This window comes from Scyliorhinus canicula, chromosome 9 (assembly GCF_902713615.1).
Source record: "Scyliorhinus canicula chromosome 9, sScyCan1.1, whole genome shotgun sequence".
NCBI lineage: Eukaryota > Metazoa > Chordata > Chondrichthyes > Carcharhiniformes > Scyliorhinidae > Scyliorhinus > Scyliorhinus canicula.
The window spans coordinates 48,532,039-48,676,217 of NC_052154.1; the positions used below are offsets into that span (position 1 = coordinate 48,532,039).

At 45.8% G+C, this 144,179-nt stretch overlaps 1 protein-coding gene across 1 annotated transcript; it reads right to left on the minus strand.

The window, feature by feature from the left end:
* Positions 1 to 18,236: 18,236 nt before the first annotated feature.
* Positions 18,237 to 61,547, minus strand: LOC119971300 (NEDD4-binding protein 1-like). Its single transcript, XM_038806663.1, has 7 exons — positions 60,970 to 61,547; positions 57,939 to 59,491; positions 42,240 to 42,370; positions 41,299 to 41,395; positions 37,583 to 37,690; positions 34,564 to 34,671; positions 18,237 to 19,243 (listed from the first exon to the last, which is right to left on the minus strand). The coding sequence occupies exons 1-7, from the start codon at positions 61,291 to 61,293 to the stop codon at positions 18,973 to 18,975; spliced, it is 2,592 nt and encodes an 863-aa protein (XP_038662591.1). The 5' UTR covers positions 61,294 to 61,547; the 3' UTR covers positions 18,237 to 18,972.
* Between the last annotated feature and the right edge of the window lie 82,632 nt (positions 61,548 to 144,179).

The following is a 144,179-nucleotide window of genomic DNA, read 5'->3' on the forward strand; positions in this document are numbered from 1 at the left end:
AAACATTTTAACAGTTGATAATAATATAAAGCAAAAAAAGCACAGGACCAAAAATGCATTTCATTTTCGGTATTGTTTGGACTGTGACAGCTTACTTTTAAATTTGATCTCAGTGGTGATTTTTGACTTCAATCCTGAAATGAGTTGAAGGAATGTGTTTAGGTGGGCAGTCCAAAATATTATCAATCAATGACATTTGCTCTGTTACTTTCACTATTATAATATAAAGGCGAGAGGGAAAATGCATTTTGTTATTATTGCAGCAATCGAGGCACAACCTCACTATAGACCAAACACTAACAAAGGACAAGTGAACATTTTGAAAGAATAATGTTGGGCATGCACATACCAAGTTCAGCAGACCTAGACTAAACAAGTGTAACCCAAAACGCATTGACAAACACTTTCAAATGATGAAATAAAGAGGGCACTAACTCAATCAGAGAGAAAGAGTTCACTGAAATGGAGGTATTAAGAGGCAAGACAGACCTAGAAGATTGTATAGCCACTGAGTCAACACATAACAGTTTTAAAAATCTTTCAATACAACAATAGCAGGCAAACCTAAGTAATAGGATCATCAACAGTGTTTTCAAGTGGTACTTGCTCAGCAATAACCTGCTCACTGTTGCTCAGTTTGGATTCCACCAGGGTCACTCAGCTCCTGACCTCACTGCAGCCTTGGTTCAAACATGGGCAAAAGAGCTGAATTCCAGAGGTGAGGTGAGAATGAATGTCTTGGGCATCAAGGTAGCATTTGACCGAGTATGGCATCAAGGAGCCCAAGCAAAACTGAAGTTAATGAGAATCATAGAGTCAGTCATCTCAGTTCCAGGACACCACTGCAGGAGTTCCTCAGGGTAGTGTCCCAGGCCCAACCATCTTCAGCTGCTTCATCAATGACCTTCCTCCCATCATAAGATCAGATATTCACTGATGACTTCACAATGTTCAGCACTATTCAGAACTCCTCAGATACTGAAGCAGTCCACGCCCAAATGCAACAAGACCTGGACAATATCCAGTTTGGGCTGACAAATGGCAGGTTACATTCACACTGCATAAGTGCTAGGCAATTACCATCTCCAACAAGAAAGAATCTTGACAGTCAATGGCATTGCCATTGCTGAAACCCCACTATCAACATCATGGGAGTTACCATTGACCAGAAATTGAACTGGACTAGCCATTTAAATATGGTGGTTACAAGAGCAGATCAGAGGCTAGGAATCTTGTGGTGAGTAACTCACCTCCTGATTCCCCAAAGCCTGTCCACCATCTCCAAGGCACAAGTTAGGAGTGTGATGAAATACTCTCCACTTGCCTGGAGCAGTGCAGCTCCAACAACACTAAAGAAGCTTGAGACCATCTAGTTCAAAGCAGTAGGCTTGATTGGTACCCATCACAAACATTCAATTCCTCCACCAGTACCATCTAGAAGGACAAATGCAGCAGATACCTGGGAACACCACCACCTGAAGGTTCCTCTCCAAGTCACCTACCATCCTGACTTGGAAATATATCGCCGTTCTTTCACTGTCGCTGGGTCAAGGTCCTGGCACTTCCTCCCTAACTGCACCGTGGGTGTACCTACACCTCAGGAACTGCAAGGTTTCAAGAAGGCGGCTCACCACCACCTTCACAAGGGCAACTAGGATGGGCAATAAATGCTGGCCTAACCAGCAGCGGCGTTCACATCCCACAGCTGAATTAAAAAGAAATTAGCTGTGACTCAGTTGGAAGCACATTCACATCTGCGTCAGAAGGTTATGGATTCAAATTCCATTTCCAGGACTTGAGCACACAAATCTAGCCTGATGCTCCTATGCAGTACTGAGGGAGTGCTGCACACTTATGGGTTCTATCTTTTGGATGAGATTTTAAACCGAGGCCCTGTCCCTCAAGTGGATGTAAAAGATTCCATGATGCTGGTCCAGATTTTGGTCCCTGGTTGGGTGTGCAGAGATGGGAGAATTTACAGATCTGACAACACGACCTTTAAAAATGGCTGCCCACAGGTCGGATTTTCAACTTGGAGAGGATGGGCCTCCCCTTGCCACCCCACCAGGACGCCTGCGGAGGCTGCCTGGTGCGGAGATGAGCTGGGCACAAGGCCTGTCTCTGTGTTCCAGCACTGAGTTGAAATAAATTTTCAAAAGAATAAAATAAAAAGCAGCTCTCACTCCCTCACTGACACTCAATGCCCCATACATACAAACCCATACCCCCCCCCCCCCCATATTTCCATGCCGATCATGCCAACCCATCCCCACACTTAATGATTTGCCCTTATAGGGCAGCACGGTGGCCTAGTGGTTAGCATAACCGCCTCACGGCGCTGAGGTCCCAGGTTCGATCCCGGCTCTGGGTCACTGTCCGTGTGGAGTTTGCACATTCTCCCCGTGTCTGCGTGGGTTTCGCCCCCACAACCCAAAAATGTGCAGAGTAGGTGGATTGGCCACGCTAAATTGCCCCTTAATAGAAAAAATAATTGGGTAATCTAAATTTATAAAAAAAAAAAAAAAATGATTTGCCCTTATGCCTTCCATGCCAACTAACCTAGTATCCTTTAATGGTTCCTTGACAACTTAGACAGTTCCTTGACAGCATTAACAGTTGGATAGTTCCTTAGCAGCTCTGACAGTTTTTGACAGTTCCTTAACAGATTTGACAATTATTTGTCAGCTGGACAGTTCTTTTACAGTTTTCTACCAACCAAACACCTCTTTTGATAACTGGGTGGTTCTTTCACAGTTTGGAAGTTCCAATGAGTTTGTGCACAGAGTGCATCATCATGTACACTTTTAACAATCCCAAACGGCGGTTTACCTTGTTCATAGGTGTCTCTGGACCTTTTCAAAAGCATACCCTAGCCATTCAAATGAATCCGCCAAGTTCAGACCTCGTCTTACCTATTCTAATCTGCACATGGCGGGTTTCACACACCTGGCCGACCAAAGTCCTACTTCAGTGGAGGCAGCTGCTGATTTAAATGGCCAGCTTTCTCTGTGAATTGCAGTTGCGCAAACCCTGACCTGAAACCACTCCTGACCCCGCAATGATGGGAAGTGCTGGGTTCACTGGGGAGACTTAAAAATTTCAACCATTTCTGGGATTTTTGCCATGACAAAGCGCTTCTCCATTGTTCGGAAAATCCAGGCCACTATGAAGAGCAGAGGAGTTATCCCAGGTGTCCTGGCTAATATCTGTCCCTCAGTAAACAGAGTAGACAGAAAACAGATTTTCAGGTCATTATCAATTTGCAGTTTGTGGGAACTTGATGTATACAAACTGGCTAACAAGCTTCCCACATTAGACAGTGCTTACATTTCAAAAGTACTTCATTGGTTATAACTGATTAAGCCTTGCAGTTTTTTTGAGACAATTGCTTATATAAATGCAAGTCTTTTTTTCTTTTTGCCTATATGCACTGTAAATTCTATGATTCTCCTGTATTATTTTTACCAAGGAACAATGTTGGAGTCAACACTGCTTCATAAAGGAGGCTATTACCGAGCAGCGTCATCTACTGCAGTCACAATTTGAGCTTCGAACCAAGGCATGGAGAGTTCCACCAAATCCAATCAAGGCTACCATGCTCCTCAGCTTCTATGTTCTCTCCAAGCTACAATAGGTGTCATCAGCTGCATCTCACAACAGATTTTGTTTTGCCAGCATGGCCGGCTTCCCTAGGATACCAGGTGACAGAAGCAGCACGCGCATCGCACTCTGCGCCCAGCATCACTAGCCTGCCATATTTGTCAATCAGTACCGCAACACACTGCTGGTTTCGAACTGATTGCGCATCATGTGGCTGCTATTCCACCAGCACTCATGACTAATTCAGCCTATGATGACCAGTGCCACGCCTTACAGAGCCTTGAGACCATCTCATCAAGGATCTTTTCATTTAAATCCACTCTCCCATCCCAATTACATCAACCATCCTAAACCCTTTTCTTCCATCCAGAGTATCCTTCCTTGAGCAAGATGAATGGATCATGCTCCCACTTCACTACCAAAATAAACACAGACTCCAGAACTAGGAAAACCAACTCAGTTGCATCATTATGTGATAGATCAGGGAATAACTCTTGTTTAAGTCTTCAGTGCCTATCTTACATGTTCCTTTCTTCATTCTCGTGCCCTAAAGAGGATTATCCCAGTCATTACAGTCTGGGAGGTGAAAGGCTGCTGATTTTCTATCGAGGATGTGTCATCTGGTGATAGTGGACAACCTTGAGAATCTGGCTGCACATTGCAGCATCTTGGTGTGGCCTGGAGCAGTCTAGCTGTGTGGCATTAGCAAGGCAGAGAGGCTAGAGGGAATATGCAACCCGAGGTTGGCAAGTGCCTTTTCCGTTCCGCCAGAGAGAGAGAGAGACAGGGTCAGAGAGAGAGTGAGAGAGAGAGACAGAGAGAGAGTGAGAGAGGGAGAGAGACAGAGAGGGAGAGAGAGAGAGAGAGGGAGTTAGAGAGAGACAGAGACAGCCAGAGAGACACAGAGAGAGAGAGAGAGACATGGAGAGAGAGAGAGACAGACAGAGAGACAGAGAGAGAGACAGAAAGAAAGACAGAGAGAGGGACAGAGAGAGAGAGAGAGAGAGACAGAGAGATAGTGACAGGGAGAGAGAGGGAGACAGAGAGAGGAAGACAGAGAGAGAGACAGTGAGAAAGCGAGACGAGAAATACAATAACCATAATTCTCTTTCTGGGATTGCAGCATGATGTGCGACAATAATATTCACATGCTTTATTTCTTCCCACTGATGAAGTAAAATTTCTAAATTGCTTCAATGGATGAAAGGGTTCCTAGCCAAGGTAAAATGTACCCAAAGATTGACAGGAAACATAGTAACAAAACAAAACAGTGGATGATCTTTCAGGAAATAATGTTTCAGGTAAAGCGAAGTACATTCTAATAAGGATAAAAGGTAAGGGGACAAGTGGCTCCTTGTATTATGAGGGAGATATAAAATATGATGAAACAAAAAAAAATAAAGGTGTATTTCAGGTGAATTCTTCAAGTGGGAACCAGAGGCACCTAGGAGGCACGCCAGGAGGCTGTGAGAAAAATCTTTTATTTTAATGACCTGGAACACACTGCCCACGAGGGTGGTGGACGTGGAGATGATGAATGGCTTAAAAAGGAAATTGGATGGGTACTTGAGTTTATTTGTAATAAACGTCCAGGAGCTGCAGGAATAGAGCAGGGGAAATGAGACTGTTTGGATTGCTCTATAGAGAGCCAGCATTGACTTTATCGGTCGAATAAACTCCCTTCATACTCTAATGACTCGAGGCGCCTGGAGGGCTCCCTGCCACTGGGGGTGGGGGTGGCTGTAACAGCATAAACCACCTGCTGTCACTGTCTGCACCAAGGTCTTCAAGACAGCAGGTATATTAACCTCTCAACCCCGTGTCTGCGTGGGTTTCGCCCCCACAACCCAAAAATGTGCAGAGTAGGTGGATTGGCCAAGCTAAATTGCCCCCTTAATTGGAAAAAATAATTGGATAATCTAAAATTTAAAAAAAAACCTCTCAAGTTGACCAATACCTTGTCTGCCCCACCATTTAATTTTATGCATTAAATGGCATAAATGTCTGTTTCTGTATAGTAGAGAGGAACTAAGCTCACCACAGAAAGTTCATCTAAACTACAACAGACCTTCCCTTCAGTTCTTTCCTTGGTTCCCTCTTTCCCTGGCTCTTTATTCACTTGCAATCTGTTACATCTCCTAACTTCTTCACTCCTGATGAGGTCACTGAATTGAAGCATTGACTTAGTTATTTTCCGCCACAGATATGGACATTCTTGCTGAGTATTCCCAGTATTCTTTGCTTTCAATTACAAAAATTCAAGTCTAGTCTATTTCAGATTCAATATCCTTTGAAAGACACTGAAAATTACTCTCTATAAACCTCTCTTGCACTGAAAATGTACTATTATGAAAGGTACAGTTTTATTCTTTTAAGTTTTAATTGTTGCTTTCAATCCAATATTTCTTTCTCTCCATTTCTTTCCGCACTTGGTTTAACTTTAAATTCAGCCACTCTAATTTGCATTTCCTGCTCAGTCTTGTTAATTGTTAATTTCACAATCATTCAATCTAATTGGTTAAAGAGACAGTTGTTTGCCCCACGTACCCAGGTCCTTTTCCCGTCTCTACAAAGTTTGTACTTTGTGACTTATGCTACCAACAATTTAAGGAACTTCAACGTGGAAAACAAAAGTTCAAAGGTTTTTTTAAAATATATAAATTTAGAGTAAAACCCAATTCATTTTTTCCCAATTAAGGGGCAATTTAGCGTGGTCAATCCACCTAGCTTGCACATCTTTGGGTTGTGGGGGTGAGACCCACGCAAACACGGAGAGAATGTACAAACTCCAGACGGAGAGTGACCCAGGGCCGGGATCGAACCTGTGACCTCGGAGCCATGAGGTAGCAGTGCTACCTACTGCGCCACCGTGCTGCCCAACAAAAGTTCAAAGGTGAACAGGTTAGGTGGATTGACCTTTCTGAATCGTCCTGTAAGTGTCCAAAGGCTGTGAGACGTAAGCACTGTTGTAGAGAAATGCCAATTTACACACAAGATAAATGACAAAGCAATCTGCTTTTTTAAAGTGATCTTGGTCAAGAAATAAATGTTGATTTTGCCTACTCAAAATTGTGCCATCGACCTTTACGGTTACTTGGAAGAGGAGGCAGGGCCTGAGTCCAGAAGATTCAATTGAAGGGATGACACCTCTGATCGTGCAGTGTATGAAATATCGGTTAGATCACATGCTCAGATAATTTTACATATGCAAAGAGAAATGCTGTGTTGTCTCAGTGCTTATTTTTGTTTCATATTAGTAAATCAGGTTGTTGCCTTGAAGCACACACCAGCCTGCATTACTATGTCATATGGAAATAATTAAAACAGGTAATCTGATCATTTATGTTGCATACAAATAGCTACTCATTTCTCATCAAGGGGGATTTAATTATTGCTGAAGTGCATTAGTTGCTTTTGCAAATTATGGGCCAAAACATGAATATTTAATTTGGCATCAAGTGACAAAGCAATCCAGTTTAAATGAGCAATACGGTGCAAATTTGCACTATAGTATCAGACTATTTTTTCAAAATATACACTTCCAGTACAAAGCCTTGCGATCTGGAAGAAATCATAATACAATCTCCAGTTTTCAAAGGATCAAATCCAGATTGAGCAATTGGTAATTTAAAGGGATTTCTTTCCTTCTCTTCATATGAAATACTTTTTTGCAATGCCAATGGCCCAAGTCCTATGGTAGAGAATAATTTTCGGTACTGTAAAAGTTCTCTTGATAAGCATCGCACCATCTCCACGATTGAGCATCCATTTTATCCATGACTACCTTCAGGCTGAACCCACATACTACTGTAGCCAGTTAAATATAACTTGGATTTTTCTTGAAGTTTGTGAAAAACAAATAATAGGATATGATGATTTGAAGTTTATCCAGCTTACTTGACTTGACTTTTCTTTGAAATGAACAAGAAATTGAAAATGCCAGTGTTTAATTAAAACAGAGATGGAGAAAGTGCTGTAGGGATTCTTGGTTGGACAGCTAAAATTTAAGGATATGTTTGTGTAGTTTTGTTTGGAATTCTGAACATTGAAGACGGAACACTTCAAGCATGGACCAATGCTTTAGCAGTGATAAATTAACGTGTTAAAAAAATAAAAGGAGTTGGTGTCATATAATTTGAAATATCTGTAATGGTCAAAATCAAATGGGCTTGCATAAGCTTAGCAACTCAGGAAAGAAAAATGCAAGAACCTCTTAATTAGTTGATTGCAAGTGAACGAGGGACATGTTCCATAGTCTAAACCAGGCTCGTCCAACCTTTTCGTGCAAGAGGCTATATTTCAATTTTTAGCTAACTCCAGGGGCCAATGAGCAAATTTCAAAAACGGTAATGTTTGGCACAACATGAGTTTCAATAAAATGTGGAGGTATAAAGAAAAGGACCAACTTGCTCAACAAAATTAAAGCAATGTCAGATAAATCAATTGATCATTTAAAATATTAAGCAATTAATAAAGATGACCGTTAAAGTGTGAAAGGGTCAAATTTCCAGGGTACTTATTCCCTTTCCTGTACCCACTGTGAGTTAGCGCAAATGCAAAGAGGGGAAGGGGAGGGGGGGGGTTGAATTACATGGAAATTTAAAAAATCAACGTGTAAGGAGAAGGTAGGAGTACAGGTTAATGATGAGGCTGATTGTTACCAGATGATGAAAGGAAGGGACAGAGTGTAATAATAGTCTTTATTGTCACAAGTAGGCTTACATTAACACTGCAATGAAGTTATTTTCAGAAGCCCCTAGTCGCCACATTCCGGCGCCTGTTCAGGTACACAGACGGAGAATTCAGAATGTCCAAATTACCTAACAGCGCGTCTTTTGATACTTGTGGGAGGAAACCGGAGCAAACCCATGCAGACACAGGGAGAACATGCAGACTCTGCACAGACAGTGACTCAAGTCGGGAACGTCATATTACACCAGTGGTGTGTACAAGAGTAGGAAAAATTAATAATAGGACAAGCTTAAATTAACGATTGGATTGGCAACTTTTAAAGACCAACAAAAAATAAAGAGAGTAACGGTAAATTAAGATATCTTTTGCTATTGCTTTTATAAGTATATGTAAGAGAGTAGTTAAAGTCAACCTTGGTCCCTTAAAGGACAAGACTAGAGGGTTAATAATGGGGAACACAGAAATGGCAGAGACACTAAATCAATATTTTGCCTCAATTTTCAGTGGACAGGAGAACATCGCAATAGTAACAGGTAAGGCAGAGATGGGGCAGCACGGTGGTGCAGTGGTTAGCACTGCTGCATTTTGGAAGGTCTAATGCAGGTAGGGAATATACAGTGAATGGTAGAACCCTCAAGAGTATTGAAAGTCAGAGAGATCTAGGTGTACAGGTCCACAGGTCACTGAAAGGGGCAACACAGGTGGAGAAGGTAGTTAAGAAGGCGTATGGCATGCTTGCCTTCATTGGCCGGGGCATTGAGTATAGAAATTGGCAAGTCATGTTGCAGCTGTATTGAACCTTAGTTAGGTCACACTTGGTGTTCAATTCTGGTCACCATACTACCAGAAGGATGTGAAGGCTTTAGAGAGGGTGCACAAGAGATTAACCAGGATGTTGCCTGGTATGGAGGGCATTAGCTATGAGGAGCGGTTGAATAAACTTGGTTTGTTCTCACTGGAACGACGGAGGTTGAGGGGCGACCTGATAAAGGTCTACAAAATTATGAGGGGCATAGACAGAGTGGGTAGTCAGAGACTTTATTCCAGGGTAGAGGGGTCAATTACTAGGGGGCATAGGTTTAAGGTGCGAGGGGCAAGGTTTAGAGGAGATGTACGAGGCAAGTTTTTTTACACAAAGGGTAGTGGGTGCCTGGAACTCGCTGCCGGAGAAGGTGGTGGAAGCAGGGACGATAGTGACATTTAAGGGGCATCTTGACAAATACATGAATAGGATGGGAAGAGAGGGATACGGACCCAGGAACTGTAGAAGATTTTAGTTTAGACGTGCAGCATGGTCGGCACAGGCATGGAGGGCCGAAGGGCATGGTCCTGTGCTGTACTTTTCTTTGTTCTTACGACGCCGAGGACCTGGGTTCGATCCCAGCCCTGTTCGTGTGGAGTTTGCACATTCTCCAGTGTCTGTGGGTCTCACCCCCACAACCCAAAGATGTGCAGGGTAGGTGGATGGCCACGCTAAATCACCCCTTAATTGGAAAAAAAATGAATTGGGTACTCTAAATTTGTAAAAGAGGTTGTTGAAAAGCATATTACTAGCGAAAAAGTACTGAACTATTGGAATTAAAGTCAGACAAGTTCACAGGGCCTGATTGCCTACATCCTAGGGTGTTAAAGGAAGTGGCAGCAGAGATAGTGGAGGCATTGGTTATAATATCCCAAAATTCCCTGGATTCTGGAAAGGTTCCAGTGGATTGGAAAATGTCTAATGTAAGGCACCTGTTCACAAAGGGAGAAAGGCAGAAAGTAGAAAACTATAGACAGTTTAACGGCGATCGTTGGGAAATTGCTGGAATCCATTATTAAGGAAGAAGTAACGGGACATTTGGATAGTCAAAACACGATCCATTGGTCAGCGTGGTTTATGTAGGATAAATCCTGTTTGTAAGAGTTCTTCAAAGATGTTACAAGCAAAGTGGATAATGGGGATCCTGTAGATGCAGTGTATCTGGATTTCTACAAGCCATTTAATCAGGTGCACCACAAAAGGTTCATACACAAGGCAAGATCACATGAAGTTGGGGGTAATTTATTTGCTTGGATAGAAGACTGGCTAACCAACAGAAAGCAGAGAGTCAGGGTAAATGGGTCTTTTCTGGTTGGCAAACTGTAACTAGTTGTGTCCCAGTGTTTAGTCATCAGGCCCCAAGTGTTTACAATCTATATTAATGACTTGGATGCAGGATATAATGTACTGTAATCAAATTTGCAGTGACACTAAAATAGGTGGGAAAGCAAAGAGGAAATTAAAAAATTACAAATGGATATAGATAGGTTAGGTGGGTGGGCCAAAATTTTGCAGATAGAATTTAATGTGGATACAGGTGAGGTTATCCATTTCTGTCAGATGAATAAAAAGGCAACTTATCTAAATGGAGAGAAACTTCAAAATGTGCGTGTCCTTGTGCATGAATCACAGAAGGTTAGTCTGCAGGTAACCATAGAATTCCTGCAGTGGACTTCTGGTGGCGGCTATGAAGAAGTAAGTCGCACATTTGGTGGCTCCTGCTCCGGTCGGACTTTTGGACCTTTTCCCCCGATTTTCTACCAGGCTTGAATTGTAAAACTGATGACAGAGGCAATTGTGTACTGAATTCTCACATCGATGCATGGAGAGAAGGACTAGAAGTAAAGGCAGAAACAGAAAGAACAAAATGCTTGGGCTGAAGCTGCAGCGGGAGACAGCATGGCGGAGGACCGGACCTCTGGTTTGTCAACCCAGCAGTCAACGGAGCAGCTGATGCAAGTTATGCAGGTAGGCTTTGCTAAGCAGAAACAGGACTGATTGGACCTGATAAGAGTCAATTGAGCGGCTGGAGCTTAGATTGGACGCCCAAGATCGGGTGATCCAGAAGGTAGAGAAGGCGCTGGCTGAGCAGGAGGAACATCAAACTGAGGTGGAGTTGGAGGTGGAGATGCTGAGAGAATAGGTCCCGCCGGCAGAACTTGAGAATCGTTGGGCTCCTGGAGGGGTCCGAAGGAACGGACGCTGGGGATTACATCGCAGACATGTTTGAGAAGCTGCTGGGGGATGGGGCATTCTCCCAGCCCTTGGAGGTGGACAGGGCTCACGGAGAACTCGCGAGGACCCCCCCCCCCCCCCCCCCCCCCCCCAAGGGCATTGGTGGTGAGATTCCACAGGTTCTTGGATAAGGAGCACATTCTACAGTGGGCCAAGCAGACACGGAGCTGTAAGTGGGACAACAGTATCGTGCAGGTCTACCAAGACCTGAGTGTGGAGGTGGCCAGGAGAAGAGCAGGCTTCAACCAGATTAGGTCGATCCTTTTTCAGAAAAAGGTGAAGTTCGGACTGTTGTATGCAGCCCGTCTCTGAGTCATGTACGAGGAACAGCACTTTATATTGAGTTACCTGAGGACGCACTGGAGTTTGTGAAAAGGAAAGAACTTTTGAACTTTGCTGCAATATTCATGGGTTTTTTTTTCTGTTCTTTGCTTTGGGACCAATGGCAGAGCTGAGTGAGTCAAGGTTTTCATTTGCACTGTTGGGGGATGGAGGTGTGCTTGTTTAGATTTTGGTGTTTTTCTGTCGGGCAGTTGTGTGGGGATTGTTTGATGTTGGAGTATGTTTGCATGAGGGTGGGGGGAAAGAGGGTGATGAGGGAACAATAGGTGGGAGACTATCTGGCACCAGGGATGGGGGCCACCAAGCTAGCTGGATGGGCTAGCTCACTGAAGCGCAGTGGGGTTGTGCATATGTTTGGTTTATTAAAGGGGTTGGGTTACAGAGTGTTGTTACTTGGGGGGGGGGAATGTTCTGCTGACGAGGGAGGGACTTGAGCTAAGCGACAGAGGGGAGGTTGGGGGCGGAGGCTGCCTGGGGGTGGGCCCAAAAAAGGGGATTGATGATAGGTGAAGGGGGGGGGGGGCAATGAGTCCCCCAGCTAGGGGGGGGGTTGAGGCACTTCTTTGGGGGGGGGGGGGGGGGGGGGGGGGTTTGAATTTCCCAAAGGTGAACAGGGAGCTGGTAGAAGGGCTGGGGGCCCTGATTGGGTTGGAAGAGATAGTGGAGGGTCTGAAAGCTATGCAGTCAGGTAAAGCCCCGGGTCCGGACGGGTACCCAGTGGAGTTTTATAAAACGTTCTCTGGGATATAGGGGCCGATATCCCTGTTGAATGTGGACGCCAAACTGCTGGCCAAAACTTTGTCCTCCAGGATTGAGGATTGTGTTCCGGACGTTATTGCGGAGGACCAGATGGGTTTGTTAAGGGTTGGCAGTTGGTGGCCAATGTAAGAAGTTGTTGAATGTGATCATGATGCCCCCGGAAGGTAGGGAGGTGGAGGTAGCAATCACAATGGATGCAGAAAAGGCTTTTGATCAGGTAGAATGGGATTATCTGTGGGAGGTACTGGGACAGTTCAGATTTGGGCGGGGCTTTATTGACTGGATCAGGTTGCTGTATCAGGTCCTGTGGCAAGCGTACGAATGAATAGGACAACATCAGACTATTTTAGACTGCACCGGGTGACAAGACAGGGATGCCGCCTCTCCCCATGGTTGTTTGCGATCGCTATAGAGCCGTTGGCAATTGTTCGGAGAGCAATGGGGCTGGTCCGGGGGTTTGGGGGGGGGGGGGGGGGAAGAGGGGGGTGGAGCATAGAGTCTCGCTCCATGCAGACAACCTGCTTCTGTATATATCAGACCCAATAGAGGGGATGGAAGAAATCATGAGGATTCTAGGGGAATTTGGTTGGCTTTCGGGGTATAAGCTAAATATGGGGAAAAGTGAGATGTTTGCGGCCCAGGCGAGGGGACAGGAGAAGTGATTGGGGGAGCTGCCGTTTAGATTAGTAGGGGGAGCTTTAGGTACCTCGGCATTCAAGTGGCGCGGGAATGGGACCGCCGGCATAAATTAAATCTGGCCCGATTAGTAGACCAAATGAAGGACGATTTTCAGAGTTGGGACACACTCCTGTTGTCATTAGCTAGGAGGGTGCAGACGGCCCTTTTGTAAACGGGTCAAAGTGATCACTGGCTTTGTTTGGGCGGGCAAGACCCCGCGAGTAAGGAAGGTTATGCTTGAACGGAGTTGGGGAGAGGGCGGGCTGGCGCTGCCAAATTTTAGTAACTATTACTGGGTGGGGAATATAGCCATGATCAGGAAGTGGGTGGTGGGGGAGGGGTCAGCATGGGAGTGTATGGAGGTGGCTTCACGCAAGGGCATCAGTCTGGGAGCGTTGGTAACTGCGCCTGTCGTTCCCACCGGCACGCTACTCCACCAGCCCCGTGGTGGTGGTGGCCCTGAGAGTCTGGGGACAATGGAGGAGACATGTGGGAGCAGACGGAGCATCGGTCTGGTCCCCAATCTGTAATAATCACCGGTTTGCCCCGGAAGTATGGATGGGGGGGGGGGTTCCAGATACGGCGGAGAGCAGGGATTGAGAGGATGGGGAATATATTTATAGAGGGGAGCTTTCAGAGTATGAGGGTGCTGGAGGAGAAGTTTGGGCTGGCGAGAAACACACTCATATCTGCAGATTCAGGACGTCCTACGTAAACAGGTGTCAACCTACCCACTCCTACCGTGCAGGGGGATTCAGGACAGGGTAGTTTCCAGAGAGTGGGAGGAGAAGGGAGCGTCCTGACATTTACAAGGAACATATTGGGTCACAGGAGACACAGACCAAGGAGCTGAAGCACAAGTGGGAGGAGGAGCTGGGAGGAGAGATAGAGGATGGTCGTTGAGTAGAGTCAAGGCATCCGCAACATGTGCCAGGCTCAGCCTGGTGCAATTCAAGGCCGTTCACCGGGCTCATATGACAGTGGCCCGCATGAGCAGATTCTTTGGGGTGGAAGACAGGTGTGCAAAATGTGCTGACCAGCGAATCATGTCCACATGTTCTGAGCATGTCCAAAGCTTAGGGGATTTTGGCAGGGGTTTGCAGATGTCATGTCCACAGTGTTAAAAGCAAGGGTGGCACTGAGTCCAGAGATGGCGATTTTCAGGGTGTCGTAAGACCCGTGAATTCAGGAGGAGAAAGAGGCAGACGTTCTGGCCTTTGCTTCCCTGGTAGCCCGGAGACAGATACTATTAGCTTGGAAGGACTCAAACCACCCGAAGTCGGAGACCGGACTTCGGACATGGCAAGCTTTCTCTGTTTGGAGAAAATCAAGTTCGCCTTGAGAGGGTCACTGTTAGGGTTCACCTGGAGGTTAGACTTCATCGTGGAAAATTAATCATCAGCAGAAGGGGGAGTGGTAGCTTAGTTTAGAGTAGGGGGTTAATAAAGATGGGACCTGTAAGGGAGACGGCTTTTGCACTATGGTTATAGTTTCATGTACAATGTTTATTTTGTTGTTGTTATAATACCAAAAATACCTCAATAAAATGTTTATTTAGAAAAAATAATTCCTGCAGTGCAGAAGGCCATTCAGCCCATCGAGTCTGCATCGATCCTCCGAAAGAGCACTCTACCTAGGCCCACTCCCCCGCTCTAACCCCATAACTCCACCTAACCGTTGGACACTAAGGGGCAATTTTAACATGGCCAATCCACCTAACCTGCACATCGTTGGACTGAGGGGAAACCAGAGCACCCAGAGGAAACCCATGCAGATACTGAGAGAACATGCAAACTACACACAGGGTTCATCCAAGGCTGGAATTGAACCCTGCTCCCTGGCGTTGTGAGGCAGCAGTGCTAACTACCATGCCACCTGCGTTTGAAGGCAAATTGAATTTTGGTGTTCATTGCTGATGGAAGCAACTATGTAGGGCATTGGTGAGAGGGCACTGGAGTACTGAGCACAGCTTGGGTCCCCCTGTTTAAGGACGTAAATACATAAGAGGCGGTTCAGAGAAGGTTCACTAGATTGATTCCAGGGATGAAGGACTTGTCTTGTGAGGAAATTGAGCCTATACACATTGGAATTTAGAAGAATGAGAAGAGATCAAATTAAGGTATTTAAGATGTTAAAGAGGATTGAAAGCATAGACGTAGAGCAGATGTTTCCCTTGTCCAACATTCTGGAACGGGACGTCACAGTTTTAGAATAAGGGCACCAAATTTAAAACAGAGATGAGGATAAATTATTTCAAAGGGCCATAAATCTGTGGAATTCTCTACCCAAGATTGCTGTGGACGCCGGAACACTAAACAAATTTGAGGTGATAGGTTTTTATTATTAGCAGGATGAAGAGTTATGTGGTGCAGGCAGGAAGGTGAGATTAGATCAGCCATGATTGTATGAATGGTGGAGCAGGCTGCAGGGGTTGACTTGTCTACTCCGGCTCCTAATTCTTATGTTCTGACAAATGTGGGGGTGAGGGTGAGTGGGAACCCTGAGACTGGGAGTGAGCCAGACTCTCTCCCTCTCACATAGACACACACACTCTTGCTCTCATACGCCCTCTCTCACTTGCACACACCAGCAGCCAATTTCATTCACCCCCCAACAGGCACCCGCTCACTTGTTCCTGCCCAGCAGCCACCTTCCCTTCCTATCCCAAAAACCTCTCTCCAGCACTCGCCACTGTCTTGGGGTCATATTTCCAGGCCTCAGTGAAGAAAACTGCTCCTCCAATCAGAGACTGGTTCTCTCCCAAATTTACTGATTTACTTACTAGTTATCCTGACAAGCAAAAATACAGGAGAGAAATTGCGTGACTGGAGGAGCAGTTCTCCGGAACATCTTCAAACTCACTTACTGACATTTTAAACATGGGTATGTGGACCAGAGAGAGGGGCCTGGCATGCCAGATAGTGGCCAAGGGCCAAGTGTTGGACAAATCAGCTCAAAACTCTTTCTATGCACCAGTTAGTCAAAATATGATTGGAGTTTGCATATCAGATTCATCCAGGTTAGAAGTCAATGGTGAACTGCATGCTTTCAACAAATTACATTGAAATTTGTAAACGTACTGTAATCTTAATGTCCTGTTCCATATTGGGTATTCAAATTGAGCCCCATTAGAAATGGTGTTCTTGTAATAATTTTAATAATCCCATAATTTTTGACTGCCAATTATCTTTGGATATGTTTTAAAAAGCGGTGTATAAAATATTGTACTGCAAATCCTTGAAATAATCAACTGGATTTACAAAATGTGACTCATTACATCCTCGTTGTGACAACCTCTCAATTATTATTTGAGGATGAGAGTAGCAACAATAGAAAAATCTTTAAAGTAGCAACAAAGTTGGTTTCTTAGTCCTACGGAGCACAAGATCAGGCATTCTCAAATAAAATTAAAGACGGCACAGTGACAGTGGTTAGCACTGCTGCATCACAGTGCCAGGGACCTGGGCTCAATTCCGACCTTGGGTGACTGTGTGGAGTTTGCGCGTTCTCCCAATATCTGCGCGGGTTTCTTCCGCATGATCCAGTTTCCTCCCACAGTCCAAAGATGTGAAGGTTGGCTGGATTGACCAGGCTAAACTGGCCTTTGGTGTCCAAAGGTTGGGTGGGGTTACAGGGATGGGGCAGTAAGTGGGCAGAGGTAAGGTGTTCTTTCAGAGGACTTGATGGGCTGAATAGCCTCCTTCTGCACTGTTGGGATTCTATGTCTATGTCATTCCATGTAAACAATATTAAAAGATTTGGGCTGGGTTGGGTCACAGAAATGGACACTTAATACTTTAAGAGTCAAAGATGATCTGGAATTTTGTTTGGTTGATTCAGTAAATTCCTGATAAAAGTGTTGGAGGGACAACTGCCCATAAAGGAGCATCTAGCAGCCCAACTATAAAACAGAGAAGGAAGCACTGGATCTTACTCAAATACGTTAAATTTACTTTACCCATGGAGGATACAAGTTAAACTTGCTGAATTGTAAAGTATGGCATTTGTACAAGACTGCAAAATTAGCAGTGATATTTTAACTTTTAAGATAAAAATGTTATCGAATGCTTCAGTTTCAGATCAAATATACAAAAATTCAATGAATAGCCAGAGCATAGGCTGTCATTTGAAGCAACAGCATTGTTTTCATAGAAGTTACTGAAAAAAGGCTTGAATGTTTCTAATTTTAGCACCTGTTAGTTAATAGGGAAAGCAGTGCTTACAAATTATTTACAAACTTTAAGTAACAATTTTACAATTGATGAAAGGCATTATATAAAATGCTGCTTCCAGAAACCATTCAGACCAGCATCCTATTGGATGCAAAGTATATTAAATCCATATAACATCTCAATAATCCAGTCTGCTCAGAAAAGTAAAATCATAATCCAATACACATTACTCATCTTCTGAAATACAATAATTTGTAATCATAGAATGTACAGTGCAGAAGGAGGCCATTCGGCCCATCGAGTCTGCACCGACTCCTGGAAAGAGCACCCTACCCAAGGTCAACACCTCTACCCTATCCCCATAACGCAGTAACCCCACCCAACACCAAGGGCAATTTTGGACACTAAGGGCAATTTATCATGGCCAATCCACCTAACCTGCACATCTTTGGACTGTGGGAGGAAACCGGAGCACCCGGAGGAAACCCACGTACACACGGGGAGGATGTGCAGACTCCACACAGACAGTGACCCAAGCCGGAATCGAACCTGGGACCCTGGAGCTGTGAAGCAATTGTGCTATCCACAATGCTACCGTGCTGCCCCAATGGTAATGGTAGGTCATTCTCAAGAGCTCTCAAGATGTTCCCAGTTTTCTACCTTTTCCCCATAATTTCGAAGAAGCTTCCTTCTCAAGCTACAATTCACAAACTTACCCACTCTCTGTTACCACAAAGTGGCTCTTATTTACATGAGCCCACAGATGTGATCAGTTAATGCAGCAATGATCAGGGAATCATAATCTGTGCGGCTCTCATTACTGGTTCAATGTGCAGAATGATCAAGGAATCCCTTGATTAGATTACCAGTTTCCTCCTGTCTACTGACAACAAGAATACTGGGAAATGCTATATTTTAGAAACCGGTTGAGAAATAAGGAGTAGCATACTAGAAAACAAAGTATTAAAGTATAAATTTAATCTGATTTCAGGCATTTCAGTAGTGATCAATTCGTTTTCAGCACTTCTTCAACGTCTACAGCTACAGTATTACCAGCCAGCTTCTGTTTAACAAAATACCTTCTCAAAAAGTGTAGTTAACCAATCCAAGAATTTTGTTTTGAAATTTACACTTGAATATGGGAACAAAAATATATATTTTTCGTACTATTTACATGTTCTTGTAGCCAGTAATTAAATAAAATGTTACCTAGTTTATACACTGGCTCGCCTTTAAATGAACTTCAAAACAAATATTCTGTATTTGCAAATCTATTGCTAAAAACCTATTTTCTAAATATTTCTTCAGATCCAAGGTAAATCGAAGAACAAAATCACATTTTCCCACCCTGTACAAGTTATTTCCATCATCACGCGCCTGTGATGGAGAAGAGGCAAATGAAATAAAAACACATGTTTGACTCAGCTGTCGAAGTAGGACATGTGAGCTGAAAGTATTCCCAGAGACAAGACTGGTGGCAGTTTTTTTTGTCACTTGGTAATACCCCAATCATTGACTGGGCCAAAACCTCAATATTTTTGGTTAAAAGGTCAACTTCTGCCCAAACTCAGAGACAAGGAATCATGGATGGTGCTTTGAAGAAGAGCCGTACCCCTCTACAATCGGTCAACTGTGCAGTTAGATTTAGTACCCAAAGACGACAAATTGTAAATATGAACATTTCAAGATCTATTACAGGGCGATTTCTTCTTGATCCAGCACCATTGCAGACAGTGCATTAGGGTCTCTCATATGTGGGTGTGCTGCTAGAATTCGATCAATTTTCTGCCTTTGTCTGAATTCAGGAAATATCTTCAACAACTCTTGTTTAAGCTGTTCAGTCTCCTCTTTCGATCGGAAAGGTGGGATCATAGGTTGTCTCATGATAAACGGCAAAATGGCAGGTGCTGCTGTAAATGGCATATTTTGACCAGGCATTACATTTGCCCTCTCTGGTAAATTCCTAAAAATCAAGAAAAGAAATGCGAAAAGGGCATTAATTTTAGTTCAAAGAATTGCTGGAAGTGCAATTTGCTCTATTATGGATTATATCACCATATATTCAGCTGTTTTTATATGAGCATGATTTCAAACTCTTTAGGTTGGAGACCCCTTTTCAACTGCATTTGTTATCACAGAGTCACCATCTAAATTGTAATACTATGAACTGCTTTCACATATCTGAATGTAAAGTCCAATATCCTGTTAAATAGACTTGCATGAAATTCTGTCAAGGCTGCGCAATTTTGAAAACAGTGACATGATTGGTGAAGTGAAAACATTCAGCTTCAAGTTAGCCAACATATCTGTTCAATGATTCACCACGTGACACCACCCTGCTCTTTCTGGAGTGGCATTAGGCTCTATAGCTCCAGCAAGACATTCTGGAACCATTTTTAATGCAACCCGCCACTGTGTCTACTCACTACCCAGCTGCTGAAAGTGTTTAAGAGATTTCCCCCATCACCTCCACTCGCTGTGCTGGAATACCACTGACACACTACCTAGTGTGTGGCAGTTCTGCCACTGGAACACCACCAATAAAGACAGTCAGCATGCTTCCTAGAATATGAAAACAAAAATACAAGCTGAATTTGGAAAACAAGACTGTTGCCAGGCACACTTTCAAAAGATATTTAATTTTCCAGTAATTTGGAATATCTGGACATATAACTTTAGCTTCCATGGCAAACATTTCCAAGGTGTTGCCTCCTTTCTTTTCTCTTGCTAGAAACTATATTTTCATTTATTCACAGATGTGGACATTGCTAACAAGGCCAACATTAAATTCCCATCCCTAATTGTCCATGAGAAGGTAGTGATAAACTGCCTCTTTTAACCAGTGCAGTTCATGTGAAGTGCAGTTGCAGGGGGGGTTTTGGATTTTGACCCAGCAACAATGAAGAAATGGTGGTATGTTACCAATTCAGAATGGAGTGAAAGCTGGAGAGGAAATTGGAAATGGTGGCACTCCCATGCTACCCTTGTACTTCTAGGCAGCTGTTGTCACAAATTTGGGAGCTGCTTTCAAAGAAACCTTGGTGCGTTGCTACAGAACATCTTGTATATACTACACACAACAGTCGGTTGCGCTGATGATAGAGAGAAGTGGAATCAAGCAGGCTTTGTCCAGGATGATGTTCAGCTTGAATGTTGTTGTAGCTGCACTCATTCAGATAAATGTCGAATATTCCATCACACTCCTGACTTATTATGCTTTGTAGTTAGTGGAAAGGTTAATGAGCTGGGAGGTGAATCACTTGCTGCAGAACATCTAAGCTCTGACCTGTTCTTGTAGCCACAGTATTTATATGGCTGGTCCGGTTAAGTTTTTGTTGATGGTGAGGAATCTAACATTGGTAAGGCCATTGAATATTAAGAGGAGCCAATGTTCATAGGATTGGTTGAGACTTTCCAAATTAATTTCAAGCAGGGTTTGCATTTATCGAAGGTAACTACAGGCTGGATTCAGACTGAGATCCTCAAAGTGTTCTAACTCCCTGTAACATTGTTTCACAAAGCAAGTTTTGAATACTGAAAATGAAATTAAAGCTAATGACGATGATTCATGTAAAGGTAGCCATGAGAAACACCTTCTCATCACTGACATCTGGCTATCTTTATTCAACAAACACATTACTATCCTTTTGGCAGTTTTCCAATCAACAGGAAGAACATTAACAGGCAGAAACCTATTACAAGCACAATAGCCTGACCAATCTGCAATAAGATCCCACCCATATTCCCATTCTTCACTATGTATTTCCTCTTTCAGCTGTTCCAGTCATTTCTCCAGACAACGGGCAGTGTGCTACCCAAAATGCAAGACCTACTGATTTTTCGAAGGAGCTGTTTTTTAAGGTAACATCTGCTCTCTTCAGAGTGCATTTTATGTGGTATACTGTAAAATCGCTTTATTCAAGGTTACCACTCTGATAGAAATTTAGTTTTAATATATAAGTTTATAAGGAAGAAATGCTTCAAAATCAAAATGGCTTTTTAAAGTGATTGAGGCTCAAAATGGCTTCACTAAAGGTCACACAGTTCAAGGCAGTGAAACTGCTGAATACCATGAGAATGATCAGATTAAAACTCCAGACACCCATTCGTTACACATTTGTTACTATATGCATCTGGGCAAAGTTCCTAGTTCAGTGGTCATGAGAATTGATAAAGAGTGGTGGGAATAAAATGATGCAGTCACCCCATACTAAAAATTTGATGGACAGTCATTTCTATCGAATAAAACAAACTATAATTGTTATGACCCAATCACGGACAGAAAGGGACATAACATTAGCAATAGCAATCACCTTAAAAATAGGTGCAGATTATGAGCAAATTATTCCCGAATCATCTTTACTTTAACTATTTCCTGCGCTTTGCTCTGAAGATGCCATTTTATTTATTTTCAACTTCTCTGTATCGTGTATTTTAATTTGAAGAAATCATCAAGAGCTGTAATTTGTATTGAATTTAACTCAGTCATCTGTATTTGCTTGGACAAAACAAACTTTAAAAACTCTGTACTTGCAAGCAAACTGACTTGATAAGCGATAATTGCGAAACTGACTGAATAAAGATTGGATTTACTGCACGCATGAAGCTCAGTTTTAAATTTCTGTCGCATAATATATAGTGTGGTGGCACACAAGATATATTAACCAAAGCACAGATATATCACACTCGCACCATGAAAACTTCAAAAAGTAGAAATGCAAAAGCTATAAATCAAATATATCTCAGCAAAGATAAATGTGAATGAGCTGAAGACTGAAGTTTTACAGGTGAATAAGTAGATTAGATATTAAACCAAATAAAAAGCACACTTACACAGTAGATAAATTAATTATAACTGAATATAAGAAATTTACAAAAAAAATTTTGTTTTAAGAAAGGCCAGAAAAAAATTACAAGAGAGATTTAGCCAAAACAATATAGAAGAGACAATTATGGTGACTTCCGGTGACACGATGTGAGGGGAAGATATGCACAGGTGGTGTCCGTTGGAAACTCGGCCTTTTTACCCTTTTCCCTTGTGCCACGGGTCTTTAGCGTCTCACAAAAATTCTGAAATTTGGCTCTATAGAGTTCTCTCATCTCTACGAAAAAAAAATTAGTGCGTATCCCGTCTACTGACTCTGAAGCCTCAGAGATCAACTGGAAGTAAATGGCGGAGGCAACTTTTTCTCCAATCACTCCACTAGGCCGAAGCTCTTACCAAAGTCTTGGCGGTCGAGTGTGATAAACATGGACAAAACTTGTTGGTGGATCTTAAAAGATCAATTGAAGAGACCATGCACCCCATTCGATTAGTTTCCCCCCCTCTCCCCAAGATGTAGACCGGGCCCATTGCCCACTTTGACCGAAGCCTCATTCTGGAGATCCTTCTCATGCTGTGATCGCAAGTTTTCATAGTTTCAAAGAGGAGTTGGTTCTTCTTTGGACAAGGGAGCACCAGGATTTTACGTGGGAAGGTCACTGAGTGCAGACCGAGCTAAGAAAAGAGCAGCTTTTAATACAGTGAAATTCATCCTGAACAAGAGTGGATTCAAGATCGGGATGATTTATCCAGCTTGCATTTGATTAGCGCTCCGAGAAAAAGGGCACTTGTTTGACTCACTGTGAGATGTTGAGTCCTTTTCCTAGAAGCACAAGTTGCTCTCTGTTTAATCTGTTATATGTCTTGGTGTACAGGCACTTTCTAATTTGTTTATTTTCATGTTCGTTGTTTAGGTGTATCCTCGATGCCCTTAGTTATAGTTGGGAGTTTTCTGCCGTTTGTTCCTTACATTAACCTATTTTTCCATTTCTCTTTTCATTATCATTTGTCCTGACTTCAGTCGACAGTGTAGCATTAAGTTAAATAAGTTTTTACTCTCCAGTTGGGAGTCTCTCTGCTAACAAGGTGTGTTAGTTAATGGGAGTGGTATTAGAGGGTTTTCTGCGGCGCATAATAGTTTTGAAAAGAAGCTTAGAATTTGTGTTTAGTTATGTTTTGTCAATTGTAGGCTTTAGATTGTTTGTCACCGTTCCATTTACATTTGGGTGTGTTTGTACTCAATTGCCGTTTTTGGGGTGGGTTTTAGTTTGCTGACGGTATCTGCTGGTCCCTCTTTATTGAGTCATCTGACTTGGCTTGGTGACCATCTTGGGTGGAACTTCTTGCTTCGTCTTAGCTGTGTCCCTGGTTTTATATCTTTCCTTCGGAATGTCTAACGCTGGGTTGAACGGTGGTGGGAGACAAATCCGAATGATTACTTGTAAAACGGTTGAGAGCCTAAAAAATGAAACCCATTTACACATTCAGGATAAGACCAGGCTACTCAAAGGTTGGGTTGGGAAAGATTTTTAATCCAGTTTCAATAGCAGTTGCATGGCGATTTTAGTTGATAAGAGTACAATTCTTTTTTCTTCAGACTGCGGCTGACTCCAATCATGTAATGGTTTGCAGCTACCTGCCAAACCCAAATCCTTTGTCCCATCTGGGATGGCCAGGACTTTTTCTTCATTTATGGCTCAGATGTTCTGGTCGGGGGGGGGTTAGATCCCTTGTGCTGTTTGCTCCCGGATGACAGGGATTTCTCCTTTTTCTCTTCTCATGTCCACCATGAGTATTCCCGCATTGATTTTTTTCATTTTATATTAGGCTCTCCTTCCTTCGGTAGTAGTGGCTGAGTACTCAGCAATTGTAATTTCTGACTTTTCTGTAATTTCTGCCCCACACTTTGTTCATCTGTTGCTGGAGTCACTCAACAGCCACGCCGGAGACTGAATACTGCTTTGCTGGCCGCTAAAAAATTTTTCGCGAGCGCCTATCCACCGCACGACCACATCAATTTAAATAGGTCCAACTCAATCTCCCCTTCCTTAAGGCCGTCCTTGGGTGGGGGTGGGGGATCCGGCCGAGTGTGGTCCATACTGACACAACTTGCTTTTAAACGGGGACACTAAGCTGCTCGCTAAGGTTCTGCTGCTTTGGTTGGAGTCTTGCCTTCCAGGTACACTTTTGGAGGATCAAACAAGTTTTGTAAAGGGCCGTCAATTATCAGCCAGTATACGTCGCTTTTTAAATGTTATTCTTTCCCCCTCCCCTGTAACCCAGCCAGAGGTAATCGTATCTCTAGACACTGAGAAAGGATTTGAGAGGGTGGAATGGGACTATTTACTTGAGATTCTTGGAAGATTTGGATTCAGCCGTAAATTTGGCTCTTGGATCCGCTTGTTATGCCCCTACGGCCAGCGTTCACTTGAGCACTTCATATTCAGACTACTCCGCCTTAAATAGGGGCACGAGGCATGGCTGCCCACTTTTCTCCACCCTGGCAATAGAGCCGCTCTGTATAGCCTTGAGAACGTCTATTTAATGGAGGGGCATTAATCGAGATGGGATGGAACACCGGGTATCTCTTTATGTAGATTACCTACTTTTATATATTATAGATTCAACTCCTTCCATCAATGGCATAATGAAAACACTTCTGTGCTGAGTCTGCACGTTCTCCCCGTGTCTGCGTGGGTTTCCTCCGGGTTCTCAGATTTCCTCCCTGTGGTAGTCGGTATAAGGGGTATTACGGTACCCTGGATAATGCTGTAAGACCATTGGTGTGGGAGGTACCCGAGACTGTAATATCATTGGTGAAGCCTGCCGGCTGGTTCTGCCCAGTAAGGTGAAGTATAAGAGCCTGTGTCTCCCCAGCAGCTGCATTCTGTACCTGCGCTGCTGGGGGAAACATCTAGTACAATAAAGCCTTCAATTGTCATTGAATCTCGCTTCTGGAGTCATTGATCGAGCATCAATTTATTGTACTAGATTTTAAAGAATGGAGTTCCGAATCAAGCCAGAGTGTCTGCAACTCAGCCCCCACGCGGCAAACGCAGCGGCGACCTTCAAACACTGGCTGGCGACCTTCAACGGGTACCTCAGGACGGCCACAGCTGCACCCACGGAGGACCAGAAGATGCAAGTTCTTCACTCGAGGGTGAGCCCGGATATCTACACCCTCATCCGAGGATGCGGACAATTTCGAGGCCGCGATGGCCCTGTTGAAAGGACACTATATTCGCCCAGTAAACCAGGTCTACGCCCAATATCTGCTTGTGACAAGGCAGCAAATCCCCGGGGAATCACTGGAGGAATTCTACCGTGTGCTCCTGGTGTTAGGTAATAACTGTGACTGCCCACAAGTTTCAGCCAGTGACCACACAGAGGTTTTGATCCCGGACGCATTTGTTGCAGGTATGCTGTCCTCCCAAATCCGCCAGCGGCTGCTAGAAAAAGAGACACTAAGCCTCAAGGTGGCATGGGCCCTTGCTAGCTCCATGGATGTGGCCTCCCGAAACACCCGCGCGTATGTCCCCGACCGCGCGGCATCCCCTTGGGTAGCGTGGAACCCCCCACCCCCCCGCCGCAGCCGATTCCGATGCATCACCCACCCCTCCGCAAGCTTGTGCTGCACGACTACCAGGCAACCCCGGGGGGCCCCACTACTATTTTTGCGGACAAGCCAAGCACCCCCGCCGGCTCTGCCCGGCCCGCTCCTCCACTTGCAAAGGGTGCGGCAAAAAGGACCATTTTGTGGCGGTATGTCAGGCCCGGGCGGTCGCCGCGGTCTCTGGAGGGCGAACTGGGACCACCACCCCAACCTTCTCCACAAGCCATGTGTGGCCAGCGGGCGCCGCCATCTTCCTTTCCCAGAGCCACGTGCGGGCCCCAGGCGCCACCATCTTACTCCCCAGGGACTACATGCGACGGATGGGCGGCGCCATCTTGCACATCCTCAGCCATGTGCGACCAGTGGGCGCCGCCATCTTGGCTGGAGTCTCAGGACCCCGATTCGGATGACCACACCTTGCCTGAAGAAAACTTCCAGCTTTTGCCACGACTTGCCTCGGTGACCCTGGAGCAGTCTCGGCCTCGACCGCGACCGTGCTCATCAATGGGCATATATCATCCTGCCTGATCGACTCCAGGAGCACAGAGAGCTTCATACACCCCGACACGGTAAGACACTGTTCTCTTCCCATCAAAACTCTGGGTCTCACTCTGTAGAGATCAAAGGGTTCTGCGTAGCGAACTCACGGTCCAGGGAAGGGAATTTTAAAAATTCCGCCTCTATGTCCTCCCTCACCTCTGCGCTGCCACGCTCCTAGGGTTAGATTTCCAATGTAACCTCCAAAGATTAACTTTTAAATTCAGCGACCCTATACCCCCCTCACTGTCTGCAGCCTTGCGACCCTAAAGGTCGAGCCACCTTCCCTTTTTGCGAACCTCACCCCGGATTGCAAACCTGTCGCCACCAGGAGCAGATGGTACAGTGCTCAGGACTAGACCTTCATTAGGTCAGAAGTCCAGCGGTTACTGAAGGAAGGCATTACCGAGGCTAGCAACAGTCCCTGGAGAGCTCAAGTAGTGGATGTAAAGACCGGGGAGAAGCATAGGATGGTCATCGATTATAGTCAGACCATCAACAGGTATAGCAGCTCGACGCGTACCTTCTCCCCCGCATATCTGATTTGGTCAATCAGATTGCACAATACAAGGTCTTTTCCACGGTGGATCTGAGATCTGCCTACCATCAGCTCCCCATCCGCCCTAGTGACCGCAAATACACTGCATTCGAAGCAGATGGACGACTCTACCACTTCCTAAGGGTTCCCTTTGGTGTCACAAATGTAGTCTCGGTCTTCCAACGGGAGATGAACCGAATGGTTGACCGGTACGGCTTGTGGGCCACGTTTCCGTATCTCGATAACGTCACCATCTGCGACCACGACCAGCAGGACCATGAAACCAACCTCCGAAAATTCCTCCATACCGCAAAAATCCTTAATCTAATGTACAAGGGCAAATGCGTGTTCAGCACCAACCGTCTAGCCATCCTCGGCTACGTACTGCATGATGGAGTTATAGGCCCAGATCCCGAACGCATGTGCCCCCTCATGGAGTTTCCCCTCCCGCACTGTTCCAAGGCCCTGAAACAATGCCTGGGATTTTTTTCATATTATGCCCAGTGGGTCCCCAACTATGCGGACAAGGCACGCCCACTAATCCTGTCCACGGTTTTTCCCCTGTCGGCAGTGGCCCTCCTGGCCCTCAGCCGCATCAAAGTGGACATTGCAAAGGCCATGATGCATGCAATCGATGAATCCCTTCTCTTCCAAGCTGCGAGTGACGCGTCCGACATAGCTCTGACGACCACCCTCAACCAAGCGGGCAGACCCGTGGCCTTCTTTGCACGCACCCTCCATGCTTCAGAAATCCGCCGTTCCTTAGTTGAAAAGGAGGCCCAGGCCATAGTAGCTATGCGGCATTGGAGGCATTACCTGGCCGGCAGGAGATTCACTCTCCTCACGGACCAACAGTCGGTTGCTTTCATGTTTGATAATGCACAGTGGGACAAGATAAAGAACGATAAGATCTTACAGTGGAGGATCGAGCTCTCCACATACAACTATGAGATCTTGTATCATCCCGGGATGCTAAACGAGCCTCCTGATGTTCTATCCGCGGCACATGTGCCAATGCACAAGTGGACCGACTCCAGGCCCTCCATGAGGACCTCTGCCACCCGGGTGTCACTCGATTCTTCCATTTCATCAAGATCCGCAACCTGCCCTACTCCATCGAGGAAGTCAGGACCGCCACCAGGAACTGCCAAATCTGCGCGGAGTGCAAGCCACACGTCTACAGACCAGAGAAAGCGCACCTGATAAAGGCTTCCTGTCCCTTTCAACACTTCAAAGGGCCCCTCCCCTCCACCGACCGCAACACGTACTTCCTGGATGTGATTGACGAGTACTCCCGGTTCCCATTCGCTATCCCCTGCCCCGACATGACCACAGCCACCGTCATAAAAGCCCTCCACAGTATCTTTACACTGTTCGGTTTCCCCGCCTACATACACAGCGATAGGGGTTCCTCCTTTATGAGCAACAAACTGCGTCAATTCCTGCTCAGCAAGGGCATTGCCTCGAGCAGGACGACCAGTTACAACCCCTGGGAAAACAGACAGGTAGAGAGGGAGAACGGAACGGTCTGGAAGACTGCCTACTGGCCCTACGGTCCAGGAATCTCCTAGTCTCCCGCTGGCAGGAGGTCCTGCCTGATGCTCTCCAATCCATCCGATCACTGCTGTGTACCACAACCAACCAAACACCTCACGAACGTCTCCTTGTTTTCCCTAGGAAGTCCTCCTCCGGGACCTTGCTCCCAACCTGGCTGGCAGCTCTTGGCCCCATCCTGCGCCGCAAACACGTGCGGGCGCACAAGTCGGATCATTGGTCAAGAGTGTCTGCCTCCTTCACGCTAACCCTCAATACGCCTACGTGGCGAACCCCGACAGGATACGGTCTCCCTTCGGGACCTGCCGCCCGTTGGATCCCCACCCACACCCCCACCACTCCCCTCCCTCCCACCGGTGCACCCCACAGCCGCCCCCTTCCCAAGTGGATAGGTCCCCCCACTGGTCCCATCCAGGGGTGATGAAGCTGCCGAAGAAGCCGAAGCCATGCTCCCGGAGCCATGGATGCCCAAGCCGGTGCCTGCATCACCGCCAAAGCTGCGACGATCGCAGAGGACGACCAGGGCCCCGATCGACTAATTGCTTCATTCTGACTGCAAATAAATACCGTAAATAGTTGCGACATGTAACGAGGCAAAACACTCTGCTAATGTATACCGGGTACCACCATAACCTCAACCACTGTATAACGCGAGACCACCACCCCGCCGGACTCTTTTTTTTTTTAAAAACAGGGGGTGAATGAGTTAGTCGGTATTAGGGGTATTACGGTACCCTGGATAACACTGTGAGACATTGGTGTGGGAGGTACCCATGACTGCTATATCATTGGTGAAGCCTGCCTGCTGGTTCCGCCCAGTAAGGCGGAGTATAAGAGCCTGTGTCTCCCCAGCTGCTGGATTCTGTACCTGCGCTGCTGGGGGAAACATCTAGTACAATAAAGCCTGTCAATTGTCGTCCAATCTCGCTTCTGGAGTCATTGATCGAGCATCACTCCCACAGTCCAAAGATGTGCAGGTTAGGTGGGTTGGCCATACTAAATTGCCCTTAGTGTCCGAAAAAATGGTAGGTGAGTTCCGAAAATCGCTTGTCACAAGTAGGCTTCAAATGAAGTTACTGTGAAAAGCCCCTAGTCGCCACATTCCAGCACCTGTTCGGGAGGGTTATGGGGATAGGGTGGAAGTGAGGGCTTAAGTGGGTCGGTGCAAACTCGATAGGACGAATGGCCTCCTGCACTGTATGTTCTATGTTCTTAAACTAAATGTCACACGTTTGGCAGCTCCCGCTCGAGATGTTTTTTCCTGTCCTTTTCCCAGTTTGCTGAGCGGATATTTGGTGGAAAAAGGTGTAGAGGTGGTGGAGGAAAATAAAGCAACATTAATGGTGTCGGGAATTGGATTCACGGACCAAAAGTGGGTCAAGAAGGAAGGAGCTGTTGGAGCAAGAAATTCTGTGTGCGCTGCAGGTGAAGATGGCGGAGGGTAAAGGGTCGGTTCTACCAGTCCAATGGTCTATGGAGCAGCTGGTGGACTTCGTAAATGAGAATTTCAGCCGGCAGAGGAGGGATGCCCAGGTGGTAGAGCCGCTAAAACCAGGGATCGATCGGGTGGAGCAGAGGCTGGAGACCCAGGACCAGGCGATTCAGAAAGTGGAGGAGGCGATGGCGGAGCATGAGGAGCAGCTTAGCTCGTTGGCGGCCGAGACTGGGATGATGTGGGAGACCCAGAAGCGGCTAAAGGTAAAGGTGGAGGATCTGGAGAACCGTTCCCGGAGACAAAATTTAAGAATTATTGGGATGCCAGTGGGGATCGAAGGAGCGGACACTGGCTCTATGTAGCCAAGATGCTGGAGGAGCAGAAGGGGGAGGGGGCCTTTGCCCGGCCGCATAGGGCGCTGAAGAGGAAGCCACAGGCGAACAAGCCGCCGAGGCCAAAGGTGGTTCGGGTCCACCAATTCCTCAACAAGATGATTTTCCGGTGGGCCAGGCAGACGAGTAGGAGCAGCTGGGAAGGTAGTGAGATCCGGGTGTACCAGGAATTGGTGCGGAACTGGCCAAGAGGAGAGCCGGGTTTAACCGAGTCAGGGCAGTGCCATTCAAGAAGTGGGTGAAGGTTGGGTTGCTGTACCTGGCCCACCGCTGGGTGAATTACAACGGCCATGAGCATTATTGTGGGACACCAGAGGAGGCAATTGAGTTTCTAAGAGATAATAAACTGGCAGGAGAGGGAGAACATTGAACTCTGGAGGAAGTGTGAGAAGGTATTGGTTCTCTGTCTTTTCGTTTTATGGTTTCTGGGTTGTTGGTTAGGGGAGAACTACTTTGTTTTTGTGGGGTTCTGTGGTGGGATGCCGAGGGAATGTGGAGGGTGAGCACACCTTTTTCGTATTTCATGCTATGGAGTTTTAAAGCGAGGTGGAGGGTGGGAGGAGATTTGGTGCTATGGATGCAGGCTGCCAGGCTAGCTGGGCGAGTTAGTTAACAGGAAGGCAGTGGGGGGGAGTGAGCAGGTGGTTGGCAAAATAGAGGGGGATAGGAGTGTTGTATTGTTTAAGGGGGGGGGGGGGGAGCTGCTGACAAAGGGGAGGCTGCTAAGGCACAGCAAGAAGGGAGACAGCAGCGGTGGACATCCGAGGGTGGGCCTCGGGGTCATGTGACCAGGGCCGGAGGAATGGTCCAAGAAGGGATATGGTTAATTGGCAGCGGAAAGGGATGGGGAGCCACCTCAACCAGGCAGCTCACATGGAACGAGGGGCTGAATAGGCCAGTCGAACGGTCATGTGTGTTCGCTTGAGGAGCTTGACAGCGGATATGGCCTTTTTGCAAGAAACGCACTTGAAGAGTGGAGATCAGATTATAGATACATTTCATAAAGTTTACAGTGCAGAAGACCATTCGGCCCATCGAATCTGCACCGGCCCTTGGAAAGAGCACCCCACTTAAGTCCACACCTCCACCCTATCTCCAGTAACCCCACCTAACCCTTTTGGACACCAAGGGCAGTTTAACATGGCCAGTCCACCTAACCCGCACATCTTTGGACTGTGGGAGGAAACCGGAGTACCCGGAGGAAACCCACGCACACACAGGGAGAACGTGCAGACTCCGCACAGACAGTGACCCAAGCCGGGAATCGAACATAGGACCTTGGAGCTGTGAAGCAACTGTGCTAACCACTGTGCTACCGTGTTGCCCTAGGCTAAGGAAAGGGTGGGTAGGGCAAGTCTTCCATTCGGGACTAGATATGACGATGCGGAAGGGTGGCAGCGCCAAAGCGGGTAGTGTTTGAGGTAGAAAATATAATGGCAGGTTCGGGAGGAAGGCTCATGATGGTGAGTGGGAAACTAGAGGGGATTCCAATGGTCTTGGTAAATGTTTATGCCCTAAACAGAGGCGGGAGCTGGGGAAGAACCTGGGGGCAGCACGGTAGCATGGTGGTTAGCATAAATGCTTCACAGCTCCAGGGTCCCAGGTTCGGTTCCCGGGGCTGGGTCACTGTCTGTGCGGAGTCTGCACGTCCTCCCCGTGTGCGCGTGGGTTTCCTCCGGGTGCTCCGGTTTCCTCCCACAGTCCAAAGATGTGTGGGTTAGGTGGATTGGCCATGCTAAATTGCCTGTAGTGTCCTAAAAAGGAAGGTTAAGGGGGGGTTGTTGGGTTACGGGTATAGGGTGGATACGTGGGTTTGAGTAGGGTGATCATTGCTCGGCACAACATCGAGGGCCGAAGGGCCTGTTCTGTGCTGTACTGTTCTATGTACTTGCACCCGTTGATTGGGAGGGGAAGGGAACTTTAACACAGTCACTGAACCAGGTTGGGCTGGTCAAGTCTTTGGCTCAGGTTCTTTGAGGGGTTGGAGGATAGGTGTGGGCAGTGCATGGAGGGGCCCACAAACAATGTTCACATGTTTTGGGCATGAAAGGGTTCTGGCAGGGGTTCACAGACATTATGTCAGAGGCGCACTGCTGCCTCACGGAACCGAGGTTCCAGGTTTGATCCTGGCTCTTGGTCGCTGTCCGTGTGGAGTTTGCACATTCTCCCCGTGTTTGCATGGGTTTCTCCCCAACAACCCAAAGATGTGCAGGCTAGGTGGATTGGCCACGCTAAATTGCCCCTTAATTGGAAAAAAATGAATTTGGTACTCTAAATTTATTTTAAAAAGTCCACCGGAAGAGGGTCAATTGACGGTATTGCTCGGAGAAGGAAGCTGTTTATCGACTTTTTCAAGAAAAATTAAGCTGTCAGCAAGGGGGTGGGGGAAATAATAGGATTAAAATAGGGAAGGCAGGATGGGTGGAGGGGAACGGCCGGGAGGTTGGCGTTCGGGTAGTTATTTATTTGCTATGAGGTTTTCTGTTTGTTCTTACTCTTTGTGTTGGTTGTGTTTAATGTATACATAAATGCCTTCAAAAAATATTTAAAAACCATGGCTCCTTTTCTGGCTATAAATTGAATTACGCTAAATTCTCCTCGATCTCAGTGATGGTCTATCTCAGAATCTGGAAACAGTTTTGACAATATTTTAAAGTCCTTGCTTGTCTTCACTGGCCCCTGTAGTAATCACCATTTCTTACCTTCTTTGGGGGGGGGGGGGGGGGAAGAGAGCAACACACGGACAACTCGTGGAAATCAAAAGGACTTGAGCACTTTGGTGACCTGTTCATTGAGGGAAGTTTGCCAGTTCGAGAGAGTTAGCGGACAAATCTCAGCTACCAAACTCTAGGAATTTTCGCTACTGTCAAGTTTGCGATTTCTCTCATACTGCTTTCCCTTCCTTGTCTCTGGCTCCACCATCCTCCTTGCTGAAGGATTCAATTCTTGGCTCAGCCTGGTAGGGGGTCTATCTCAGATATGTAGCCACATTCTCTCACCTGATTCCTCCCCTCTAAATGGGGTGAGGGCAAAATGAGAGTGTGAACTGGGCCCTATAATCATCAGCAAAGTTTGGAGAGAGGCCCTTGACAGCGTCAACATCAGACCTTCATATGCCTGCTTGAGCCTAATTCAATTCAAGGTGCTACATAGGACACACTTGACCAAGGCAAGGATGAGTGGGTTTATTTCAAATGCCTAGAATGTTCAGAACAGATGCGATCGCTGTTTGCTCGCTTCAGCTGACCATCCGACATATGTTCTGCCCCAGACTCACTGACCTCTAGGCATTCATTTTTAGCACCATGTAAGGGATACTTTGTTGGAATTACTCCCTATGTCCGCTGATCGCCATTTGGAGTTTCAGATTCACCTGGCCTCAGACCTTTGCCTCACTGGTAGCCTAGAATTGGATACTGCTCCCATTCCACCCAGTGCCTCTGCAGAGGAAATTAAATGTATATTTCCTTTTTTAAAGAACTAGACACTGTCAACTGTAAGGGGTTTTAGGTATAGTGTTTAATTATTTACTTTTCCTTTGTTTGTGATGCTTGCATTCTTGTTGATCGCTTGTTAATATGTAAAACTTTAATAAGCAAAAAACAGACAATATACATAATTCAAATAAGCTCATTTAGGACTGGCGAGCGAGGTAAAAATAACTGCTTCAACTATCAAAAAATATATTTGACATTAATAAACCATTGTTCACATGTTTAGGACATCCAAAGCACTTTTGTAGTTTAGCAGTACACTCATGAAGCTACTCTGGTTCCCGAGGATCCAGTACATTACATCAGAGTCGAGCTATATCCTGCATACTAACCGACTTGAGAATATATAGCAAACATAGATGATAACAAAAATGGAATGCAACTCCATATTGGCTCAGCTGGTTGAAACATTTAGCAGCTACACAATGAAAAACAGGAAGGTTCCATATTCTATCCTTGGACACCGTTGATTCAGTATTGTTGACAATAGATGTGCCAGAGCTGAAATATGAACCCGAGGAAGACAAATAAAACCCATGGAGTGCTCCCTGCTGAAATACATAACATAGAACAGTACAGCACAGAACAGGCCCTTCGGCCCTCGATGTTGTGCCGAGCCATGATCACCCTACTCAAACCCACGTATCCACCCTATACCCCCAACAACGGGCACAGAATTGAAACTCCCACAGTTGTCACCACTGACAATACCTAGATTCAAGCATAAAGGATCACTACAGTTATACCCCAACAAGAAGTCAGAAGTTCAGCAAAAAAAAAATACTAAAAGACTTGTTTTTCCGGTTTAAAAAAATGGAATTGTGGAAGAAGTCATAAAACAATGTGACCAGTTCCCGTAGTATAAACATTTGACATATGGTGTCTTTGAAACAAATACCTGCAAGCACCCGCATGATGCAGAAAAGCTTCCAATCCAGGTCCATGTCTCCCAAGGGGATCATCTGGTACCATGAATATGTCTCCAACAAACGTAAACTGTAGTAACCTAATTTATAAATAAATAGTGTACAGCTTACCAAACAAATGTATACTAAAAATAAAATCACTGAGAGAATATTTCCAGATGAATTTGTGGAAAATAACTTAATTTCTCGCTCCAAATATTGAGGTGCTCAGTCATTCAAATCACACAACTTAATCCAATATCAATCATTTGCTTAAATTTGAAATCAAATCAGGTTAAAACTTCACTTTGTGGTAAATTTACTTTGTAGCAGCAGGGTGGCAGAGTGGTTAGCACTGCTGCCTCACAGCACCAGGGATCCGGGTTCAATTCCAGCCTTGGGCAACTGTCCGTGGTGAGTTTACACAATCTCTCCATGTCGGCATGGGTTTCTTCCGGATGCTCCGGTTCCCTCCCACAGTCTAACGATGTGCAGGTTAGGTGAATTGGCCACGCTAAATTTACCCTTGGTGCCCAGATAATTAGGTTAAGGGGCTATTGGGTTGGGGCAGGGGAGTGGGCCTGGGCAATATTCTATCAGAAGGTTGGTGCAGACCTGATGGGCTGAATGGCCTCCTTCTGCACTATAAGGATTCTATGATTCTATGAAATTGTAGGACCTGTGAACTCCAGCACTAATTTCTATCTAATCAGATAGTTTGTTAAGTTGAGGAACGTGGATGCTACTTCATCAATGCGAATAGATATGTACATAGTGCAGTTTTGAAAACATCTCCTAAACTACATAACAGTACATCATTACAGTTCGAAAGTACAAACTGGATGAATGAACAATGTATGTAATTTGTCAAGCATTTAATGGGACAGATCTGCATTAAATCACCAGATATTAAAAAAACCTCAAATCAAAATGAAGTTAATCTTCATTATAGCATTTTACTGGATTTCACTCAAACATGAAAAGCCTAGGATTTTATTGATCCCAATTAGAGACAACCCCCCCCCCCACAATTTCTTCAATGTACCATGCAACTATAATCAATGCAAGATTGTGTTGCTGTACTGAGAAACAAGTCTACACAAGTTATAATGGTGGATCTGTCCTATGTGAAGAGATTGGTTCGACTGGTCGGACTAGATGCAGGGAGGATGTTCCCCTGGTTGGGGAATCTAGAATCAGGGACACAGTCTCAGGATATGGGGAAGACCATTTAGTACTGAGATGAGGAAACATTTCCTCACTTGAATGGTAGTGAACCTGTGGAATTCTCTATTACAGAAAGCTGTGGAGGCCAACTTACTGAACATATTCAAGAAAGAGATAGATAATGTTTTAAGAGGGTAAGTATGGGGAGAAATGCGTTAAGGGGTAGGTATGGGGAGAAAGCGGGAATATGGCCTTGAGATAGAAGATCAGCCATGATCATACAGAATGGCAGAGCAGGCTCGAAGGGCCGAATGGTCTACTCCTGTTCCTAGTTTCAATGTTTCTAAGGAACCTCAGATCACTTCACTTGGAACCTGTGGCCATGGGCAAGGAAGGGAAAAAATAAAAATAAGTGTTTTTTCTGCTCACTCCTGTTGGAAGATGCATTTGTATGGTCAGGTAACCAGGCAGTGCTGTAATTCATGGATAAAGCCAACTAACGTCAGATAAGCTCTAAAGGAAGACTGGTCACTTAAGATCACTGAGGACTAACAGTGCTTGTGGAACCATACTAATCTTAAAAGAAATGAAATGGGAAAACTTTTCGCAGAAAATGCCTCTCCACGAAACTTAAATGTGTTAATTTTGAGCCTCGCTATTTAATATTTACAAATTTAATGAAAAAAAATCAATACAGTACTCATGATGGAAAGATGTTTCTTTCCTTGCTAAAGTTTGTTGTGTCAAAACACTTGCTTAATAGTGCCTGTTCTCTATGCATTCTGAACTTATTCAGTTTGAAGAATTTTGTTGAAAGGTATTAATTAAGACACTCTTATATTCAATGAGGATCAGAAACTTAATTTGCTTTTTCTAGGACTTTGAAAGAAATAGGAGATAAAATTATGAAAAGCTTTAATTCTGTCTGGCATTATTTAAATGCATTATTCTGTAAAAATAATGAACTGATCAAGGACAACAGTTGTAAATAGAATGTCTTATTGAGAATGTAATATTTTTATTCATTTTAGTTAAATCTCTTCTAATCAGTGCTGAAGCACAAGGATCTTTTTCAAATACTAAAATATGAAAATTACATGAATGATAAACTTCTGAATGAATTTCTTTTTATGGAAATTTATCTAATAATGACCGAAAGTCAGTCACCTCACAAGTGTGCACTAAATTATCTTTTTCTGTACTGTTGACACATATTTGGAAAGCACATCAGGAAATGTAACCCATCCATTTATTTTAAGCAGAAATGCTTTTGCTTATATGTTGCAAAGCAAGACAGGAACTGATGATAATAGGAAAAGTGATGGACCGGACACCTGAAGACACCAAGAAAATAATGGATGGGCTGACTAAAGGAGGGCAATAATGGGAATGAAAGAGGGTGTTGAGGTCTGATGGTTAGAAAGTGAACAATGCAATGTGGGTCCCATTCTTAAGTCACCGTCCATCCGCAAGGCCGTCAGACCTTGCTGCACTCAGCGTTGTCAAGACTCCAGAACCCCCAATCAATGCGAGGCAGCATTTAGCAATGCCCACATTATAAAATTACTCCCTAGTTCTGTTGGACTGGAGGACCACTTTTTGAGACTTGCACGTTAGTACTCAAAACTAAGAGATTGCATTCCCAGTCTACCCAACACTCTCACCTGCCCTCAATGTTCTCAGACCTCAAGATTGACTTCCTAATACATATACCACCAGACCTAGGATCCCACTCCTGATACCAGGACATGTCCTGACATACATCATACACACAGCCTTTATTTCATGGCATATCAAGTATGGTAAATGGATACTATTGAAAGAATAAAACTGCCATATGGTTACCCTTCTTGAATTATTGTTTTCCAGACTGGAGATTCATACACAAATTCTTTCAGGTTGTCATTAGTGACAATAATTCCACCAGTTTTCTCAGCAAGATGCAACAGGAACCTGTAAGAAGGCAAGTGTACATAAAAATAGTTTGTCAATTAAAGTTATGAAGGGGAGTGCTTCAATATACTTTTACTTTGCCAATCTATATCTAAACCATCATATTTCCTATTTTTTAAATCGCCATTTCTGGCTTAAATTCCATAAAACAGGCCTATCTCTGCCACTTGTATTGCATTCCATACCAAGCTCTTTTCCCCATCCTTAATTACAAGTTTCTGGTCATCTCTCACTCCTTTGCTTGGTGCCAGATTTTCTTGTGCCATTTTGCTACGTTAAAGGTGCTATATGAATTCAAATAATTACATACATATGTAAGGTATATGATAAACTAGGATTAGAAATAGTACAAATAATTCAGCAAAGCTTGGTCGTTTACTAGTTAATACTCATTAGATCACATTACTTCTGTACAAACAGAATTCTTTTGCAAATTATAGGTGGGTTGGGAAAATATTGCATCTTATGCCACCAATATTTTTTGTATTCCAACACAACTTTCTTGATGTTGGTACCCAAAGGGAAGTCAATTGTTGCCAGGCAAAATTGGTCTTGCAATACTATATACAAATATATTAATTAGGAGTAGGCCACATGGTCCTTCGAGCCTGCTTCTCCATTCAACAAGATCATGGCTTTTAGAAAATAAATTTAGAGTACCCAATTTTTACCAATTAAGGGGCAATTTTGCGTGTGGCCAATTCAGCTACCCTGCACCTCTTGGGTTGTGGGGGTGAGACCCAAGCAGACACGGGGATAATGTGCAAACTCCGGGTCCTCGGCGTCGTGAGGCAGCAGTGCTAACCACTGTGCTAACGTGCTGCCCAATACGATCATGGCTGATCGGATTATAACCTCAGCTCCACATTCTTGCCTACTCTCACCCTTCACCCCCTTGCTCATCAAGAATATTCCAAATATTAAAAATATTCAGATTCTGCCTCCTCCTCCTTTTGAGGAAGAGAGTTCCAAAGTCACTCAACACTTTAGAGAAAAAAATTCTCATCTTGGTCTTGGGCTAAATCGCTGGCTTTGAAAGCAGACCAAGCAGGCCAGCAGCACGGTTCAATTCCCGTAACAGCCTCCCCGAACAGGCGCCGGAATGTGGCGACTAGGGGCTTTTCACAGTAACTTCATTGAAGCCTACTCGTGAGAATAAGCGATTTTCATTTCATTTCATAAATGGGCAACCCCTTATTTTTAAAAAGTGACCTTTAGTTCTACATTCTCCCACAAGAGGAAACATCCTCACCATTTCCACCCTGTCAAATTCCCTCAGTATCTGATGTTTCAATCAAGTCGCCTCTTATTCTTCGAAATTTCAACAATTACAAGCCTAGTTTCTCCAGCTTTTCCCCATAAGTGAACCCACCATTCCAGGTGTTAGCATAGTAAACCTTCTTTGAACTGCTTCCAATGCATTTACATTGTTCCTTAAACAAGGAGACCAATAGTGTACAGAGTATTCCAGATGTGGTCTCACCAATGCCCTGCACAACTGAAGCACAACAACCCTCCCCATGCATTCGATTCCCTTCTGAATAAGTGACAATATTCTATTCGCTTTCCTATTACTTGCTGTACCTGCATACTAGCCTTTTGTGATTCATGCACTAGAACACCCAGATCCCTCTGCATCTGACTCCTTCAATCTCTCACCATTTAGATAATGTGCTCCTTTTTTATTCTTCCAGCCACAATAGACAATTTCATGTTTTCCCACATTATATTCCATTTGCCAGATCTTTACGCACTCACCGAACCTATCATTGTCAGTTTGTCCTTATTACAACTTACCTTCCTACTTTTTCTTTTGGCTGACTATAACAATTGCTTCTTATTATTACTTACAGACATCCAACATAGGTTCTGGTATCAATCAGACATCAGCCAGTAGGCCCATCAGTTCTTTTCAACTCAAATACAATACAGATGGGTGACTTATGTAACTTTATTAATAACCCATACCCATCTTCAGAAAGTAACAGGTGCTAAGTTTAACACTTCTTTATTAACATTTCCTTCTTGCCTTGGACTTTTAAAAAATGTATAATTTACTCCAAACACAAATCGAGAACATACACATACAACAGCCAAATATAAACATGATTCAAACAGTTGGTCAATTTTCCCCCTTTTTCTCCCCAAACTACCCCAACATCCCCTCCCTCCACAACCGCCCCGAACGGCTGGCGACAAATAAATCCTCAAATAAGGATAGTAAAAGCCTTCACCGTGCATAAAACCCCTCTTCCAACCTCCAAAAAACAAACTTAATCTTCTCCAATCTTAAGAATTCATACAAGTCCCCCCAACTATGCCAAAATCTCCGGCGGTGCTGTCAACCTCCAACTCAGTAAGATTCACCGCCGGGCAATCAGAGAGGCGAAGGCCATGACATCAGCCCCCTTCCCCTTCAGCAGGTCTGGCAATTCAGAAACTCCAAAAATCGCCACCCAATGGCCCAGCGACATCCTCACCCCCACTATCTCTGATAGGGTGTCGTACATCGCAGTCCAGAAAGCCCCAACTTTGTGCATCCCCAGAACACACAAGCGTGGTTCGCCGGCCCTCTCCCATATCTCACACACACGGTGGTTAGCACTGCTGCCTCAAAACTCCAAGGACCTGGGTTCAATTCTGGCCTTTGGTGACCATCTACATGGAGTATGCACGTCCTCCCACAGTTCAAAGATGTGCAGGTTGTGGATTTGCCGTGCTAAATTTTCCCCAAGTGTCCATAAGGTTAGATGGGGTAAGGGGGATAGGGTGGAGGTGTGGGCTCAAGTAGGATGCTCTTTCCAAGGGCCAGTGCAGACTTGATGGGCCAAATGGTCTCCTTCTGCACTGTAGGGAATCTATGATCCCTCACCTCCAGGAAAAACCCACTCATATGGGCCCCGAGTCATATGAGCCCTTTGATTTCAGGCGCTTCCCCACCTGATCCAAAGTCCCGTGAAGAGGAGCTATTGCTCCCTCAATCGCACCGGAACAGTCTCTTTCACTGTTGATGAAATCCATCAAATGCCGCAAAAGCAGTGTGGTGGATGGCGATGACCCTCTCCCCTCCGCCATTTTTCAACTCATGCTGTGCCAAGCGTATCCCCCAACTCCAAAGCTAGGGCTATCACTGACTTTTGCCGGTGTGATATCCCGCTGACATTCCACTCTCAGGGAGAAACCACGATCTTCCACTCACTTCTTCCATAAAAATCACCCGTTATCTGGGCAGAAAGGGCCAAAACCAACACCTCCAAGAAGGAGCCACCTTGTGTGCAACTAATTAGTTCATGGCCAGCATCGGAAGTTGCATTCAGTTAATGCAACTGAGGGTTTGATATCTGTCGCGAAGGATATAGTCAACAAGGTACAGATGGTACTGTATTAACATAGTAAACAGATTGCTACAGAATATTATCGCAAAAGTAACTTTTTGTTAATTAGTAATAAATATGCAGTACTTCAATTGATTTAAGTTTAATTTTAAAATAGAAAATTAAAAAAACTGCAATTAAAGAAAATAACTTGAGTGCAAATAACTCAGTTCATCAGCGTTGTCTGGAGTAAGAATACAGTGATAGTGAACGTGCGTTGTTATGTAACTTTACCTGTCATCATGAGATGCAATTCTTACTCCACACACAGTTCGAGCTGGTGTGAAAGAAAGCACACCCAAATCTTCAAGTTCAGTTAAGAAACGCTGCTCTGTTTGAAAAGAAAAGATGTTTCATCACATTAATCTTATAATTTTCAGACTGATACTTAAATAACAAGCACAGTAAGAAGTCTTACAACACCAGGTTAAAGTCCAACAGGTTTGTTTCAAACACGAGCTTTCGGAGCGCAGCTCCTTCCTCAGGTGAATGGTGAGGTATGTTCCAGAAACATTTATATAGACAAAGTCAGAGATGCTGGACAATGCTTGGAATGCAGGCATTTGCAGGTAATCAAATCATTACAGATCCAGGGAGAGGGATAATCACAGGTTAAAGAGGTGTGAATTGTCTCAAGCCAGAACAGTTGCTAGGATTTTGCAAGTCCAGGCCAGATGGTGGGGGGTGGATGTAATGCGACATGAATCCAAGATCCCTGTTGAGGCCGCACTCATGCGTGCGGAACTTAGCTGTAAGCTTTTGCTCGGCAATTCTGCATTGTCGCGTGTCCTGAAGACCGCCTTGGAGAATGCTTACCCGGAGATCAGAGGCTGAATGCCCTTGACTGCTGAAGTGTTCTCCGACTGGAAGGGAACATTCCTGCCTGGTGATTGTCGCACGATGCCCCTGTAATGGTTGATTAATTTATGTTGTGATTCCAGATCAAGTGGGGCTGGAATTGACCCAGGGTGTGGTAACAGAATGTCATGAGGTACTCTGAATTACTCTCATCAGCAACACCTAACAGGCTAGATCTTTTTGCCTCAAGACTGTAAGCAGTTTATAAATTCAGTATGTAAAATATATTGACGATGCTCAAGTACAGAAATCACAACACTTTCAATGTTTGACGGAGATCCTCCTCCCCCCCCCCCCCCCCCCCCCCCCGGACATACCTGTGATTTTGGCATCGCGTTTGGTTCTCCACTGAGGAACAAACACAGTTATTTTTCGGTGACCACGGTTCCAAAAATATTCCACTGCAATAGCAATTCCACGACAGGAAAATATTTTTTTCATTCCATGGCTGTGAGGATATAAATATAAAATGAAAAATGATAAAACCATTGACATATAAAGACTAATTTGGGTCACAAATGTGTCATCACAGGATTCAAATCAACAGATTGCTGGTTAGGATAAGGGCCTGAAGATCTTTGGATGAGAAAGCTCAGTATTCACATACAGTTTATGTAATTTAGACTCTTTCCCCATTACAATTGAATTACCCAACCCTTCAGTAAACAGAGTAGATACAATTTCAAAGTAAGAGTGGATCACAAATGAGAGCACAACCTGAATTATTTGAAGCATGTCCCGAACAGTAAATTGGAAGCAAATTTAGTTGAATTATACAAAACAAAATCAATGACATTAAAGACAGCAATAATATTTGACGTAATGAAACGTTTACAAATAGATTTTAACGCCTAACCCAAGATAGTTACATAAGTTTACAGTATCTACATCTCCTTTCACTCTATTTTATCTAACCATATTTTCCTAACATTCCTTTCTCCCTCAAGTACTTATCTAGCTTCTCCATAAATGTATTTTTGCAATCCACATCAATTATTCCATATGTTAGCCAGTTCCATATTCTAACCACTCTGAGTAAAAACATTTCTCATGAATTCTCTGTTGGATTTATTATTAACTGTTGATGACCTCTGGTGTTGACTCTCCATGATGCAAGTACCTTCTGTGTATCTACTCTATTAAAACTCCAGTTTTAAAAACATCAATTAGGTTCCCCATCAGCATCCTTTCTCCACCCCCCCCCCCCCCCCCCCCCCCCCCCAAGTGGAGAGCATCCACCTTTTCACTCCTTTCTGATAGTTTCTGGTATCCCCCTCCTAGTGAACCCTTTCTGCATTATCTCCTGTGCCTCTGTACTCTATCGTCATATGGAGATCAGAACTGTGCACATTACTCAAAATATGGTTTCATCAAGTTCATATACAAGTTTAACATAACACTTTTCAATTCTATTCCTCCAGAAATGAATCTCCGTGATTTTTTAATAATTTTACAGCCTTAAAAAAAAGTTATTTTGTGATCAAATTAATTTCATTCTGAAAAATAAAATTGGAGAAATACTTTCTGAAATTAGGAAAACAATTGTGAAATATTGACTATAACAGAGTCAGGCTCCAAAGAAAAACAGAAACATGAACAGTCAAAGGAAAAAAGGAGCTGAACTGGAAGAGGCAAACTTCAATGAGATAAAAAAATAAATAAAGCAGGCAGAAAAAAATAAGGCAATAATTGGTGGCCAAAATGTGGACCATAAAACAAAATATATTTCTTATATAATGAAAAGGGGATGCAAAGCTTAGCGGTCTGTTGATAAAGTAAGATTAAAACCAAAACAAACTCAAATGGAGACGTGTAGGAGGAAGGTGAAAAAAGATGAGAAGGCCTAAAGAAATGAAAAAGTTATCAGACAACATTAAATGGAAATAGTAAGAGCATTTAGACGAAGGAGGGAGTTGAAGAGTGAAAAATGAAAGTAAAGTACAGATATTGAATAAATATTCTTCATGAGATTTTACAGCTGGTGGAAGTAAGAAAGTAGTGAACCAGAGGATATGGAGCAAATGACAGAACTACAGAAAAGGAATTACTTCCAGATTGTTCTTTCAAAAAAGCAGAACTTTAGAAACATAAGTCACAGGTCCTGATGGCATGCATTCTTGGCTGATGGAAGACAAGGGACTTGACAAAATTGTTTTGCCCTCATGCAGTTGGACAGAAGAGCAACAGGAAGAACAAATCTAGTAACCACTGCCCTGCTAAGTTATCACGGTCACACAAATTAATTGGGTTAAATTCACAAAGTTTGAAATGTACGGGTCACGTCCGAACATACAGACGGATTAGGGTTAGGAGTAGGCCACACGGCCTCTTGAGCCTGCTTCACGATCCAGTATGATCCGACTATGGCCTCAAGTCCACATTCTGCCTACACCTTCTGACTCCCTTGCTAGTCAAGGATCTATCTACCTCGGTCTTAGAAATATTTATTGACCCTGTCTGCACTGCAGGATCAGGAGAGACAGGAGTTGTAAAGATTCATGACTCTCAGAAAAAAAATCTTGTCCGACTTAAATGGGAGACCCCTTATTTTTAAACTTTGTCCCCTAGTTCTAATATCTCCCACAAGGGGGTACATCCTTTCAGCATCCACCCTGCAAATCCCCACAGGATCTTGCATGTTTCACTAAGAACAGCTGGCATAGATTTGTTGACGGCAAGGTGGTCCTTGATGAATATTTTTATTTTGAAAGAGTGACCAATTCAAAACTCTGCAATAGATAGTTTATATGCAATGCCTTTGAAAACCATAAGGCATCTTGCTAAAAATTTGTTCACTCACCATCAACTGAGTTTCTAAAGCCATAGAGCTCCACAGCACCAAGAGACCTTTCGGCCCATCAAACACCTACCTATTCTAATCCCATTTTACAGCGTTTAGTCCGTAGTTGTGCAAGAACAGTCACATTTTCTCTTGGATTATCTGCTTGTTCAGGATGTAACTACATGAATAGAAAGCTAGTTGATGCACAGTAAAATCTTAAGGTAAATGGGTTTCACTTCAAAAGGAGTGAAAGTGGTGGACCCAAGGAACCTCTTCTGGGTCCATTTTTATTCTTTACATCCAACACCTCAGGACAATGGTAAATAAAATAATTAAAAACATCAATAGAACTTTAGATTTTACAAAGACAGGTCAACACAAAAAGAACAAAGAAGTAATAATTAATGTACATAAACATGGATTGCTTCAGAGTGTACTTCTGAAGTTTTGGATGTCCCTTTGTAGAAAGAACATTAACATAATGTAGCGCCAAAAAGATGATGCCAGGGATGGGAAACTATAATTACAAAGGAGAGAGTGGAAATTCCACAGGATTAAGTTAGTGATAGCTGGAAATAATTAGCAGGTTGGCAGATATATACAGGGAGAAAGTTAACATTTTAGATCGGAGACCCTTCGACAGACCTGGTTCATCCAACTTCAATGACTGTATTCTTCCCCTCGCCATTTCGGGTGAACGAGATTCTTAACATGGCAAATCTTTGCAAAATCTTGCTTACCAGAAAAGGGGGGGGGGGGGGGGGGGGAACAACCATATCGAGGTTGAAAGAACCAGTTCGGCCAAAGGGTCTCCAACCCAAAATGTTAACTGTGTTTCGCCCTGCATAGATGTCCCTATGAATATTGCACCTGAATATTGCAATCCTTATTCTGCTGTCAAAAGGTTATTTACAAAAAAAATATTTACTGCTTGTTCCTGAAAATTCCATTCTTTTGAATAAAAAGACAAGTAAATATACACAAAAAATAGAAATTAGCATGGGGAACATGCAAGTCATCAGGAACCACTCTATTAACAAATCATAATTTTAAAAATTTGGGTTCTTAGGATCGGCATGTTGTTGGCAAGGCCAGCATTTACATTTCATTCCTAATTGCCCTACAGAAGGTGGCTTTGAGCTGCCTTCTTCACCTGCTGCAGTCCAACATTCACCAAGAATTAATCTAGGTTTCACACTGAAGTCAGCACCAAGACAGCTCTTTAGTGATGGAACCATGTTTTCTGAATAGCATGGTACGAGAGGCCAATTCCGAATTGCATTATCTACAGCATAGTAGGTATTTACTTGTTGCGGAGAAAAGTACAGCTATTCAACTTTAGTATACTTTACTCTTCCACTCATGAGAAACCAGATGAAGACACTTGGGAGTTAAAAACTTGGCCTTTATTACAATGCTATAACAACAGGCTAGTGGCATTCCAAGAGTGATGCCAGGGAGCACAGATTCGAGAATGGTACAGCACAGATATACTTTGAGATTTGGTTATACAAAATTTGCAAATACCAATACTGTGTTAATAGTCATCCATGTCCAATCATGACTACTGATTAAGGTTACATTAGGCATCATGTAAGAGAATAATTAACCAACCAGATCAATGGTCCACATGCTTAAATTAACTATCCAATCACTACAAAAGGCATGTATGTGTCCCCTAATATTTATCACAGGCTCCCATGATTGAGAATGAGGATATCAATCACCTACCCTGTCTAGGGATAATGTTGTTCTCCCAAGATAAATGGCCTGCTGTACTAACAATTCTGGATATCTATGTTTAGCACAGGGCTAAATAGCTGGATTTTAAAGCAGACTAAGGCAGGCCAGCAGCACAGTTTAATTCCCGTACCAGCCTCCCTGAACAGGCGCCCAAATGCTGTGACTAGGGGCTTTTCACAGTAACTTCATTTGAAGCCTACTTGTGACAGTAAGCAATTTTCATTTCATTTTTTTTTTTCATTTCTCTCTTCCTGACCAGCTGGCACCACAGAAGAGATCCCACACTGTCCTTCTGATAAATGTTTGGCTTAATCTAGCCTGGGCACCACCACCAGTGAGATGTGTCCTTGGGTATGCTTTCTGTGGGAGTCAACTTCAGCTAACCAGCTTTGTGACTAATACAGAACAATACAGAAGAGTTTTACCTCCTTCAGCACTTTAGAGGGATTACTAAAGATTTTAAAACTAATTCAATATAATGTCTAAAACTATACCCTTTTATACTTTAAAAGAAATGTTAAGTTAGCCAATATTTCAGGCAATTAATTCTTAACATTGTGATGATGAGTAACATCCTGCTTTATTCATTTTTTTTTGCCAAATTCAGACATGTCCACACAAATGAACTATTCCACAACCTCCAGAGTACCTTTCCAATAACACACACCTCCTCCTCCGTTACAACAACCAAACTGACCTTCAACCCCCTATGATTTGAAATTTTTTGGCTCACCAGCACTTTCTCAAAAGCAATTTGGCACAGGCAATAAATGTTGCAATGACAACAACGTCCACATGCCGCGAACAAATTTTTAAAAAGTCCACCCCCCCACCCCCCAAACCATTGATCCTTTGTATGTTGAAATGTTACAACTCTCATCAATTCAGCATCTTAATGCAGCAAACCACTGCTCTGAGCAACCCAGCCTCCATCCATCTGAGTGAAGCAGACCAACCCTACCTCTCAGCCGAGGTGACTGTGGCAATATGTAGCTGTACAGTGCCTAAACTCAAAGGCAAAATCATCTCTCACTTTCTCCTTGATCAACCAAGCAATGTGCAATACAACTCCTCACTTAACAGAAAAACTTCAATCCCTCCTTCTATCCTCTTTTACCAAACCGTTGCCTCTCCTTTGCCTTCTTGCACTCTGTATTCCTTACTTGTCCACCTCCCTCCCTTCTGCCCTGGTTTCCTCCCCACTCATGGCTGAATTCAATTATCACCCCCTACCCCCACTCCATTTTCCTTCACCTAACCCTACTGGTCTTGAACACCGCATTTCTTACGTGTAAGCTAATGAGAAATTGGCTAACTTGCAGTCCCTTACTTAGGTTATCATTTTTATGCCCTATTAGTGTCAATGTTAAGAGTACACAGCAAGCTAACATGTAAAGAATCGTAGTAAGAAATGTCAAATCTTTTATTTTGTTGCAGTAAGCAATGTGAATGGGCTTTAGCTGTACTATTGGCAATCAAAGGCTTGCAGTATTCTGGAAAACACAATGGTGGGCGAGGGGGGGAATTAAATTTAGCAGCACTTGTAATGGGGCAGCACTTGAAATGGTGCTCGAGGTGGAGCTGTGCAAGAATGGAATATTGGATATGACTCACCGTTAGAACCTGTCAAGGATAAAAGGGAGCAGGAAAGCATGGATCAAACTGCATTGCTGAGGAAGTGAGGATACGAGGGTGTAACTCAACTGGCAGTACTGGTTTATACTAACGATATCTCCAAGCATCAAATCTGCTATACGATTGTGAATCATTACCTTGAAGCTTTGTTTGCTTTCAAATTGTTTTGTAACCGAACAGACATTTACTTAGGAGGAAATACATTGTCTGTGTACCTGTTTCACAAAAACACTTTTTTTTAAAAAAGAAACTTAATGCAAGTTTTACCTGAATGAAGTTTTTGAGATTTGCCCGCTAGCTTGAAGTCAAACAATTTTGAAAAACAAAGATTCGACAGGAGACGGACAGAAACATTATTTAAATGCTGTTGCGATAACTTGGGAAATTGTGCCCATTCCATGTGCTCAGATTGCAGGATCGGCTTTAAATTTAAAACATTCTGCATTCAGGACAAAATTTCTATGCGTCATCCTACCTTAAAATTTAAATTTTACTGAGAATATTAATGGTGCCAAAACAATTCTTAATAAATTTACTGTGAAATATGTAAATAGGATTTTAAAAATTAGATGTTTACTTTGATATCAAAAATTTTAATTAATCCAAAGATGTTGTGACTCTTTTTATCCCCAAAAAGCACCCATCAACTTGATTAGGTCATCGACTAACTGCATCCATAAAATTAACAGTGGTTTATTTGGGTTTTCAGAAAGCTTTGGACAAAGTCCTGCACAAGGGTCAATGTTAAAAGTACACAGCAAGCTAGTATATAAAGAATTGTAGTTGGAAATCTCAAATCTGTTATTTTGTTGTAGATACAGTAGCAAGGTGAATAGACTTTAGCTGTACTATTGACAATCAAAGGCTTGGAGTATTCTGAGGGTGATCTTGGAAACAATGGTGGATGGGGGGGGGGGGCATTAAATTAAGTAGCACTTAAATGGGGCAGCACTTGAAATGGTGCTACTGAGGTGGAGCATGTAAAATTAAAGTGCATAGGATTTGGGGCAGGAGTCGGCTGTTCGGGTCTGCTCCACCATTCATTAGTGTATTGAGATGGATAGAAAACTGGTTGGCAGACAGGAAACAAAGAGTAGGAACAAATAGGTATTTTTCTAAGTGGCAGGCAGTGACTAGTGGGGTATTGCAGGGATCAGTGCTTGGAGCAAGCTATTCAATATATATATTAATGATTTAGATGAGGTAATTAAATGTAATAGCTCCAAATTTGAAGATGACCCAAAGCTGGGTGGAAGAGCTGCAAGGAGGATGCAGAGATGCTTCAGTGCGATTTGGACAAGTTGCGTGAATGAGCAACTGTGACAGATGCAGTGTAACGTGGATAAATGTGAGGTTATCCACTGTGTTAGCAAAATCAGAAGGCAGAGTATTATTTGAATTGATATAGATTGAGAGGAGAATGTGCAATGAGACTTGGGTGTCCTTGTGAATGAAAAATGAAAATCACTTATTGTCACGAGTAGGCTTCAAATTAAGTTACTGTGAAAAGCCCCTAGTCACCACATTCCGGCGCCTGTTCGGGAAGGCTGTACATCAGTTGCTGAAAGTAAGCATGCAGATGCAGCAGGCGGTAAAGAAAGCAAAAGATATTCTGGCCTTCATAGCGAGAGGATTCAAGTGCAGGAACAGGGATGTTTTGTTGCAATTATATAGAGGGCCTTGGTGAGACCACACCTGGAATTGTGTGCAGTTGTGGTCTCCTTACCTGTGGAAGGAAGTTCTTGCTATTGAGGGAGTGCAGCGAAGGTTTACCAGGCTGGTTCCTGGGATGGCGGGACTGACGTACGAGGAGAGATTAAGTCAGTTAGGATTCTAATCACTGGAGTTCAGGAGAATGAGGAGGGATCTCATAGAAACCATAAAATTCTAACAGGACTAAGCAGGAAGAATGTTCCTGGTGGGGAACTCCAGAACCAAGCGTCACAGTCTAAGGATACAGGAGACACCATTTTGTGTCGAGAGAAGGAGAAATCTCTTCAGCTAGAGAGTGGTGAGCCTGTGATATTCACTCCCACAGAAAACAGTTGAGGCCAAAACATTGTATGTTTTCAACAAGGAGTTAGATATAGCCCTTGGAGCTAAAGGGATCAAAGGATATTGGGGGGGGTGTGGAAGTGGATTTCATTTATTGTCTTGTTTTAACCTTGCTGTCTGTATGTAATATTAAGGGTCTGAAATATATCTGTGATCCTCAAGTAAAAAGATGTTAAAGGGTTAAGGGAATGGAATGAGAACAGAACTCTATCTGTTAGTGCAGAGACAGCAAAGATGAGTGTGTAAAACCTTGTCAACTGAGACAATGGACATTGGAATGTGAAAGAGCTGACTCAGGAGCACGAGAGAGGAGATAAGGAGATTGGACCAGATGGCCGAATAGGGAAACCCTCAGCAGCAGGAGTAGCAGCAAACTGTGTTAAAGATTACGTAAGAATAACTGCCATACCTCGAGGAAAAACAACTCCATATAAGTACATGTTCTGTATCTTTGCCAAATCATTGGTGTATTCAGGGATTCAAGGGGATCACCTCGAAGTTGTAATTGTATATAGGGACAGCCCGCCCTCTCGGACTTTGGCACTTCTTGAAGGTGGTTCCCCGACTACTTAGAGATTTGTCCCGGCCGTGAATAAACGAATATTCGTTACTGACGTGTTCGAGTGTTTTACTTCTGGACTGACGGACGGCTATGTGAAAGCGCAATTCACAAGGGGGGGGGGGGGAAGGAAGAACAGGACCAGGTTACTGAGTTGGATGCTCAGCCATGATCACAATGAACGGTGGAGCAGGCCCGAAAAGCCCTATTTTCTATGTCTAACATACATGGATGTATTTTTTCCAGACATAGGAAGTAATACTTATGAACACGAACTACTTGCGTATTCAGGGCTATATTACACACTTAGGAGTTCGGAGGCTCATTCCCACCCTAATCCTATAGAAAAACAGCAGGGCCAAAAAAGGCGCATTTGTGGAAATTCCTGCAGGAATAAGGTTACATTTTTTCAGCATGAACCAATGACATTCTCTTGATTGAAAATGAACAATTCTCTTCATTCCCCATACTTGTTAAAAACATAGCTTTCACAGAAGAAATTCACAGGTCTGATGGGGGAAAAACTTTTTACAATATTTTGGAAATCATCCCAACTCAGATCACTCTGTCCCTAATAAAACAAAATAAGATTTAACTTCCCCAAAGCTCCAGATTAGGATATTAATAAAAGATTTCGATATTTGAGGGTAGTAGAAAGAATTGCGTAACTAAATTAAAGGATTTGGAAACATTTCTCACGAAGCTACAACCTACGAAAGCAATTGTCAGAAGTTTGTTCACACAGTTATGGGGAGGAAAGTACAGAATACCGAAGGTTACTGCAAAGCAGTGATATTTATGGTAATGTAGTAATGTGGGAATTCCCCAATCAGAACAGAAATGGTGATTAACTGACTCATTCAACAGAATACCAAATAGAATACACTTTGCACCTGCACTACACAATTATACATGACACAAGGAATCTAGTTATGATTCAGACTGACATGACTATCTGCTTTTATTACTGTGAATATTTAATCTACTTATAAACGAATACGCTGGAGTGACACACCTCCACCACTTCTTCGCAAGTATGCGGATTGGAAGGGAAAAGTGTTAGTCATACTTTGGCCACTGAGGCATTTGATAGAAACTGTTTAAAAGATAGTCTCATAACTAGAATATGGTCTTTAATTGGGTAACTGAGAATCCCTTTGGCTTGGGACAAAAATGAAAATTGTAAATCTAACTCAGAAAAAGCATAGACAGCTGCACTGGGATACTCTGACTGATCTGCAAAATTATAGAATGGAATAAAGTTTTGAATTCCAGTAATTAGTGAATAAGATGCAGATTGTGAATAAGTGCATGGATTTTGGTCCTGTGAAAAATAGTTTTAAAAAATTAAATGCTAATTTGTTTTAGTAATGTGTGGAAAATGTGCAAGAGAACAGGATATTACAGATTTCTGCTCATCTCAAAGCTGACTGATTTTCACAAACCCTCAAGTTCTTAAAAAGGCTGAATTAATCAGCTTACCAGGAAAACTTAATATTCTGTTCACCATTTCTGTTCACAAAGGAAAACAAATATCATATAATTCAGAGATAAAATAAAAACAGCAATATTTCATTTACATAGCAAAATCCACTTTTCAAATTTTCTATTGACCTCTTAGTCCTTATTTGCTTTGATAAGATCCTTAGTTTAATCACAGGGTATTTTTGCTTGCAGATGTAATACTGACTTTTAAATATTTCAGCGATCTCCCAAGATAATCTAGTTGATTACAGATCACAGCCAATTTTTGGGATTCTCACCTTTAGCTGGCTATATAATTTATGGTTTAAATTGTTTAGATTATCACAGGCATAAGAAGCTTTAATAATACTCAGATCAAAAGATATATATAAATTAAGCCACTATATGTTGACTGAATGAAAGAGACATGATTAAATGGTGCTAGGAAAACCACAGGAATTGAGATTAGAATCATAGAATCCCTACAATGCAGGAGGCCATTCGGCCCATTGAGTTCACCGACCCTCTGAAAGAGCATGCCACCCAAGCCAAGCCAACCCCCCCCCCCAATAACCCTTAACCTACACATCTTTGGACACTAAGAGGCAATTTAGCATGGCCAATCCACCTAATCTACAAGTCTTTGGGCTGTGGGAGAAAACTTATCCAGACATGGGGAGAAAGTGCAAACTCGACACAGTCACCCAAGGTCGGAATTGAACGCAGGTCCCTGGTGCTGTGAGGCAGCAGTGCTAACCAGTGCCCCTGTGCTGCCCTTTCACTGATAAGAGCTTGTACAACTTCTTCACTAAAAAATAGTGAACAGAATATTGTTCCAAAATTTGTGAATTTGGAAAATAATTTTACACTTGCTCATCCAAATTCATGCCCACTTTCTCCTTCTAATACCTCATGATGCCAGTGTTGGGATGTTATAATTCTGCTCACAAAGAAATGCTTGAAATTTAAAATACTGAAGGCTATGTTTACAATAGTGTCAGAGATCTGAAATTAGACTTTGAAATTCTCAATAGTTGAGGTTGTTTGTTCCTGGACCAAGTGCAAACGGGCCAGATTAATCACCAGATTTAATGGGTGATCATTTTGTGAAACATGAGCCAAGATGTATATCAGAAATTACAGGTTAGCATCCTAATCTCTACATTGAAAATGTAAGTCAAACCTTCCTCAAATATCATAACAGGCAGAACAACCCAGAGGCCCAGAACCACCACTAACTGTTATTTTTTTGATTCATTTAAGGGATGTGGGCGTCGCTGGTTAGGCCAGCATTTAGTGCCCATCTCTAGTTGCCCTTCAGAAGGTGGTGGTGAGTTGCCTTTTTAACCGCTGCAGACCTTGAGATGTAGGTACACCCACGGTGCTGTTAGGGAGAGTTCTCAGATGTTGCCCCAGCCAATCACCTTAAGCCAATCATATGCACCATATAAAGCTCAAGAACACCATTCATGACACTTGGATATCAAGACAAGTGCTATCAGTTTATATTTCTCACCTAAAATTACTCAAATTATTAGCTCAAAATTGTTAGAAAAAACTGCAAAACTAATTTCCAGTGACTGAACACTCATGCCTGGGAATGTTGCAAGACAAAGTCAAAATAAGAACTGTAAATTTTGGAAATGGTGGAGGTGAGGTGGAAACGTATTAGGCATATTAGCCCAAAAGGTTAAATTAAAGAGTTCCATTTCTAAGTAACAATTGGATTTTCAAAAAGTAAAATTTTTTAAACAATATCTGTACAATAAAATAGCTCAAATATTCAAGTTGACAGAAGATAACTAACCAAGTTTAATAGATACCTATTCATTGACAATCTGTTTACCGTATCCTTTTTGTAAGGATAAGTTTTGTTATGACACCCGCTCTCTGGAATGAAGTTGATGCAAGTTAGCTGCAAATGTGAAAGTGAAGCTCATGAGGCACATCAGCTATTATGAAGACAAAACCCACTTAAAAGTGGGGAAGAATTAAAGGGTTAAATCATCCGTTGACGAAATTCAGCATCTGAAACCAGAGATCTCTGTAGCTTTCACACTTTGGTATCCCTGCGTGCCAATTTCCATAATCAATTCCACAAAACAAAAACTGTATTTTAAATCGTAATTCCTGGAACAGAGACAATAACTACCATAATAAAACAGAAAATACTGGCAAAACCTCTGACAGCAACTGTGGAGCACGAAACAGAGTTAACGTTCCAAGTCTGTAGGGCTGAAACTGTCTAAAAGAGATAGCAAACTCGATCTCTTAAAGAAAAAAACTGCAGATTTTTCTTTCTCTCTGTTCTTTCAAATTCACCAGAATGATTCCAAGGCTTAAAGGATAAAATTATAAAGACGGAGTGCATAAACTGGAGCTTAAAAGGTTAAAGGGCATCCTAATTAAGATGTTTAAAATTATCAAAGCATTTAATAGATTAGATAAGTGGTTGAAATGTGGGAATCTCCCATTACAAAGGAAGGGAGATTGACATGTTTATTAGGCAGGGGTATTCGGGAACATGGAGCAACTGCGTATGAGGAGAAATTGAGTTACACAACAGCCATTATCAAATTAAATGGCGGAACAAGCTAGAGGGGTTGAATGGCCTACTTCTATTCCTATGTTCCCAGCACAGTTTGCTTCATGTTCATTTAATTGTTTAATCGTAACAGTTTACTCAAGTGGGAACCTAAGTGATGGATCTCTGTGTCTTTCGGAACCCTGGATATGCGTTATCCCTTCTTAGTTTCCAAATAACAGATTCCAGACTGCGATATTGGTAAAGTTATTTGAAACTTTATTCGTCAGCTTGTAGTGTCTAATGGCAAAGTCAATTTTCAGGTACAAAATTTTGGAAGTTCCGACTAGCCCTGCAGCAAGCTAGTCAGATCGATTGTCTTTCGCAAATACAGATAGTTGAATTGAATTTAAAATACAATTATAGTTTGTGGCAATTTCTTCAAATCAAGATGCACAGTACAAAACGAAACAAAAGAAAAAATGGAGATTTGCAAAGCAAGCAAGAGAATAGGTTTCAGAGATTAGGTAATAATGATTCCAGAATGAGTTCTCATCCCAACAACTGATCTTTTTAAGGAAATTACTATCTTTAAAGTTTCACCCTTTTTACAGCTGTGATTGGCTTTAACTAATTTATAATCCACTCAATTCAACCAAACTGTGTCTGTCAATTTAAGAGATAAACGTCTTTGTGCGATTTTGTATTTTTCCATAACCTGGCTCGCCAATTATGCCTCTAACATGAATTAGATTAACACAGTTGTCGAGTAGTCATTATGACCGACTGACTATTACCATGGAAACGGATCTTGTCCAGGCCTGGGAAGGCATGCAAGTCTCATTTCACTGGCCTTGAATTGTCGAGCTGTGTCAAGCAACTTGCAAAATGTACTTATCTGATCAGTTCCCAGCTAGTCAGTTTTTTTCTCACTCTCATGGTTAATATATTGATTCAGTTAATTACTCTTAAGGATTTAAGGATTTTTCCAACCAGGATTTCATCATTAAATCTTGTATCTATCTTATCTATAGCTAACCAGAAAATTTGATTTCTATCAGGTGATCAGCAGTGCTTTCAGGCCAGCTGTTTCTTTACTCAATTCGGCACTAGCAGCAATAAGGTATCAACTTCTTGACTGGGTTGGCCAGGGAGACTAGGTAATTCTGTTCCTGTTATTGAAACCAGAAATGCCTTCAAACATCCCCCTGTAGCAGAACACATAAACAAGCTATCACCTGAACAAGTATATCTCTGACTTCAGAAGCCAATTTTTGTGCCACTCAGCGTTTTTCTCTGCATGGCATATGAATGCAAAATGAGCGTGAATGCAGAGAGAAAGAGTGACACTCACATGAACAGAGAGACAATGTGAATGCAGAGACACACACAAAGAGAGAGAGAGAAAGGAACAAAGAGAGAGATAAAGAGACTACTTCCTCTGGCTAGAAAGCCCACCAAGGTCATAATCTTAAAATTAGACAAAAATAATAACGGTTACAAAACAAGTCAGGTAAGAGGAAGGTACAGATCAACTATGATCGAACTGAATGGCAAGCCAGGCTTACCAACCATGGCAGCATGGTTTTATTCCTGTTCCCACAGAAATTAACAAGCACTATACAAGTTCCATTAGCTTGAATACAGAGTGCAGCTGTGATGATCAATACTTCAGAGTTTTGATGATGGTATCCCAGGCCAAAGTATGTTTATGTTAAAATGTTAATGCAAGCCAGAAGAACTCAAAATTGCAAATTAAAGAAGAATGAAAAGCAAGAAAAGATAAAAAAACTAATCTATGAAGGACAATGCACAATTTCCATGACTCTAACAATCTCAAAGAAAGCTAGTGCAAACTGGCTAAAAAAGAAAATCCTTGACAATAGTGGGCAGCTATCTGTGGTCAATAGTGAGCGTCGTTGTTTTGTCCCCGACTGTGAAATCTGGGCCATACATTGTGCAATCATTTCCTATAGTACCACGCATTGCCATATAATATTCCACATTTAAATTTATTTGCTATCCTTCACCCTGATCACTTGGCTACAGACCCAGAGGTCAATAATTTAATCATTACTAGATAATCATCGAATACTGCCAAAGCCTTAACATTTTCTCTTCTCACTACCTCCAAAGCAATCAGGGAGTGGGAAAATGAATCCCGCACTTCATGATGGCTTCCAGCGTCCAGCTATACAATTATCATCTGCTTTAAATGGCAGAAATTGCCATATACATTACCAACTTCAATAGCCGAGCCCAAAACTACCTCTGAAAATTCAATTAATCAGTTACACCCTTACTCAGCAATATATTTTCTCACTGCAAAAAATATTATATTCATTGCCTCTTGTTCTGTGGGCCTATGTGGATTTTTCTCATAGTTCTTGGGTATATGTGAATAGTAACAGCCTTTGAAAATATCACTCAGTTCTTTGAGGTCGATCCCTCATCATTTTAATCAAGTTTTGCTTACAATACAAACATATCTGCTCCCAGAGATTTTAAATTCTACATCTCGATTCGCTGGATCGGGTTTTTGTCCTTGTTCAAATTTAGAAATTGAATGACTGAAACTGAGTTCTTTGGAAGCGTATTCCATCAGCAAGATATAATACCAATTAGCAAAGACAATAGCATTAAGTATAAGGAAAGATTATTAAAACATTAAACTTAACTAAGTCAGTCAATTGTATTTATTTTTCAAACTTAGATGTTTATTTCTATTATGCCTGTACCAACTGGCTCATTATGTAAATGTATAAAATGTTTTAACCATTTCAATCAGCACAAACCTAGTGTATTAGTGGTATAATCTTCAAAACAAAGTCTACATTTATCTAACACAATATTTTTTCAAACAACTCAAAAGCACTTTACATGCAATGAATCAATTTGAGTAATTTGCATTTAGACACTTTTTTTCAGTAATTTTTCACATAAGATCTCACAAGAGACAGAAGAATGATCAGTCAACTGTGTGGCTTGGTTAAGAGAGCCATGTTGGCCAGAGGAACACAACAAATTCAAGTTTGTTCCAAAAAACATCCTCTTTAGCAAGGTAATATTCAATAATCATTGCATTGGAAGAATTAAATACTGGAGTAGAGATTAAGTGATTATACGTCAAGAGTATTATTCAATCAAGCTTATTCAAAGAAAAGCACCATAACGGAGCCAAAACTAACACTTGTTCAAAATTTTGCCACAGCCCGTGAATTGCACATATCTGAAGGTAATGTAACCATACTCACGCCATAGCAATGTTACTTCCATCAATTATAATATGTTTTAAATTTGGTTTCCCTGGATCGTTTGTTAGGGTTAATTTGTAAGGGCTTTTCAGTAAATCATGGAACCGTTGAACTCCAGTCACTGAACGACCCATTTGTTGATTAGAAGACACAGGCAACAGTGGCTGTTCAGAACTGCCTCTTGCTACAATGTCACTTTCATTTAGCAATCTTCTCTCAGTAACTAAGTCATTGTTGCAAAACCTGACTGGGTAAAACTTCTCAGTGTCATTAATTAATCTGGATGGAACAGGCATTTTTACGACTTTATCTGTGTTGCCCTGGGCATTACTGCCCAATGCTACATCCACAGGATGAATTGTCTCATTTTTTGATTGGTCTTGTAAGCAATTGGCTACTGGTTTACACTCTGTGTTACTTCCTTCACTTTGAACAGTTCTGATAGTACAACTTCCCAGCCTCTCTCTTTGTGGATTTTTCTTTGGTTCATTCATTGAATTTGCAGTGCAGCTATTTGGAACAGCTACCTGTTGTACACCAGCAGTTTGCTCCTCTTCCAAATGTTTACTTTCTTCAACAATTCTTTTAAGCAGTAACATAGGTTCTTCATTTTGTCCCATTTCAATAACAACTCTTTTTATAATATCAGTAGGATAACCCATTGTTCTAAAAAATTCTACAAGCATGTTGAACTCCATTTCTGGAGTAGTATCTGTCGAGTCTTCTTCAAGTTGATTATCCTGCTGTTCAATTAAGTCACATACATATGGATCATCAGTGACCAAGTTATTACAAGGCACTTTAGTTGTGATATTTGCTGCAAAATCATCAACATCTCCTGAAAACTGACGCTTTGTATGCCTGTCCTCGTTTGAAGACGATCTTCTTTTGCATGACAGTCTCTCCTTTCCTGCTGACGATGTTTCGCAACATGTTTGCTCCGTTTCTGGAGCAAATACTTTTTCAGTTACTTGTGTAAGCATTGTGTCCATTTGTTGAGCAAGTTCGGATACAGGTGTGCCAGCCTGTTTTCTAGCTTCTTCAATGGAAGGCAGGTCTTTAGATTGTGCCTCAGAATTCTCAGTGTCTTGGGAGGAGTTAAATGCATCATGATTAATGATTTGTGAATTATCATCAGGTTCCAAAGTAAGATCTATAAGTTCTTCATGATGAAGTACATCTTGAGCAAGATTCAAAAGTTCCTCCTTTACAGAACTGGGCAAGAGCAGCAAATCCATTGTATATTTATCATCATGTAACTCTACAAAATGTTTGAAGTTCTTCTTAATTAAAGATTCCCGTCTGTTTGGTAAGCTTTGGTTATCTCTGAAGAGTTGCACAAACTGCTGTATTCGAGTTTTTGCCATAATCACTGCCTCTGTACCTCCTGTAATGGTAATCACTCCAGCACTTGCCATGGATATGTCAGCACAGGTATCTTGGATGAGACACTTGAGAAATGATCCTTTAGCTCCTGCAAAAATGCAATGCATATCCTTTGGATAACACTCAGTTTGGCGAAATTCTGGATTACAAACACCTTTGATATATTCCTATAAAATGTAAAAGGAGATATTAGAACTGATGATCAATAACACAATTAATTAACACTTAAAATTTTATTTGCAAAACTTCAATTGTCCTACTTGATGTGGGGAGGGAGGGGCGGTGGCAGGGAAGAGGGTGGTGGAAAATCTAACAAGTGATGAAACTTCTGGTAAACTAAATGTATGATAGGCGGGGTGATCATTGCAGAGTTTCAGCTGGCCAACTCAATGACTTGCCACTTTTACACTTGTGGACAGGACATCAAATCTGATGGGAATATTCCAAGCCATACATACTATGCAAATATGTAATTTTGTGCTAAGAACTCTGATTCAGATGTTGATTTCACTTGCTGAAAACAGTGATACTCACTCCCTCCCTATCTCAATAACAAATTAAATACAGTATTAATAATCCAATTGCTTTTGACATTTGTGTCTCAAATTAGTGATAAATTTCAAAAACGATTTCCCACCAAAGTAAACACATATTCCATGTTTCCGGACACACAAATTTTAAAATATGTACCACTGAATCTTCATGTCAACAGCAGAATGAAACATTATAGCATAGTTCACGGAATGCAGAAAAATTACTTGTTTTACAACTGAAATATAATATGGCTTAAGGCAAATTATGACTTCTATTCTGCATCCTATATCCTTTTAGAGAACCATTGCTTAGAAGACAAATGACGATATGATCTTGGCTTTCAAATGTTGCAACCATGGAATTTTTCTGTTGCTATCAAGTGATCCAATGCAAATTCCATAGCAACACATTTGACGAAGACTTGAAAAGCATGCAACACGTCACATCATCTTACTAGAGAATTTGGGACTTTTCTTGCAGTCCAATTTAGTTACATTCAGTGGTTACAACATCGCAATCAAATTTTTCCCACAATAAAAATTATACTGGTCACAAAAAAAATCCTTGGTGTTACAATTGATAAAACAAATCTGCACTGAAACTTTAAAAAAATCTCGAGATTGAGAAAAAGGCAATGAAACTCATTAAAGAGACTTATTGCTAAAATGTCCGAGTTCAGATGTTGCTATCCACACACAAAAAAAACACACCATTACCAAAAATACAAGATTATTGATATCTATTGGCTAAATTTCGGAGCAAATTGGTTTAAGCCACGAAGCCCCCTCACAGGATACGATTAGTGCTCTGTAAAATAATCTACAATCAGAATGGAATGGTTTGTCATTAATGCCTACCCACCCACCATCAAAATTAACTTCTGACACAAAAAGCCCCCAATAGATAGCACCCCAAACCCTCGGGAAACATCAGACCGAGTTTCCTGCTCAAAACAACGATTACTCCACCACAGCAGAAAAGGGGAAAAGCTTATTCTTGACACTGTTTACTTTTAAAACTACCTATGGCATTACTTCCGCCTCTGCTTCCTTCCCCGTACAGACCGAGAATAGAGCCTCCCTGGGGCCAGGAGCCCCTCCAGAACTCGTACCTTGGCCTTCCTGACTTGCTCGCGTTTCCCCTTCAGCTGCACCCAGATTTGCTGGGAGCCGGGAGACTGGGTCAGGTAATGAACCATCGACAGAGGCACCGAGATGACCAGGACCACCTTGAAAAGCTCCTGGATGGCGGCCTTCCTGCTCTCCAGATAATGCTGCTTGTCGCTGCAAACCGCGAACTCGTCGCTGATGTCGCCCAGGTCGCTGGCCAGCGCTTGCCAGCCGGCCGCTGGGGCAGGGGGCGCTCCGGTGGCGGCGAGAGGCCTACAGGCCTGCGCTTTCGGTCGGTGGCCGCTCGAGGCCGCCACGCCGGCCATGACTGGATTGGGTGGGTGGGACCGGCAAGACTACAGGGACACTCGGCGGCTGGTGGTGGTGGCGGCGATTCCGTGAGGCGCTATTCTGCTCCCTGAGCCGCCCGCTCCACGACAGGCTCCGTCCCTCAATTCCGACATCACTGCTCCGGGAACGAGAGCGAGAAATCCCCAACGCGGTGACGTCAGCACGCCCAGAGCGTCCCGTGCGTGCGCGTGCCGCCGACCTCCTCAGGCGTCCCTGTCTGAGTCAGCGCCCGCGCCCCCCGGGCACGAGCAGCTCACAGGGACTTTCCACTTACTGCAGCACGTGACATTGTGACATGGCAGGGACTTTTTCAATGCATCAGCCAGACGTGCAAACAGGAATAAAGCTGCAAATGGCAAGGTGTGTCAGGAGGGAAAAAATACGTCATTCTGAGCGGAGTTGGTTATCATTCAAGGGAGACACCGCCTTCATGAATAATTTTTTTTAGTTTGCAATGTGTAACACGAATGTTGTCCAAACAAATGGGCTCCTCATCAGGCTGCGTTCCAGGAGGTTTAATATTTTTAAAAGTTCGCTATTGGGATTTGTGTGCCATTGACAAGTGCCCATCCCTATGTATTTGCATTTTTTTCCAAAACTCCTTTTATGTAAAATATCTGAAAGAACTTTGCAACCATTTCAAAGTGGCCATTACACAAAGTGCAATAATCAGGTTTTCTACGTAGATTATGTTGCCCACTTGAGGTGCTTCAATATAACAAAGACACATTACAGACATTTCAAATTGGCTTTTACAATGGTACAAATGTATTTAAATTGAGGTGCTTCCATACAATTGTGATACTTCCAGTATTCACTGTTTACAATTCATGTGAGTCATATTGCCCGAGAGGATTCTATTTAATTCCATTCCTCTCAGTTCACTATGCTAAAAGGTCTTAGGCAGCAACCTCCCATTGTGCCTTTGCGGGGGCTGCCCCAAACTTTAGTGCATCCCTCAACATGTGGTCCTGGACTTTTTAATAATAATCTAATAATCTTTAATAGTGTCACAAGGAGACTTACATTAACACTGAAATTAAGTTACTGTGAAAATCCCCCAGTCGTCACACTCCCAGTCGGTGCCTGTTCGGGTACAAAAAAAATTGACTTAATTTAATTTATTGTCACATGTACTGAAGTATAGTTAAAAATATTTTTCTGTGGCCAAGGGAAAACACACAGCATGTACAAAGTAGAACAAAAAAAAAATTGACATTGACAAATGGTACATCGACAAATAGTGATTGGTTACAGTGCGGAACAAGGGCCAAACAAAGCAAATATATGAGCAAGAGCAGCATAGGACGTTGTGAATAGTGTTCTTACAGGGTACACTGAGGGAGAATTCAGAATCTCCAATTCACCTGACAAGTACGTCTTTCGGGACTTGTGGGAGGAAACTGGAGCACCCGGAGGAAACCCACAGAGAGAGAGAACGTGCAGACTCCGCACAGACAGTGACCCGGGAATCGACCCTGGGTCCCTGGAACTGTGAAACAACAGTGCTAACCACTGTGCTTACATGCTGCCCTTGAAATGTGCTAGTCTGCAACACTCAGTCGGAGACAACTCTTGGCACTAGAAGACCAATGTCCACCTTGAGCACATGGTGATGAGCTGCTTACAGCTGAATGCCTTGTTAGGCCTTTTCAGAGGGAAGATATTATTGTGCGCCTGGTGTCGGTAAGGATGGCAGATTTCCTCCCCTGAAGGGCATTAGTTAAACTGGTATTTTTTCCCCAAAAAATCCAGTAGATTTTGGTGGTGGCCATCACGGAAACTTGGATAGAAGAGGGGCAGAAATGGTTGTTGGAGGTCCCTGGTTATAGATGTTTCAACAAGATTAGGGAGGATGGTAAAAGAGGTGGGGGGGGGGGGGGAGGCATTGTTAATTAGAGATAGTATAACAGCTGCAGAAAGGCAGTTCGAGGGGGATCTGCCTACTGAGGTAATATGGGTTGAAGTCAGAAATAGGAAAGGAGCAATCACCTTGTTGGGAGTTTTCTATAGGCCCCCCAATAGCAGCAGAGATGTGGAGGAACAGATTGGGAAACAGATTTTGGAAAGGTGCAGAAGTCACAGGGTAGTAGTCATGGGTGACTTCAACTTCCCAAACATTGAGTGGAAACTCTTTAGATCAAATAGTTTGGATGGGGTAGTGTTTGTGCAGTGTGTCCAGGAAGCTTTTCTAACACAGTATCTAGATTGTCCGACCAGAGGGGAGGCTATATTAGATTTGGTACTTGGTAATGAACCAGGGCAGGTGATAGATTTGTTAGTGGGGGAGCATTTTGGAGGTAGTGACCACAATTCTGTGACTTTCACTTTAGTAATGGAGAGGGATAGATGCGTGCAACAGGGCAAGGTTTACAATTGGGGGAAGGGTAAATACAATGCTGTCAGACAAGAATTGAAGTGCATAAGTTGGGAACATAGGCTGTCAGGGAAGGACACAAGTGAAATGTGGAACTTGTTCAAGGAACAGGTACTGCGTGTTTTTGATATGTATGTCCCTGTCAGGCAGGGAAGAGATGGTCGAGTGAGGGAACCATGGTTGACAAGAGAGGTTGAATGTCTTGTTAAGAGGAAGAAGGAGACTTATATAAGGCTGAGGAAACAAGGTTCAGACAGGGTGCTGGAGGGATACAAGATAGCCAGGAGGGAACTGAAGAAAGGGATTAGGAGAGCTAAGAGAGGGCATGAAAAATCTTTGGCGGGTAGGATCAAGGAAAACCCCAAGGCCTTTTACACATATGTGAGAAATATGAGAATGACTAGAGCGAGGGTAGGTCCGATCAAGGACAGTAACGGGAGATTGTGTATTGAGTCTGAAGAGATAGGAGAGGTCTTAAACAAGTATTTTTCTTCAGTATTTACAAACGAGAGGGGCCATATTGTTGGAGAGGACAGTGTGAAACAGACTGGTAACTCGAGGAGATACTTGTTAGGAAGGAAGATGTGTTGGGCGTTTTGAAAAACTTGAGGATAGACAAGTCCCCCGGGCCTGACGGGATATATCCAAGGATTCTATGGGAAGCAAGAAATGAAATTGCAGAGCCATTGGCAATGATCTTTTCGTTCTCGCTGTCAACAGGGGTGGTACCAGAGGATTGGAGAGTGGCGAATGTCGTGCCCCTGTTCAAAAAAGGGAATAGGGATAACCCTGGGAACTACAGGCCAGTTAGTCTTACTTCGGTGGTAGGCAAAGTAATGGAAAGGGTACTGAGGGATAGGGGGCGCAATTCTCCGCACTCACGACGGTGCGGAGAATAGCGGGGGTCGTAAATTTTTACGGCCACGCTAGTCCGACGCCCTCCCGCTATTCCGACGCCCTCCACGGCCGTGCCAAGGGTGCCATGGGCCCGCGATCGGTGGGCACCGATCGCGGGCAGCGGGTCCGATTCCCGTGCACTCTTTGTCCTCCTGCCGCCCCGCTGTATCAATTCGCGGGGCGGCTGAGGGGCATCCCGGCCCGCGCATGCGCGGGTTTCGCGCAAATGCACGATGACGTCATCCGCGCATGCGCGGGTTGGAGTCTTCCAGTCTGCGCATGCGCGGCTGACGTCGTGTGACGCGTCAGCCGGCACAAACTCTGGCAAGCGGGCTTAACGAATTTCGTTAAGCCCGCGATGCCGGAGTTCACGGCCGCGGCATACTAGCCCCGACCGGGGACCAGAATCGGTTCCCGGTCGGGGAGGGGGAGGCTGGCGTCAAACCCGCCCGGCTTTGACGCCAGCCTTACGATTTCTCCCTGTCTGGGAGAATCGCGCCCAGGATTTCTGAGAATCTGGAAAGGCACTGCTTGATTAGGGATAGTCAGCACGGATTTGTGAGGGGTAGATCTTGCCTTACAAGTCTTATTGACTTCTTTGAGGAGGTGACCAAGAATGTGGATGAAGGTAAAGCAGTGGATGTAGTGTACATGGATTTTAGTAAGGCATTTGATAAGGTTCTCCATGGTAGGCTTATGCAGAAAGTCAGGAGGCATGGGATAGTGGGAAATTTGGCCAGTTGGATAACAAACTGGCTAACCGATAGAAGACAGAGAGTGGTGGTGGGTGGCAAATATTCAGCCTGGAGCCCAGTTACCAGTTGCGTACCGCAGGGATCAGTTCTGGGTCCTCTGCTGTTTGTGATTTTCATTAACGACTTGGATGAGGGAGTTGAAGGGTGGGTCAGTAAATTTGCAGATGATACGAAGATTGGTGGAGTTGTGGATAGTGAGGAGGGCTGTTGTCGGCTTCAAAGAGACATAGATAGAATGCAGAGCTGGGCTGAGAAGTGGCAGATGGAGTTTAACCCTGACAAGTGTGAGGTTGTCCATTTTGGAAGGACAAATATGAATGCGGAATACAGGGTTAACGGTAGGATTCTTGGCAATGTAGAGGAGCAGAGAGATCTTGGGGTCTATGTTCATAGATTTTTGAACGTTGCCACTCAAGTGGATAGAGCTGTGAAGAAGGCCTATGGTGTGCTAGCGTTCATTAGCAGAGGGATTGAATTTAAGAGCCGTGAGGTGATGATGCAGCTGTACAAAACCTTGGTCAGGCCACATTTGGAATACTGTGTGCAGTTCTGGTCACCTCATTTTAGGAAGGATGTGGAAGCTTTGGAAAAGGTGCAAAGGAGATTTACCGGGATGTTGCCTGGAATGGAGAGTAGGTCTTACGAGGAAAGGTTGAGGGTGCTAGGCCTTTTCTCATTAGAACGGAGAAGGATGAGGGGCGACTTGATAGAGGTTTATAAGATGATCAGGGGAATAGATAGAGTAGACAGTCAGAGACTTTTTCCCCGGGTGGAACAAACCATTACAAGGGGACATAAATTTAAGGTAAATGGTGGAAGATATAGAGGGGATGTCAGAGGTAGGTTCTTTACCCAGAGTAGTGGGGGCATGGAATGCACTGCCTGTGGAAGTAGTTGAGTCGGAAACGTTAGGGACCTTCAAGTGGCTATTGGATAGGTACATGGATTAGGGTAGAATAATGGAGTGTAGATTAATTTCTTCTTAAGGGCAGCATGGTAGCATTGTGAATAGCACAATTGCTTCACAGCTCCAGGGTCCCAAGTTCGATTTCGACTTGGGTTGCTGTCTGTGTGGAGTCTGCACATCCTCCCCATGTGTGCGTGGGTTTCCACCGGGTACTCCGGTTTCCTCCCACTGTCAAAAGATGTGCAGGTTGGGTGGATTGGTCATGATAAATTTCCCTTATTGTCCAAAATTCTATGATTAACCTAGGACAAAAATTTGGCGCAACATCGTGGGCCGAAGGGCCTGTTCTGTGCTGTATTTCTCTATCTATCTATTCATGATCATAATAATGAGGCCAGCATTTTATTTCAGATTTATTAATTAAGAATTTAAATTTCCCCCGCTGCACTGTGGGATTTGAACTCACAGCTCCAGAGCATTAGTCTGGGTCTTTGGATTATTATTCCAGTAACAACATCACTGTCCTACCATCCACTCTAAACAGCTGCAACATCTGCAACTGTTGCCTTATTTACTTTAGTGCGATGGGTTCCCTGTAATATAAATTTTTGCTCATTGTTTTCTGGCAGCAGCTGTTGTGTGAGAAGATTCTGGAATCAGGATGTCACCCACAAGCAGGTGAAGGGAAACCAAAAGCTGGGGAGTGATCCTCCAGGAGAAACCAGAGGTGTAAAGTAGTGTTTTTCAAACTTTTTTCCTGGGACATACTATTGCCAATCGGCCGACCTTTGGGACCGCACCAGATGACTTTCGCGACACGCACCACATTTGCTTACCTTTAATGTGAAAGGGGAACCTGCTTGTTCCACATGATCTCTCTCCAATCAGGTTGTATATCAGGTGCAGACTTTGGCCAATTCCTTTGTGCCCTTTTCATCTTTGTTAAAAACTGAAAATCCATCCTTACACATGAGGGTTGTTGTGAAAAGCAATAGCAACAAAATGCTTGTTTTACTCACCACTGGATACACCTGGGAGATGCTATTCCAGAATGCAGACAGCCTCATGGGCTTTTGCCGTGCATTTAATATGCTACCTTAGGTCAGGTGTAGCTGTGTAATCATTTAGCGGAACGGTAGCTTCACAGCACCAGGGACCCGGGTTTGATTCCCAGCTTGGGTCACTGTCTGTGCGGCGTCTGTATGTTCTTCCCGTGTCTGCATGGGTTTCCTCCGGGTGCTCTGGTTTCCTCCTGCAAGTCCCAAAAGGTGTGCTTTTTAGGTGAATTGGACATTCTGAATTCTCCCTCAGTGTACCAGAACAGGCATGGAGTGTGACGACCAGGGGATTTTCACAGTAACTTCATTGCAGTGTTAATGTAAGCCTACTTGTATTACTAATAAAGATTATTATTATTATTTTCAATTGGAGTATTATTGAGTTAATAACTGACTCTGAGGTCTCAACCTCAAAAGGAATTATTCACCCACTACTTCTGTTTCAAAATTTGAAACTTCTCTCATTTACCAGTACTTCTCTGCTTATAACACACATGAGCTTTACATCCTTATTTGCATTGGCACAATTGACAAAACCAAACCTCAAGAAATCTTTATACTGCTTTGTTTCTGAATTAAGTAAATTGTTTGTAGGCTGTTAACCAGAGGCCCTGGAGCTCACTACAGAGCTAACACTAGAACATCTCTGTCCTGATGTGAACTCTCCTGAGCAACTCTCTCCAGCAGATTCAGTGAGATCCTGGCCAGAAGATACACTGACTATTTTTGTCTCTGGACCTCTCTTACTTGTAAGAAGACAATTCATCTGCACAGTCCTCTTGCATTCTTGCCAGCAGCCAGAAAATGGAAGAGGCTATCCATGGCGATCTGGCGCTAAAACCAACGTACATGCAGTGTATGGGCAGGGATGTGACCTGTTCACTGCTTCTGGCTGGAAGACTGCACATAGTCCCATTTCCTTCTTTATGAATAGGCGGTATTCTCAATAAATATGTCGGTAGCTGCCGTTGGGTGCTTCTCCCGCGATAAGGACCATCGTGAGAACGCCACGACCGATCACTTCACAACACTCCCGGCACGCGCCCGGGGGCAAAGACCCACACTTTGAAAAACCTTGGTATAAAGGACCATTGGTTCCACCAATAACTAATAATAACCTACCGCTGTACTGGTAAAACTCAGAGTTTCCTCATAATTAACAGCAATATGATAAAACACCAGTTACACAACCTATTCCTAGCTTCTCTTATGGTTTTGGGCCTATTCATCAGGTTGCTGCTGTCCTTGCCTCTGCAGAGAATATTGATTGCCATACCAAACCTGTTCTCCAGTCTCTCCCTCTCTTCTCCCAATCATATTCTCGTCTCCTGAATATTCAAATCCCATTTCTCCCTTAGTCACCATTCCCCAATGGCTCAGAATGTGTGGCTCGGGAGATGCAGGAGGAAGGAGGGTTTCAAATTCCAGGGGCAATCGGTTTCAGGGGTGGTGAAAACTCGCTGGACAGAGGGCTGGGAACCTCAGCATTGATTCAGAACAGATAGTAGCAAGGCTGGCAATAGAAGGCAGGAAATTAGTAAGCGAATATGGAGGTGAATTCAAACAAAAGCTAGCAAATAGACAACAAAGGAGTTGTTCAGCAATTATTGGTACTGTATATACTTGTGTAAAAGTCAAGTTTGTGAGACTATGGGCTGGATTCTCCGATTGCTGATGCCAAAATCGTGTTTGGCGATTGGCCGGAGAATCCGTTTTTATGCCAAAATCAGGAGCAGCGTGGTTTTCGGATGCTCTGCCCCCTCAAAAATGGCATAATCGCTGAGTACGCTACACGCCGTTGGGAAGGCCTCAGGACATCACCTGAGGCCCTCCCCCGATGCTCCTCTCCCGATGGGCTGACTTCCCGATGGTGTTGGTAGCGTGTCCTCTCAGTTTTTGTGGACCTCGCGTGGCCGCTGCGGACTGTGTCCAGCACCGCCACAGTCGGGGGTGGGGGAGCCGTTCAGCTGGCAGGTGATGCTTCAGCGAGGGCTGGGGGGACTGGTGGGGGGTGGTCCGGGGTGACGAGGGACGTTACAAGGGGGCACAATCTGGCAGGCCGCGTGCAGCTGGCACCATACGCATGCTCACCCACGGACACGTACACTACTCTGCAGTCCGTATCTGCAGGTAAAGCCGGGGGCCGGCGGAGCATCGGTACGGGGGCGGCATGACTTTTTGGTCATAAGACCAGACGCTTCCTCCGGACATAGCCGCAACATTGCAGAATCCAGCCCTATATCTTTAGCCAAAAAGTGGGGGGTCGACTTTTACACAAGTAATATCTTTAAGGGGTTGAAATCCATCCTCTTCCATCGTCTCACCTACTGCAGATTTACCAGGTCGGGATTGTTCCCACCAGCCTATTCCCAGAAGTAATACAAAAGGAGCAAAAATAGCATTTTTCATATTTTTAAATTATATATAAATAAATAATAACCTCCATAGAGACGGACATTAATTTGTGTGCACTAGGTTCCGAATCGCAGAATGTTTACAGTCCACGTGGAGGCCATTTAGCCAGTCATGTTCTCATTGGCTTTCTGAAAGTGCAATTCACTTCGCGTCATTCTCCCGCCTTCTATCCATAACCTCGCACAATCTTCCTCTTCAAATAACAGTCGAAAAGAAGCAAACCTATCAAAACAAAAGCCGTATATTCAGCTTTATACAATTTCATTCAGTTTTTTTTCACAGTTAGTTTTCTTCACTAACATTGTTTTCTCTCCAACGTTGCTCACCGTTTGACTGGTTGGGATGTCAAAATATCCATCATAGACCCATCTGTATCCATTCTTTTGTTGATGTCTGATTATACACTGCTGAAATAGGATAAGCTGTCATCACGTTCTACAGGAAGATACTGTGAAATCCTGGTCTTCTGTCGCAGGAAAAAATTGTTTATCCTCATAAACCTTGAGCATCAGTGTTTAGCACTACTGCCTCGCTGCACAAGGGATCCGGGTTCGATTCCAAACTTGGGTGACTGTGTGAAGTTTGCACATTCTCCCCGTGTCTGTGTGGATTTCCTCCGGTGTGCTACTTTCCTCCCACAGTCTAAAGATGTACGGGTTAGGTGGATTAGCCATGCTAAATTGCCCCATAGTGTCCAAAGATGTGCAGGTTAGGTGGGGTAGGATAGGGTGGCGGAGTGGGCGTCTTCTGGAGCACCGTGCACTCTCAATGGGCCAAATGGCCTCCTTATGCTCTGTAGGGATTCTACGATCTATGAATTCTATGATACCATCCAGGGCTGGCTTTGAAATCTGCAATGACTAATTTTCTTGCTTGTTTCAGGGCAAGGGTTCAGATAGGTCAGCAAGTAAGAGTTTTCAGTGACATATTTTATAATTTCATTTTCCATCTCTAGACCCATGCTGGACTTCTCCCTGTTCACACATTTATTCCCAGGCTCCTGCCTAAGGTTTGCAGAGAATTTCCTCCAATCTCTAATCTTCTCTGATATCCTGAGTTCACTAGTTGCTGCAAAATGATTTGTTTGCTCTGTATTCTCAACGATGTATAAATTTGAACCAGGGTGTGTATCTCTTACTTCTGGATGGTATGTTGTTATTTTAGAGGGCGAGATTGACAGGCTGTTAAGCGGTAGCTTGGATGTAATGTGTTGGCTGGTGGAGGCATGAGGAGCTACACAGCCACCTTCAGCGGTGTGCTTTCCTATGATTCTATCAGTGTAATGATCTTACTTTGCCTCGTACATTCTATGGGGCTGGTTTAGCACAGTGGGCTAAACAATGCAGAACAATGCCAGCAGCGCGGGGTTCAATTCCCGTACCAGCCTCCCCGAACAGGCGCCGGAATATGGCGACTAGGGGTTTTTCACAGTAACTTCATTGAAGCCTACTTGTGACAATAAGCAATTATTATTATTATTACATTCAGTTCTGGAAGTTATCTACATTTCTAAATTTCCTGTAGCCCCAACAACTTGATTGCTATTGTCAAGTGGACTGATGAAAATCATAACAGCCGTTTGAAATGTTCCACTAAACATCTTGTATGTTTGGAAGAAGTAGACAGCAGCAGGAGAGGGAATATGAATTTCAATTCTTCCAAATTAATGCAAAACAAATTAGTTTCATCTGTCAGAACAAATCACGTGAGGGTTTCACCATGTTTTCAATAAAATATCTGCTTTACGCATTAATTAAAATTCATGAGGGTATTGCCCACCGTGACTCTGGGATGTGGGGAACATTAGACTGGAGAGACTTGAGAAACTGGGTGTTGTAACCTGCACAAAACCCACGGGGCCGGGCCGATTAGGCTCCCTGTGCGAACTCAGCTCAAATGTGAGCCGGGTGCAGGTAGTCACTTCTGGGGACTGTGTAGATCAGGGGTGGGCAAACTTTTCCGTGCAAGGGCCACATTCAGAAATTCACAATTCACAAAGGGCCGCATAGTATATTAAGTAAAATAATTACTTCACCCGGTTATGATTCTGGGCGCCTCATATAGAACATAGAACAGCACAGAACAGGCCCTTCGGCCCTCGACGTTGTGCCGAGCAATGATCACCCTACTCAAGTCAACGTATCCACCCTATACCAGTAAGTAACCCAACAGCCCCCCCCCATTAACCTTAAAAAAAAATTTAAAAAAAAAAAAAAAAAAAATTTTTTTTAAATTTTTTTTTTTTTAATGACTTGGTGGGCCGCAGAAATACCTTTGGCGGGCCGCATGCGGCCCGCGGGCCGTAGTTTGCCCACCCCTGGTGTAGATAGTATTTTCATGCCTCTGTAAGTAAATCTTTCATTCCTTTCCCTTGTGGCTGCTTCTGTGAACTCAACACTGGTATCGAGGATTAAGCGAACCTGCAGACGGCACTATTTTCATTGGACCCAGCCATCTCTCCGCAGACCTCTTGGAGGTTGATTCCCCCGTCATAGCAATGCCACACTTGGGAAGCTGACATATTTCCTGCATGTTTTGAAGTTTGGTCACAATATGTTGAGCGGAGGTCCTACTTTTTTCAGGCCTCTGCCATTATCGAAATGAGCCTCAGACCATGATCCTCTTGACGGACTGTGGGGTGTCCACCTTTAGTGTGATTGAAAGTCTAGCATACCCGCCACCCCGGATTCAAAGTTGTTTGCGGATTTGGTAGCGCTTGTTGCAGATCATTTCAACCACAAGCCATCGGTCATCGTCCACACTACCGCTTCAATACGGCCAAGCGGACCCCTAGGGAGTCCAAATGGAATTATTGGCGCATCTCAGGAAGCTTGCAGGATTCTGAAAATATGGCACTGGCCGCCCTCCACGAGATGTTGCGGGAGACTGGTCTGTGGCTTGTGTAATGCAGCGACCCAGAGGACGTTGTTCGCCGAGCCTCAGTTGGACCTCAAGTGTGCCATGCAAATCTCCCTGTCATGGGAAAGCGAGGAGCAAGGCATACATGTATTACAAGGGAAGGAAGTCCTCAGCTTAGGGCGCAACCGTCCCCAGACCATGGCGCCCTCTGCCAGGTAGTGCCTGCTCTTCCCCCGGTGGCCTAGAACCTTGGCATTCAGGCGGGATCCCTCTGCCGATCTGGATGAGGAAGATCCCAGGCATTGTGGGACGTAGGGCCAGAGAAGCTGTGGGGAGCGGCAGTTCTCGGTAGGCCCACTTTTGAGAAATTCCGGATGGGAGTGCAGCTTCTGTCATTACGGGACACTGAGGCTCGGTTGGCCATGTACACTGCAGAACCACTGGCCATAGCAGGGACAATTTGATTGTTTGTACCTGATCATAGTGAAAGGTAACGGCCCCAGTTTGCTTGGCCGTGACGGGTTACAAAGCCTCCGCATTGACTGGCAGAAGGTTTTCCGAATGGACACGGGAGGCATCAACACGATGTTATCAAAGTACTCCGCGGATTTCAAGACCAGGCTTGGGACAATCTGCGGTGCCATGGCGAAGATCCAAATGGATTCTACAATGCAACTGAGGTATTTTTGTGTTTTTCCAGTTCCTTATGTGCTACTGCCTCATGCCAGCCGGTGAAGTTTGTGGATTGGACACATTGGTCGTCCCCGTCATGAAGCCTGATGGCACTGTTCACATTTGCAGCGATAATTAATTGACGGTGAATAGAACCTCGAAGCTGCACTGGTATGTGATACTGCGTATTGAGGACCTTTATGCCAATCTCGATATGAGCCACACCTACCTCCAATTGGTGCTGGACCCAGAGTCTCGTCATTACATGACGGGGCAACGTCAACCTGCGTCATTTCCCAATGCGCGATGGTGAATATTCCGCGGAGGTTACCATGCATAGAGGTCTATCTGGGCGATGTCTTGGTCATGGGAATGTCTGAACAGGACCAGCTGAATAACCTGGATGAAGTGCTCCGTCGCTTTGAGGAGTCCGGTGTTCGCCTCCGCAGAGAGAAGTGCGCCTTTCATATCCCAGTTCTCGTAAGGACTGGAGGGCCTTCACCCAGTTGAAGTCAAAGTGAGGGCCATCCGTACCGGGAGCCATGACAGAGCTCCTTCGTTCGCTCCTGAGGATCTTAAATTGAGATGGGAAATTTATTCTGAGCATTGCGACTCTGTTGGCCCCCCCTGCACAATTTACTAAAAAGAAACAGGAGCTGTTGTTCACTGAGGTAAAAAGGCAGCTCACTTATTCTCAACTACTGACCCTCTTTGACCCCACAAAACCACTCTTGGCCACCTGCGACACCTCATCATACGGCATCGGCACCGTGTTGTCTCATTGGATGGGTGATGGCAAGGAGCTTTCATCTCAAGGATGCTGGACGCGGCTGAGCACAATTATGCTCGGACAGAGAAGGAGGGTCTGGCTGTGTCTTTGCCATAAAGATGGTCCACCAGTACGTCTACTGTTGTCAGTTCAAGTTATTGACAAGCTGCTGCTAGGGTTGTTCAAAGAGGATAGGGTCATCCCACCTATAGCGTCGGCCAGAATTCAACATTGGGCCCTCTTATTGGTGGCCTCTGAATACAAACTGGAACACTGCCCTGAGACGCAGATCGTGACGCTGACGCACAGGGTCGGCTCCTGCTTCTGACGAGACCGCAAATGACCACCAGAGCCGACAAGGTCATTGCAGCGATGCATTTTATGGATACGTTCCAGTCACGGCAACCGGGATACATTATCCAAGCTTCACCACATCGTGTACTATGGGCCCAGTATCATGCCCTTCCCAGTGAACTGTAATCTTTTACCTCAAAGATCACTGAGCTAAGCATGGAGGATTGTATACGCCTTTGGGGGATGCAATTGGTGGTTCTGCACAAGGGACAAGGCTCCACGTTGGCGGATCTCCATAACGGACACCCTGGTATGTGAAAGATGAAAATGCTCGCCCGAAGTTACCTGTGGTGGCCAGGGTTGGACGGGAAGATTGAGCGGCTCACCCAACAATGCAAAGTGTGCTAGGAGCAGCAAAAGCTCCCACCTCTGACACTGCTTCATCCCTGGGAGTGGCACCCTCATCAGTGGGAGAGGAAATCAGAATATGAAGACCTAGCCCGAGTGTGAGCCAGGTGTGGGTAGTCCCTTCTGGGACCTGTGTACAGAGTATATTTGTTGTTCTGTAAACAAACATTTTGTTGTCAACACTTCCCATGTGGCTGCTTCTGTGAACTCAAGACTGGGTTTCTTTTTATTCATTAGATTTACTAGACTTTCAAAATTTATGATGGATTTTGATGAGGCAAATGGGGAAAAAGCTACATTCCTTGTTCAGTTAATCATAAAGAAAAACATGGCTTTATGTAGTTTCTTTCATGGCCCCTGGATCTCCCAAAGCTCTTTAAAGCCAGCTAAGTACCTTTGAAGAGTAATCACTGTTGCAGTGTACGATCATGGCAGTCAATTTGTGAACACCAAACTCCAAGAAACAGCAATGTGGTAATGACCAGATAATTCATTTTTATGATGTTGATTGAAGGATAAGTATTGGCTGGGGCACTAGGGATAAGTTCCTTACTCTTCATCACAACAGTGTCTTCAGATCTTTTACATCTTATAACAAATATGAAGTTTGTAAGATTGTTATGTTTTAAGACAGTGTCTTTAATTTGGGTTAAGACGGAGGAATGAGAGGACTCATGTGATCTACTCTGAAATTTAAAACTTCATTTTTACAGGACGTGAGCTTCAGTGGCCAGGCCAGCATTCTTTGCCCATCCCTAATTGTCCTTAACAAATGGTGACGAGCCAGTTTCTTGAACTGCTGCAGTCCATCAGGTGTAGGTACACCTACAGTGCTGTTAGGGAAGGTGTTCTAGGATTTTGACTAAGTGACATTAAAGGAACGGCTGTATAATTGGTCAGAGATAAGATAGGATGCAGAACGACATTAATTTTGTGTGCTTTGGACAATTCATACATACGTGGATGCAGTGACCGTGAGGACAAATCCTATCATATATCATCCGGCAGCTCATTGCTCTTACACAAGATCAATAAGCGTTTTGTTAGCTTGCTTTCATGTAAGGCTATGCGATCATGCTGAGCAGCAGACAGTCCCATTGTGCTCTCGCTCGAGTGCAACGTGGCCAGAGAATCACAACCAATATGTTTCATAGAATTCATAGAATTTCATCATAGAATTTAAATGCAGAAGGAGGCCACTCGGCCCATCAAGTCTGCACCAGCCCTTACAAAGAGCACCCTACTGAAGCCCACGTATCTGCCTTATTCCCGTAACCCAGTAACCCCCACTTGACATTTTTTGGACACTAAGGGCAATTTAGCATGGCCAATCTACCTAACCCGCACATCTTTGGATTGTGGGAGGAAACCGGAGCACCCGGAGGAAACCCACGCAGACTCGGGGAGAACGTGCAGATTCCGCACAGACAGTGACCCAGCCGGGAATCGAACCTGAGACCCTGGAGCTGTGAAGCTTCTGTGCTAACCACTATGCTACATTTGAATCCGCAGCTGCATGTAAGAATTTCCTTACACACTTTAATGGGCTTCAATCTCCACTCAAATTCACCTTTGAAATGGAGCAGTCAAATGAGCTCTCATTCTTCAACATGCTAGTTGAAACATCTGCTAGTGAGTTCTCTACTACTGTCTACTACTGTACAAGCCTCCCTTCCCTGGTTAATTGACATGTTGGGATTCCACGTGCTCTTCTATTGGCCTTATTGACAACCTCGTAAATAGGCACAAAATATTAGTTCACCGTGCAAGCTGGATGCTGAAATAGGACACATCAAAGCCATCCTGCGAGATAATGATTACCTTTATCAGATCATTGCTGACTATATTCATGCAAATATGAATGGCCCTAAGGCCACCACTTTCTATCATAAAAAGTGCCCTCAGATTAAGGGTACGGTATCTCAAGAATTTGAGCAACAGATGAAACTAGCCATTTCATGCTGCTACTTTGCAGTAGCAACACAAGTGGCGTTTGCCACTAACTGGCCTGCCAATTACACAAATGAGTGATGTTGTATATGAATTTCAGTGCTGGTGGGCAGGCTATACATCCCAAAGACTGGTGGATTGTATCAAACAGCATGTCACGTTGACTGTTCGCAACAGGCAATGTACAGACTGTACCCAACCAGCCTGTGCTTGCAAAACTTAAAACATTGTCAATTATTACATGTGATTCCACGATTGGACAACATTTGATAAATAATCCTGAGTATGTTAAAAATTACATTGACAACCAATAGAAGATTGTCAGTTGGGTGCGGGTGGAGCACTAACTAGAAGCTGTATCTATTAATACACAGGGTTCTGTCTTTTGCAGTCAGAAAGAACATGCGTGTACCTGTGTCCTTTTCAACTAAATAAAAAAAGTGACAGCCGTTCCCTGGTTCATTCACAGGGCAATACCTAGACCAATCAGGGTCAACATGCATGGTTTGAATTCAAACAAAACCTGGCAGTTAACTGTCAGTCATCAGTTAACTGCTTCATTTTCCATGGCAACGCCTCTACCAACCAGAGTCCAGTTGCCAACCAATCCGCACTCTTTCACCATCCAAGATAAACTTTTGTTCCCTTTACATTTGGTATTCTTGTGAATTGTCTTGATGTGTGCAAGGCAGAAAGCTTCGGCAATATGTGTCTTTTTTTCAGCAATACTCCCAAGTTCTAGCAAATGACTATCCTGTTACAAGGATGCAATTGAACTCTTTTAGCTTTTAATTACTGGAGATGTCAAAAACATAAAATTTATATTTATTTATTCAATCTTTCTTTTAATTCATTTTTATTTATTTTCTGTAGTTAATTTGATATTGAATCCGCCCATTCTAATTCAGTTTCTTCCCAGTCCTTGCATTGCTGATTTCATTGTCCTCCAATCTAATTTGTTAAAGAGATACACATTTGCTTGCCTTGTTCACTCAGCTCCCAGATGCCCTATTTCCTTCACTGCAATGCTGTCAGTTCATATTTCCAGCAACATGCCATGCAAAAAAGTTAAATACTAAATGAGCGAAGACAAGTTATTTAGACATTAGATGCCCTGCTAAAACAAAACTGTTTTAATATTGTATGATGTTGGCCTCTGGAACTATGGAATCGTAGAGAATCGTAGAATCCATACAGTGCAGAAGGAGGCCAGTTGGCCCATTGTGTCTGCATCGACCCTCCGAAAGAGAACCCCACCCAGGCCCAGTCCCCCATCCTATCCTTGTAATTTCACCTAGGGGCAATTTTAGCATGGCCAATCCACCTAATCTGCATATCTTTGGGAGGAAACCGGAGCACCCGGAGGAAATCCGCGCACACAAGTGAAAAAGATGCAGACTCCACAGTCACCCAAAGCAGGAATCAAACTTGGGTCCCTGGTGTTGTGAGGCAGTAGTGCTAACCACCGGACCACCGTTAGGATTGAAAAATTTTGTCAGAACTTTGTTTATTCTTCCGCAGATGATACCTGACCTCAGTACTTCCAGCATTTTCAGTTTTTGTTTCAGATTTCCAGTATCTATACGGTATTTTGCTTTTGAAGACTTTAGTCTTTGACTCTTCACCTTAGATTGTCAATTAAAAAAACGTTCAGGCCAGAAGAGCGAGAGAGAAATGCCAGAAAGAGGAATAAAGTATTATTTTGATGTTTCTAACAATTGTAGGGTCAAATACAGATCTTGCGGACTCCATAGATTTTTCTTAAACATTTGTTTTGTATCTTTGAACATTAACACCCAATTATGGGCATGAAAAGATAAATCCAACAAGCCATGAAATGAAGGCTGTAATACTCCTAGTTTCCTCCTGGTGGTGCAGTTAAGCACAGTAAATGGAGATGCTCAGCAGTGTCACCTGCAGACATTTCATAGAACTGCAAATGCTGGCAAAGATTGCTGAGGAATGTCACAGGATGCACACCCACAAAAGTCTTTCCCACAAATACTTTATTCAAAAGCTGCTCACAAATAGTTTTATTCATTTTTTTAAATTGAGGAAGTAACATAAATTAAACTGCAACATTTTAATGATGTGCTTCCCAATTAAAAGTTCCATTTTAAACATGTTTTGTCTGAGTACTGAAATGGAATGTTGTATTCTTCCTGTGTTTCCTGACAGGTCTTGCAGTCTACTATAAGAAATGTGGGCACGATTCAACTAATTGGGAACAAAGTCCCATAGCGAGCCCGTTTAGCTATGTGTTTTCCGGTGCTCGCAGTGTGACTTACATTGTATAAGGCGCCCCTCAGAGGGAAACACCTGGCCGAGGCCACACGTGGGCCGGGATTCTCCCAGCCCTGGGCCGGGCCTGAGAATCCTCGCGAACGGGCCACGCCGCCCCGTGCCGGCACTCGATTCTCCGCAGAGCCACAGAGGCAGCCCCGCCGATTCTCCGGCCCAGATGGGCTGAGCGGCCGTAAGAAAAGAGCCGAGTCCTGCCGGCGCCGTTCTAACCTGCTCTGGGCCGGCGGGACCTTGGCATGGAAGGGTCGGGTGGCGGCCTGTGGGGGGGGGGAGGGGGGGTCCGACTCCGGGGGGCCTCCGATGTGGCCTGGCCCGCGATCGGGGCCCACCGATCGGCGGGCCGGCCTCTGTGGCTGGGAGCCTCCTTTCCTACGCGCCGGCCCCTGTAGTCCTGCACCATGTTGCGTGTGGGCTGGCGGTTGGAAGGAGGCCACTGCGCATGCATGCGTTGGCGCCGGCGCCACTGCGCATGTCATCATTGACTGCACATGCGCAGATCCCGTGGCGCACAGTTCGTGCCGGGATCGCCAGATGGAGCGGCGCGAACCGTTCCAGTGCCGTGCTGGCCCCCCTCTCGGGGCCAGAATTAGTGCTAGGAGCGGCCTTTTTGATGGCGTGGACACTCTGCCGCGGGATTGGAGAATCCCACCCATGGTTCTGTTTTGTATACTGGGGAACTCTGTTTGTCGAAACTCCTCAGAGTAGCGAGAGATCGCCGAGGGCCCCCTCCCCCACAGCCTGAACGCAGTATGGGAGAGTCCCCGATGCCCCCGGTCTGGTCCCTATTTGTGGGGACCAGTGCTGAATGGTGTTTGCCTAAGGTCTCAATGGTGAATGGAAATGAATCCCAAAGCCTCAGGGAATCTGCACATTCGAGTGAGACGAGCTGTCTTGTTCTAATATGCAGATTTGCTAAAACGTGATCCCGTACACATCGTGCGGGATTTACATCGCAACGTCTCGCTTTGCAGGCCAGGCAGATCCCAGGAGCGGGGTCTCCCAGCTTTTATTGGCCACACTGCGCCATGGCGAGCTGCTTTTCTAGTGTAGCGTGGGCATTGGATCGCGCCCATGATGTATACCTCAGCTGCTGAGAGATTTTCAGAGAAGCTCCTGCATCGGTTTCTGAATAATTTAAACATTGCTCGTTATAGGATTTTGATTGTGCCCCAGTCATGTGGCGATCTGTATCTCTGACTGTTCCATATGACAGTAGTTATTAGCTCAACTTTTCCTGACCTTCTTCAGGGGACATTCACCTCCAGGATATGAAGGTTTGGAAAATGGGGGTGGAAGTCTTTGCATCCCCTGATGCCTGAGATTTTGCCATTTGCAAAGTTCCGTGGGAATGTAACCCCCACAAATGGTGGGACTTTACTGTCTGTGCAAAAGTTTTTTTTTGCAAATTTAAAGTACCCAATTAATTTTTTTCCTAATTATGGGGCAATTTAGCATGGCCAATCCACCTGCCCTGCACATCTTTGTGGTTTGTGGGGGTGAGACCCATGCAGACATGGGGAGAATGTGCAAACTCCACACGGACAGTAACCCAAGGCCGCGATCAAGCCCGGGTCCTCAGAGACGTGAAGCAGCAGTGCTAACCACTGTACCACCATGTCGCCCCTCGCTAAGAAAGTTGAACTAATCACCTATGTGCATTCCCTTGGTGCCTGTATTGCGGCGACCTTGTACTCCCATGCAGTGCCACCACCATGGCTGCAGCATAGCCAGAGGAAGGCAGCTGACTTTCACTGAGAGCCTGCAGGATACCCTCGAGCAGCTGGACCTGGAGAGCTCAGCTTCGGGCTGCACCACCTCCCCATCGATGCCATCAGTCTGGACTGGCAGCAGTCCACTGACAAAATGGCAGTGGTCGGAGCAGGAGTGCTGTCTCACTGAGAGTGGTCAGCATGATCGCAAATCAATGAACCACTGCCACTCCCATGCATTTTGGCTCAGCAATCCTAATTATCTGCTTGAGCATGGATTGCTGGACTGCGGTGAGAACCTCCAGCCCTTTGAAAACTGGTATCTGCAGGCATGTTGAAGTCCTTCTAGGCCTGCTTGGAAACAAGCTAGACCTGCATGGGAACAAGCTGGGCCTGCATGGGAACAAGCTGGGCATGCCTGGAAACAAGCTGGGTCTGCATGGGAACAAGCTGGGCCTGCATGGGAACAAGCTGGGCCTGCATGGGAACAAGCTGGGCCTGCATGGGAACAAGCTGGGCCTGCATGGGAACAAGCTGGGCCTGCATGGGAACAAGCTGGGCATGCCTGGAAACAAGCTGGGTCTGCATGGGAACAAGCTGGGTCTGCATGGGAACAAGCTGGGCCTGCATGGAAACAAGCTGGGCCTGCATGGGAACAAGCTCGGCCTGCCTGAGAACAAGCTGGACCTGCATGGGAACAAGCTGGGCCTGCATGGGAACAAGCTGGGCCTGCATGGGAAAAAGCTGGGCCTGCATGGGAACAAGCTGGGCATGCCTGGAAACAAGCTGGGCCTGCATGGGAACAAGCTGGGCCTGCATGGGTACAAGCTGGGCCTGCATGGGAACAAGCTGGGCCTGCATGGGAACAAGCTGGGCCTGCCTGGAAACAAGCCGGGCCTGCATGGGTACAAGTCGGGCCTGCATGGGAACAAGCTGGGCCTGCATGGGAACAAGCTGGGCCGGCATAGGACAAGCTGGGCCTGCTTGGAAACAAGCTAGACCTGCATGGGAACAAGCTCGGCCTGCCTGGGAACAAGCTGGACCTGCATGGGAACAAGCTGGGCCTGCATGGGAACAAGCTGGGCCTGCATGGGAAAAAGCTGGGCCTGCATGGGAAAAAGCTGGGCCTGCATGGGAACAAGCTGGGCATGCCTGGAAACAAGCTGGGCCTGCATGGGAACAAGCTGGGCCTGCATGGGTACAAGCTGGGCCTGCATGGGAACAAGCTGGGCCTGCATGGGAACAAGCTGGGCCTGCCTGGAAACAAGCTGGGCCTGCATGGGTACAAGTCGGGCCTGCATGGGAACAAGCTGGGCCTGCATGGGAACAAGCTGGGCCGGCATAGGACAAGCTGGGCCTGCTTGGAAACAAGCTAGACCTGCATGGGAACAAGCTGGGCCGGCATAGGACAAGCTGGGCATGCATGGAAACAAGCTGGGCCTGCATGGGAACAAGCTGGGGCTGCATGGAAACAAGCTGGGCCTGCATGGGAACAAGCTGGGCCTGCATGGGAACAAGCTGGGCATGCCTGGAAACAAGCTGGGTCTGCATGGGAACAAGCTGGGCCTGCATGGGTACAAGCTGGGCCTGCATGGGAACAAGCTGGGCCTCCATGGGAACAAGCTGGGCCTGCATGGGAACAAGCTGGGCCTGCATGGGAACAAGCTGGGCCGGCATAGGACAAGCTGGGCCTGCATGGGAACAGGCTGGGCCGGCATAGGACAAGCTGGGCCTGCATGGAAACAAGCTGGGCCTGCATGGGAACAAGCTGGGCCGGCATAGGACAAGCTGGGCCTGCATGGAAACAAGCTGGGCCTGCATGGGAACAAGCTGGGCATGCATGGAAACAAGCTGGGCCTGCATGGGAACAAGCTGGGGCTGCATGGAAACAAGCTGGGCCTGCATAGGGACAAGCTGGGCCTGCATGGAAACAAGCTGGGCCTGCATGGGAACAAGCTGGGCCTCCATGGGAACAAGCTGGGCCTGCATGGGAACAAGCTGGGCCTGCATGGGAACAAGCTGGGGCTGCATGGAAACAAGCTGGGCCTGCATGGGAAAAAGCTGGGGCTGCATGGAAACAAGCTGGGCCTGCATAGGGACAAGCTGGGCCTGCATGGGAACAAGCTGGGCCGGCATAGGGACAAGCTGGGCCTGCAGGGGAACAAGCTGGGCCTGCCTGGGAACAAGCTGGGCCTGCATAGGAACAAGCTGGGCCTGCCTGGGAACAAGCTGGGCCTGCCTGGGAACAAGCTGGGCCTGCATAGGGACAAGCTGGGCCTGCCTGGGAACAAGCTGGGCCTGCATAGGGACAAGCTGGGCCTGCATAGGGACAAGCTGGGCCTGCATGGGGACAAGTTACAATGGAAGCTGAGATGTTGACCACCAGCTGCTGCATCACGTGTGCAGCTACATGTGCTCTCGTGGAGCTGGCTGGCACATTCAAGCTGGAAAGGATGGGCTCCAAGCTCTATTTGAAGCCCTGTACTGCGATTTTGAACCAGCTCCTGCATACTCCTTGAAATGCATCAGGCTCCCTGGCAGGCCTGTCAAAGCACCATCCTGTCTACGCAATATTGAATTCTATGATTGTCCTCCTCACAGTTCACAATATTTCTTAGCCAAGGCTAAGCCGCTAATCTATAATCAAGGAAAGTTGTGGCTCTCGTACGGACCCCTGGGAAACTTCACTGTCTACTTTACTCTATTCCAAAAAATAACTGACTTTGAAGCATCGTCTCCATGTAAGGATAGATGTAAAGTGCTCATTAGGTACCTCAGCCCTGCCCTCCGTCTCCTTTTGGCGACCTCTCATTTGGTCCCGAATTGACTCTGCCCCTTCTCTTACCAGCGTTAAACGATTTGTATGCCTACAGAAGATTTTTGGATTCATTAGCTGCCAGTTTCTTCTCACTCTCCTTTTGCCTCTCTTATTGCATTTTCCTCATCTCCCCTGTCTATTCAGTTTGAATTTTACTTGTATTACCAATCTAACATCAATCACGTGAAGTTTTCTACCTGGTTGCTTTGCCTTGGCTGCGTGGGCTTAAATCGTAAATTGGGATCCCCTCAACTGAAAACCAGCATCAACAATTGTTTAAATCTTGTAAGCCTTTAATAAAGAGCCACTTTTAGTTGGGCAGCCATCAAACTATGGACCTGGTGCTCGGCTGCTGTTTCACGTGTTTGCAGATTCATGCCTCCTTATGGGATTTCCCTCTTGATTTTAATCTGCCAATTTACAACCTTTGGCCATGACATTTTCTGAGGCTATCCAAAAGTTTTCAGATTTTTTTGCTCCCCTAATCTAACCATTCCCTTTAATTGGCCCCAACCCTTTCAATTTAACTTGCTATTGACAGGTATGCAGGGGATGCAGATGAGAATTTTAATTGTGAACAGACGCAGAGATGAAGGAAGCTGAGGGAAATAGATGTGTCAATGAATTTCCAAGCAGCTGAGGCTTAAGAAATGTCTTCCGCTGGCTACAGAGCATGTAGATGGTGGCCTTCAAGAGCCTGGTATGAAATGAATGCAGGTGAATGAAGAGGTAGGTTCCAGAAACATATATATGTATACATATATATATATATACATTTAAATGCATTTTATTCAAACTTGTATCAAAGTAGGTTACAGCAAATAAACACCCTGGGAAACATTCTTCCCAGCAATCAACTATACAGTTTGTACAGATTTTTCTCCTTTTTCACCCCCCCCCCATCACCCCCCCCCCATCAACCACCCCCCCCACCCCCACCCCCCCCCCGTCACCCCCCTGCGATGAAAATTTCCTCAAACACGGTCACAAACATCCCCCACCTTTTCTCAACCTCCCCTGCTGAGCTCCTTAATTCATACTTTATCGTCTCTAACCGCAGGAAGTCGTACAGGTCACCCAACCATGCTGCTACCCCCGGTGGCGATGCCGACCGCCACCAGCAAAATTTGTCGCCGTGCAATCAGAGAGGCAAAGGCCAAGACATCGGCCTTCCTCCTCTCCATGAGCTCCGGCTTCTCTGAAACCCCAAATATCGCCGCCAAAGGGTCCGGGTCCACCTCCTCCTCCACTATCCTGGCTAAGACCGCAAACACTCCCAACCAGAACCTTCCCAATTTTTCACAACCCCAAAACATGTGCGCATGATTCGCTGGCCCCCGGCCACACCTCTCACACTCATCTGCTACCCCCACTCATTCTCGCCCGAGTCATATGCACCCTCTGCACCACCTTAAACTGTATCAGGCTCATCCTTGCACAAGAGGAGGCCCCGTTTACCCTTCGCAGTGCCTCTCCAGAAACATATATATAGACAAAGTCAAAAATGCAAGACGATACTTTGAATGCGAGTCTTTGCAGGTAATTAAGTCTTTACAAGTCCAGATGGAGCAGGTTAAAGAAATGGGAATTGTCTCAAGCCAGGACAGTTGGTAGGATTTTGCAAGCACAGGCCAGATGGTGAGGGGTGAATGTAATGTGACATGAATCCAAGGTCCTGGTTGAGGCCGTACTCACGTGTGCGGAACTTGGCTATAGTTTCTGCTCGGCGGTTCTGCGTTTTCGTGCGTCCTGAAGGCCGCCTTGGAGAACGCTTACCCGGAGATCAGAGGCTGAATGCCCTTGACTGCTGAAGTGTTCCCCGACTGGAAGGGAACATTCCTGCCTGGCAATTGTTGCACGATGTCCGTTCATCTGTTGTATCAGCGTCTGCATGGTCTCGCCAATGTACCACGCTTCGGGACATCCTTTCCTGCAGCGTATGAGGTAGACAACGCTGGCCGAGTTGCACAAGTATGTACCACGAAACTGGTGGGTGGTGTTCTCACATGTAATGGTGGTGCCTATGTTGATGATCTGCCAAGTATTGCGGAGATTGCCATGGCAGGGTTGTGTGGTGTCGTGGTCACTGTTCTGAAGCTGGGTAGATTGCTGCAAACAATGGTTTGTCTGAGGTTGCGCGGTTGTTTGAAGGTAAGTAGTGGGAGTGTGGGGATGACCTTGGCAAGATGTTCGCCTTCATCGATGACGTGTTGAACGCTGCGAAGAAGATGTCGTAGTTTCTCCGCTCCGGGAAAGTACTGGACGACGAAGGGTACTCTGTCGGTTGTGTCCCGTGTTTGTCTTCCGATGAGGTCGGTACGGTTTTTTGCTGGGGCTTCTCTCGACATTCTCTCCAGACACACCAAATAAACTGAAAATAGCACTTAGGAGCTCCTGCCTTTGATGAGCTAGGCACCTCTGATGATGCCTTCTTCTTCTTTCCTGCCTATAAGGGAGAAGAATGACAGCGAGGTTACCAGGCTCCATGGTCCATATGTTCTCTTACTGCAGTAACAAAGAGAGAGGCTTGATAGTTAGCATTTGTCTGCTAAGAACCACTCTTTGCCCATTCATCATCTGAAGCTGCCTCTCAAAGCCCACTGACAGATGTTCAGGCCATCGCATTGATGCCCAGTCCTTACTTCTCATTCTGCTTGGCAAGGCCTCACACGTACCTTGACCCACATCACATGACCAAGTGAACACACTTTGGCCACTCTAGTGAATCCTGAGCTCTCATCCCAAATGCCGGTATTGTCCAAAACTTCACTCCCAGTCCCTGTGCTCGACATGGTCAATGTGGGGGTACTTGTCAATATGCATCTCAGCACATAGCCAATGATTAGGAGCACTCTCCTCAGGCAGTGTGCTATTGCCAACTCTCTAAGGGAATGTAACTGCTTTTCTAGTCGGCCAGTGGTATATGTACACCGTGGCAGTCAGTGATTTTGGAAGTCAGTGAACCAAGGGTTAAATGCTGAGCAACAATCAGTGACACTCACGCAAATAAGTGGTGCTTGAGTGGGTATAATTGTATGACGAGTTAGACTCCAAGCATGTCAGTTGAGTTCCTGGTAAACTGTCTCAGCTGCACTGGAGTACTGATCACTGGCATGTCTTTCCATTAGCCTTGCCTTCTCAACATCCCACCTCCATAAGCCCCCTCCCCCAGATCTGAGTAGAACTGTCAGTCCGTGATGACTCCTCACAACCCACCATACTGCTCGACGCGTCCCTACCTGTGAGGTCCTTTTCAAGAAGCCTGTGACCCAGGCTTCTCTTCCCTCCGTGAAGTCCTTCTAAGATGACAATGGCCAAGCAGCACAAAGCATCCTTAGGAATGGTGCTTGTCACACTTGGCAGTCTTGTTCCGCCGCCCCCGAGTAAACCTGACTACGGTCACCCTCAAGTCAACCCCAGGTCGCCCCCCCAGTTAACCCCCCCTGCCCGTCTCCCACAAGCCAACTGCTCGGTCTCCTCCAAGTTGACACCCCGAGTCAACACTCTTGTCTCCCCTGAGTCAACCCACTGATAGCCCCCGAGTCAACCCTCCCCACCTCCCTGGTATCCCCTGAACCGAAACCCCTCCCCCACCGTATCCCCCGAGTCAACCCTCCCCTCCTCCCTGGTATCACCCGAGACAACCCTCCCCTCCTCCCTGGTATTTCTCAAGACAGCCCTCCCCTCCTCCCAGGTATCCCCCGAGATAGCCCTCCCGTCCTCCCTGGTATCTCACGAGACAGCCCTCCCCTGATCCCTGGTATCTCCCGAGACAGCCCTCTCCTCCTCCCTGGTATCTCCCGAGACAGCCCTCCCCTCCTCCCTGGTATCTCCCGAGACAGCCCTCCCCTCCTCCCTGGTATCTCCTGAGACAGCCCTCCCCTCCTCCTTGGTATCTCCCGAGTCATGCCTCCCCTCCTCCCTGGTATCTCCCGAGACAGCCCTCCCCTCCTCCTTGGTATCTCCCGAGACAGCCCTCCCCTCCTCCCTGGTATCTCCCGAGACAGCCCTCCCCTCCTCCTTGGTATCTCCCGAGACATCCCTCCCCTCCTCCCTGGTATCTTCCGAGACAGCCCTCCCCTCTTCCCTGGTATCTCCTGAGACAGCCCTCCCCTCCTCCTTGGTATCTCCCGAGACAGCCCTCCCCTCCTCCTTGGTATCTCCCGAGACAGCCCTCCCCTCCTCCCTGGTATCCTTCGAGACAGCCCCCTGGTCTGACCCGATTAGGCGCCTGATCTCTCCCGGGTCTGCATCCCCAGTACCTTGGAGTTTTCCTCCACAGTACCCTAAAGTCTTCCTCCCGAGTATCCTAGAGTCTTCCTCCAAGGTGCCCTTCCAGTGCTATTCCAGTCGCCCCCAAGTCAAGCCCGGTCACTCACGAGTCAGAGGCGGTACCCCTGGGTCAACCTTCTTCATATGTGAGCTGCTCCGTGAACACTGTGCTCACCTCCAAACTCCCATCGGAGGGATGCTCGCCACTTGCACATCTTTTGTAGCCAGGTTGTCATTCTGATATCATGCCACCATGGATGGATTGTTTCATGTGGGGATATTATTCTGGTGTACGGGCCTGATAATGAGATGCAAATATATTACAACGATGTCCCTGATATTGAACGGCGGGAAAAGGGGCCCAATACTGACAGGGGAAGGGGGTGATCACGGCAAGCTTTCATGGCAACGTAAAATGCGACTTTGGACTTCTCACGATATTTTTCACTCCTGCCTCTGTCGGATGGGTTCGGCCTAAATCTAGAATTGCTCTCCCTCTCGTTGGGCTTGTTACCTGTTGGTTACTAAAAGGTTTTCTTGAATGCAGTTTAAGAATTTTGCGCTCTGTCTGTACTTCCCATGATTGATACAGACAAGTTGACCAATTCAATATGGAAACAGCCATGATTAATTAGTTCACATTTCAATGTAAATCTGAAATATGACGACTTTGCAGCATTGAGATTGCTTGGTCAGTTTTATGAGTTTCATGGGCTTTGAATGGAAAGTTTCATTTTCACAATAAGGATTCGCATTCCAAATTGATTTGATCCTAATTATGGAAACCTGCTTGGATGGAAAACACATCAAATTAGAAACATTTTACTGACGTAATAAAAGTCAAAACCATTCTTTAAAAATTATTTCATTGGATGTGAACGTCACCGTCAAGATCAACAATGGTTGCCCACCCTGAATTGCCCATGAGATGGTGAAGGTACTAATCTCTTTGGAATCAAAAGCATTGATTGAATTCTAAAGACATTATCTTACTATTTTATCAAATGTTTTGTACAAATGAACATTTGAAATTCTGAGAAATGTGTTTATCACAGTTTCTTTCTGGACGCCATTTTGTTCCTTTATTGACACCACTACTGTATGACATTCAAGCAATCATTGGCATATATAGTGGGCGGCACGGTGGCAGAGTGGTTAGCACTGCTACCTTACAGCACCAGGGGGTTCAATTCCAGCCTTGGGTAGCTGTCTGTGTGAAGTCTGCACATTCTCCCCCGTGTCTGTGTGGGTTTCCTTCGGGTACTCTGGTTTTCTCCTGCAGTCCAAAGATGTGCAGGTTAGGTGGTTTGGCCATGCTAAATTTCCCCTTATTGTCCAAAGATGTGCAAGTTACAGAGATAGAGCAGAAGAGTGGGTCTGGGTGGGGTCCTGTTTCGGAAGGTCAGTACAGACCGAATGGCCTCCTTGTGGGGATTCTATGAAAAGATATTAGCATATAGTCAGTCATCAATTTGAGTGATTACAGGCAAGATTTCATTGGGTCTCTTAACTCAGCTCAGTTGAGATTTCTGCAGCTGACTTTCAGAGTTTTCAGCAGTCTATCGTGGATGACCAGTGATAATTGTCAAAGACGCTTAATTATGAAATTATGAAAATCATCCTCATTGTTAATATGGTTCAATTGGAGTTAATTTTGCTTTAAATAAAAAGAATGATTAAAAACTATGAAACATTCACAGTTAGAAAAATAATTAATTACATCAATTAATCTAACTTATAATTCTACTGTTAGACCCAGAGGCTGATGTGGTTGAAAATCAATCAAATGGCTATCTCTTCATCTGCTGCCTTAACATTAAAAATAATATGCTATCTTACATAATTAGCATACATTAAACCCACACTGAATTACAGTTGAATATTCATTTATGGGGTGCGATTTCCCAACCACGTCCCGCCCGAATCTTCCCTCCCGTCCTGCCGCTCCCGGAATTCCCGATGGTCGTTACACCTCACGAGACCAAGTTGTGACCTGGATCCCGCCCACAATGGTGGGATAATGCCAGATTGAACCAGTGCCTGGATCTACCAGCCGCACTGAGGCGGGTGTTGTTCAATGCTGGTCCCCACAAATGGGGACCAGGCGGAACACAACTTGGAGGGGTCTCCCAGGCCATAAGAGGCCCTTGAGTGGCTGGTATCTGGACAAGGTGGTACCCTGGCACTGCTTATGCCACCAGGTCACCTTGGCACTGCCAGCCTGGCACCTTGGCAGTTTTACCTGGGTGCCAGTTTGGCACTGCCAGTATGCATAAGGTGAGACTGCCAGGCTAGCAGGTGCACTACTGGGGTGCCAGGCTAGCAATGCCAAGGTCCCCAGGTGGCATTTTGCCCATGCCAGGGATCAGGCCCAGACGTGCCCTGCCAATGTGAGTTGTGGTGCATGGGGGGGGGGGTTCAAAGACCCTCCAGCAGATGAGGTGGTTTGGGGGGCGCCCAGGATCTGCACCGGGGAGTCATGAGATCGGGGCGCCCCGGTCGAACATTGGAGCTCCTCAGGGTAGGAAATGTGGCTAAGTGCGGCCTCAGCGGCGCGTTCCCCATTGAGGCCTGGAGCAAACCAGAGTGATGTTAGATAGCTTGTAGAGCCGGGAAAGACCCTCCATTCCCGCCCAGAACGGACTCTTTTTTTAGTTAGATCGTACCCATCATGTTATGAATAATATGCTCACTCAGAACTTCCAGATTGTGGATTCAGCCCTGGACATCTCCTGGGAGGCCATGGGAGTGCTCGGCAATCCCTTACGGAGATATATGGGACGTTTCTGATAGGGCAATATGAACAGGGACATATGGAGGAATTTTGTACTTACTGACATTTTGTAAACAGGGGGGAGTCTTGTAGAGTTTGAGAATCTGGAAGTTTGGATTCCCCCACATGCTGGGAAGTTTTAACACCAAAACATATACATATTTGGCCCTGATACTTTCACGTACTTCTACCCACGGCTTTTGTTACGGCCAGGGGAGAAATGATAAGGATCGTTCTCCCCTTCTCATCTCCCAAATCAGCAAAGACAGCGTGTTTTAAAATATTTTGATCCTTTGAGTGCTGGAACTGTCAGAACAGCCAAATTACAGGTTGCCTCCTACGTTTTTAAGAAGAAAGATAAATGCTTAAAATCTACGCAACCACAATCACTGGTATGATATAGACACAGAGTCTGGAGGTGTTAGGAATGTGAATTTGCTGTTGTTTATTGCCTGCAGCAGCAGTTTCACTTGTTCCGCTCCAGTTGAGGTGCAGCTGAAGACCTGTGGCGAAACCATGGTCTATTCATTAGGTAGAGAGGACAAAGGACAACCTGAACTCTCTGCCTGTAGTTTTTTTCAGGAGGGTTTGTTTCTTTGCTAATCTGGATGCTTTTCCCCTTTTGGTTCCAGAATATTAAATCTTTATCAGAAACTCATTTGATCAGAGTATTTCTTTCCATTGTCCTCACATACAATTGTGATGGAATAAGGGGCTGGATTCTCTGCCCTGCCACGCCAGATTTCTGCCCTGACCCGCTGGCGGGATTCTCTGCTACGCCGGCCGGTCAATGGGGTTTCCCATTGTAGGGCAGCCCCACGCTGTCGGGGAACCCCAGGGCGCAGGCAAACGGAGCATCCGTCGGCGGAGAATCCCGCTCAAGGTCTTTTCACATCCATTAATCTGGGTTCCAACTCTGAAGTCAAAACATTTGCAAACAGTGGGTTTGATTCTCTATCCCGCTGCGCCAGATTTCAGGTTCAGCACGCCAGTGGGATGCCCTGTTTCGCCAGCTGGTCAATGGGTTTTCCCATTGTGGGGCAGCCCCACGTCATCGGGAAAACCCCGGGCTGCCGGCAAAACGGAGCATCATGGCGGGATCCAGCCCAATTCCTTTAATTATTTGGAGAAGAGCAGACGTTAACCACAGGAAAGTTCTTTTGCATTTTCCTGACCTCTCAAAGATATGTCCAGAAAAGTTGTTTGCATTTTAATGACTTGTCCGGGTGCAAATATAGGTTTTGGAATGTTGTGGCTGCATGTCTATTGGCAGAAAAGATAAGGTCACCTGACTGAACTCCATTTTGTTTTAAAATAAAGTGTCCATTTCAAATTTATACTTTATAAGTGCATATTGCATGAGTGTGATGCTGCCCTCACCTTGCTGCAGTTTCCTCATGCGAGCGTCCAGCAGGTTATACCTGAGGCTTCCAGCCTCATACTTAAAATACCAACTAGCTCCTTGGAACAGATTGGCTGCTCATTCCTTGTCCTGCCTCATCAAAAACCTGACGTTAGTGGGTTGGTACCAAGAACAAAGAACAAAGAAAATTACAGCACAGGAACAGACACTTCGGCCCTCCCAGCCTGCGCCGATCCAGATCCTTTATCTAAACCTGTTGTCTATTTTCCAAGGTCTACTTCTCTCTGTTCCCCACCCATTCATATATCTGTCCAGATGCATCTTAAATGCTGCTATCGTACCCGCCCCTACCACCTCCGCTGGCAAAGCATTCCAGGCACCCACCACCCTCTGCGTAAAAAACTTTCCACGCACATCTCCCTTAAACTTTTCCCCTCTCACCTTGAAATCGTGACCCCTTGTAATTGACACCCCCACTCTTGGAAAAAGCTTGTTGCTATCCACCCTGTCTATACCTCTCATAATTTTGTACACCACAATCAGGTCTCCCCTCAACCTCTGTCTTTCCAATGAAAACAATCCTAATCTACTCAACCTTTCTTCATAGCTAGCATCCTCCATACCAGGCAACATCCTGGTGATCCTCCTCTGCACCCTCTCCAAGGCATCCACATCCTTCTGGTAATGTGGCGACCAGAACTGCACGCAGTATTCCAAATGTGGCCTAACCAAAGTCCGATACAACTGTAACATGACCTGCCGATTCTTGTACTCAATACCCCGTCCGATGAAAGCAAGCATGCTGTATGCCTTCTTGACCACTCTATCGACCTGCGTTGCCACCTTCAGGGTACAATGGACCTGAACTCCCAGATCTCTCTGTACATCAATTTTCCCCAGGACTCTTCCATTGACCATATAGTCTGCTCTTGAGTAAGATCTTCCAAAATGCATCACCTCGCATTTGCCTGGATTGAACTCCATCTGCCATTTCTCTGCCCAACTCTCCAATCTATCTATATTTTACTGTATTCTCTAACAGTCCGCCTCGCTATCTGCAACTCCACCAACCTTAGTATCATCTGCAAACTTGCTCATCAGACCACCTATACCTTCTTCCAGATCATTTATGTATATCACAAACAACAGTGGTCCGAGCATGGATCCCTGTGGAACATCACTAGTCACCTTTCTCCATTTTGAGACACTCCCTTCCACCACTACTCTCTGTCTCCTGTTGCCCAGCCAGTTCTTTATCCATCTAGCTAGTACACCCTGAACCCCATACGACTTCACTTTTTCCATCAACCTGCCATGGGAAACTTTATCAAATGCTTTACTGAAGTCCATGTATATGACATCTACAGCCCTTCCCTCATCAATTAACTTTGTCACTTTTCCAGTTTCCTGATGCATGTGGACCTTTTACCCGCACACAATACCACCCACTGACACATATTAAAATGTGCCCCACAGCGTTTGTGTAAAGAAACACAAGGGAAAATTGGGATAGGCAAGAACATCTGTTCATAAATGTGCAAACGTCTACAATAGGGAATAACTACACCAATAATTAGCAGCCTATGTTCTCTCAGAGGGCGGTATAGGAATATTTTTTGAAGAACATTACTCAGTGTGACAAGCAGGCTCTTGCCTTGTTGATGCCTGGATGCACATTTGATTTTAGAATTAACTGTGATCAAACCAAATAATTAGCCAATGAATGCGAATCCTAAACAAGAATTGCTGTTTCATTGAGACGCACACTTGACAGTTTACCCTTTTTCTGCAGGAAGAACTTCATTTTTTCTCCCTTGTCACAGACAGTGTCAACAAGGATCACACTTTCAGTCACTTGTATCACAAACAGATGTCTGAATAATGTTCCATTGGTGAGGAGACTCTGAGGATATCTCTGGGTGGAATCGTCCGGTGTGGGGCAGGTGAAGTGACGTTTGACCTGCAATGGTAATGACAACTTTTTCAGTCATATTGTACAGCACCTTGTTTGAAAAATGCAGGGGCATAGATTTCACATCAGATCGCTGGTGGGTGGCCTCTGATTTACCCGCTCTGCCATAAACTCAAAAGTATATTCCGGGCACCATATTTAAAGGCCATCACTGCACACAGCAAGTAAGAAGAAGCTGCTGGGATGTCATGGTTGCCAAAGCGAAAGCGCATATTGCCCTTAAATTCACCAACACCTCCATCAAGCGCCTTCTGGGGGCAGTGGAGGGCCACCACGATGTACTCTACCCACCCTCTGGGCGAAGAGCTTCGTTCAGGGTGACCAATCCAGCATGGGGGCCGGTGGTGCCAAGCCCCACAGAAAAGGACAGCCATCCAGTGCTGCAAGAGGATGGCTGTCTACATAAATGGGCATAGAAGATATCATAAAACATCCTTTTATTGTAGCAAGAAGTCATAAAAGAAACATTATAATGAGAGGGATGGTGCCACAAGTAATTGACCCCATGGGGGTCAGTCATGCTACAATAGGAAATTACATCAACAGATGACCATCACCTTCCAGAAACCAATCAGAAACTGATCATGCACCACCTTGACCAATCACAGATTGAACATGCAGCCTTTAAGCAAATGAAGAGAGAGCTTTGCTTCATTTAGGCCAATCAGAATAACACCATAATCGTATCAGAGGAAGCATAAGACCACAGAAGAGGCAGAGAGAGAACAGAGACCAAGTGTCGACCTGCTCCCAAAGCTGAATCAAGAAACAAAAACCCTAGTATGCCTAATAAAGTAGCTGCCCTGCTGTGACAAGTATTAATTTATAACTTATTAAAGTTTCCTGAGTTACTTCACCAAACTGTCTCCTGTTGCCTGTATGGTTAAAGTCGCAAATGAACAAAATTGGAATTTAAGTACAAATAGTACCTAGAGCTTACACTGTGCAACAAGACCTCCCATGTGATGCAGTAGGAACTGCTTATCTGTAATTTGGAGTGTCTTGTTCAAGGCTATAACATGGGGCTGGGTTCTGCAATTTGAGACTAAGAGCCAGTGTGGGAGCGGTGGCATTTTACGACTGAAAATGCGGCGTGAAATGGCCACCGATCCTCCGTTTGGCTGGGGACGAGTAGGAAGGCAGCGTAGAGCACCCGGCTCTAGCTGCTGATACAGTCCGGAGAATTGCCGGGTCTGTGGCAGCACATGTGCACAGTGGCGGCCAGCAGCGGCCACACCCTGCAATATGGCGCCCAGCCATGCGCGGACACGGCTTGCAAAATAGTGTCCCCCTTTGGCCGGTTCGCGAGCCCCGGACTACCTTCCAACAATGCCCCCAGCCCCTGCCAAAGTCTCCCCTGCCAGCAGATCGGCTCTCCCCCGACTATAGCCACGCTAGACTGAGTCCGCAGCTGCCTCGCTGAGTTCCTGACAAATGATAGCACATGTGACCAACTCCATCGGGAACTCGGCAGGTCGGGGGTGGAACATCGGGGGTGGGCCTCAGGAAATGTCCTGAGGCTGACGATATGTCGAGTGGTGTACTCCTAGAATACACAACTTTGGAGGGGGCGGTGCATCGCGAAAGCGGCTTCATAAAAACCCACCTGCTTCAATAATGTCCTTTAGAATGATAGAATCCCTATCGCGCAGACGGAAGCCATTTGGGCCATCCAGTCTGCATCAACTCTCCGAAAGAGCACTCCACCCAGGTCCACTCCCTCCTATCCCAGTAACCCCGTAAGCTAACCTGTACATCCCTCGACACTAAGAGGCAATTTAGCATCGCCAGCTAGCTAACCCGAATATCTTTGGACTGTGGGAGGAAACTGGAGCACCCAGCGGAAACACACGCAGGCACGGGGAGAATGTGCATACTCGACACAGACAGTGACCTATGTCCAGGATTGAACCCAGGGCCCTGGCGTTGTGAGGCAGGAGTGCTGACCACTGTACCGCCGTGCTGCCCTTTAGGGAGGACTTTTCTACTGTACTTACCCTGCATGGCTTACATATACATAATGACTCCAACAATGTAGTTGACATTTAAATGCCCTCTGAAATCGTCTAGCCAGCCACTCAGTTCAAAGGCAATTAAGGATGGGCAGTAAATGTTGGCCCAGCCAGCGATGTCCACATCCCATGAATTTAAAAATAAGCAAGAAATGATATCCAGTAAGTGGCTCAATGCCACAGTGTTTACAATGAATCTTGTCAGGGAAGATAAAACCCTACCCATTCTGACTTGCAACTATATCACCATTCCTTCCCTACCTACACCAAATGGACTGCAGTGGTTCAAGAAGGCAGCTCACCAACACAGGGGCAATTATGGATCAGCAAAACATGTCGTCAGCCTTGCCAGTAAAGCTCACATATCATGAAAGACTTAAAAACAAGGTAAAATATCTCCCAAACCCTTCTTTAATATAAGTTGCTGGAAATGACAAGTTAGTTATCGCTGTGACTAGATGGTCGGAACACATTGCAATATTGTGAATTACTGAGAAACTGTATCAAATCATAGAATCCCTACAGTGCAGAAGGGGGCCATTCGGCCCAATGGGTTGCATCAACCTTCCAAAACAGCACCCTAACCTAGGACCAATCCCCCACCTGTCGTCGTACCCCACTTAATCTATGAACACTAAGGGGCAAGGCCAATCTGCCTACCTACACGTCTTTGGACTGTGGAAGGAAACCGGAGCACCCAGAGGAAACCCACTCAGACAAACTCCACACAGTCAGTCACCTATGACTGGAATCGAACCCGGGTCCCCGGCGCTGTGAGGTAGCAGTGCTAACCACTGTGCCACCGTGCCGCCCAATAGTTCAACACACTTTGGATATCATTATTGAGATTCAAAATGGTTGGAAACAATCACCAGTAATTATCTCAAATTGTTTTTTATAACTTGGACCTCAATTTTTCAGACTCGATTTCAAATGTAGTTGTACAATACCCACTAACCAGCAGAGGGCAATGATACATCTAGAAAGATAGAAATTACTCAAAATTTGCCACTTCTTTTGGTCATAATTTTACAGTTAGAATGAAAAGCAAGCCAAACAATATAGACACAGAGGGAACATCATAATTTAAAGGCAAGGTGGCACGCTGGCGCAGTGGCTAGCACTGCTGCCTCACAGCACCAAGGACCCAGGTTCGATCCCGGCCCTGGGTCACTGTCCGTGTGGAGTTTGCACATACTCCCGTGTCTGCGTGGATCTCACCCCCACAACCAAAAGATGTGCAGGGTAGGTAGACTGGCCATGCTAAATTGGCCTTTAATTGGAAAAAAGAATTGGATACTCTAAATTTGTATAAAAAAAGAATTTACAGGAAAAACAATTTTTCAGTAATGTACTGAAAATATTAAAATATACCACTTTGACTTTGCATTTGCTATTTTTCTTTTAATCTCTTTCTTTGGCAATTTTGTCCCTATGGCAACACAGTGGTTAGCACAGTTAATTCACAACTCCAGGGTCCCAGGTTCAATTCCTGGCTTGGGTCACCGTCTGTGCGGAGTCTGCACGTTCTTCCCGTGTGTCCGTGGGTTTCCTCCGGGTTCCCCGGTTTCCTCCCACAGTCCAAAGATGTGCAGATTAGGTGGATTGGACATGATAAATTGCCCCTCGTGTCCAAAAAGGTTAGGTAGAATTACTGGGTACGGAGATGGGGTGGAGGCATGGCCTTAAGTAGGGTGCTCTTTCCAAGGGTCAGTGCAGACTCGATGGGCTGAATGGCCTCCTTCTGCACTGTAAATTCTATGATTCTATTTGCTTCATTAATTTGTAGCATTGTCCAAGGGGCCATCTTTGTCCCTTTTTTGATAGAGCGCTCCAAAGATGGACTCAAAGTCCAATTTTTCCACCTTATATTGCTGGAAAAGATTGTAAGAAATCGCAGCTGGAATAGACCATATGGTCCATTGAGCCTACGCCACCATTTGATAAGGTCAAGGCTGATCTGATTGTTGAATTAACTCTGCTTTCTTCACCCCAAAGATGTGCAGGATAGGTGGATTGGCCACGCTAAATTGCCCTTAATTGGAAAACAATTGGATGCTCTAAATTAAAAAAAATACTCTGCTTTCTTGTCTGATCTCCATAACATGCATCTTCAGGGGCTGGTTTAGAACAGTGGGCTAAACAGCTGGCTTGTAATGTAGAACAAGACCAGCAGCACGGGTTCAATTCCCATACCAGCCTCCCTGAACAGGCACTGGAATGTGGTGACTAGGGGCTTTTGACAGTAACTTCATTGAAGTCTACTTGTGACAATAAGCGATTATTATTATGATTTTGGGGAGACAGCTGCTCTGGGGATAGATGCCTCACTGTAAGGTCTGGGAGTGTGCACAGGACAAAAAGGCAAACCAATTGTATTTGCCTCATAATCTCTGTTCGTAACAAAATTAACTACTCCATCATTGAGTGGAAAACATTCACATTCAGTGTTTGGAATCATGTATTTTCATAACTATCTATTTGAAAACATAAATTGCGATAGAGTCCAACCACAAGTCACTGGAGATGATTTGAAGAAAACCATTGACCAGTGCACCACCAAGATTGTAATGTCTTTTGCTAAAGATTAATGGTTACAATAGTGAGGCTGTACAAGCCAAATAACATGATGATGTCATCAGATATACTTAGCAGCTTGCCTAACCCTGTAAAACGAGAGACATATCCTAAGATCTACAAGTTAACTTAACTGACATCCAACTAGAAGTCGTTCTCCAAGTTGATCTGGTACATTTTGTGCAACCCAATTTCAGCAGCTATATGAAGAAACAGGAAAAGATTCTATTGGGATGAGCTAGGCATCTCCTGCGGAGTTATTTTTAAAGGCAGGCAGGTAATCATTCTGGACAATTTGCGACCTGATATTTATCACTCACACATGGGCAAAAGATTCACGAGAGGCAGTCTATTGGTTGGGTAGGAACAATTACATTGAAGTCATTATCAAGAAGTTCCAGGCATGTCCAGAGTACATGCCAAGTCAGCACACTGCACCATTGATTCCATACGAAGTTCTCACCCATTCTTGGTCCAAAATCACATTCAACCTCTTTCATATCCCTGGCACTGACTTCATCATCATCGACTACTTTACGAAGCTCCTTATTATTTGACAATTGCACACAGCATTAAGCACAATTGTTGCACACACACCTAAGTGCTATTTTCAGTTTATTTGGTGTGTCTAGATAGATCATTACAGCTAATGGTCTGCAATTTATTGGTAAAGCTTTCAAGATATGTGTGAGAAATGGAATTTTGATCACGCAAATTCTTCTCCTCGTTACCCGAGATCTAAGGCCAGAGCTGAATGAATGATTCACATGGTGGAATCCCTAATTCTCAAATGTCGACAGACCAAACAAGATTTACACATCTACAACGACATCTTTACATGCAACTATTCAATCACTAACACAGCTCACGATTGACAGACCAGTGTGTACCAATTTAACTAGCCTCACCATTTCTACTCTATCAGACACTAGAGAACAACTTATAAAACAACGAGAGAAGAAGACTAAAGTGCACGAAAAAAATGCATACACAGAATTATCATGTTTATATTTGGGACAGCACGTTTGCATCCATTGCTGAAAGTACATGGCACCTAGCCGAGACAACAAGGACTTGTCCAGAATGATGGTCCTGTGATGTAATTACAGCCAAAGACGCAATGGTGAGGCACTACTGGGGAAAAATCCAGGGACAAATCAGATCCATTCCAGTTCCTCCTTTTTCATCTGGAATAAAATCCCAAATGCAAACAGGAACACTGGCTGGAATCTCTGATTTCCATGCTCTGTCCGGAGTAACCGGGAAAAATCGGTGAGGCCTCAGCACCGATCCTCTGACTGGTGAGGGACTAGCAGCCGCACCATGGAAAACGCATGGCCTTCCCGATATAAATGCCTGGAGAATTGCCGGGTCCATGCAGTCACACCGTACAACATGGCACCGGCCGTGTGCAGACCCTACCTGCCAGATTGTGTCCCCCGGAACACCCCCTTGCCACCCCTGGGCCACCACCCATCAGTCCCCCAAGCACTCGGTGAAGCACATGCAGCCAGCAGCACAACTCCCGCCCGACTGTTGGCGGCACTGGACGCAGTCCCCAGCCGCCACACTGGGTTCCCGACTGCTGAGACCACACGTCCCCTGCACGGTCGGGAACTCGGCCCATCAGGGGTGAGCATCAGGAGAGGGCTTTCCGGTAACGGCCTGAGGCCATCCCAATGGAGGGGCACGCTCCTCGATGACGCCGTTTTGGAGGGGGTGGAGCATCCAAAATCAGGCACTGCCCCCGATTCCATCATAAAAAGAGATTCTCCGTCCAATATCTGATTATGAAATCGCCATCAGGGAACGGAGAATCCCTCCCATGATCCGAGAATGAAAATCCCACATATCACTGAGAGCAATTAAAGAAATCTCAATATAACGTTACCATTACAAGATCTGGGCGTACCAGCAGTATACCATTACGCTTTAAAGACTCACAGATTCATCAGTTTTTACACCTATGTAATGGTATCTAAAAATCAACATGTTTCCTTCTTTGGAAGAGAGGAAAGTATCATTTAAAAAAGTGGATGTTGTAATCTGCCTTTAAGGGATATCACGAGAAGGGAAATGAGTCATGTGATTCAGTCTTCGTTTCACTTTTGCTTTGAGCAGAGCACATACACACAGCTCTGATGCCATCAAGCTTCAAACTAAGTATAACTGTTCTCATTTCCCTAGTTTTAATAAATGAACATACAATATGTTTACAAAATCCCTGATAAACGATTGGTGCCTTCTGTCTTGTACAGTAACTAAGCCCAAGGTATTATAATAACACAATCCCTCATGAGATGAAACATCCTCCCAGAATCTACCTTGTAAAGCCCCCACAGGATCATATCTGTTTCAATAAGATCACCTCTCATTCTTCAAAACTCCAATGGGTGTGGGCCCAATCTGCCCACCTTTCTTGATAAGGCATTTCCTTCATCCCAAGATTCAGGTTCAAGGGGCTGAATGGCCTACTCTGCTCCTATTTTGTATGTTTGTAATAAATAATACGCAATTGGCTTTACCACTATTTAAGTGGTTGGTGCATTTATGGCTCAGAGGTAAGAAAGAGGAAGCACAACACAATAGAATGGCTCCCTTCATCCAAGTTATTAATATATATCAGGATTTCCCAAACCTTTCCAGCCACGGAATCCGTTTGACCTTTCAAGAGTACTGATGGAGTTCCTGAGAAACATTTTGTTATGTTGAAAGTTATACCACAAATAATTGATTATTTGCTCAATAGGTGCAAAGATACAAAATCAAATTGATAAAAGTATTTTCGATTTTTCATATGCATGCATTTATTATAATTTAAAAGTTCTATTAATTCAACAAATACTTAAGTCATTGTTGTCATTTTTAATAGGAGGCGTGACGCTGCTCCGCCATGTTGCCCTGGGGTCGATGCAGAGAAGGCAACCCAGGCGCATGCGCAAACTCGCGCCAGTCATTGCGCGCATGCAAGAACTTGCGCCGGCCGTGCTCGTGCCCGTATTGGCAGCTGGAGCTGCAGTGCCATGCTGGCCCCCTGTGCGGCGCAGGATCGCTGCTCCTAGGGGCCAGAGGACGCTGTCGTAAAATGCTCAGGCGTTTACGACGGCGTCAACACTTAGCCCCAGGATCGCAGAATCCCGCCCCTACCTAAGACCACACCTCCATCCTATCCCCGTAATCTAGCAACTCCACCTAACCTTTGGACACAACGGGGCAATTTAACACGGCCAATCCACCAAACCCATTTTCCCTGCAACCCCACCTAACCTATACAGCCCCAGACACTAAGGGACAATTTTAACATGGCCGATCCACCTAACCTGCACATCTTTGGACTGTGGGAGGAAACCGGAGCACCCGGAGGAAACCCACGCACACACAGGGCGAATGTGCAGAATCCGCACAGACAGTGACACAAGCCAGGAATCGAACCGGGACCCTGGCGCTGTGAAGCAAAATTGCTAACCACTGTGCTACCGTACCGCCCTTTTCTAAATGTTCTGCTTTTATTTCCTTAATAAAAGGTTCTATTATTTTCCCAATGACAGATGGTCGACTAACTGGCTTGTAGTTTCTTGCCTTCTGTCTCTCTCCTTTCTTGAATACTGACGTTACATTTGTGGTTTTCCAATATATTGTGACCTTTCCTGAATCACAGTCCTGCTGAATATTCCCAGCATTTTCTGTTTATATTTCAACCACCCTGGGCGTGATTCTCCGTTGGGCGATGTGGAAATTGGGAAACGCAATTGGGCAGAGAATAGATTCTGACGCTAAAATCGTGGCTGGTGTCGATTTGATGCCAAATCGCAATTCTCCGTCACCTCGACACAGGATGAAGTAGCGGTGAGTCACCTTCTTGAACTGCTGCAGTTCATCTGGTGTAGGTACACCCATAGTGCTGTTAGGGAGGATGTTCCAAGATATTGACCCAGTCACAATGAAGAAAGAGGGGTATATTTTGAAGTCAGAATGATGCGTGACTTTAAGGGAACTAGGTGGTGGCTTCCCCATGCAGCTGCTGTCTTTGTTATTCTAGATGGTGCAGGTCACGTTTTCTTTTATTTATTCAAGCATTGTGGGCTTTCTGGCTAAGCCAGCATTAATTTCCCATTCCTAATTGCCCTTGAGAATGTGGTAGTGAGCTTCCTTCTTGAATGGTTGTAGTCCATGTGGTGTAGGTACACCCATAGTGCTGTTAGGAAAGAAGTTTCAGGATTTTGACCCAGTGACAGTGAAGGAATGTTGATATATTTCCACATCAGGATGGTGAGTGGCCTGGAGGGGAACCCCTTGGTGTTGGCATTTCCATATATCTGCTGCCCTTGTTCTTCTCGATGGTAGTGGTTGGGGGTTTGGAAGTTTGTGCTGCCTGAAGGGCCTTGGCAAGTGCTGCAGTAAATTGCACATCATACTCACTTGATCAAGGAAGGGCAATGGACATGGTCTGAAATATTGAAGGAAGGCAGTGGATGTTGTCCTCATGGACTTCAGTAAAGCTTTGACAAGCTCCCTCATGGCAGACGGTACAAAAAGTGAAGTGAGCTGGCAAGATGGATATGGAAATGGCTCGGTCATGGAAGACAGAGGATAGAAGGGTGCTTTGATGAATGGAGGGCTGTGACTAATGTTCCGCAGGGATCAATGCTGGGACGTTTGTTTTTTGTATATATAAATGATTTGGAGGAAAATGACACAAAGATTGGTGGAGTTACGGAAAGTGAAGAGGATTATCAGACGATATAGCAGGTTATAGATCAGTTGGAGACTTGGGCGGAGAAATGGCAAATGGAGTTTAACCAGACAAATGTGAGGTGATGCATTTTGGAAGGTCTAATACAGGTGGGAATTGTACAGTAAATGTCGGAACCCTTCAGAGTATTGACGGGCAGAGAGATCTGGGCATACAGCACAGATCACTGAAAGTGGCAACGCAGGTGGGTAGCATGCTTGCCTTCATTGGTCGGGGTGTTGAGTATAAAAATTGGCAAGTCATGCCGCAGCTGTACAGAATCTTAGTTAGGCCACGTTTGGAATATTGCGTACAATTCTGGTCGTCACACTACCAGAAGATGTGGATGCTTTGTAAAGGGCACAGAAGAGGATATTAGCTATGTGGAGAGGTTGGATAAACTCAGATTGTTTTCACTAGAACGAGGGAGGTTTAGGGGGCGACCTGATAGAGGTTTACAAAATTATGACAAAGTCAGCATGGATTTACGGAAGGAAAATCATGCTTGACAAATCTACTAGAATTCTTTGAAAATGTAATTACTAGAGTTCACCAGGGAGAACCGGTGGATGTGGTTTATTTAGACTTTAAGAAGGCTTTCAACAAGGTCTCACATAGCAGGTTAATATGTAAAGTTAAAGCGCTTCGGATTATGGGTAATGTCTTAAGATGGATAGAAAGCTGGTTAACAGACAGGAAGCAAACATTGGAATAAATGGGTCTTTTTCTGATTGGCAGGCAGTGACGAGTGGGGTACCGCAGGGATCTCTGCTAGGACCCCAACTGTTCACATTATATATTAATGATTTGGGCGAGGAAACTCAATGTATTATCTCCAAATTTGCAGATGATACACAGTTGGATGGTAGGGTGAGCTGTGAGGAGGATGCAGAGATGCTTCAGCAGGATTTGGACAGGCTGAGTGAGTGGGCACATGCACGGCACATGCAGTATAATGTAGATAAATGTGAGGTTATCTACTTCGGTAACAAAAGTAGGAAAGCAGATTATGATTTCAATGGGTGTAAATTAGAAGAGGTGGATACTCAGCGATACCTTGGTGTCCTCATACATCAGTCTTTAAAAGTAAGCGTGCAGGTACAGCAGGCCGTAAAGAAGGCAAATGGTATATTGTCCTTCATATATATTGGCCTGATGTGGATCAGAAATTGGCTAGTTGAAAGAAGACAGAGAGTGGTAGTTGATGGGAAATGTTCAGAATGGAGTTCAGTTACGAGTGGCGTACCACAAGGATCTGTTCTGGGGCCGTTGCTGTTTGTCATTTTTATAAATGACCTAGAGGAGGGCGCAGAAGGTTGGGTGAGTAAATTTGCAGACGACACTAAAGTCGGTGGAGGTGTAGACAGTGCGGAAGGATGTTGCAGGTTACAGAGGGACATAGATAAGCTGCAGAGCTGGGCTGAGAGGTGGCAAATGGAGTTTAATGTGGAGAAGTGTGAGGTGATTCACTTTGGAAAGAATAACATGAATGCGGAATATTTGGCTAATGGTAAAATTCTTGGTAGTGTGGATGAGCAGAGGGATCTCGGTGTCCATGTACATAGATCCCTGAAAGTTGCCACCCAGGTTGATAGGGTTGTGAAGAAGGCCTATGGTGTGTTGGCCTTTATTGGTAGAGGGATTGAGTTCCGGAGCCATGAGGTCATGTTGCAGTTGTACAAAACTCTAGTACGGCCGCATTTGGAGTATTGCGTACAGTTCTGGTCGCCTCATTATAGGAAGGACGTGGAAGCTTTGGAACGGGTGCAGAGGAGATTTACCAGGATGTTGCCTGGTATGGAGGGAAAATCTTATGAGAAAAGGCTGATGGACTTGAGGTTGTTTTCGTTAGAGAGAAGAAGGTTAAGAGGTGACTTAATAGAGGCATACAAAATGATCAGAGGGTTAGATAGGGTGGACAGCGAGAGCCTTCTCCCGCGGATGGAGGTGGCTAGCACGAGGGGACATAGCCTTAAATTGAGGGGTAATAGATATAGGACAGAGGTCAGAGGTGGGTTTTTTACGCAGAGCGGTGAGGCCGTGGAATGCCCTACCTGCAACAGTAGTGAACTCGCCAACATTGAGGGCATTTAAAAATTTATTGGATAAGCATATGGATGATAAGGGCATAGTGTAGGTTAGATGGCCTTTAGTTTTTTTTCCATGTCGGTGCAACATCAAGGGCCGAAGGGCCTGTACTGCGCTGTATCGTTCTATGTTCTATAGTGAGAGGATTTGAATATAGGCATAGAATGGTGAATCTGTGGAATTCGCTACCACAGAAAGTAGTTGAGGTCAAAAGGTTGTGCAATGTCAAGAAGGAATTAGATGTTGCTCTTGAGGCTAAATAGATCAAGGGATATGGGAGAAGGCGAGATCAGGGTATTGAACTTGCTGATCAGCCATGATCACAATGAATGGCAGAGCAGGCTCGAAGGGCCAAATGGCCTCCACCTGCTTCTATTTTCTGTGATTCTATATTTCTATGAGTGGCATGTACAGACTGGAGAGTCAGACGCTTTTTCCCAGGGTGGAAAAGTCAATTACTAGGGTACATAGGTTTAAGGTGCAAGGGGGAAATCTAGAGGATCTGTGCAAGGCAAACTTTGTACACAGAGGGTTTTAAGTGCCTGGAACGCACTGCCGGGGGAGGTGGTGGGAGCAGATACGATAGTGATGTTTAAGAAGTATCATGGCGAATATATGAATAGTATGGGAATAGAGGAATCTGGCCCTGGAAGTGCAGGAGGTTTTAGTTTAGATTGGAGGGCCGACGCCTTGTTCCTGTGCTGTGCTGTTCTTTGTTCTTTGTACAGCCACTGTGTGCTGGTGATGGAGGGAGTGAATGTTTAAGGTGGTGGATGGGGTGTCATTAAGCAGGTTGTTTTGTCTTTCACAGTGCTGAGTTTCTTTCGTGTTGTTGGAGCTGCATTCATCCAGACAAATCCATCCTCCTAAGCTATGCCTTGTAGAGGGAAGACTGACCTTGTGAAGTCAGGAAGTAAGTTACTCACCATAGACTTCTCAGCTTTTGACAAAATTATAGCCATGCTATTTATATAGCTAGTTCAGTTAAGTTTCTGGTCAATGATAATCCGGATGTTGACAGTGGAGTATTCAATGACGGTAATGCTATTGAATATGATGGGAACATTGCTACATTCTCTATTGTTGGAGATGGCCATTGCTTGTCACATGTGTGGCACATATTTGGTGTTCTTGATTCATAAGGGGATTTCTTGATTAATAAGGGGATCAGGGATTATGGGGAGAAGGCGAGAGAATGGGGATGTGAAACATATCGGGCGCGATTCTCCGCAAATGCGGAGAGTGGTAAATGCTGCCGTGAAACTGGCCGTGTTTCACGGCAGCCTCCGCGCCCCCTCCCGGGACCCGATTCTCCCCCCCGGCAAGGCTAGCAGCGCGGCCCCGCGAAGCACGGCATCGTGGGCTTAGTGACTATCGCTAAGCCCGCGCGCCAAGCGTCATGGCGGCTGACGTGCACGATGACATCAGCTGCGCATGCGCGGATTGGACGGCTCCAACCCGCGCATGCGCGGATGACGTCATCACGCATATGCGTCAAACCCACGCATGCACGGGCCGTCATGCCCCTCAGCCGCCCCGCGGACTGATCCTGCGGGGCAGCGGAGGAACAAAGAGTGCGCAGGTATCGGACCTGCTGCCCGCGATCAGTGGGCACCGATCGCGGGCCCATGCCACCCTTGGCACGGCCGTGGTGCAGCCGTGCCAATCGGTGCCATGGTTGTCCGGAACGGCACTTTGCAGCCGTTTTCACGAACTGTAAGAGCAGGTGTGTTTGTGTTCGTGAAAATGGCCATAAAGGCCTGGGAACTCGGCCCATCGGCCTGGGGAGAATCGCTGTTCACCGTAAAAAATGGCGAGCAGCGATTCGTGTCATGGGGCGGCCGTGGGGGGGGGGGGGGGGGGGTGAGAATAGCGAGAGGTCGGGAAAAATGTCAGGAAGGCCCTCCCACTATTCTCCAATCCGTCGTGAGCAGCGGAGAATCCCGCCCATCAGCTATGATCAAATCACGGAGACGACTCGATGGGCTGAATGGCCTAATTCTGCAGCATCTTATTGTCGTATATGCTACCTCCCACTTCTTGACCCAAACCTGAATGTTGGCCAGATCTTGTTGCATGCAGGCATAATTTCTGTAGCTGAGGAGTGAAATGGTACTCAATATTATATAATCACCAATGAATAGTCCCACTTCTGGCTTTATGTTGGAGGGCAGGTCACTGATGAAGTAGCTGAGGATGGTTGGATCCAGGACACTGCCCAATAGAACTCCTGTATGATATCCTGTGGCTGCAATGGTTGGTCTACAATAACCACAGCCATCTTCCTTCGTACTAGGTATTCATAAATTCATAGGATATAGAAGCAGAATTTCTTCTCAATCTGTTTTAAATTCACTACCTATTATTCTAAGATTAGGACCTCTTATTTTAGAATGCCCCACAAGAGGAAGCATAAGCTCCATGTCTACTTTATCCATACATTTTGGCATCTTGTATACCTCAATCAGATTGCTCCTCATCCTCCTAAACTCTAGAGAGTGTAGGCCTAAACTGTTCAATCTCTCCTCATACGACAAACTCCTCGTCTCTGGAATCAATCTAGTGAACCTCCTCTGAACTGCCTCCAATGCCACGACAACTTTACTTAAATAAGGAGACCAAAACTGTGCAGAATATTCCAGGTACGGTCTTACCAATGCCTTGTATAGTTGCAACAACACTTCCTTTATACTCAATTCCTTTGGTTATAAATGCCAAAATTCCATTTGCTTTCCTTATTATCTGCTGCACCTGCATGCTCGTTTTCTGTGACTCATGCACGAGGACACCCAGATCCCTCTGCATCGGAGCACCCCGAAGTCTCTCCCCATTTAGATAATAAGTCGCCTTTCCATTTTTCCGACCAAAATGCATGATCTCATACTCATTCACATTTTAACTCCATCTGCCCACATTTTGGCCCACTCTCCTAACCTATCTATATCCATTTGTAAGGTTCTTATTTCCTCATTGCAACTTACAGTCCCACCTATTTTTGTGTCATCTGCAAATTTGGCTATCGAATCTTCTATCCCTGTATCCAAGTTGTTAATATGTATGGTGTTAATATGTATGGTAATATAACGGGCGCGATTCTCCGCTCCCCACACCGGGTGGGAGAATTGCGGGAGGGCCGGGCGAATCATGACACGCCGCCCTGGCGCCCCCCGCGATTCTCCCACCCACCTGCTCGGAGAATCGGTGCTCGCTGTTTTTCACGGCGACAGGTGATTTTCCGGCCCGGATGGGCCGAGCGGCCTGACGTTCCCGACCTGTTCACGCCAGTGGCAACCACACCTGGTCACTGCCGTCGTGAACATGGTGCCAAAGGCTCGTTTGTGGCTTGTGGGGGGGGGGGGGGGGGGGGGGGGGAGAGGGGAGTGAGCACCACGGCCATGCTCGGGAGGGGACTGGCCCACGATTGGTGCCCACCGATCGTCGGGCCGGCATCTCCAAGGGATGCACTCTTTTCCCTCCTCTGCACCGCAAGATCAAGCCGCCACATCTTGTGGGGCAGCGGAGGGGAAGACGGCAACCGTGCGTGCGCGGGTTGGAGCCGGCCAACCTGGGCATGCGTGGCTGACGTCATTAGGCGCGCCGGCTGCATCATTCTCGGAGGCGGAGATTTACGGAGATTTCACCTAGTCCCCTGGGGGTGGGGGGCGAATAGGGTGCGACGCCATCGTGAAACTTGGCCGAGTTCACGACGGCCTTCCCGATGCCGCGCGGGAGCGGAGAATCACGCCCAATAGGTATGACTCCATCCAGTGGAGAATTTTCTGTGACCCTCACTGATTTCAATTTTCAAAGGTCTAGGAAGGATGTGGAAGCATTGGAAAGAGCGCAAAGGAGATTTATCAGAGAGTGGTTAGCGTGTGGAATGGACTGCCTGCAGTGATAGTGGAGTTGGACACTTTAGGAACTTTCAAGTGGTTATTGGATAGGCACATGGAGCAGACCAGAATGACAGGGAGTGGGATAGATTGATCTTGGTTTCGGACAATGCTCGGCACAACATCGAGGGCTGAAGGGCCTGTTCTGTGCTGTAATGTTCTATGTTCTATGATGACACCCTCAATCAAATATCCTCTTGATATCAAGGACAGTTACTCTCACCGTACTATTGGAATTTGATCTTATTTACCATGTTTGGATCACGCCTGCAATGTGCTCTTGGGCTGAGTGGTCGTGGCAAAATAAAAACTGAGCATCGGTGAGCAGATTATTGTGAGTAGGTGCAGCTTGATAAGCATTATTGATGAAACAGTGCATCACGCTGCTAATGATTGAGAACAGGCTGATGAGGCCGGAATGGGTTGTATTTGTCCTGCTTTTTATGGGCTAATTTTGTCCACATTTATTTGCTTAGCAAAGAAGCTTAGAAAAGAAACTGATTAATATTTGCGTTAAAGTAGTGACCAGGGAATGTTGTATGGAAGCGTTAAGCATTCATCTACCAATACTGACAGCAAGCATTTAGAGAGGAGTGTGATTTAGCTTTCAGCTATGCTTCTTGTTGACTGAATGTTGGATTGGCAATGCTGTTATCAAGTAATTTGTTCACTGAACTGTTGAATTGAAGGAAGCTTAATGAAAGTAAAAATCAACTGAGGGAAGAAGTTGGGGACACAACTGAGTCACAATGTAAGAAATTTAAGTGTTTTAATTCTTTAGACGCAGCACATGCCACGCACTGTTACCTACCCTTGTGTTCTTTTCCATTTTATAATCCTCAGATTTGAAAGACTAAAATGACTCACTGGGTAAAATGTGCCTGCTGCCCATGAAAATTAGTTTGGATCAAACATTTTCCAATTAAATAGATTTGCTGAAAGTCAAATCGCTTGAATGCAAATACTTCATGAACATTAGAAAAATTAAGAATCAACATACCCAAAATTGTCCTTGTGTTTCTCACGGTACAGTATTGAGGATTCCAAATTCTTTCAAGCATTTTATTTTCCTTATGCTGTATGTTAGTTGGGAACATAACAAAGTGTTACTGTAGATATTTTACACTAATGCCAAAATGTGTGAATGAAGCAACTCGCCAATATACAGAATTGTAAGCTTTACCACAATTATTTAGGAAAAGCTTGTTTGAATTAACTTTTTTTGGGCATTTTTCAATTGGATATTTTGCCCGCTTAGTTTAATAATTTAAAAAAATGTTCATTTGGACTGTTTTGCTTCCCATTCATACACTTTACAACTTTAATTCTAAATTTTCAAGTGCAGATATTAAGTAATGATCGGTTTTGGTAGCATAATGAGATAAAGAGCTTCAATGATTAGAGCATGGATTTAAATATCTGTGTGATAAAAGATTTCTTCCTCTGCTGGCTCACAACTGAGTTTGGACATTCATTGTATTTCATAATTGATGTGGGTACACAGCATAGGTGGAGTGGGTGAGTAAGTGCGGTTAACAGAGTGTGAATGAGTGAGTGAGTGAGTGAATGAGTGTGTGAGTGAGTGAGTGAGGATGAATGTGAGAATGAGGGTGAATGCAAGAGTGTTCACTGCCCAAAATCACATTTAAATCAGAAGTAGGAACACATTGGAGTCCCAGTGTGACCCAAATGAACCGGGGCAAGGGGCAAGCTCGATTTCAGCCAGGCCCCACTTCAAATTAACTCTTCCCAGTAATTCACAACCAAACATAGCCTGAGATTCGCTGACAAAATCTGGAGCAATATAATTTCTGTTTGGTTCCGGTTGACCCAAGCGCATATCAGTTATCTGGTTAGAGTTATGGACTGGTTTCAACTTACTTTTCCTGTTGGGAAAATCCTCCTGGGATAATTGTTCTTATCACAGAAGTAAAACATAATACTTTAATAATCTTTATTGTCACAAGCAGGCTTACATTAACACTGCAATGAAGTTACTGCGAAAAGCCCCTAGTCACCACATTCCCTCGCCTGTTTGGGTACACAGCGGGAGAATTCAGAATGTCCAAATTACCTAACAGCAGGTCTTTTGGGACTTATGGGAAGAAACCGGAGCACCCGGAGGAAACACATGCAGACAAAGGGAGAACGTGCAAACTCCACACAGACAGTGACCCAATCCGGTAATCGAACCTGGGACCCTGGAGCTGTGAAGCAACAGTGCTATCCACTGTGCTACCATGCTGCCCCTATGGACTGTATGTATGCCATTTATAGTCTATCTGATGCACGACATCATGATGGAAAGAACATAGAACACACAGTATAATTAAAAACAAATTAATTTTGATGGTTCAGCATTTTTGACCATTCCTAATTGCCCTTGAGAGATGGTGGTGAGCTGACTTCTTGAACTGCTACAATCCCCGTATTAGAACATAGAACATACAGTGCAGAAGGAGGCCATTCGGCCCATCAAGTCTGCACCGATCCACTAAAGCCCTCACTTCTACCCTATCCCTGTAACCCAATAACCCCTCCTAACCTTTATAGACACTACAGGCAAGTCAGCATGGCCAATCCACCTAACCTGCACGTCTTTGGTCTGTGGGAGGAAACTGGAGCGCCCGGAGGAAACCCACGGGTGTTGTAGGTTCACACATAGTGCTATTAGGAAGGGAGTTTCAGGATCTTGACCCAGTGAAGGAACAGGGACATCATAGAATCATACAATTCGCAGTGCAGAAGGAGGCCATTTAGCCCATCGAGTCTGCACCGGCTCTTGGAAAGAGCATCCTACCCAACCTCACACCTCCACCCTATCCCCACAAACCAGGAACCCTACCCAACACTAATGGCAATTTTGGACACTAAGGGCAATTTAGCATGGCCAATCCACCTAACCTGTACATCTTTGGACTGTGGGAGGAAACCGGAGTACCCGGAGGAAACCCACGCACACACGAGAAGAACGTGCAGACTCCACACAGACAGTGACCGAAGCCGGGAATCAAACCTGGGACCCTGGCGCTGTGAAGCAATTGTGCTAACCACTGTGCTACCGTGATGCCCATATTTTCAATTCAGTGGCTTGAAGGGGAACATCCAGGTGGTGATGTTCCCATACATCTGCTGGCCTTATTCTTTTAGATGGTGGTCTGGAAGGTGCTACTCAAGGAGCCTTGGTGAATTTCTGCAGTGCATCTTATAAATGGTTTAAACTGCTGCCACTGTTTGTTAGTAGTGGAGGGAGTTAATGGAGTGAGTGAATATTTGTGGATGGGATGCCAACCAATTGGCAGCTTTGTTTTGGATGGTTGAGCTTCTTAAGACTTGTTGGAGTTGCACTCATCCAAGAAAGTGAAGAGTATTCCATCGCATTCCTGCCTTGTGCGTTGTAGATGATGGACAGGTTTTGGGGAATCAAGAGGCGAGTTAATCAGGACAGGATTCCCCATCCCAGAGCTGCTGCGGTAGCCACAGTACTCATATGGCTCGTCCAGTTCAGTTTCTGCCCAATGATAACCCCAGAATGTTGATAGTCGGGGATTCAGCAATCATAATGCCATTAAATATTAAGGGGCAATGGTTTGATTTTATCTTGTTGGAGATGATCATTGTCAGGCATTTGTGTGGCACGAATGTTACTCTTCAGCCGAAGTCTGCATATTATCCAGGTCTTGCTGCATTTGGATATGAGCTACTTCAGTATTTGAAGTCACAAATGGTGCTGAACATTGTGCAGTCAGTCATCAGCAAATATCCTTACTTCTGATCTTAGGGATGTCACTGATGAAGCAGCTGAAGATGGTTGGGTCTAGGACGCAGCACTGAAGAACTCCTGCGGTGATGTCCTGGAGCTGAGATGATTGACCTCCAACAACCACAACCATCTCCCTTTGTGCCACGTGAGCCTCCAACCAGCAGAGAGTTTCCCCCTGATTCCCATTGAATCCATTTTTGCTCAGGCTCTTTGATGCCATACTTGATCAAATGCTGCCTTGATATTAAGGGCAGTCACATTTACCTCACATCTGGAGTTCAGCTCTTTTGTCAATGTTTGAACCAATGCTCGAATGAGGTTAGAAGCTGAGTGATACTGGCGGAATCCAAACTGAGCATCAGTGAGTAAGTTATCGCTAAGAATGTGCCACTTGATAGAACTGTTGATGACCCTATCCATCACTTTACTGATGATCAGGAGTAGACTAATGGGACAGTAATTGGTTGGGTTCAATTTGTCTTGCTTTTTGTGTACATGGAATACCTGGGCAATTTTCCACATTGCTGGGTATGTGCCAGTGTTTTAGCTGTGCAGCAAGGCTAGGGGCCGTGTCATCTTCGTAAGTACTATTGCCGGAAATTGTCACAACCCATAGCCTTTGCAGTATCCAGTGCAGATTGGTTATGCTGGGGACTTTTGGAGGAGGCGGAGACGAATCATCCACTCAGCACTTTTCGCTGAAGGTTGTTGCAAATCCTTTAGCCTTATCTTTCTCACTGATGTGCGGGGCTTCGCCATCGCTGAGGATGGGGATATTGTGGAGTCTTTGCCTCTAGTTAGTTGTTTAATTGTCCACCACCATTCACAATTGGATGTTGCAAGACTGCAGGATGTAGACCTCACCCATTGGTTATGGTTTCACTGATGCTTATGTTATTTGGCACGCAAGTAATCCCGTGTTATAGCTTCAGCAGGAAGCAGTACGTGGTAATCAGCTGGTGATTTCCTTGGCCATGTTTGACCTGATGCCATGAGATATTATGGGAGCCGGTGTCAATGTTGAGGATTCCTACAGCAATTCCCTCTCGACTGTACACGCCTGTGCACCACTGCCTCTACTGGATCTGTTCTGCTGGTGGGACAGGACATATCCACTGATCGTGATAGTAATGTCTGGGACATTATCTGTAAGGTATGAATCCATGAGCATGACTATGTCAGGCTGGTGCTTGACTAGTCTGTGAGACAGCTTTACCAACTTTGGCACAAGACCCCAGAAGTTAGTCAGGAGGACTTTGAAGTGTCTAGAGGACTGGATTTCCCATCTTCGTTTCCAGTGCCTAGGTCAATATGGATGACGTTTTAGCTTTTCGAATCAACTGAATGGTTTGCTAGTCCATTTCTGGAGGGCATTTAAGAGCTAATGATATTGCTGCAAATCTGGAGTCACATGCAGGCTGGCAGGTGGGAACTACAGATTTTGTTTCCTAAAGGGCATGAATAAACCAGGAGGGTTTTGATGACAATCAAGAATGGCTTCATGGTCATCATTAGACTTTTATTTCCAGATTTTTATTGAATTCAAATTCCACCATCTGCCATTGAACACAAAAATCAGTTTGAACCAGTATTCTTTATTCCCCATTTTACTGGTGTTCCATTTTAAAGTATACAAGACCAGTTCAGACCAGGATTCTTACTTTTTTTTTTTTTTTTCTTTTTTTTTAAATTTAGATTAGCCAATTATTTTTTCCAATTAAGGGGCAATTTAGCGTGGCCAATCCACCTACTCTGCACATTTTTTGGGTTGTGGGGGCGAAACCCACGCAGACACGGGGAGAATGTGCAAACTCCACACGGACAGTGACCCAGAGCCGGGATCGAACCTGGGACCTCAGCGCCGTGAGGCGGTTGTGCTAACCACTAGGCCACCGTGCTGCCCCTCCAGGATTCTTACTTGAATGAAAGAGTAGGGTTGTATATTCAAATTTGTGGATGATGCTGAGTTAGGAGTTGTGTCGTTGGGAGCAGAACCTTCCGTAGGGAAAGAGAGACTAAGGCTTAATTGCAACAAATGGAGTTCAATGTGGTGAATGTGAGGTCATCTACCTTGGGTTCAGAAAAAAACAAAGCAGATTTATTTTCAATGCAGAGAGGTTAGGAGTTGTGAAGGAACAAAAGGATTTAAATGAACAGGTGGAAAAACGATTATAAACTAGTGCTGAGATACAAAAAGCAATCATAAAGACTAAAGGAACATTGGCCTTTATCTCAAGCGAGTTAGCATACTAAAACAAGGAATTTATGCTTCAATTGTACAGAACCTTGGTAGGCGCGGGCCAGAAGTTACGCTTCCCGCGTGGAGTGTGAAATGACATGGATGGGATTCCCTCCAGGTTACCGCCATTATTGCGATTTCACACTGGGGAGGCAGAGCCTCAAGATCAGAAACCCACCCTTGCCCCAATTAAGATCCTTAAGTGGACACTGAATGGCAACGTAAGGGCGTTTTCCCACCCAGCCTCACGTTTTAGACTGGCGCATGGATGATAGTTCTATCAGAAAGTCCCTTCCGACTGATTGTGCCCTTCCCTTAAGGCATAGTGACATCTGGACTTCCATCCCTCAGCCTATTCCCAGGAGCCCGACCGTCCCCTTCGCAACCCCCCCAGACGTACCCTACGTTCCCTGACCTGGGACCTGTACCACTTACCTGTTCTATGTGTACCGGGAGCTAGTGCTAGGGAACTCTCTGCAATGCCTCTTCCAGCCACTGCAGCGCTGTGGCTGGAGGGACTGCAGGGCTGCTGGCCAATCTGATTGGTGAGAGTTCCTCCTGAGTGAGGATGGAAGTCCTGTTCTATGCTAAGCAATGCTTGTTAAAGTGTATTATGGTATCGGAGCTGCTGGGTCCAGCCAATCAAAAATTCAGGCCTCCATCTGAAGCTGCGTTCAGATCTGGGCACTGTACCTCAGAATATAATGGGCGGGGTTCTCCGTCGGTTGACGCCGGAATCAGGAAATGCGATTGGCTGGAGAATCGGTTCCGATGCCAAAATTGCAGCGGGTGCCAATTTCACGCCAAATCGAAATTCTACGTGCGGCGCTAACAATTGCACACAAAGACTCGAGACATGTACAATCGAGGCTTTATTGCCGTGTAATGCTATTCCTCCGGCGGCAGCTGTAGAATAGGATCTCAGTGACTCACACGCTTATTTATACACAAGCTCTCTGTGGGCGGAGCTAGCCGGCAGGGGCTTACCGGAGGAACCTGTATTACAGGTACAGCCATACATCCCCCTACTGCAAGTACACATCATTACAGTGGTTATATCACCACACTACGTTGCCTCGACAGTGGCGTCAATGCATACCAGAACACATGTACAGTAAACACCGTTGGCATATCATTAGTGGACCCCACCTGGTATTCTCCAGAGCCTTTGTGATTCTCTGCCTCCAATGGGTCGAATTCCTGATGGCGAGATTCACTTGTGCATTTAAAAATCACGAAACAGGCGCCGTGGCTGTTGAGGGAAAGGGAGGAGGTACAGAAAGTGTCCAATGTTGCCATCGTTTGCTGACAGTTGTGTTGCTGGCCGAGGGGCTTCTGCCAGGGTTGGGGGGAGTAGCGGGGAGTGGCTTGGAGGTGGGTTGTGGGGTCAGGGTGGACGGGCATGGAACACGATTGCCGTAGCCAGCAAGACAGCCATGCAGCTGTACACGCCACTGACTGCCCACTGTAAACCTAGTGCCACGGGTCATATGGGTCCCCCCCAGGCCATACCCCCTGGTTGCCTTCTGGCCCCAGCCGACTCATCAGCTGTAGGGGCACACTCCAAAGCATTCAGTGCCATCTTGTTGGCTGGGATGGTGTATGTGGGGAGTGAAGTATGTATATGCGGCTGCAGCTTGTCAGCCTTCTGAGTGTCAATTGCGAATCTGGCAAATCCGACACTGTTTCGCATCGAAATCGATTGTGTTCCACACGGCACTGATGCTAGTCCCTTAACAGTCACTGAATTGGTCCACGTGCGGCGCCAGTTTTGCTGTCGTGGAACACCATATATCCTGCCCCAGCGTCAAACTTAGCCTCAGGGATGGAGAATCCAGTCGGATATCTTTTAAAATAATATACCTGGTGATGTGTTAGCTGAGGCACTTCAGTTTTTATAATCAGATTTCTATCTAGCTATCATGACATTCTATGATTTCTGGTTTCTCACCTTTTTGTGTAATGCTATAATTTCCCTACACGCTTTAAATTGATCCCATGGATAGTTTACCTTTGAACTCACATTTTGCAGATCTTTGGTGGTTTCTAACGGATAATTGTTTTTTGGCAAAAGATTGTTCAGAAAGGCTGCACAAACATATATTCTAACAATTTTCCCAAAGATCTTCAAAGAAAATATGACAAGCACCAGACACCTTGGGTGGTATTCTCCACCCCCCCACGCTGGGTGGGAGAATCGGCGGGGCGCCGCGGGAATTACGTCACGTCGCCCCGACCCCCACACGTGATTCTCCCATCTGCCCGAAACCAGCGGCGCACGAATCGCGCCGGGCCGCTCGGAGAATCACCGCAAACGGCGAGCGGCGATTCTCTGGCCCAGATGGGCCGAGTGGCCACTCCGACACGAGAAGGTCCCGCCGGTGTCGTCCACCCCAGGTCGCTGCTGGCAGGAACTCTGTGGGAATGCTCGGGGGGCGGCCTGTGGTGGGGTAGGGGGTGCCTCCAAAGGGGTCTGGTCCCCCCGGGCCTACATTCTGCCGCGCCGTCCTCTAAATACCCACGTCATATTGCGTCAGGGCCGTAAGAAGTTCCCCGCGCATGCGCAGGATGGCACGGCCCAACTGCGCATGCGCAGGATTGAGCTGCCCAACCTCGCATGCGCGGGTTGGCGCAGTGCCCATTTGGCGCCTCGTAGGGAAGCTGGAGTGGCGTGAACCACTCCAGCGCCATGCTGGCCCTCCTGTGGGGGCCAGAATAGGTCGTGCCCGGGCCCTGTTTGCGCCGTCATGAAATGCAACGGCGTTCACGATGGCGCGGGCACTTGGTCCGTGGAGCAGAGAATCGCCCCCTTCTGTTTTTTCTTCAGATACAGTTTATTTTTGCTGATTGGACAGGAAACTAATCTTAAACTGCTGCATTTTATGTGGAAGGAAACATTGCATTGACTACGTGATGCTGCAATGTATGTTCCTGTTGTATCTGATGCTGCAATGTATGTTCCTGTTGTATCTGATGCTGCAATGTATGTTCCTGTTGTATCTGATGCTGCAATGTATGTTCCTGTTGTATCTGATGCTGCAATGTATGTTCAAATAAAAAGGTGTAAAAACTTACCTAATATTGAGGCAAGTTGACCAAGGTAGCACTGTCCCTGGATATTTCATTCAGCAGGTTCAGCACAGTGGATGAGTTCAAGCTGCCAAAAAGAGCCAGCTGGGAGTTTGAATGCCATGCGCTTCCGGCGTGCATGCCTGTGCACCCGCACTTCCAGGTCAGTCCAGTGACTTCAGCCGGGGATCCGAAGGAAAGTTACGGGCCAATGTATCACTGCCCACCCAACACTGCATAATACCAACCCAGCTCTATGAGGATGTAGGAGAGGTCCATTGTGTTCTACAGGAATGCTGGTTTCCCAAAAGTAATCGGGAATGTCGATGGAACACACATTGCATTGAAGGCACCAAGAAATAACACTGTTTCATTCATCAACAGGAAGGCGGTTCCATTCTTTAAATGGGATGGCAGTGTGTGATGCTCAAATAAGGCTCCTCATTGTAAATGCAACCTTCCGGGGAAATGACCATGACTCATTTGTCCTTGAAGGCTCAATGCTACACCAGTCCGTGACAACACCACCAGGAGTTAAAGGGTGGTTAAGCGGGCAATGAGAGATGTCCATTGAGAACATGGCTTATGACACCATTCCGGAGGAACAGCAAGAATGATACAATGGTGCGCATGTAGCAACACGTCAGGTAGTGGAGAGGACAATTGGTGTTTTGAAACTTAGGGTGGCAAAGTGGTTAGCACTGCTGCCTCACAATACCTGGGATCGGGTTCAATTCTGACCTCAGGGAACTGACTGTGTGTCTCCGTGTCTGCATGGGTTTCCTTTGAGTGCTCTGGTTTCCTCCCACAGTCCAAAGATGTGCAGGTTAGGTGGGTTGGTCATGCTAAATTTCCCCTTAAATTGGGGTTGCAGGAATAGGGCAGGGAATTGGGCCAGGGAAGGGTCGTCTTTTGAAGGGTCGGTGTAGATGCCATGGGCTGAACAACCTCTTTCTGCACTGTAGGGATTCTATGATATCAAATGTTTCTGATGCCTGGACAGGTCACGGGGCAAATTATATAATGCACCAGATATATTGTCATAGATTATTATAGTGTGTTGTGTATTACACAACTTTGCCATTCAGCATGGACTGAGCATTCACTTGGAAGATGTCGTTCCACCAGATATGGGCGAGCTAGAGGAAGGTAATATGGAGCCTGATGCAGCCTTACATCCTGCTGCAGGTGTGCAAGCTCAGGCTCCAGGTGACGCAACGGACATTCAAGATAGCCTGGCAGCTGCTGCTTTCGGACATTGAGCTTGTTAGATTAACAATTGATAGGTCAAAACTCTCCCTCCTCCCTCTCCTCCCCCTTCCCCTTGTCCTCTCTTCCCCCCATTACAAATAGAACAGCTGTGCTTATGAGGAAAAATATATTTTATTGACGGTTGTGTTTAAGTGAGAAAATACTTTTATTGCAAGAAATTTGTGAAGGTTGGATAGTTTTATGTCATTGTTCAGCTGATAAAGTTAAACATTAAGTTAAATTTTAACTGGTTTCAAAGTTTTGTATTTGTAAAATTACTTTTGTTCCATTGAACTTTAAAAACTTCTACAAATGTCTTAATGAACATCAGAACACAACATTTAATAATGAGATAATTGTAAATAAGATAATTGAAGAAAACAAGGCAAAACATAATAACATGGGTAACACAGTGGCACACTGGTTAGCACTGCTGCCTCACAACACCAGGGACCCATTCAATGCAGATCTTAGGTGACTGGATGGGTTTGAACAGTCTCCCCTGTGGGTTTCCTGGAGCCACAGAATAGAACCATGGAATTCCTACAGTGCAGAGGGAGGCCATTCGGCCCATCGACTCTGCACCAACCTCTGAAAGAGCACTCTACCTAGACCCATTCCCCCACTCTATCCCTTGAACCTAACCTGTACATTCCTGGAACTAGGGCCAATATAGCATGGCCAATCCACCTACCGTGCACATCTTTGGACTGTGGGAGGAAACCGGATCACGCGGAGGAAACCCACGCAGACATGGGAAGAACGTACAAACTCTACCCAGTCACCCAAGGCCAGATTTGAACTCGGCTCCCATGCGCTGTGAAGAAGCAGTGCTAGCCACCATGCCACTGTGTTCCGCCATTTCCTACGTTAACTAAAATTTGAACATGAAGATGTTCATAGATTATCATAGAATTTACAGTACAGAAGGAGGCCATTCAGCCCATCGAGTCTGCACCGGCTCTTGGAAAGAGCACCCTACCCAAGGTCAACACCTCCACCCTATCCCCATAACCCAGTAACCCCACCCAACACTAAAGGGCAATTTTGGGCACGAAGGGCAATTTATCATGGCCAATCCACCTAACCTGCACATCTTTGGACTGTGGGAGGAAACCGGAGCACCCGGAGGAAACCCACGCACACACGGGGAGGATGTGCAGACTCCGCACAGACAGTGACCCAAGCCGGAATTGAACCTGGGACCCTGGAGCTGTGAAGCAATTGGGCTATCCACAATGCTACCGTGCTGCAATCACAACTTTCTCGCCTGACATACGCAATCACAGTTTGGACAGATTGCTGCCCTGAGCATGAGCAAGCAATTGTGAATCTGTTGGTTCATATGATAAAAAGACTGTTGCACCATGTCAAATGCAATTTGCTCATGATAAATTATTTGAGATTTGAACTGCATTCGCACCTCACAGGACTAATCCAGAAATGATATCAAACTACATATAATAAGTGAACAAATGTTTTTTTTGTCTCCAATCTATTTTATTACTGTTCATTATCCTTCTAATAAATGAATATTTTATAATAAAAGTGACATGTGTTAAATAAACAGAATTCCTCATGCTGATTAGGGCAAGGCAAGATGGCAATTTCTTAATGTCAGTGACTGTTATCTAGAAAGCAATGAGCTGTGCAGCCATTTTCACTTGTGGTTACAGTAATTAACTCCCCAGTGTGCTATAGCCTATATTTATTAAGGCAGTATCTGTCAAATGTTCTTCAAATGCTTTTAATGATGGTCAGAAACCCTCCCAGTCACCCTGCTATACGATTTCTTCAAGGCTTACATTCTTTGTGCACGGCTGATTCAGTGGATCAGTGACCTTAGGTTTATTTCACTAGTCATTTCTTACAATTTCGCAGCAGCTGCTTACCAAGAACAAATTGAACACTTTTCTGAATTTCTCTTTTTTTTCTTCTAAACTTTAGAGTACCCAATTATTTTTTTTTCCAATTAAGGGGCAATTTAGCGTGGCCCATCCACCTAACCTGCACATCTTTTGGGTTGTGGGGGTGAAACCCACGCAGACACGGGGAGAATGTGCAAACTCCACGCGGGCAGTGACCCAGGGCCGGGATTCGAACTTCAGCGCCGCAGTCCCAGTGCTAACCACTGCGCCACATGCTGCCCTCTGAATTCCTTTTTGCATGTTTCATACCGAGTTCGTAGTTTCTGCCGAGCATCTATGAAAAGGACCTTCTAGAAATCGTTAACGTAGCATTTACATGAAATAATCCGAGATAATCCGGAAATAATCCGTTCACATTCTAAGGCACTGCTCGTTATAATATGTATTTACAATTTTGTTGGTAAACTATCAAGCCCATTTGGCACATTATTTTGGCCACACATTTTAAACAACAAGTGCTAGTATTCTAGAAGAAAATGCCTGAGCTACGTTATGCAGAATTAGAATGGTTTCTGCATTAGTGTTTTGGTTAATTGTGTTCATTGCTCCTTGGACTAGAACCCCCAGGTCCAATTCAGAGAGAATATTGTCAAGATCTAGAAGCATTCAAGGCGTCACTTGGTTGATTGTCTGGGTAACCATTATTGTGTTAAATTGTAAATGTTGTTCTTTACTGTTGCTTTTCATGCTGTATTTTAAAGTTTAATAAATGTTTTGTAATTTGACTATTTGCAACAATGCTGACCCCTTTCCTCACCGGGTTTCATCCCTTTTCCCACATTTTTCCAAATTGCAAAAATACATAATTAAGAACCGGTGTTCCAAATTTCCCTTCTGGGATTTGGGATGCCCTCGCATTGAACATGTATGACATCAATGGGAGAATCCCGCCACCCATATAAGTTGAGTGCTTGGGGTCTCTGCTTTGGTAGTTCTAAGATCTTGGCCCACCACATTTAATGCAGATCAATTTAGGTGACTTATTGAGGTAGCTGAAGCGTCTGGCAGCATAAAAGTTTTTGAATTGATATTACCTTTACAATCATTAACAAGACTTCCCCAGTAGAACGAAACAACAGGTCCGATGTCAATAGTTGCCACTTAACCTCATATGAAGGAAACCATAACCTTGTTATTCACTACATGTGCAAAAAAAATCAACCTCAAACTATTTGCTTTGTAGCCCTTCTGCAGTGGGTACTTATGGGTTGAGTGGTGCCGCTATATGTGTTGCTGGCACTTTTATCTCCATGGTCTCATTATCTGTTTCTTCAAAGCACTGGAACCACCGAACTCCAACTGGAAAGTTCATTTATTCCCCCCAAATAACTTTGACCTCCTGGTTCCCCAGCATCCGATTTGGGGCGTAGTCAGAGGTGGACTTACACTTTTAGGAGCCTTGCGCTCTCCCTCTTTGCTAGGCTCCCATGTCATGCCCCGCCTTCTAGTGACATGGCGCCCTGCCCTAAATGATGTCAAGCCCCACCTCAATGACTTAAAGCTCCTCCCCAATGATGTCAATACCCTCCTGTCACCACCCACCCTAAGCTAACACAATGCCAGTCACAAAAACCCCAAATTACTGCTTAACTGTTTAATTGCTAATTAAATTATGAGAACAAACTTGTAATTGATGAATTGAAATCTACAATGCAAGTCACAAAAAACCCAAATCACTGCTTAACTGCTTTAGTGCTCTTAACTTATGAGAACAAGCCTGCAATTGATCAATTGAAACCCAAGCCTCCCTGTTGTCAGCATGACAGTAGAGATGGTCAATATTGTGTACTGTGTCTCTTGAGGCAAGCAAACATGAACAGGCTGATGTGCAATAGGATAGAGAAATCAGCCAATGATATGCACTAGCCAGTGCAGGACAGAATGAGCCAGAAAAAGTCCAATATTTAGAGCGATGGAATGGAGGGTACTCACCAGTTCTAACTGTCTGCATGTGACCACCAGCCATTATATCAGAGCAGCACATGTTCTGCTTTGAAGAACATAACTTAAACTGGAGAACATGGTAGAGGGACAGATTGTTTAGAGTTTCTTGCTTCATCAGTTATTTGCAATCTATTGCTTTTCTTCTGCACTTTTTATTCACAGAACATCATCAAGTGTAAAATATTGGGACATGACTGTCCACCATTATTTCATGAGTGTCAATTCTATGACCAATGGAAGAATGAAATTACCATGTGGATATGAGTTACGTTCTTGCCCAAGAAAAAACACGGAATGGCCTTGGCACTTTCGTTACTAAAGAAAAGCAAAATAAAATGCAAGATCCCCCCCCCCCCCCGCCCCTGACCCAACCCCTTCCTCGACCCGAACCCTCTCCAAACCGACCTCAGGTCCCGACCCGAGCTCCCACCAAACCTGCTCCTACCCCTCCCCAACATACCCCTCCCAACCAACCAAATCCCTTCCACTTACCCTGGACATTTACCTTCTCCCTGGCCTGTCCATTTCACTGAGCACTTTAAACCCTGCTCAGCTGCAGCCAGTGGTGTAACAAAAGGTGATGTGGCCTTTCTGAATTCACCAGAGCTGGTCTGTCCTGGGGCCTTTGGGGACTATTTCATGGCAGGCCTCCAGCATCTCCAGTCAGCAGAATCTTCAACTGAGTTTTGCAGAGCTGGCCAGTACATGTTAAACTCCTGTAATTCCAGCGAATTACAGGACCACAAATTTCTGACGCTATTGTAACTTTATAGTGACAGTGTTTCCGCAACCATATTTGCATGACATTTGAGTTGCTGCGCGTGAATCTTTATGAATTGATCAAGGACAGTGTTTCCTTGAGAGAATTTGATGGAAACGAAAGGAAATCCTGTGGAGGAGAAGATCACGTATCCCTGCCTCAGAGTGTGGAGGGCACAAAGCTGGTGGCGACAGTCATGGGGAATTCCTTCATGCCTGAAGTCAGACATACCTTTCCTGGAAGATTCCAAGGCACTAGGTTGATGGGTTGATCAGCAATAGAATTGTAGAATTTACAGTGCAGAAGGAGGCCATTCGGCCCATCGAGTCTGCACCAGCCCCTGGAAAGAGCACCTGACATAAGCCCCCTTCTCCACCCTATCTCCGTAACCCAGTAACCCCACCTAACTTTTATTTTGGACATGAAGAGCAATTTAGCATGGCTGATCCACCTAACCTGCACATCTTTGGACTGTGGGAGGAAACCGGAGCACCTGGAGGAAACCCATGCAAACATGGGGAGAACGTGCAGTCTCCGCACAGACAGGGAATCGAACCTGGGACCCTGGAGCAACTATGCTAATCACTGTGCTACCGTGCCGCTAGTAAATGTCCAAGATTCGGTAAGCAGCACACAGAAAAGAAACGCTCTGGTAATAAATGAGCAAGGTGCAGCAAGGCAAGTGAGTGAAGGAAGATGGAGAGAGATCATGTGCACTCACACCTCAAGTGCCGCAACATTAACTTGAAAATGAAATGAAAATCGCTTATTGTCACGAGTAGGCTTCAATGAAGCTACTGTGAAAAGCCCCTAGTCGCCACATTCCGGCGCCTGTCCGGGGAGGCTGGTACGGGAATCGAACCGTGCTGCTGGCCTGTTTGGTCTGCTTTAAAAGCCAGCGGTTTGAGCTAAACCAACCCCGCTTTCCATTGGTAGCACATGTTAAATCTCAGATGGGAGTTAATGCAAAAGTGCAGTCCAGCCAGATGGGAAATGAAGGAATTCATTGGTCTCAGAAACTGGAGAAAGGCCAAGAAAGTAAGTTAAATATGCTGGAAGAAAGAAGATAAGATAGTGAGAACTTGATCTAAAATTGAAGAAATGGCATGGAGAATGAGTAAAAATAGGGTAGAAGAAATCAAGGCAGAATAATGAGAACAAGGAAGAGGAAAAATGTGAGGAATAATAAGATCATAAACATTAATGGTTTAATTTTTGCTTCTTTTTCTACAAAAATATTTTGAATTTATGGGTTTTGTCCAACAATTTGTCCCGTCTGCAACTGGCAAAATTGCCCACCTTTTCCCTTAATTCCACAATGCAAACTATTCTGCAATCAGTATCAAACTGAGAGATCAATCTCATATGGAATCTCGATTGCAACTGAAAAAGTAGCTTGTGCAAAAAATAAGATTCCACAATGCAGACCAACAGTAGCTGGGGCTGCAATTTATAATGAATGGTGCATCACTGGACATTGGAGTACTCTGACTGTTAACTTCTGAGCTAGTTATAATCAGTTGCCAACAGGGTATTTCCAACAAGATGGAACAGACAGCGGAGTCAGGGGATTTACTGAGTTAGACTTAATTTTCACCCTAGAGAAACAGCAATGTTTGTCCTCATTTTATTTGAATATTCATGTTCAATTAACTGTATCTTGAAATTTGTCTTTAGAGGGTCAGCGAAGGAGGAAAGTCAAACAAAATAGTTCCACTAATTAGATGTTTTCCTGCACTTTGATATTGAGATGAAAGCACCCATGGACTTTAGAGATACCCACATTCAGACCTTTATGGCATTCAGCCTTGCAAAATATATTTCAGAATTGTTATAAGAACTAGACTTTTATTTTTGAATCTACAACAATTATTCAGTACTTATAGCTCTACTCAACATGAAACTGTTCAAGATTTCCTGTACATGCGCAGCCTGGTTGCAAAGCATTCTTGAATGTTGTTGAAGCTTCATTCATCAAGGTAAATGAAAAGTATTTCTTTTCAATTCTCCCAAATTGTGCCTTGTAGATGGTGGATAGGCTTTGGGTAACAGGAGGTGTGTTACTCACCACAGAATTTTAAGCCTGACCTCCGCTTGTAGCCACAATATTTATATGGCTGTTCCTGTTCAGTTTTTGATCAACCCAACATTAAATAGTTGATGATGGGGGGGAATTCAGCGATGGTAATGTGCCAAGGACAGATGGTTGGGTTCTCCCTGGTTGGAGATGGTCATTGTCTTGTCTTTGTGTGGCCCATCTGTTACTTGCCACTTATTAGGCCAAGCCTGAATGTTGACCCAGGTCTTACTCCATATGGACAAGTACTGCTTCATTATCTGAATGGCACTGAACACTGTGCAGTCATCAATGAACATCCCCGCTTCTGCATTATAAGATTCTGATGCAAACGCAAATAGTAAGTATGTTGTGGGCAACTGACCGATACAGGCAAGGCAGATTTACCTCCCCAAACCCCCTCCACCCCCACCTCGCCACCCCCACCCCTATATGTGTCAGTTACCTAATCCCTTGAAGTGTTGGGCACTGTGGACTTGTGAAGCAGACATATGCCACCAACACTGAAGAAGGTTCAACACTATTTTATTAACTACTTATAAAAAAATAGACATACTATAACTGTGGGTTTACATGATGCTAGTTTAACTATAGACCTGTGCCTGTCCGAACCAGTTGAATCTCTCAGCACGTGGTGTGAGTCTGTACTGTACTTGATGAGCTCTTGTGCTTCTGAGAGGCAGCATCCAGAATGAGCGGGAACTGTGGTGCCCTCTGCCTTTATAGTGCGTGTGTTCTAACTGGTGATTGGCTGCGGTGTTTGTGCATGTTGATTGGTCCCAGTGTATGTCCATCAGTATGTGTCTGCACCATGATATACTGGTGTATATTATGACATCCCCCCCTTTAAAAAAAATTTGATGTGAATGCGTGACAATAAATAGTGTGGGTGTGTGAAGAATGTTCCTAACTACATGTGAGGTGCAAAGACATATGTACAAATCTATATAGGAAAACAAAGCTATATACAAGGCAAGGTGCCTGGTGCAGATAATTAGTATGTAACAAATTGAACAAGAACAGCGCTATATACAAACCAATAGAAAACGATTTAACAAGGAAGGAAACATGTCAGAGAGTCCATAAATTTGCAAAGTTCATAAATTCAGTCTCTGAGGTGGGCGACGAACTCTGGTTGACCGCCTCAAGGGCGGGTCAATAGCCACCAGGTCAGGAGCTGGGTGGACTGCAACATAGTCAGGGGGAGGTAGAGTGACCGGAAGCTCTGCACAGTCCATGGCAGGGTCAGCAGAGGAGCTGGGTGGGCTGCAGCACAGTCAGGGGGAGGCAGAGTGACCGGAAGCTCTGCACAGTCCATGGCAGGGTCAGCAGAGGAGCTGGGTGGGCTGCAGCACAGTCAGGGGGAGGCAGAGTGACCGGAAGCTCTGCACAGTCTATGGCAGGATCAGTAGGGGAGCGACCCGGAGGATCCCATGACGACTATGGAACAAGGCGAAGGGGACGCCGATTGCGGCGCCGAATGGATCCGTCTGGTAACCGGACCAGGAAGGAACGGGGGGGCCATCTGCCTACGGACAACAGCAGGTTCAGACCAGCCACCATCCGGTAGATGAATGCGAACCTTGTCGTTTGGCCGGATGTCGGGGAGATCAGCAGCACGTGAGTCGTGTGTCGCCTTTTGCTGCACCTGAGACGTCTGTATCCTGTGAAGCACGGGAACATGGTCAAGATTCGGGGTGTGAATCGACAGCACCGTCGTCCTCGGGGTGCGGTTCATCAGCAACTGTGCAGGCGACAGCCCAGTGGAGAGCGGGGCGGAGCTATAGGCCAACAAAACGAGATAGAAGTCAGATCCGGCATCGGGAGCCTTGCAGAGTAGCCTCTTGACTATGTGAACCCCCTTTTCCGCCTTGCCATTGGACTGAGGGTACAGGGGACTGGATGTGATGTGTGCGAAGTTGTACCGCCGGGCGAAGCTGGCCCATTCCTGGCTTGTGAAGCAAGGGGCCATTGTCCAACATCACTGTGAGCGGGATGCCATGCCGGGCAAACATCTCTTTGCCACGCCCGAATGACAGCAGAGAAGTAAGGTCGTGCAACCTGATGACCTCCGGGTAGTTAGAGAAGTAATCAATGATTAACACATAGTCCCTACCCAATGCGTGGAACAGGTCAATGCCCACCTTGGCCCAGGGCGATGTGACCAACTCATGGGGCATCTGGGTCTCCCGTGGTTGGGCAGGTTGAAAACGCTGGCAGGTGGGGCAGTTGAGTACCGCATTGGCAATGTCGTCGTTGATTCCCGGCCAATAGACAGCTTCCCTGGCCCGACAGCGACATTTTTCAACACCTAGATGGCCTTCGTGCAGCTGCTCTAGGACCAGCTGGCGCATGCTGTGCGGGATCACGATGCGGTCTAGCTTCAGGAGAACCCCATCAACTACCGCCAGATCATCACGAACATTGTAAAACTGGGCATTGGCCCTTGAGCCATCCGTCCGTCATTAGGCGCATGACACGCTGTAGAAGAGGGTCAGCCGTTGTCTCGTGGAGAATTTGTACCAGGCGTGCATCCGATGCTGGCAAGTGGGAGGTTGCAAACTGAACTTGGGCGTCGACCTGCCAAACGAACCCTTCTTGATCGCATGGAGTGGTGATCGACCTAGAGAGGGCGTCGGCAATGACAAGGTCTTTGCCAGGGGTATAAACGAGTTGGAATTCATACCTCCCGAGCTTGAGCAGGATGCGCTGGAGGCGAGGTGTCATATCATTCAAGTCCTTTTGTATTATGTTGACTAGCAGATGATGGTTGGTCTCAACAGTAAACTGGGGAAGTCCATAAACATAGTCGTGGAACTTCACGACACCGGTCAGAAGGCCGAGGCACTCCTTCTCTATTTGCGCGTAGTGCTGTTCCGTGGGGGTCATTGCCCGTGACGCATACGCAACGGGGGCCCATGACGAGGCCTCATCATGCTGCAGAAGCACGGCTCCAATGCCAGACTGACTGGCGTCCGTAGAGATTTTTGTTTCCATGGCCGGATCGAAAAAGGCCAGCACTGGGGCCGTGGATAGCTTGGCCTTCAGTTCCCTTCACTCGAGCTCGTGGGCAGGGAGCTACTGGAAGTCCATTGTCTTTTGAACCAGGTTCCTTAGAGCCGTGGTATGCGAGGCGAGATTGGGAATAAACTTTCCTAGGAAATTTACCATTGCCAGGAACCGGAGGACCGCTTTCTTGTCCTTGGGCGTTTTCATGGATGTGATGGCAGCAATCTTGTCCTCATCCGGCCGCACACCCAAATGGGAAATATGATCACCCAGGAATTTAATGTCCGACTGACCGAAAGAGCATTTGACCCTATTGAGGCGGAGGCCATGCTCGTGTATGCGCTTGAAGACGTGCTTGAGGCGGCTGATGTGCTCCTGTGGGGTGGTGGACCAGATTATTATGTCGTCGACGTAGACACGGACGCCTTCGATTCCCTCCATCATCTGTTCCATTATTCTGTAGAATACTTCGGATGCCGAGATGATGCCAAATGGCATTTGTTTGTCGCAGTATCTGCCTAAGGGCGTATTGAATGTGCACAGCTTTCTTATCGATTCATCTAGCTGGATTTGCCAGGAGCCTTTTGAGGCGTCGCGTTTTGTGAAGAGTTTGGCGTGGGCCATTTCACACGTGAGTTCCTCACATTTGGGAATCGGGTAGTGCTCCCGCATGATATTCCGATTAAGGGTCGGAATTCTCCGACCCCCCGCAGGGTTGGTGAATCGCCCGGGGCCGGCATAAATCCCGCCCCCGCCGTGGCTGGAATTCTCCGCCACCCGGGAATCGGCGGGAGCTGGAATCACACCCCGCCGGTTGGCGGGCCCCCTGCGCCAATCGGCGCACCCCCCCGTGGTGATTCTCTGGCACGCGATGGGCCGAAGTCCCGCCGCTGTCAGGCCTCTCCCGCAGACGTAGTTTAATCCACCTCTGTGGCGGTGGGATTGGCGGCGCGAGCGGGCCCCCGGGGTCCTGGGGGGGGCGTGGGGCGATCGGCGGGCAGGCCAGTGCCGCGGGGCACTCTTTTTCTTCCGCCGCCGCCGCCACGGGCTCCACCATGGCTGAGGCGGAAGAGACCCCCTCCATCGCGCATGCGCCGGTGGTGATGTCAGCGGCTGCTGACGCTCCGGCGCATGCGCAGACTCACGCCAACCGGCGAAGGCCTTTCGGCCAGCCCCGACACTGGCCGGCATAGTGCCAAAGGCCGTTGGCACCAGTCGGCGGAGCGGGAGCCACTCTAGCGCGGGCCTAGCCCCTAAAGGTGCGGAGAATTCCGCACCTTTGGGGAGGCCCGACGTCGGAGTGGTTGGCGCCACTCCGCTACGCCGGGACCCCGCCCGCCCCGCCGGGTAGGGGAGAATTTCACCCAAGGTCCTCAGGATCTATGCAGATCATTAGCTCACCGGTCGGTTTCTTCACACAGACCATGGAACTCACCCAGTCGGTCGGTTCCGTGACTCTGGATATGACCCCTTGGTCCTGGAGCTGTTGCTTGAGGCGGTCCTTAAGGGGCGCTGGGACGCTGCGAGGTGCGTGTATCACAGGAATGGCGTTTGGCTTGAGTAGAATCTTGTATTTATACGGGAACGTGCCCATGCCCTCGAAGACGTTGTGGTACTGTTGGACGATGGAGTCGAGTTGCACCCTGAAGTCGGTGTCAGGAGAGGCAGACACGTCGCTGGGAGAGAGAGAGTGAACCCTCTGCACCAAGTTCAGCAGCTTACATGCCTGCGCGCCAAGCAAGGAGGCTTTCGAGGTGGCAACGACCTCGAAGGATAGGAGAGCTGTGTGAGCACGGTGTGTCACCTCGAGTTGGCAGGAGCTACTGGCAGCGATGGCATTCCTGTGATAATCAAGCAGTTGGCATGCAGATGGCAGGATGGCAGGCTGGACACGGAAGCTGCGAAGGTCAGACGATGCAATGAGATTGCCGGATGCGCCAGTGTCCAGGCGGAACCTTACTGGGGACCGGTTGACCGTAAGGGTGGCTACCACTCATCATCTGGATCAATGCTGTGTATTGGAATGGGTTTGATGCTGTGCTTAGCAGACATCCTGTGCTTGGTTATGATGCCAACTTGGAAACTGGCTTGCAGGTCATCGCTGTCAAAGTCGGAGGACAGGTCTGGGACAGGCTCGTTGATTGTGGGCTGAATGGCCCGGACATCCCTGCGGATCTTCGGAAACTAGCAGGCTGAGTCAACCTGCATAAAGCAGCATAGTGGCCAAATTTGCCACACTGCAGACAGCGGCGGGTCTTCGCGGGACATTGCCGCTTTAAGTGGGCGGAGCCACAGTTGCCGCATGCCGTTAGCGTTGGCGCGTTTGTTGCGCCACCGCGCATGCGCGGTACGATCCAGCGTGGTGTGCGCCTGCACAGTACGTTCCTTCACGTCACCACATTCGTTGCGTTCCAGCACGGGAGCCCGCGAAAAGCGCGTGAAATGGCCGCCTTCGTCCAGACTTAGGCCCTGGAGAGACTTAATGACCTGGACCCGTTCTGCCTCGTGGGGAGCTTGCTGCGCCGTTTCAGCGACCTGGATGCGGGAATATCGCGTGGAAGCGTGTTCATGGAACACGCAGGTCTCTATGGCAGTGGACAGGGTGAGCTGTTTGACTTTAAGCAGCTGTTGGCGAAGGGGCTCTGACTGCCCACCAAAAACTATCTGGTCGTGTATCATGGAGTCAGAGTTGGACCCGTAGTTGAAGGACTGCGCAAGGACACGGAGGTGGGTGATAAAGGACTGGAAAGGTTCGTCCTTACCCTGTAGGCGCTGCTGAAATACATATTGCTCGAAGCTTTCGTTTACCTCGACCTCGCAGTGGCTGTCGAACTTTAGGAGGACGGTCTTGAACTTTGATTTATCCTCCCCGTCAGCGAAGGTGAGCGAGTTAAAGATGTGGAGGGCATGGTCCCCGGCTGTGGAGAGGAAGAGAGCAATCATCCGTGTGTCCGAGGCAGCTTCCAGGTCCATGGCCTTGAGGTATAGCTGGAAACGCTGTTTAAAAATCTTCCAACTGGAGTCCAGGTTCCCGGCAATGCGGAGGGGCGGCGGGAGGCGAACGCTGTCCATACTGCAGGATGGCTGAAGACTGGTGGAAGGCAGGTCTCAGAAGTACTAAAACCCTCAACTACTGGTACCATGAAGTGTTGGGCACTGTGGACTTGTGAAGCAGACATATGCCACCAACACTGAAGAAGGTTCAACACTATTTTATTAACTACTTATAAAATAATAGACATGCTATAACTGTGGGTTTAAACAATGCTAGTTTAACTAGAGACCTGTGCCTGTCCGAACCAGTTGAATCTCTCAGCACGTGGTGTGAGTCTGTACTGTACTTGATGAGCTCTTGTGCTTCTGAGAGGCAGCATCCAGAATGAACGGGAAAAGTGATGCCCTCTGCCTTTATAGTGCGTGTGTTCTAACTGGTGATTGGCTGCGGTGTTTGTGCATGTTGATTGGTCCCAGTGTATGTCCATCAGTGTGTGTCTGCACCATGATATACTGGTGTTTATTATGACATCCCTGACAGCATGGTAGTAGGACAGCTCCAGTTGGCCACAGTCCCGCATTGTTAGAGGGGAAAGAATTGAGCAGGATTCCCACACTTAATCACTTTCCAGCGATTCCTGTTGGAATATGGGAACATGGGAATGTTGGATTTGCACAGGGTCAGGTGTGATCATGATCCAATAAGCTTGTGTACACTTGGTTTCAAGGTGCACATCTGAAGAACTGCTCCTGAAACAAGGTACCAAGAGAGCAGCAAAGTCCCATCATTCCCTTTACAGGAGGGAAAACTGGTGAAGCAGAGGGGAAAATGCACCCACAAATGGAAAGCTTGGCCTCGGTAAAATGCAACTGCGGAGTTTCATAGCCGGTTAGTAGATGTCAGCTGAATGTGTCAGGAGGGTTGTATGGTACTGGGTTTGTAATTTTGAATTTGTTTTAATCTTTTTCTCCCCAGATGCTTTTCACCTCTGAAAGTGTTAGGAAGAGTGCATTTGACTGCAGCAGGGAGCTTGGCACATTCATTAGAAGTAATTATCTGGTCCAATCTTTGCCAATTTCAACCTAACCTGACTCAGAAAAACAGCTTTGAATAAGGACAGAGGGCAATCTAAAAACAGCATGGGTGAGGAATTAGCAGTAATATTTGTGGAAATAGACTAACGACCAGGAGTATATATCTTTACATTATTTTTCATCTTCACAACTTTTCGCAATGCCAAACGTACTTTTGCCTTAATAAGCCTCTTGTAGATTAATGTGCTAAACTTCAGGCAGATTTAGAGAGTGATTCACACATGAGTACACCCTTGCCACTGGCTGGCTGGAACTTCAATGTTGATTCTCTCCAATCCCCTGTTGGTGATGTGCAAGGCAATGGCCAGTCCACTGTGTGTAATTGGGCTTGTCAGGTTAATTCTCAGTTGGTCGATCAAGCAAGCCATATCTGTATCCATTTGTCCTAAGAGAAGCATTAAAAGAAAGATCTTGCATTTATATAACGCCATTCACGACCTGAAGACTTCCCGAAGCCCTATACAGCCAATGAAGAACTCTGAAGTGTAGTCACTGTTGTAAGAGAGAAAACAAACAGCCAAATGGCACACAGAAAGGTTCCACAAATAACAATGACATTGATCAGATCATTTGTTTGAACTGTTAGTTTAGAGAGATAAGTGTTGGACAAAACACCAGAAAACTCCCGTATATAAAATCAGATTACTGCGGATGCTGGAATCTGAAACAAAAACAGAAAATGCTGAACAATCTCAGCAGGTCTGACAACATCTGTGGAGAGAGAAGGGAGCTGACGATTCGAGTCTGGATGGCTCTTTGCACTTCTTCATATAGTATTGATGGAACCATCAATTCACCAGACACGTGCTTTCCGATATGAACAGTGGTTTTAATCTACTTACTACAGAGCCAGCCTGTTACCCATTGATGAACTCTCGGTGAACTGCAGGCTGACTCTGGACAAGGGTATTTATACAGCAACACAAGGGGGAGGAATTGTGGGCGGAACCAAGGGTGGAGCCCTGTACAAACTCCTGAGCATTCCCAGAGCTACTCCCCTAGTGGTCGGATAACGCTACTGCGCTTACAAAGATACAGTGTGAATTACAGTACCAAGTTACATTCACCACAAGTATACCAGAATCTTTTCCACCCAGCTGGCAGACTAGGTAGCACAGTGTTAGTACTGTTACTTCACAGAGCCAGGACCCAGGTCTGATTCCCGGCTTGCGCCACTGTCTGTGAGGAGTCTGCACGTTCGCCCCGTGTCTACGTGGGTTTCCTGCGGGTGCTCTGGTTTCCGCCCACAGGTCCCGAAAGACGTGCTTATTAGGTGAATTGGACATTCTGAGTTCTCCCTCAGTCGTATCCGAACAGGTGCCTGAGTGTGGTGACTAGGGCATTTTCACAGTAACTTCATTGCAGTGTGTAAGCCTACTTGTGACAATAATGAAGATTAGTATTATTATGAATAGGCAGTCCTCTGATTTAACAATGCAGGCATGAGACAGCACCTCCAACAGTGCAGCACTCCCCCAGTACGACGCTGATGAGCCAGTTTAGATTGTGTGCAGAGGTCTCTGGTTTGCATCCAAAACATTCTGACTCTGAGGTGAGAGTGTTACCACTCAGCCAAGTCTGATGGTCACATGACCAAACACAGGCAAGGTTTTTTTGATAAGCTGACGATGTACCTGTTTACACAGGAGACTATGTAATAGGAGATTGAGCAACCAGTCTGCCAGGTGGTGCAGACATACCCACCCTTCCTGCAATGAAGGTGCGATGCCTGTCACATTGCATTGGACTGCTCCATAGATATCCAGAGCACGTTGGAAGTATTGAAATGCTCACTGCAATCTTAAAAAAAGGGTCCTATTTTGCTTTAGGATATTGTTGGGAAATTGGTCTGCCCCGCCACATGACTCGCCATGGAATAAGTCACCCAGCAAGACCCAGCATTAACAATTAGTAAGAATCCTGTAAGACCGATGTTTAAAGAACTCATTTGCTCCAAACAGGTTCATTGCCATTTTGTCCTTTCAATTATCATCAGGACCTTTTCCTGGCTATTAACTCCAGTCAAGGATTCCGATTTCTGGGAACAACTGTGTGCTGGTTTGGAATGTTTTAGTCTGCTTTGGAAACAAATTATTGCAGTAATGGATGAATTAGTCTTTGCAGCTGGAGGAGAAGGGTGGAATAGCGCTGAAGGCAGCAGGGAGCAAGACCAATTGGGCAAAGAGAAAGAGTGAGGACACTGGCGGGAGCCAGAGGAAGAGTGAGGGCACTGGCGGGAGCCAGAGGAAGGGTGAGGGCATCGTCGGGAGCCAGAGGAAGGGTGAGGACACTGCCGGGAGCCAGAGGAAGGGTGAGGGCACTGCCGGGAGCCAGAGGAAGGGTGAGGGCATCGTCGGGAGCCAGAGGAAGGGTGAGGGCACTGCCGGGAGCCAGAGGAAGGGTGAGGGCACTGCCGGGAGCCAGAGGAAGAGTGAGGGCACTGCCGGGAGCCAGAGGAAGAGTGAGGGCATCGTCGGGAGCCAGAGGAAGAGTGAGGGCATCGTCGGGAGCCAGAGGAAGAGTGAGGGCATCGTCGGGAGCCAGGGGAAGAGTGAGGGCACTGGCGGGAGCCAGAGGAAGGGTGAGGGCACTGCCGGGAGCCAGAGGAAGGTTGAGGGCACTGCCGGGAGCTAGAGGAAGAGTGAGGGCATCGTCGGGAGCCAGAGGAAGAGTGAGGGCATCGTCGGGAGCCAGGGGAAGAGTGAGGGCACTGCCGGGAGCCAGAGGAAGAGTGAGGGCACCACTGGGAGCCAGAGGAAGAGTGAGGGCACTGCCGGGAGCCAGAGGAAGAGTGAGGGCACTGCCGGGAGCCAGAGGAAGAGTGAGGGCACTGCCGGGAGCCAGAGGAAGGGTGAGGGCACTGCCGGGAGCCAGAGGAAGAGTGAGGACACTGCCGGGAGCCAGGGGAAGAATGAGGGCACTGGCGGGAGCCAGAGGAAAAGTGAGTGCACTGTCGGGAGCCAGAGGAAGAGTGAGGACACTGACGGGAGCCAGAGGAAGAATGAGGGCATCGTCGGGAGCCAGGGGAAGAGTGAGGGCACTGCCGGGAGCCAGAGGAAGGGTGAGGGCACTGCCGGGAGCCAGAGGAAGAGTGAGGGCATCGTCGGGAGCCAGGGGAAGGGTGAGGGCACTGCCGGGAGCCAGAGGAAGAGTGAGGACACTGCCGGGAGCCAGGGGAAGAGTGAGGACACTGCCGGGAGCCAGAGGAAGAGTGAGGACACTGCCGGGAGCCAGGGGAAGAGTGAGGACACTGCCGGGTGCCAGAGGAAGGGTGAGGGCACTTCCGGGAGCCAGAGGAAGGGTGAGGGCACTGCCGGGAGCCAGAGGAAGAGTGAGGGCACCATTGGGAGCCAGAGGAAGGGTGAGGGCACTGCCGGGAGCCAGAGGAAGGGTGAGGGCACTGCCGGGAGCCGGAGGAAGAGTGAGGGCACCATTGGGAGCCAGAGGAAGAATGAGGGCATCGTCGGGAGCCAGAGGAAGAGTGAGGGCATCGTCGGGAGCCAGAGGAAGAGTGAGGGCATCGTCGGGAGCCAGGGGAAGAGTGAGGGCACTGGCGGGAGCCAGAGGAAAGGTGAGGGCACCACTGGGAGCCAGAGGAAGAGTGAGGGCACTGCCGGGAGCCAGAGGAAGAGTGAGGGCACTGCCGGGAGCCAGAGGAAGAGTGAGGGCACTGCCGGGAGCCAGAGGAAGAGTGAGGGCACTGCCGGGAGCCAGAGGAAGAGTGAGGGCACCGTCGGGAGCCAGGGGAAGGGTGAGGGCACTGCCGGGAGCCAGAGGAAGAGTGAGGACACTGCCGGGAGCCAGGGGAAGAATGAGGGCATCGTCGGGAGCCAGGGGAAGGGTGAGGGCACTGCCGGGAGCCAGAGGAAGAGTGAGGACACTGCCGGGAGCCAGAGGAAGGCTAAGGGCACTGTCGAGAGCCAGAGGAAGAGTGAGGGCACTGTCGGGAGCCAGAGGAAGGGTGAGGACACTGCCGGGTGCCAGAGGAAGGGTGAGGGCACCATTGGGAGCCAGAGGATGGGTGAGGGCACTTCCGGGAGCCAGAGGAAGGGTGAGGGCACTGCCGGGAGCCAGAGGAAGAGTGAGGGCACCATTGGGAGCCAGAGGAAGGGTGAGGGCACTGCCGGGAGCCAGAGGAAGGGTGAGGGCACTGCCGGGAGCCAGAGGAAGAGTGAGGGCACCATTGGGAGCCAGAGGAAGAATGAGGGCACTGGCGGGAGCCAGAGGAAGGGTGAGGGCACTGGCGGGAGCCAGAGGAAGAGTGAGGGCACTACCGGGAGCCAGGGGAAGAGTGAGGGCACTGTCGGGAGCCAGAGGAAGAGTGAGTGCACTGTCGGGAGCCAGAGGAAGAGTGAGTACACTGTTGGGAGCCAGAGGAAGAATGAGGGCACTGCCGGGAGCCAGAGGAAGAGTGAGGGCACTGTCGGGAGCCAGAGGAAGAGTGAGGGCACTGGCGGGAGCCAGAGGAAGAATGAGGGCACTGGCGGGAGCCAGAGGAAGGGTGAGGGCACTGGCGGGAGCCAGAGGAAGGGTGAGGGCACTGCCGGGAGCCAGAGGAAGGGTGAGGGCACTGCCGGGAGCCAGAGGAAGAGTGAGGACACCATTGGGAGCCAGAGGAAGAATGAGGGCACTGGCGGGAGCCAGAGGAAGGGTGAGGGCACTGGCGGGAGCCAGAGGAAGAGTGAGGGCACTACCGGGAGCCAGGGGAAGAGTGAGGGCACTGTCGGGAGCCAGAGGAAGAGTGAGTGCACTGTCGGGAGCCAGAGGAAGAGTGAGTACACTGTTGGGAGCCAGAGGAAGAATGAGGGCACTGCCGGGAGCCAAAGGAAGAGTGAGGGCACTGTCGGGAGCCAGAGGAAGAGTGAGGGCACTGGCGGGAGCCAGAGGAAGAATGAGGGCACTGGCGGGAGCCAGAGGAAGAGAGAGGGCACTGCCGGGAGCCAGAGGAAGAATGAGGGCACTGGCGGGAGCCAGATCCACCGAGGGTTTTGAAGAAGAACCTTATGTGCTCAGTTTGACTGAAGGACAATGTGTGAGATACCTGCAGATCACAAAGGAGGGCATTGCTGAACTATATCTCTTGCTGCAGCCAAAACACCAGTCCCAAACTAGCACTGTCCATCATTGCAATGATCACTGGGGGCCTTAACTTCTTCAACACAGGGTCATTCCAATCTGCAGCAGGTGTGATCAGTGGCCTCTCGCAGCTGGCTGTGTACCACTGCATTGAGGGAATGTCCAGTGTTCTCCAGAGGAATACAGTGTCTGTATTGCAAGGTTCCCTCAGGTCCAAGTTTCCATAGACAGCACTCATATTGCTGTAAGTGCTTCCCATCACCAGCCTGGCATCTTTCCAACTAGAAAGGGAATTTACTCCCTAAATGTCCAGCTTCTTTTTGACTTTAGGCAGTGCATCACTTACGTGTGTGCCTGGTTTTCAAACAAGGCTGCAATTCATTCATCTCATGCCAGTCCTCTGCATTGCCCTTATGCAAATGAGGCTGCCAGATCATATGATTTGTCACTTGGTGACAAGGGCTATCCTCTCTGGACTGCTCTGGAATCCATCCTACTTTGAGAACCATGCCAGAACCAGTAGACATCAGCATGCTCAAGAAATGTTTCTGCTGTGCACTCCATTCAGGAAGTGTTCAGCAGTACATCCATGACCATGCTTCCAGATATGTGGTTGAGTGCTGCTTGCTGCATAACTGTGATATTGAAGGATTGATCTTTACTACTACTTGGGCAGCTGAAATATAGGAGTAGGAATAGGAGCACACAAAAGCAGGGAGCGTAGGAATAACATGAACCCTCAATGCCTCTAGCTGTTAGAGCAGCCAGAGATGCGCATGTGATTGCAAGGACATCTGCAGCTACCACAATTTAACAGGCACAGTCAATAGCAGTCTAAACCAACTGGGTATGGGGTCAGTGGTCACCGATCTAACAACCATCTCATGCAGCACCAGCTCAACCTTCACAGCTGCTGGGCTGCGTCACCTTTGGCCTGCAGACCCATGCCTGCACCTTGGGTTTCCTTCGTTCAGTTTTGTTTCTTACTTCTTAATCCTCCCCATTTTGAATCTTGACAAAGATTGCTGTTGATTTTAGACATCTTCTGAGCCTTTTAAGCATTCAATAATGTTATTACTTCATTCTGTCATTTTCCTTTAATTATGACGATGCCGTTAAACTTTGTACAATATTCTGCTCCAGCTAATCGTGTATTCATTCATTAATAGTAATAATCTAATAATAATCTTTATTATTGTCACAAGTAGGCTTCCATTAACACTGCAATTAAGTTACTGTGAAAAGCCCCTCGTCGCCACACACCAGCGCCTGTTCGGGTACACAGAGAGAGAATTCAGAATGTCCAATTCACCTAACAAGCACGTCTTTTGGGACTTGTAGGAAGAAACCGGAGCACTCGGAGGAAACCCAAGCAGACACTGACAGAACGTGCAGACTCCACACAGGCAATGGCTAATCCGGGAACCGAACCTGGGACCCTGGCACTGTGAAGCAACAGTCCTAACTACTGTGCCGCCCCTCACAGGTGCTATTCTAATGAGTTGATCTTGGAAAACCACTATACTCTGTCTGAAGCATGCATCTAGCTGTTCAGGTCCATTATGCCATTAAGGTTGTCCCTCTTACTACATCTCCCTTGTGTTCAAGATTGATAGAGTACACTGCTCCCTAGCTCCCTTAAAACACTATTTGGGCCTTTAAGTACTGTGAACAAAAAGTAAAATACTGCAAATGCTGGAAATCTGAATCAAAAGCAAGGAAAATTGTCAGCACTCCTTAGGACTGGCAACATCTGTAGAGAGAATAGCTGAGGCATTTTGGGAAAGGACTCTTACTTAAAACTAAAGTAGCAGATAAATAGAATTTAAAGAGGAACAGAAACTGAGGCGGTTAACGAAACAAAAACATAATCACACACAAACAGGAAAAGAAATAGAATGAAAAGTACTTTAATCACTGGATTGCATGCCCTGAGTGCTTCATTACTCATACATTGTTTTGGTCTCTGGTAGTTTGTGTTGGGAAATATGCAATGTGTCAATCACCAGCATAATGCTTCATGCTAACAGCAATGTCCAGACTCTGGAGGCAATCATCAGGAAGTTACTTAGTTGGGCTAGGTTATGATGATGACTATTTCCTATGTGCTTCAGGGTTCTTCCAACTCAGTGGTTTGAACCTGTAATCAAGGGAGGACTGAGGTTTTTTAAAATACATTAATTAATCTTGATTCTCAAGTGCAAGCAATTAGTATTGCTGGCTGAATAAATTGTTTCACTATAACTGAAGTAGTTTTGAAGTCTTTAACTAGTATTTGTTAATCTAAGATAATGCACTGCAGAACATATATAGATATATAGAAGATAGGAGCAGGAAGAGGCCTTTTGGCCCTTCGAGCCTGCTCCACCATTCATCACTGTCATGGCTGATCATCCAACTCAATAGTCTAATCCTGCTTTCTCCCCATAGCCTTTGGTCCCATTCTCCCCAAGTGCAAAATCTAACCGCCTCTTGAATATATTCAATGTTTTAGCATCAACTACTTCCTGTGGTAATGAATTCCACAAGCTCACAACTCTTTGGGTGAAGAAATGTCACCTTATCTCTGTCTGAAATGGTTTACCCTGAATCGTCAGACTTTGATCGTGGTTCTGGACACACCCATCATTGGTAACATCTTCCCTGCATTGACCCTGTCTAGTCCCATTAAACATGCCATACATCACTATCATGGCTGATCATCCAACTCAATAGCCTAATCCTGCTTTCTCCCCATAGCCGTTGGTATAAATTTTTCAGCAGAATTGTGGAATACTTCAGAAATTTGTGTCTTGTGAGTATGGTTTTGCAGTAGGTCAAAGACATGATGTGATTTGGTAAAGCTAAACTGTTTGAGCATATTTTAGATTGCTCCCATTAAAACCAGAATTCCATGAGAAATTCATGGAGGGGTAGACCACCCAGATGTTAAAATAAAATAAACTAATAAAAGTAACTAGAATAACAAGATTATGTTAAAATGGCAAGTAACAAGCAACAGGAAAGACACCTACTTTCAATTGTTGGATAGAGCTTAATAGCACCGGGCACATTCTTCTCTTAAAGAGGGGGCACTGATTAAGATAGCATATTACGGGTCCTAGTTTGGATAGGCCAGAGGGACTGTGGAATTGGGCAAAGGTGAACAATGTTGTGGCATATTAAGTCTTTCCCTTCATGCTAAAACTTCAGGCGGCACGGAAACATAGTGGTTAGCACTGTAGCTTCACAGTGGCAGGGTCCCAGATTCGATTCTCGGCTTAGAACATAGAACAGTACAGCACAGAACAGGCCCTTCGGCCCTCGATGTTGTGCCGAGCAATGATCACCCTACTCAAGTCAACGTATCCACCCTATACCAGTAACCCCCCCCCCCCCCATTAACCTTATTTTTTAGAACACTAAGGGCAATTTAGCATGGCCAATCCACCTAACCCGCACATCTTTGGACTGTGGGAGGAAACCGGAGCACCCGGAGGAAACCCACGCACACACGGGGAGGACGTGCAGACTCCGCACAGACAGTGACCCAGCCGGGAATCGAACCTGGGACCCTGGAGCTGTGAAGCATTTATGCTAACCACCATGCTACCGTGCTGCCCCAGTGGCTTGGGTCACTGTCTGTGCGGAGTTTGCATGATCTCCCTGTGTCTGCATGGGTTTCCTCTGGGTGCTCCGATTTCCTCCCACAAATCCCGCAAGACGTGCTTGTTAGGTGAATAGGACATTCTGGAATCTCCCTCTTTGTACCTGAACAGGTGCCGGAATGTGGCAACTAGGGGTTTTTCACAGTAACTTCATTGCAGTGTTAATGTAAGCCTACTTGTGACAATTAAGATTATTATTATATGTAAGTCCTCATAGGATAGCACATTATGGTTCTATTTTAGGTTGTTCCCTAACGCTCGTTGGCAGGCAGGTCTAATCCTACTAGGAAATAATGCAAATACCCCACTAATGGAGATATATTCAGGTTCAACTGACTTTGGCCCAAAAAAGTAACAAAAGGAACAAAATTTATTTGAAGGAATCTATTGGGTGAAATCAAAACAAGAGTTATTTGTGATGTCCATTCTTCCTGCAAGGCATCCAACAAATCAGCAGGTCAATGAGAATTATGAAATTAAGTTCAGATGAACGTCACTGGGATGCTTCAAGTACTCATCCTAATGGGTGATGCCATCAAAATCACAGTGAGTTCTTGTACCAAACAGAACTAAGCACGGATAATTAAATTGACACAATTAGATAAAGCATCATTTGTGACAGGTGCAAAGGATTGGGTGGGGATCCAGCACAACAGGTCCGTGATCTGCCCATATCCTGCCCTGCACAAGTTACATTAATTTTAAAGTGCAAAGGATATTTGGGAGTCATCATTTCAATATTTTGTTGTAAATGTGCTACTATTTTCTGAGGAAAAGCCTTTTAAGCTGTTTTACAGCGGCTAAAGGAAAGAGCTGCTGGAAAACTAGAGATTCAATAAAATTGGTGAATAAATTGGACATATGCAGAAATAGTTTTGCAAAAGAAGTAGCCTTAATTGTATGGAAACAAAGTGAAAACAGATGATAAAAGGAGATATTGACAGCCAGGAGAAATAATGCTGTTAAATGAGCAAGCCTCCATACATATCTCCCTGGTTAATACAGCTGCAGCTCTCGGTAATGATGTGTTAGATCATAATCATCAGAATTCTGCTACAAGCTTCCTCGGTCAAACCCCAGTTTGAGATGAGTTGCAGGTTTCAACAAACATGCTAATGGTCTGGGACAAGATATTAACGCCTCTAATCATTCAGTGGCTCGACTCTGGGACTTTAGCTTTTTGTGCACATAAGTTATTTGTTTCATTATAGAAGAATCTTACAAAATTCAATGTTAAGCTCACCATGTAGAATGGTACATAATCCTGAGTCAAGTCAGTACTTGGATTTTTGCAGAGCCAGAAGAGTTGGGGAGCCATTTAAAAATGGTGGCAGGACCCGATTCGGGACTCTTGCCCCCATTCCCGGCACTCCAATTTTCGTCAATGTGGGTAGCAAGCCACTCCTAATTTGGGCAAATCCATGACTGAGGTAGGCATCTCCATGCAATTTTCGGGTTAGCTTGTCCATGATTCATGGATCACAGATCTCAGCGGAGCCATGAAAATTGAGGGTCGATTTTACGTGGGACAGATTTCCAAAAGGTCTGTCAGTGCCGTGGCAACCAGAAACCCAACTGCTCCACAGAGAGAATGTATTGGGTGCAGCCTCAATTAATTTAGACCGGACTTCCACCCTTAACTGGGAGGAAATCCCACCATAGAGATCTGCCTGATTGACCAACAGCCCTGCCTTCCCAGTGGCACCAGCATTGTGCAGTGGCCACTGATGCGGTTACAGCCAATCCCTGGAGAAGAAGAATCGAAAATAGTGGAGTTTACATGAATCTGGGAATTTTGGAACGGCTGCCTGGCTGACCCAAGCGAGAGGGGACAGGGGGTTGGGTGGCCATGTTCTAGAGGTCAGAGAGAGGCTTAATGGGTGAGGGGAGGGGTGTTGGGGATTCCAATGGGCATCAGGGATCTCACAAAAGGAGGTACTGCTCTCTTCCTGCTTGCGAGCAGCTCATGCAGTGCAAACTGTCAGGCTGCTGACCTTGTTTCTGTCTTCCACAGAGGCAGAAATGGAATAAGACCCTGAAGTGGCCAATAGGGGCCTCACTAAGCCCACAGGCAGGGGGGCTGCCTGATGCCTTACTTGCCCACCAAATTACTGAGTCAGCTTGGGGCTGGGTGG

Bases quoted from the DNA above. Each gene is read 5' to 3' on its own strand.
- LOC119971300 (XM_038806663.1), bottom strand. From the start codon at position 61,293: ATGGCCGGCGTGGCGGCCTCGAGCGGCCACCGACCGAAAGCGCAGGCC. The intron at 42,371-57,938 runs GTGAGTATGGTT...ATATCCTCACAG, and splicing joins GGAAGTAACATTGCTATGGC to CCATGGAATGAAAAAAATAT. The intron at 34,672-37,582 runs GTAACCATATGG...TTTATAAATTAG, and splicing joins AAAACAATAATTCAAGAAGG to GTTACTACAGTTTACGTTTG.